Source organism: Glandiceps talaboti, chromosome 3 (genome assembly GCF_964340395.1).
Source record: "Glandiceps talaboti chromosome 3, keGlaTala1.1, whole genome shotgun sequence".
NCBI classification, from domain to species: domain Eukaryota; kingdom Metazoa; phylum Hemichordata; class Enteropneusta; family Spengelidae; genus Glandiceps; species Glandiceps talaboti.
This window is the reverse complement of record NC_135551.1, coordinates 11,415,417-11,559,595: the sequence shown is the minus strand read 5'-3', so window position 1 is coordinate 11,559,595 and position 144,179 is coordinate 11,415,417. Positions and strand designations below refer to the sequence as shown.

Here is a 144,179-nt window from a genome sequence, read left to right as displayed (position 1 = left end):
TCTCATATTTACGGAAGCGTATTAGTGCCAAGTTGTAAGGAAAAAAATAAAATTTAAAATCTCGTAATTACGAGATTTCAATTCTCGTAATTACGACTTTTTTTCTCGTAATTACAACTTTTTTCTCGTAATTACGAGTTTTCAATTCTCGTAATTACGAGTTTTCAATTCTCGTAATTACGACTTTTCGATTCTCGTAATTACGACTTTTTTCTCGTAATTACGACTTTTCAATTCTCGTAATTACGACTTTTTGATTCTCGTAATTACGACTTTTCGATTCTCGTAATTACGACTTTTTTCTCGTAATTACGACTTTTCAATTCTCGTAATTACGACTTTTCGATTCTCGTAATTACGACTTTTTGAATGTGGTAAGCCAACAACAGTAAGTAGCAAGTCAGTTATCACTCTGAGCGCGGGATTTAGGAGTGAACCATTTGACTTTTGGGATTCCCAAGGTCCATATTTAGAAGGGGACACATCACCCTCTCATTATCAAATATGTAGTATTGTTTTGTTTTTGGTTTGCTGCGGAGGAATGGAGTTAGAGGTAACATGGAAAATATAAGCAATCACATCAAAATAGTCACAGCCTTAAAATTCGGAAAGTAACTTGTTTTTATGCCATTTTCTTCGCCCCCCTCCATCAAGTAACATTACCCTTATATAGTACTACATTCTAAGCGCTTTCAACGAAGTGCATGAAATGTATTTGGAGCTTGCGCCTTGCTGATCAAAAATAGGTCACATGCTGCCATGCATGGTGATAAAAACATCGTAAGACGCCACATGTTTTATACGAACATGAACTTTACTAATATATACATGTTTTAGATTTTCATAATAATCACAGGTTTAATTCTCCGAGTCGTAATTACGAGAATCGTTCTAAAAGATTCTCGTAATTATGACTTTTTGATTCTCGTAATTACGACTTTTCGATTCTCGTAATTACGACTTTTTGATTCTCGTAATTACGACTTTTCGATTCTCGTAATTACGACTTTTTGATTCTCGTAATTACGACTTTTTGATTCTCGTAATTACGACTTTTCTATTCTCGTAATTACGACTTTTCGATTCTCGTAATTACGACTTTTTGATTCTCGTAATTACGACTTTTCTATTCTCGTATTTACGACTTTACGATTCTCGTAATTACGACTTTTTGATTGTCGTAATTATGAAATTATGATTTTTTTATTGTTTGTTATTTTTCAATTTTTGAATTGTTCAGACACGAATCTTATGATTTTGATGTACTAAGCAGATGTACTATAGAGTGTTTGACACGGTAACCGGTTTGTATGATTTGATTGCGTTTTTCGTTTCTTTAAAAAAACTCGAGTGCATTAAAACAGCGAAGAATATGCTTTCATTATATGTCGGCAAAATGAATCAATAATGGGTTTGAAATTGAAGAAAATAGTATTTACCATCTGATATTTGGTATTTGACACACACATCCGGATAAGTTAGAAAACAAATGTTTAATGGAAATAAAATAATACTAAAGCAATAATACAAGACACGCATAACAAAGGCAAAGGTAACTACATGTCAAATAAATCTATCATAAACCAAAACCACTTTGGGCAGAGGGCACTACTGATCTGGTCGATGGCAAGATGGGTGAGTATGAATTGTGGTGCCAGCTGAGGCAAGTTGGGGGCCTGTTGGAGGCCGAGTGATGCCAGTTGGAGGCGAATGGGGGCAGAAGTACGAAGTACGGTCCCCCAAAGTGCCATGGACCAGGTCAGTTGCCAAGAGGAGGTTGAAAGGGGTGGTGGTGGGAATGTGGAGAAGTGTACTACAGCTATGATGGTAGCGAATTCTTGTGAAAGAATGAGGTGATAGGCAATAAATGTGTGACTGGTATGGTCTGTAAACAGAGGTTATGTAATTGCTAGGTGTGTACCTTCCTGTGTTGTCAAACACTTATTTAACAAGTTAAATATTGTATTTGACACACACATCCGGATAAGTTAGAAAACAAATGTTTAATGGAAATAAAATAATACTAAAGCAATAATACAAGACACGCATAACAAAGGCAAAGGTAACTACATGTCAAATAAATCTATCATAAACCAAAACCACTTTGGGCAGAGGGCACTACTGATCTGGTCGATGGCAAGATGGGTGAGTATGAATTGTGGTGCCAGCTGAGGCAAGTTGGGGGCCTGTTGGAGGCCGAGTGATGCCAGTTGGAGGCGAATGGGGGCAGAAGTACGAAGTACGGTCCCCAAGACTGAGGGGTGGAAATGCCATGACCAGACCGAAGTACCCCCATGAGATGAGAGGTAGAATTTGTAAATTGTGCGACTTTGTAGTGTTTTAAGGAAGTTTTTTACGGTTTTTGAATGGCCGTCGAAATGAGTGGCCGCCAGCATCAGACTGAGGTCTGAGGTACGGCCACATCAACCGAAATGACGAAGTTTCACGGCCCAGGAGGACCGGGCTGGAGCCGGAGTCCGTGACTGGGAGGAAACAACGACTAGCCGAAATGAAGACACTTCCCGCCCTCAGAGGGCATAGGGCCCTACCGCCGAGGTGAAAGTGGCTACGCCGAAATGACACCAATCCACGAACCCAGCAAGGGAGGGGATGGGACCTCCACGGAACCGGAGGGGAAAGGGTGTCGGGGATCGAAATGCGTGAACGGACAACAGCAGGGGGCGAGATGAAGGGATGAACCGCCGGCAAGTGTTGTTCATCACGCAGGACCAAAGGACAGCAGAGCTGCGCCCCTGAGGGGGCGAGTGCTGACTGGGGAAGTATGAGTGCACAGGTGTGCTGGATGGTGGCCAGCCGCAAGTTAGGACCTACCAACTCGTCATGCCCGCACAAAAGAAATCTAAAATTTTGGACCTGGCCTCGCACTAAAAACCAGAGAAAAAACCTTTACCAGGCAAAAACTCTGGAAAAGCGTTAGGCCCCCCCCCCCCCCAAACCAAGAAGAAAATAAGTCAAACTAAAAACGCAGGAAACTAAACAAACAACCAAAGCTAACAACAGATGAAACACTTAACAATGGCCTTTGTTTTGAAGTCAGCAGCCATTAGCAAGTTTTTGGAAAGCCGTGTGTAATACATGTGAAGGTGTCCGTATGTAAGTGGTATAGCAGTCACTGTTCCAGCGTCCAAGCGTGCGAATGACATGGTCTGGCAGGTGGGCCGTTGCAGCCGCTGTGGCAGCCCCAATGCGGAAGGAGTGTCCGGCATAGTTGTAAGGGTCCAGTCCCAGGCGTTGCAGTGCCACGCGTAAAAGGATGACGAATTTGGTCGAAGTCGGGGGTGAGCCGTCGGGAAGTACAAAGAGGGGGTCCTCAGCCGCTGCTGCCATAGCCGTGCGTATGTGGACAAACTGTGAAAGCGAAGAGACGGGGCGCACTGTATTGGAAGTCCTGTACAGTCGTAGATCAAAACCTTTCCTGAAAGGGTCTGTCTTCGATGCTTTGATATGAACGGTGGCCGTAACTGCAGACCGCTGATGTGGATAAAACGAAACATCCCCGTAGCAGAGATGGGTATGGTGGCTGAATGATGCGGTCAAGGGAGTGAACTCGCTGCAGCGTAGAAACCCAAAGAACGTGAGAAGGAACGCAGATTCCAGAAGTAAGTCCATGTACGATCCAAACAGTGTGTTATGCAAGAGATGGCACAGGTTTTGAAGCAGAGGAAGTGTGATCGGTAGGCGTGGATGGGGATTGTCTCCTTGTGTACGACGGATGCCGCGGATGATGTGTTGAAGCCGCAGGAGTGGTTGCCCCGATGTAGAGAGCAATGGATTTGGAAGCCCTGCCTGAACGTAGTGGTTACGTACCCCAGCCAAATACACCTTGATGGTTTTGTATGAGAGCCGAAGTGTGTGAGCACAATGGGAGACGAAGTAGATAAGTATCTCCTCGGAGATGTCGGGGTAAGCAGGCGATGGACCGGCGATGTCGAAGAGAGCAGTAAAACGTAGCCATGCTCGTAGGCCGGTGTTGTAGGATGACCTGGTTCTCGATCCCAGTGCCGATAATTGATATGATGAGATAGCCTGGTTTAGGTGAAGAGCACGTTGGAGGGTAGGGGGCACGGCTTGGCAGCTGCTCCAGGTGCTACTTGTCGGAAACGCTGCATCTGAAAACGAGAAAGAGAATCGGCAATTGTGTTAGTATTACCGGGGATGAATGCTGCGGAATACACAAAACTGCAGGTGGCAGCCACTAGAACTAATCGGCGCATAAGCATCATGATCACTTTTGACTTTGATCGGCCCTTGTTAATGATATGCACTGTTGCGAGGTTATCAGAATGAAAACTTTCCCCCCAAAGTACACTTGCTACTACAATCGGATAAAGTTCCTGAAAGGCAATGGAGAGAGAAGGGTTAGAGTCAAGCCTGAGGTCATGTGCCCAGTGTCCCTGGAACCAGTGTCCTTGGTAGTATCCACCGTAGCCCAGACCGCTAGCGTCGATGTACGGATCCGTGCTCGGTGATGGGGTCTTTTCCTGCTCGTTTAATTGCGTTGATGGCGTCGTCCAGTTTGACATATGATAGTGAGAACTCTTCTTTGTTGATTAGGTCATTTATGCTGGTGACCTTGGCACTGTTGCGTGGCGACGAAAGGTCTAAAATCAGTCTCTTCTTGTTTGAATATTTTTTGTCAACGACGCCGAGGGGGCTGCAGCGAAACTCGGGAAATGGCGGAGAGTTGAAGGGACCGATCATGTAACCTTTCCGCACCTCTTCCTCAAGCTGAATTGGAACAATGTTTGTCTGGTTGCGTGCCGAAAGCAGGTTTTGGGCGACGTAGGTGTCATCCCGAAATCAAGTGGGTGACGAAATCACGGTCTGGCTGTGTAGTTAGTTCAAGGTCGAGAGCCGTAATGTCGACAGGAGTGGAGGCGCGGAGTCATTGTTTGTTGGTGATTGGCATATGGGTGCATTGCCCAGTTGACAGCCCATGGTTTTCTGAGTAGCAGCGGATGCAGGCATGTAATCGGTTACAGCTTACCTGGCTGCAGCCATTCTTGGTGTTAAAGTTATTGCAAATTTCCTTTCCGCGGAACTTGATGCGAGGGCGCCCTTGGCGGTCCTGGTCAGCGGAACCGGAAGTTGACGAGAAAGCGGAACCGGAAGTCGATGAGAATGCGTTTCCGGTTGTCGTTGTAGTGGGAGCAGCCAGTTGGTTACAAAAACCCGTTGCGTGACTGAGGCTATTACAGATCCGACAGGCGTTGGCTTTCTGCCCAGCGAAAATTGAACAAAATAAATTGTTGTCGCGTTTGGACCAGTCTACCTTAATGTTATGTAGTTCCAGTAGCACTGCTGCCCGGGCAGAGAATGCACGGTGGTATTCATAGAAGGTGAGGCCCGAGTAACGAGTGGCCATGTCAATAATGTCTCGTTGGTATGCATCTAGTTCTGCCCGACGATTTGGGTAAGCTCCGCACATAATGTTCTTGTATATCGAAAAAGCGAGGATGAATTCCTGTAGGGTCAAAGGTCGAGAGAGGCGAGTGTCTTGGAGTGGACGTAGTGTATAGGCTGCTTCATCCACGACGATATGGCGGTCATAGTCAGATTGCTTATAGCTGGGTATAAGGAGACAAGCCAAGTTGACATCCTTACCTTGCAGTATGTCCCGACGGGTAGAGGCCGACACCAGCTCGATGTGGGGCAGGCTGTCGGAGGAGATGCCCGACGTGGCGAGGAGATCGGGGTCGTTACTGTGTCCATTGTTCGGGTTGTTGGTTTCGTCGCCTTGAGTGGTGCGTGACGTCCCACGGTGGGCGTTACTGGCTGGCGAATTTGTATCCGGAGTACCATTAGCCGTTGAATTGGCGAGAGCTGACGACAGTCGATCGATGGATCGTCTCAACTCAGCAAAGTCAGTAGTTAAAATGCTTTCAGACGATGGGCGATCGTTGCCTGTTGGTAGGTTGTTGTTGTGGGTAGTTTGAGGTGGAGTTTGGGCGTTGGCTGTTCCTGTGGCACGCACGATGTCCCGAGCTAAACGGTCGAGATCGTTGAGACCGGTGTCTATCCCTGACTGGGAACGAGTAACTGGACGTCGAGGCTGTCTCGTTGCAGGTGTGGATTTTCTGCTTCGTGGCATGTTAATTCCTTCAATGGTATATTGGAGGGAACAAAATAAATGTGGAGAAGTGTACTACAGCTATGATGGTAGCGAATTCTTGTGAAAGAATGAGGTGATAGGCAATAAATGTGTGACTGGTATGGTCTGTAAACAGAGGTTATGTAATTGCTAGGTGTGTACCTTCCTGTGTTGTCAAACACTTATTTAACAAGTTAAATATTGTAAAATTCACAACTTTAGTTTAGAATTTTCTTCATTAAGGTAAATCAGATTTATACGGTTTTGAAATTTAAAATTCAATAACGTGGCACCGTAGGTCGTTCGATCAAGTTTGAAAATGTGTGGAGACCTTTTCCACGGTTGATAAATACTTGAATATATGTATTTGGTATGGTATAATAATATTGGTTTGAGGGTCAGTTAGCCAAGTGACCGGTTTGTCGAGGTTATTGACCCTGGTATATCAGGGTGTTAGTAGGAAGGCATTGGCGAGACGTCCCCAGATAGAAACTTTATTGATCCTTCTTTTATCAGTCGTAATCCTGTTTTGTATTGGACAGTTTCCCTACATCTTCATCATTGGATATAAGTTGGAGTTGTGTCCGAATTTCAGAAGAATATCTATATGTTTAATATTGGACTCCATTATTTGAACAAATTCTTTGCTGATGAAGAATTCTTGTTGTTCTGGAATTCTTGTTTTGTGTTTATTATTTGGCTAAGTTCATTGACAGATTGCAGTGAACCTACTAACTTCTTGTTGCATCCAGTATATGTGTGTACATATGTGAACACGTTATTTCATTGCCATTTCTTTTTTTAGCCTATTGGTGTTATGTAATTTCACTGGACTTATATTAGAGTGTTCAGTTCACCTTAAATGTACTTACTACCCGATGATCGGGTGTTGTTGAGAACTCAGCTGTTGCTTATAACATGAACTTAAAATGGCAGTGTGATTTTTCCAGTTAGATATCAACTTACCGGAGAATTGCGACGTAATTACGAGAATCGAAATGTCTTTACGATTCAAGTAATTACGAGATTCAAAAAGTCGTAATTACGAGAATCGAAAAGTCGTAATTACGAGAATTGAGAAGTCGTAATTACGAGAAAAAAGTCGTAATTACGAGAAAAAAGTCGTAATTACGAGAATCGAAAAGTCGTAATTACGAGAATTGAAAACTCGTAATTACGAGAAAAAAGTCGTAATTACGAGAAAAAAGTCGTAATTACGAGAATCGAAAAGTCGTAATTACGAGAATTGAAAACTCGTAATTACGAGAAAAAAGTCGTAATTACGAGAAAAAAGTCGTAATTACGAGAATTGAAATCTCGTAATTACGAGATTTTAAATTTTATTTTTTTCCTTACAACTTGGCACTAATACGCTTCCGTACATATTGTATGCAGGTACATGTACTCTCTGTACATTGGATGTTATTACAGTCTGTACTGTGATCAATATTAAAATAGAATAGTTAATTAGTTATGGTTCTAATGACCAGACTAAATGGGCTTATACAAATTCTTGACTGGTATTCCATGTATAAACAAATTCAAATGCTTATGAATGATTCGTAAACTTTTTGAGTGATGATGATTGTCTTAGTATCGTTCTGTGTCTCTGTATATATTGTTTTGTATATTTGTTTGTATTTTTTGACATATTGATGTATTGTATTTGAGCCACACCTTTAATTGCCCATGTCTGGGATGAATAAAGTTCTATTGAATTGAATTGAATTGAATTGAAATCTGTGACTTATGATACCTGATTGTAAACTAGGATGACTGTTAATAAAACAATAACTGATGTCTGGTGTCCTGTGTAAATAATTTATGATGTAAACATGTGAGAGAGAATCAGAATTATTTGATATTGAATTATAGAATATGTTGTACATGATAATATGTTGTTGATTTTATTAAATAATACACTGGTTCTAGAAATATTTCATTATTGTCATTATTATTTACAATAGTTGTACTTGAACTAGAGGGCTTTGGTCAATAGAGAAGACACTGCAAGTAGGATGCCATCGTACCCTATGATAAATCTCCCTTTCTCATATCATGCTGAAACATGTATTGCATACTCAATGTAGTAGTGTAGATAACTCAAATGTATATATAGCTATTTTTTGTGGTGTTCATTGTATTTCGACATGTGATACACTCCCAGCCTATGTACATAATTAGTATAAAAATAGCAGTACTGTTTGGTAAAACATGCAACTCTAAGAAACTAAGAATTCTACACACCCCATGAGTGAATCTAACATCTATATTGGCATCTCAAGGGAGAGGGCTATTTTGAATAAAGAATTTCTAGACTATAATAAGACCACTTTCAAATACAGCATGTACTATGATGAGTGGAGATAATAATATTTTCTATCTTTATCAGCTTTGCTATGTCATTACTTGATATTATTCAAATTATTGTACATATTCCAAAAGTATTTAATTGAATTCCTTATGTGAACATTTGTTTTAATACAAATTTTGATTTTTGACTTTTGATTTTAATGTTATATTTCTTTTCATCCTTCAGATAGGTACAACCCCTCTGATTATTGCAGCTCAGAATGGTCACCTTGATGTTGTCAAGTATCTTATAGAATGTGGAGCAAATAAAGAAGCAAGAATGAAGGTACTGTCACTCTCACACTCAATTGTCTGGATATTAAGGCCATTGTCAGATTAGCTAGGACCATAGTATAGTTGAGAGAAAGAGTCACAGTCTAGCAGAATCATTGATAATGTTTCTCATGAAAAACAAGAAATTGATGTCATCTATCTCATTGTTATTGTTTTAATCACATATAAAAGATAGCATAATGTGATAATATGGAAATCCTACATCAAACTGAAAGTATGGCATTATACTTTAATGAATAATGAATAGTTTTATATTAAATATCTGCATAATTACACACATGTTGACAATTTACAATATCTTGATGTCATAACTTTCACTGCATCCATTTCAATGTTTCTCATAAATTGGCTCTGAGCAGAAAACGTTATATAATGAGAAACAAAAAATTTAGTAAAAACCTGTGCTATGCATAGATGGGGAAGTGTTAAAAACTTATATTGCACACTATAAATATGTGTGTTACAGATTGACTTTTGATACATAGATCACATAAATGAAGGGTTGCAGTTATATTGTGCTATGTGCCTGGTGAACAGTCAGTGACCAGAGAGCTCAAAGCTAAACAGGAAAAGTGTAAGATATAATTTAAATTTGTAAGATATAGAGTTGTGCAAACCAATTCATACCTCAGACATAATATTTGTGTTTTGACCAAATTGTACATCACATTGCTGATGTTAAATGGAACATTTGCTTAGAAAATGCCATTTAATCTTTATTGTTGTGTAAGTAACAACTTGTGCCTTTATTGCACATAGCCAGAGATGAAAATAATATTAGCCCTACTACTACAATCTGTGAATTATCAAGGCATATAAAAATATACATCTGATCCAGTGATTGTGTCTTCACAAGAATTTATGGGGGGGGAGAGAGCTGAGAGAGAGAGAGAGAGAGAGAGAGAGAGAGAGAGAGAGAGAGAGAGAGAGAGAGAGAGAGAGAGAGAGAGAGAGAGAGAGAGAGAGAGAGAGAGAGAGAGAGAGAGAGAGAGAGAGAGAGAGAGAGAGAGAGAGAGAGAGAGAGAGAGAGAGAGAGAGAGGGAGGGAGGGAGGGAGGGAGGGAGGGAGGGAGGGAGGGAGGGAGGGAGGGAGGGAGGGAGGGAGGGAGGGAGAGAGAGAGAGAGAGAGAGAGAGAGAGAGAGAGAGAGAGAGAGAGAGAGAGAGAGAGAGAGAGAGAGAGAGAGAGAGAGAGAGAGAACTGTAATAATATACAGAGACAGTACACTTATACATTGTACATACAAAACAAATTGGTGCATTTCTAGCAATCATCCCTACATGCAGTAATTTCTGGAGTTTCCTTAATGTTGACATATAGGGGTAAATTAATTCTAATACCAATGCTAATCTTTATGCTGCATGTACTTATATTCATATTTTAAAGGAAGTAAGACACAAAGTGTAGTGAGGGACTAGAAAGGAAATGAAAGAAAATAAATTAAAGTATATGAAGACTTATTCTGTACAGCCTTGTTATATTACATCTCAATGTCATTGATGAATATGATGGAAATTAAAACACCTCTTATTGTCCCACTATATTACATCTCAATGCCATTGATGAATATAATAGAAATTAAAACACCTCTTATTGTCCCACTATATTACATCTCAATGTCATTGATGAATATGATAGAAATTAAAACACCTCTTATTGTCTCACTATATTACATCTCAATGCCATTGATGAATATGATAGAAATTAAAACACCTCTTATTGTCCCACTATATTACATCTCAATGTCATTGATGAATATGATAGAAATTAAAACACCTCTTATTGTCCATCTATATTACATCTCAATGTCATTGACGAATATGATAGAAATTAAAACACCTCTTATTGTCCCACTATATTACATCTCAATGTCATTAATGAATATGATGGAAATTAAAACATCTCTTATTGTCCCACTATATTACATCTCAATGTCATTGATGAATATGATGGAAATTAAAACACCTCTTATTGTCCCACTATATTACATCTCAATGTCATTGACGAATATGATAGAAATTAAAACACCTCTTATTGTCCCACTATATTACATCTCAATGTCAATGATGAATATGATAGAAATTAAAACACCTCTTATTGTCCCATCCACTATATTACATCTCAATGTCATTGATGAATATGATAGAAATTAAAACACCTCTTATTGTCCCACTATATTACATCTCAATGTCATTGATGAATATGATAGAAATTAAAACACCTCTTATTGTCCCACTATATTACATCTCAATGTCATTGATGAATATGATGGAAATTAAAGCACCTCTTATTGTCCATCTATATTATGCTTATTTACTGATTCTTCAATCCCAGCTCCCATCACCTTTCAGAATCAGTTTATAATCCCAAGTTGAATTTCTTCAATTTCATTTCAATGTTGTCACTGTAACGGTGCTCTTTATAACAGACTTAGTGAGAGAAGTGAAAAAGGCTTCATGTTGAAATGATTGTTGTTCACGGTGTTTATATTTGTGGACATAAAAGGCTGCTAATATGTCATAATGTCCAGTACAACAGATTTATTTACAGTGATCACAGTGTACTTTTCAATGAGGACAGTTAGATGTTAGATGATGACGTTGGCTGAGGTATAATCATAAAAATATGACTTGGAGATCTGAAAGTGAAATAAAGTATAATCACTTCTCATACTTTAATATTGAAGGATTATTTAAATATACTCAAATTTCAAAATGCAAGTCTTCTTGCATACCACAGATATCAAACACATTAAAAGTGATAAAAATGAATTATTTATCTGTGTGATTTTCTTACTAAGCAGTTGACTAGGTTATATATTTCTTTAAGTGTTATTAAAGTTGGTATGTAATGATGATATTAGCATTTACTGAATTTCCATGACAGAAAGTTGGTTAAGATAAGATGTGAAAGCAAAGTATTTCTACCATAATGTTAAACCCTTAAAGCTATCTAATGTAGATTTGAGTTATACTGTAAAGCTTCTGTATCAAGTAGTATACATGTCTACTAGTCTTTAGTACTCTTGGATATTTGTACACTTAGATTCATTTTATGATTATCCTGGCTTCTACACAGCCTACTGAAACTGTGTCTTTATCAAGTATACCTGTATTAAAACCTACATGTAGTGCATACAGTACAGCCTTTCCTTTACACCTTGATTTTAGTATTTGCTTTATATAAAAGGTCAAGTTCAGATTATGATTAATATTAAGATGTGGAAAACAGATGTCTGGTATATCTATGGAATAAGTACATGCATGTTTTCAACAACAAAAGAGAATGTTAGTCTGTTGGCTGCCTGTGTTAGTATCTTGGTTTAAAAAACTTGACCTTTAAACTTGATCTACTAGCTAGAATTGAGAGAATGATTGGTGTGAAAAGGTGTTACATCAGCATGTACATTTCCAGAGCACACGATATCAATAAAATGTGAGTTTACTGTACAATTGAAAAGATAAGAAATAGATTATATGTCATCAACAAAAAAAACAAAAACAAAAACAAACAGATGTAATCAATCATATATTGGATAAAAGCATAAAAAAATGTTTGAAACATTTAAATGAGTTATGTTTCTAAATCCCAAGTGTAAGCAGAATATTTTACTATGTATTAATTTTTATAATCACTTTCATGGTAAAATTAAAATATTTCAATAACGAAGTCACTGTGTAAGACACCTTAACTTTACATCTGTTTAGATTTTAACAATTAAAACAAGTGGAAAGGAAGTTGTGTTGTTACTTACAAGGTCTTTACCACTGAATGATGTAATTTTAGTGATATAGCACTATCAAGTTAAAAAGTGTGATGCACATGTATTTCCCCTCTTCTTCTCCTTTGATGTTGACTGTTCTTGCATTTGTTGTGAACTTTATGGTCAAGAATTTAGATTCAATTGATCAATTATACTGACATGTTTTAATACAGGATGGTATCTCATATGATTAGGTATCATTGGCTGATTTTAGTTTGTTTTGATACGAGTAAAGATTATTCATTAATGTGATGATGAAATATATATTTCTCATACCTCAGTGCAAAGCTGTTTCACTTTCATAAGATGAAGTATTTAAATCCATGATTATTTTCAAAAACACTTCTGTCAAATCAAGTCAAAATATTCTTAGAAGTGTTTACTACATGCTTAAGTAGCAGAAAATTGTCAACTATAACTATTAAGAGAGTATAAATTTAAAATAACATTAAGTGAATGCAGAAGAAAATGTTTCTGGGTGATGTTGTGGTCATTCGATTGATGTTATTTTAATCTTTACTAACACATTCCATGAGAAACATACAAAATCATGATTGTAACCATATGGTTATGTAAGAAAATAGTTGGATTATGGTTGTCACTTGACTCAGCACAGCATAACACCTGCAGTGGTTATTATTGTAAGGTTTTTATATTCAGATTTTGACATGTTCAGATCTCTTCTGAATCATGACTTTATTACTCTATTTCCTATACTATGTGTTATAATTACTACAATTATCTCCACTCATTTATAGTAAAAGTTGTTACTCTAGCACAGAAATCTGTACACACCCCCCGACAGCATTGATATAAACATGATGTTATCGCATCCCACGTGATCTAGTTAGAGACTGGAAATGGAATTCCATAGTAAATGTTATGTGATAGTGAAACTTATGTAATAATTGAATAATAATGGCCAAGGAAGTAAACCAATATAAACTGCATGCCTGTCAGCTTGTGATGGATTTAACTACTGATATGGGCTGTTTACCCTTGTCCAATCAGGCGGTTTAGCCAGATTAACATTTTGTTTGGTGACTTTTACTATATGTGAGTGGAGGTGATCTTAGTAATCATAACGCGTCATATAGGAACTAGACTATGATTTATAACTTGATTTCTGTGCATGTAATCATGCATCTTATTTGCATATGTTAGAGGCATAGCCTTAAACATGTTCATGTTCAGATACAATTTTAAGATCACTGAAAAAAGTACATGATTTCTAGGCAATATCTGTAATGTCAAACTGCAAGGTTTCCTTATATTGCAGCTTTGAGATAATATCTTCCACATTCATGATTTGTAGATTGAAGAATTACTTGCTTGGAAAGGTGTGCTTATAGGTTTATTTTTCAAATTTCAACATTGTGTTGTGAACCATGCATGGTTGTTCAATACTTAAAGACTGAATTTAAATGTTGATTATCACTTATTCTATTAGAATGCATTTTAAATTCAAAACATTTAATTCTTTTCTTTCATTTATTATACTTAAGAAGTGTTTTTTTTTGGCAACTTCAATTTTCCTGTAATGTGTATAAATAACTTTTATGGAAAGAAGTAAAAAAATGTGAAATCTTGGAACATCAAAACTAAATATTACTTAGAAGAGTAGGTAGATTTAGAAAGATGGTATGATATTTATACCATCAGTAATTATTTAAGATATGTTGTACACTTAGTCATGTGTATTGTAACAAACTAATGGTTAAAACCCTAACATTTAAAAGACACTTTAAATGTACACTTAACTATATGGATTGTAACAATCTAATGTCTTAACACTTGAAACCCTAACATTTACAAGGCAGTTGAAATGTACATTTAGTTATGTGGATTGTAACAATCTAATGTCTTAACCCCAACATTTAAAAGGCAGTTGAAATGTACATTTAGTTATGTGGATTGTAACAATCTAATGTCTTAACACTTAAAACATTTAAAAGGCAGTTGAAATGTACACTTAGTGATATGGATTGTAACAATCTAATGTCTTAACACTTAAAACCCTAATATGTAAAAGGTAGTTGAAAGCTTGTGTTTTCAGAGTAATGATATCTTTGTCATAGAAAACAGCACCTAGGTGTAATTGAGTAGAACAACAGTACTGATAAATAAATTTAATCCTGATGTTTCAAATCAATAACACCATCTACATGTACATATTAAGTGTATCTTAATTCTTTACATGGTTACAGAATGGAGATGGTGCCTTACACCTATCTGCATGGAAGGGCCACAGTCATGTGATTGAAGTTCTGCTACAACACGGTGTAGACATAGATGCACTTGGAATGGTAAGAGTATCATTATCTATTTATATCTCTTGAAAGGGGTGTCATATATTTAATATTGACCATACAATGTCTATAAATGTTTACTTTTCAAAAAGTAATCAAATCAGTCATTCTTTTATGACTCTATCATGTCAAGATAACTTGAGTAGTTGCTCATGTTTAAATTTTCAAATATGGCACTGTCCATCAATATTTATTGAAATTGTTTGCATGTAAGATGCATTAGACATACTGTTATGACTATTATTCTGTCAATTATTTATTCTATAAAATCCCAAATATTAAAACTTTAAATGATATAGGCCCAGTAGCAATAATAATTGTTCTCATTACTCAAATTGTTACATGTCATATTTAGCAAATTCAGAGTAACTTGTAAGACCATTTGACTTGAGATTGAGTAGACAGTCATGTGATAATATTTTTTCTTGATTCAAATTAATCTTTCATAAAATAGTCACACATGACTTATATAACAATCTGAATTAGATATCAGATATATACAATCATGTACTTCATACACTTTCATCAGATATATACATGCAATCATGTACTTTATACACTTTCATCAGATATATACAATCATGTACTTCATACACTTTCATCAGATATATACAATCATGTACTTCAGACACTTTCATCAGATATATACAATCATGTACTTTATACACTTTCATCAGATATATACAATCATGTACTTCATACACTTTCATCAGATATATACAATCATGTACTTCATACACTTTCATCAGATATATACAATCATGTACTTCAGACACTTTCATCAGATATATACAATCATGTACTTTATACACTTTCATCAGATATATACAATCATGTACTTCATACACTTTCATCAGATATATACAATCATTTACTTTATACACTTTCATCAGATATATACAATCATGTACTTCAGACACTTTCAGGGTAAATAGCACAGGATGGTGTTATCATTACCTATATAGGTAACAAGATGACACAATGATCAGATCAGGAGTGCACATTTTTGTAATTCATCTCAGTTGTTCAGCTGTTCCCCATTTTGTCAGTATGATGACAATGTAATGTTTCTATTGCTGTTTCATTGAAAATCTGTGACATGATTCAAGAATGGGACAAACAACATAATCACACTAAAACAATGAATTAATTAATAAAAGTGATTAACATTATCTCATGAGAGTAGTAGTAAAGGCCTCTTTAAAATTCCATGAGTCATTCATTAAGCTGCCATGTCTATTTATTGCATTAACATTTGTTAGGATGCCTCTTTTTTTTCTTTATATGTTTCTCGTTATTTTTTCATGCCAACTAAACTATGGGTCGCTTGGCCGATTTAAAATGAAAAAGTAAAAAAAAATCTTCATATTTCTCTGCTTCTCCTTTTCCTCCTATCTTCTATTTCTTTGGATTCCTGGTAACAAGCCCTTTCCCAGCTACTCTAGACAATTGGCATGTTCTCAGCCCCTACTTGAATAACTTCCATCATGAAATCATGGATACAGTGTACATGTAGATAGGGTTATATGAATGGATATTGATTGTCCTTCTATATACAAGTGTCTGTGAAACACCAAGCCTACATCATTTTAGCCGTAATGGATACAGTGTAGATGTAGATAGGGTTTATATGAATGGATATTGATTGTCCTTCTATATACAAGTGTCTGTGAAACACCAAGCCTACATCATTTTAGCCGTAATGGATACAGTGTACATGTAGATAGGGTTTATATGAATGGATATTGATTGTCCTTCTATATACAAGTGTCTGTGAAACACCAAACCTACATCATTTTAGCCGTAATGGATACAGTGTACATGTAGATAGGGTTTATATGAATGGATATTGATTGTCCTTCTATATACAAGTGTCTGTGAAACACCAAACCTACATCATTTTAGCCGTAATGGATACAGTGTAGATGTAGATAGGGTTTATATGAATGGATATTGATTGTCCTTCTATATACAAGTGTCTGTGAAACACCAAACCTACATCATTTTAGCCGTAATGGATACAGTGTACATGTAGATAGGGTTTATATGAATGGATATTGATTGTCCTTCTGTATACAAGTGTCTGTCCATATGTAGACAGGAATACTACTAACATGCATATGTCCATATGTAGACAGGAATACTACTAACATGCACATGTCCATATGTATACAGGAATACTACTAACATGCATATGTCCATATGTATACAGGAATACTACTAACATGCACAAATTCATTTCTGAAATCTAACAAAAATAAAATGATTGTGACAGTCATGATCTCCAATAATGGCCACATTAATAATCATTGTCAATGATCATCCTTTCTTTCAAAGTCACCAGTGTGAAAAAAATAGTCAACGTGGTATGCTCATAATCCTTTTTATGTACAAATAAATCATGGCGCAATAGTTAGTTCCACAATTCTGTGTACAAACTCCACAAATATCACATTGTCTCAGGAAAATGATTAATATGGGGGACTGGACCAAGATGTAGTCAGAGCTGAAATTGGTGCAGTGGATCATTAAATTTGGCATGGTGATCAAAGTGATATTTTAAAGACATTTATTCCTAGGCTAGCATTACAGAAAAGATAGTGTCATTCCCGAGACTATGGCCAAATAGTCAATATTGTTCTTTAAAAGTATTAAACATTTAAAAACTTCACTATTAGTGGCAGGGTGGACTGTGCAGATTACAAAATCTTAGCTTCACCTTATGAGTCAAAATAAACCATTGGAATTTGTTGTATCACAGACAGTAAATGTGTATTACAGATTGAAGTACAATACACATACGCATGTATGTACTCTTAGATGCAAGCTTGTTAATGACCCTCAGTGTCTACTTTTAGGTCAATTATAGTCACTAGAAATATCTGAATAATTATCATTATATTTATATTAGAAGTGTGATGGCAGCTATGTAACATAATTTATTCTTGACATAAACTAAAAGTGTCCACCTTCTGTCTTGTCACATGGAATTGTTGTAAATCGACAATGTAATAATACTGATGTATATAATAAACCTCAGAAGTACTATGTGATACCTATCTTGTAAAGTTATTGTCTTCAACATAAGACAGTGTAACAATTGAGTTCCAAGACAGTATCTTGTAAAGTTATTGTCTTCAACATAAGACAGTGTAACAAATTAGTTCCAAGACAGTGTCTTGTAAAGTTATTGACATCAAAATAAGACAGTGTAACAAATTAGTTCCAAGACAGTGTCTTGTAAAGTTATTGACATCAAAATAAGAGTGTAGAAAATGAGTTGCAAGACAGTGTCTTTAAGAAATTTGTGATAATCTAAACATGACAGTGTGAGAATTCAGTTCCAATTATACTAGATGTAGTAATTAGTTTACAGACACCATTGACATATGACAACCTTGATGACACAGTTTTCAGTTCCAATTATACTAGATGTAGTAATTAGTTTACAGACACCATTGACATATGACAACCTTGATAACACAGTTTTCAATTCCAATTATACTAGATGTAGTAATTAGTTTACAGACACCATTGACATATGACAACCTTGATGACACAGTTTTTAATTCCAATTATACTAGATGTAGTAATTAGTTTACAGACACCATTGACATATGACAACCTTGATGACACAGTTTTCATTTCCAATTATACTAGATGTAGTAATTAGTTTACAGTACACCATTGACATATGACAACCTTGATGACACAGTTTTCTGTTCCAATTATACTAGATGTAGTAATTAGTTTACAGACACCATTGGCAAATGACAACCTTGATGACACAGTTTTTATTACTGATGAATTACTAAGCTGGTCAATTCAATCGTTTTGTGAAGTCTCCTTACATATATTTGATTTACCAGTAAATGATAAATGTATCTGTCAATAACACATTTATACCCGTGTGTAAACACCTAACATCTCTTATATAATTAGTCTCTGTCTCTCTCTCTGTTTAATACACACGTATATATGTATTCTACATGTACATGTAGTTGTGTGAATGACGTACAATGTAAACCCTAATATTGTTCTCTTATTATCTTTTCTTTCCAAAGAATGGTGAAACCCCATTGCATTACGCCGCTGAATATGGCCATGCAGCTGCAGTTGAAGTTCTCATTGCTGCTGGAGCTTCCAGAGACATTGTTAATAAGGTATTATGAATAATATGCAATTTAACACTCCAAATATTAGAATATGGTTTCCATAAGGTGTGATCCCGGTGGACAACAGCTGAAAGTTTCTATGTTCAAATGTGTACAGATTGCAATTTACTGAAATATGCACTGGTTTTTAGAAATAATTTTTATACCATGCACTTTTGCCATCATTCTAGGTTTGTTTTAATAACATAAAACAATGCACACACATTTAGTTTTGTCTTATCATTTGTAGAATTAATCTATTTTCAATATCTGCTATTTGAATGTGAATGTTAACTTACTTACTTTGTATATGCTGATCTAATGATTCTCCGTTCATCTGAACAAAGCTAGTCTGACATTTTTAAAGCCAAAAAGTTGAGTTTTGATAAGAATGTACAGTTTACTTGTTTAGCTTTTTGGAATTTAGTTAATTATAATTTGGATTTGTGAATGTCATACATTGTATAATTGCATGTTATCCACTATTTAATACACATTGGAATTTAATTTGGATTTGTGAATGTCATACATTGTATAGTTGTATGTTATCCAATATTTAATGCACATTGGAATTTAATTTGGATTTGTGAATGTCATACATTGTATAGTTGTATGTTATCCAATATTTAATACACATTGGAATTTAATTTGGATTTGTGAATGTCATACATTGTATAGTTGTATGTTATCCAATATTTAATACAGATTGGAATTTAATTTGGATTTGTGAATGTCATACATTGTATAGTTGTATGTTATCCAATATTTAATACACATTGGAATTTAATTTGGTTTTGTGAATGCCATACATTGTATAATTGCATGTTATCCAATATTTAATACACATTGGAATTTAATTTGGATTTGTGAATGTCATACATTGTATAATTGCATGTTATCCAATATTTAATACACATTGGAATTTAATTTGGATTTGTGAATTTCATACATTGTATAATTGCATGTTATCCAATATTTAATACACATTGGAATTTAATTTGGATTTGTGAATGTCATACATTGTATAATTGCATGTTATCCACTATTTAATACACATTGGAATTTAATTTGGATTTGTGAATGTCATACATTGTATAGTTGTATGTTATCCAATATTTAATGCACATTGGAATTTAATTTGGATTTGTGAATGTCATACATTGTATAGTTGTATGTTATCCAATATTTAATACACATTGGAATTTAATTTGGATTTGTGAATGTCATACATTGTATAGTTGTATGTTATCCAATATTTAATGCACATTGGAATTTAATTTGGATTTGTGAATGTCATACATTGTATAGTTGCATGTTATCCAATATTTAATGCACATTGGAATTTAATTTGGATTTGTGAATGTCATACATTGTATAGTTGCATGTTATCCAATATTTAATACACGTTGGAATTTAATTTGGATTTGTGAATGTCATACATTGTATAGTTGTATGTTATCCAATATTTAATACACGTTGGAATTTAATTTGGATTTGTGAATGTCATACATTGTATAGTTGTATGTTATCCAATATTTAATACACATTGGAATTTAATTTGGATTTGTGAATGTCATACATTGTATAGTTGTATGTTATCCAATATTTAATACACATTGGAATTTAATTTGGATTTGTGAATGTCATACATTGTATAGTTGCATGTTATCCAATATTTAATACACATTGGAATTTAATTTGGATTTGTGAATGTCATACATTGTATAGTTGCATGTTATCCAATATTTAATACACATTGGAATTTAATTTGGATTTGTGAATGTCATACATTGTATAATTGTATGTTATCCAATATTTAATACACATTGGAATTTAATTTGGATTTGTGAATGTCATACATTGTATAATTGTATGTTATCCAATATTTAATACACATTGATTGGAATTTAATTTGGATTTGTGAATGTCATACATTGTATACTTGTATGTTATCCAATATTTAATACACATTGGAATTTAATTTGGATTTGTGAATGTCATACATTGTATAATTGTATGTTATCCAATATTTAATACACATTGATTGGAATTTAATTTGGATTTGTGAATGTCATACATTGTATAGTTGTATGTTATCCAATATTTAATACACATTGGAACTTAATGTGGATTTGTGAATGTCATACATTGTATAGTTGTATGTTATCCAATATTTAATTCACATTGGAATTTAATTTGGATTTGTGAATGTCATACATTGTATAGTTGTATGTTATCCAATATTTAATACACATTGGAATTTAATTTGGATTTGTGAATGTCATACATTGTATAGTTGTATGTTATCCAATATTTAATACACATTGGAATTTAATTTGGATTTGTGAATGTCATACATTGTATAGTTGCATGTTATCCAATATTTAATACACATTTGAATTTAATTTGGATTTGTGAATGTCATACATTGTATAGTTGCATGTTATCCAATATTTAATACACATTGGAATTTAATTTGGATTTGTGAATGTCATACATTGTATAGTTGTATGTTATCCAATAAACAAGTACAATAAAATAAAACACTTTTTTATTTCACAGAACGGTAAAACAGCCATGGATGTTGCACTTGAGTATGGAAGTACAGATGCTGTCAGAGCTCTAACTGTGGAGTGAAAGTACATGTAATGGGAGGACACAGCTGATGGCTGTAGACTGTGTATGTCAACCACATACCGGTAGCTATCTGTACATTAGGGGTACTTTGTGAATAAAGTTTATGTCAGTGTACAATGTGTATGTCAACAATACAGTTGTACACTATGGATACTTTGTAATGAGTTTATGTCAATGGACATGTGTATCTCAACCACATACAGCTATCTGTGCATTTGCGGTACTTGGTGAATAAAGTTGTGTCAGTGGAAACTGACGTGTATCCTGATCATACAGATATCTGTACATTTGTGAATAGAGTTTATGTCAGTGTACACTGTATATATATCAACCATACAGCTATCTGTACATTATAGAGTTTATGTCAGTGTACACTGTATATATATCAACCATACAGCTATCTGTACATTATAGAGTTTATGTCAGTATACACTGTATATATATCAACCATACAGCTATCTGTACATTATAGAGTTTATGTCAGTGTACACTGTATATATATCAACCATACAGCTATCTGTACATTATAGAGTTTATGTCAGTGTACACTGTATATATATCAACCATACAGCTATCTGTACAGTATAGAGTTTATGTCAGTGTACACTGTATATATATCAACCATACAGCTATCTGTACATTATAGAGTTTATGTCAGTGTACACTGTATATATATATCAACCATACAGCTATCTGTACATTATAGAGTTTATGTCAGTGTACACTGTATATATATCAACCATACAGCTATCTGTACATTATAGAGTTTATGTCAGTGTACACTGTATATATATCAACCATACAGCTATCTGTACAGTATAGAGTTTATGTCAGTGTACACTGTATATATATCAACCATACAGCTATCTGTACATTATAGAGTTTATGTCAGTGTACACTGTATATATATATATCAACCATACAGCTATCTGTACATTATAGAGTTTATGTCAGTGTACACTGTATATATATCAACCATACAGCTATCTGTACATTATAGAGTTTATATCAGTGTACACTGTATATATATATATCAACCATACAGCTATCTGTACATTATAGAGTTTATGTCAGTGTACACTGTATATATATCAAGCATACAGCTATCTGTACATTATGGAGTTTATGTCAGTGTACACTATATATATATCAACCATACAGCTATCTGTACATTATAGAGTTTATGTCAGTGTACACTGTGTGTGTATATATATATATATATATATATATATATATATATATATATATATATATATATATATATATATATATATATATATATATATATATATATATATATATACATAAAAATTAAAGAAGACGAGTCTGATATTACATAGTGGAATTACACTACGGACCGTTTCACCTGAAGGATCGTCAGGTGTAATAGTGTATATATATATATATATATATATATATATATATATATATATATATATATATATATATATATATATATATATATATATATATATATATATATATATATATATATATATAACTCGGTGAGTATCAATCTGCTAAGACAGTGCTTTATACCGCAGTGGCAGAACTTAATAACTATATATATATATATATGTACCATACATAAAATAATAAAAGTTTTTTGGTGTGTAGTTTTATACAAAGTCATGTACACATGTTTTACACCGATGTTATAATCAGAATAACTAACTAAATGTGATAGTCTAGTGGATGAAATTTGTCTGGTGTGTACTTTATACAAAGTCATGTACACATGTTTTACACCAATGTTATAATCAGAATAACTAACTAAATGTGATAGTCTAGTGAATGAAATTTGTCTGGTGTGTACTTTATACAAAGTCATGTACACATGTTTTACACCAATGTTATAATCAGAATAACTAACTAAATGTGATAGTCCAGTGGATGAAATTTTTCTGGTGTGTACTTTATACAAAGTCATGTAGTGATGTACACATGTTTTACACCAATGTTATAATCAGAATAATTAACTAAATGTGATAGTCCAGTGGGTGAAATTTTTCTGGTGTGTACTTTATACAAAGTCATGTACACATGTTTTACACCAATGTTATAATCAGAATATTAAACTAACTAAATATGATAGTCTAGTGGATGAAATTTGTCTGGTGTGTACTTTATACAAAGTCATGTACACATGTTTTACACCGATGTTATAATCAGAATAACTAACTAAATGTGATAGTCCAGTGGGTGAAATTTTTCTGGTGTGTACTTTATACAAAGTCATGTACACATGTTTTACACCAATGTTATAATCAGAATAACTAACTAAATGTGATAGTCCAGTGGATGAAATTTGTCTGGTGTGTATTTTATACAAAGTCATGTACACATGTTTTACACCGATGTTATAATCAGAATAACTAACTAAATGTGATAGTCCAGTGGGTGAAATTTGTCTGGTGTGTATTTTATACAAAGTCATGTACACATGTTTTACACCGATGTTATAATCAGAATAACTAACTAAATGTGATAGTCCAGTGGATGAAATTTGTCTGGTGTGTACTTTATACAAAGTCATGTACACATGTTTTACACCGATGTTATAATCAGAATAACTAACTAAATGTGATAGTCCTGTGGATGAAATTTGTCTGGTGTGTACTTTATACAAAGTCATGTACACATGTTTTACACCGATGTTATAATCAGAATAACTAATTAAATGTGATAGTCCAGTGGATGAAATTTGTCTGGTGTGTATTTTATACAAAGTCATGTACACATGTTTTACACCGATGTTATAATCAGAATAACTAATTAAATGTGATAGTCTAGTGGATGAAATTTGTCTGGTGTGTACTTTATACAAAGTTGTATACACAGTCGTGTTTTACACCGATGTTGTAATCAGAATAACTAACTAAATGTGATAGTCCAGTGGGTGAAATTTTTCTGGTGTGTACTTTATACAAAGTCATGTACAAATGTTTTACACCAATGTATAATCAGAATAACTAACTAAATGTGATAGTCCAGTGAATGAAATTTTTCTGGTGTGTACTTTATACAAAGTCATGTACACATGTTTTACACCAATGTTATAATCAGAATAACTAACTAAATGTGATAGTCCAGTGAATGAAATTTTTCTGGTGTGTACTTTATACAAAGTCATGTACACATGTTTTACACCAATGTTATAATCAGAAAACTAAATATGATAGTCCAGTGGATGACATTCACTTTTCTGATCTATGTTTGCTTTATACAAAGATTTTAGATACACTAGTTGCAGTGAGACCATTTTTAGAAAGAATCCACGGCAATTGCTGTGACTGAAATTACATGGCATAGCTTGCGACTGGATATTGAATATATGGAAATGCAAAAGTGAGCATTGAGAACTTTTATTCTCACTTTGTCAATTTTGGGACCCTTATATACCTGATAAGCACACCCATATATAAGTATCGAACCAAGTCAGACTAACATGATTGAAAAGTAAGTTTTCACTAGTCAAGATTTAAGCCTGTCACTTTACTCCAGGTATACATGTATATGGATAAAGTCAACCACTATTTAGGTACAATGTCATTTCCTAAGTAACTAAACAATTATTGGTGAATACTAGTCTTAGCTAGTATTATCTTATGTTGCTTGATGTAAAAATGTCCCAGATGTAGCTAGTGTAGATTTAAAATTACTTCCATTTATCTTTTGAAATACTAGATATTGTAGTGATTTAATAGTTGCATACTCCAAACCAACTATAACAGTTTGACATTGTTGAAAATAGTATAATTTGCATCAAACTTGATCTTTTATGTTTACTCCTCTGTACAACATTTGTCAAAACCAATACAAAAGTGAATGTAATACAAGGCATACAGTAAGGTTTTCAATTGCAGAAACCATTTGTTAGTTAGACTTTTCAGTATTACATGTATAGGGGTTCATCAGGGGTTTCTGGGGTTTATTTTAGTGCAACTGTAATATAGGGTTTAGTTTAATAGTGTTAAAGGCATAGTGAATTGTCTGTGTGTGTGTGTGGACAACTTAAACTCAAAAACTGTTGAGCAGGTTATTTTGATACTTGATGGGGATATTACATTAGATGTCTAGTTGGGATTTTGTTCAAATGAAAATGATCACACAATAGGTATGTTCTTAGGGTAAAAAGTGTGATTTTGGGTTTAAAAAACAACATTCTAATAAACGCCCAAATTGCCTGCCAGATGCCAGATTGGTCTGAAAGTTGGTAAGGATATTCTTTGATTATGTGTAGATGAAGGACTGTTCATCCCACCCGTGATATGCAAATTAGGCATACAAATGTGTCATTTCAGTCAAAAATCTTAATTCAAAAACTGTAATGGTCTGAAATGTCATTTTTGATATTTCTAGGGGTGTATAGATGAATTATTCAGCAAATGATGATCTCATCAGTAATATGTATATTAAGTACATGTAGGTCTAAATTGTGCCTTTTGGTCAAAAACCTATTTTTAAAACTACTTGTTGGATGGGACTGAAATTTGATAGGATGTTTCTACAGTTCTTCTGGAGACAATATTGATACAACTAGCCCAAATGACAATGACCATGGCCTTAGCAACAGTCAAATGGCAGTATATTTTGTAAAGATAATATTTTTTGATAGGCACATGAATTGAGTCAAAACATGTCTAATACCAAATGGTTAGCAACAAGATTGTGCTCATAGCAACAGCCAATTAAATGATGGTATAGATGGCAAAGACAATGTGGTTGATAATACAAACAGATCAACATTGAAATAATCTATATAATCATAAAAGTAAACAAAGAAAGATATTGCTTTTAACTGAAGTAAGTCAATGGTTTACATTACATAGGTAACAACAGGGATGAATCTGTACATAAACTGTACAGTTGTGCTACAACACCATTGGCATGTTTTTCATTCATACATTTATTTTCCTCAAGCAGGCAAATCATGTCAGTGTATTCACTTCAATATTTCCTTCATAATGAATATTATTTTTGTTTTGTTTTCTGAATACTTTCTTAAATTGTAAAGAAGATTAATACAGTAAAAAAAATAACTTTAATTTTGTATATGCCAATGTGAATTCCAAGCAATCAGACGGCTGTCCAGAACTTACCAGAAGACTCATCCTTACCTAATTAACAGATCTAAGAGTTTATCACATTTTGTTATATGACTAGAGAAATATCTTACTTTTGTAATAACTTTAGGAGCATATTGTAGATTTAAAAGACTTGTGAGAATACAATAAAAATAAGAAACTGCTAGACATTGGTGTGTGTGTGATCATTTCAAATTCACTTTTATTCATTTATACAGGTGTGTGTTGGTATTCTCGTACTCATTTCATCCACTTATGTTTTTTTGTTTGTCCAAAGAAATGTTTATTTACTTGCAGGTCAAAGGTCAATGAGAGTCAATGCCAGTGGTCATTCTGATATTCAAATTTAAAACATACGATAAAGTTAATCTCTCATATTTCACAGTCCACAGAATTTGCAAAGCACTCATCTAGTACAATTTAAAATAACATGTCTGTCTGAAGGAAGTTTGCAATATCTGAGAAGAAATGGACATATTATCCTAAAAATTAAAATACATAAAATTTGACCTCATCACTTGAAGACAGTCATTTGAAGGAAAGACCTGATGATACATTTTAGTTAAAGATTTTGATTATACATTCATTTCTGATCTCTAATAATTCCAGGATACAGGTTTTTCTTTCTTCATTCCATATAAAATCCTCCATTTAATGTAAATATCCTCATCTAGCTTAGAAGAGATTTCTACATGCTGGACATGTGGACTGGTTACTGGTGCTAAACCATTTGTACTGTAAAGAAGAATATCAATGGTGTTACTTTAAGTGTGTCACAAAAATGTCACAGCATTTTCAATTTTACAACATCTTCAATCTTAGAAAAGATTTCTACATGCTGGACATGTGGACTGGTTACTGGTACTAAACCAGTTGTACTGTAAAGGAAATGTCAATGTTTTAAGTAAATAAGTTAAGTACACAATTGATTGCAAATAGTTACTGATAAATAACCATATATCTCTAAAGCACTTTCTCTACAATGGAGAATATATTGTTCATGGTTCCAAGAATCAATAGGACAGTACCATATCCTGAAATTTGAGATATTAGTTGGTGTGTGTTGGCTTCCAGTTCAAAGAAACATTAACGCCGAATAATAAAATGATTGCGGGATCAAGGTCCGTACTAGACGGATTAAACCGTTGCATTCATTTCAAATTTGTAAAGTAACTATATTGTACTGTCCCACTTGCTACAAGTTAATCAGAAGGACTTTGTATGAGTGTGAAAAAAATGTGTGTATCTGCATTCATTTGAAAACATTGCCAATAGAACAACATCATCCTAAACGAGAAGTGTCTATTGTCTACTCTGAAATAAGACACAGTGTGGTAGGTTTTCTTCACGATAATATTTTGGCAATTTGTTTGTGATATATCCAGACCAAGAGCAGAGCTAACCATAAAAAGTTGACGACTACAAACCAAATCTTAGTTTTCTGAACTTTCTCTTTCAATCAGAAGTATTAACACCAACTAAAAACTTTGTGTAAGAAATTGATGAGTTCAAACTTACCAGACATTCTGAGTGGAATTTCTTCTTACAGGTTCTACAAGTCAGTCTGGGCAGAGAACAATTACTGCCATGAATGACAGAGAAACAGATGATACAATCCTCTATGCCTTCAAATCTCTTATCTACATTACGTTTCCAAAGAGTTAAACCATCAAGAATAGAACCATTCTATGAAAGAAGCAAATAGTCAACATTTAATCACTTTTGATCTTTCAGAGTTAGTTGTGAAATTTACTTGTATAATTTGCGAGTCCAAAAGTTAATACGAGCACACAATCTCTTATACTCAATCAATCAATAAATAAATCAATCAATCAATCAATCAATCAATCAACCAATCAAATTTCTATATACTCTGCATGGCAATGTTCTGTTCAGTAGTGCTGAATGGATAAAGTACACCATAGGCTTTAGTGAACAAATAAGAAGTAGGCTGGGTTTTTGTTGTTGAAATAACCAGGCTAGAGGCTTGGTGAAGTGTAAAGTGACAAAGAGTTCCATAGTTTGGGAATGACATTATGAGAATGACAATAATTGTCAAATTGTGCAGATGTCTGAATAACAGAGATAAGATTGGTTTTGGTGTGAGACTGCAACAGCTTCAAGGTATGGCAAACCAGTATGCAAAAAATACAGAAAGCATTTATTTATTTGATTCTAGTTGAAAATGACTTCATTTCCTGGAGTGGCATTCCCTTTTAAAAATATAAACTGTAGCTGTAGAGGAAGCTATGGGCAAATAAAAGCCATGACTTGAATACTGACCTGACTTCATTTCCTGGAGTGGCATTTCCTCATAAAACTGTGGCTGTAGAGGAAGCTATGGGCAAATAAAAGCCATGACTGGACTACTCACCTGATGGACTAAGAAAGTTGTTAGTTGTAACATCCAAGTTCTCCACTGTGCTGCTTTGATACCAATTTTCTTACCACTGTCAACTGTTACAATACCAAGTGGGTGATTAGATGGTAGTTGGATAACTAGTTCTACTGACACCTCTTCTGATAACTCCATAGTATAAGTAGCAATGACTTCTCTAGTCACAGGTCTACCTTTCACTGTCATATTCTCCATGTTATGTTCTGTGTTCTGAACTGACTGGATCTCTTGTGAGCACAGCACTGGACTGGCATACTTTGAAGTAAAACTAGGAGCAAAATACACAACAATTATATTTCTTGATATTGTAGACCCTTATGTTGGACTATCTTGGTAAGTGAAGATTTCAGCCTGTCAAGGAGACCACCATACATGTATTTGAAATAGTTTATTTTTATGTACTTTCTTCATCAATGAAATAACATTTATATCAGATGACATACTTATTAGTTGACACACACAGCTTTCATATTGATCATCTTTTCAAATTTATTTTCAGTAAACCTAAAACTATATCATGATGATTATCCAATTAACCATGATGATGGTTTGGAGCAAGAAATGACATTTCACCATGATTATGAAAATTATGATGATTGGGAGCAAGAAATGACATTTCACCATGATTATGACAATTATGATGATTGGGAGCAAGAAATGACATTTCACCATGATTATGACAATTATGATGGTTGGGAGCAAGAAATAACATTTCACCATGATTATGACAATTATGATCGTTGGGAGCAAGAAATGACATTTCACCATGATTATGACAATTATGATGATTGGGAGCAAGAAATGACATTTCACCATGATTATGACAATTATGATCGTTGGGAGCAAGAAATGACATTTCACCATGATTATGACAATAATGATGGTTTGGAGCAAGAAATGACATTTCACCATGATTATGACAATTATGATCGTTGGGAGCAAGAAATGACATTTCACCATGATTATCACAATTATGATGGTTGGGAGCAAGAAATGACATTTCACCATGATTATGACAATTATAATGGTTGGGAGCAAGAAATGACATTTCACCATGATTATGACAATTATGATGATTGGGAGCAAGAAATGACATTTCACCATGATAATGACAATTATGATGGTTGGGAGCAAGAAATGACATTTCACCATGATTATGACAATTATGATGGTTGGGAGCAAGAAATGACATTTCACCATGATAATGACAATTATGATGGTTTGGAGCAAGAAATGACATTTCACCATGATTATGACAATTATGCTGGTTTGGAGCAAGAAATGACATTTCACCATGATTATGACAATTATGATGGTTGGGAGCAAGAAATGACATTTCACCATGATAATGACAATTATGATGGTTGGGAGCAAGAAATGACATTTCACCATGATTATGACAATTATGATGGTTGGGAGCAAGAAATGACATTTCACCATGGTTATGACAATTATGATGATTGGGAGCAAGAAATGACATTTCACCATGATTATGAAAATTATGATGGTTGGGAGCAAGAAATGACATTTCACCATGATTATGACAATTATGATGGTTTGGAGCAAGAAATGACATTTCACCATGATTATGACAATTATGATGATTTGGAGCAAGAAATGACATTTCACCATGATTATGACAATAATTATGATGATTGGGAGCAAGAAATGGCATTTCACCATGATTATGACAATTATGATGATTGGGAACAAGAAATGGCATTTCACCATGATTATGACAATTATGATGGTTGGGAGCAAGAAATGACATTTCACCATGATTATAGAATTTCATGTATCATACATTGTTGTTTACAGTAAAGTGTTGTTGATGTATTCTTTATGTAGACTATCAATTTCTAATACCTGAGGTACTCGTAAGTAATAAGAATCCTTGGTCATGGTACAATAATGTATTATTGCAATACTTGAGGTAGCTGACTTACCGTACTTGTCAATTTCTAATACCTGAGATATCTGACTTACTTGTCAACATATATACTACAACCAAGGGTTCTTATTACTTACGACAGTTTGACAAAGTCTGTTGACATGAACTGGCAAAACTTTACTCGTAAGTAATAAATCCTTGGTCATGGTCATGGTACAAGAATGTATTATTACAATACTTGAGGTATCTGACTTACTTGTCAACATATGACGCCACTCTTTTATCCTGACTATTCCACCATTGTCTAACCATAGCTGGTATATCTTCTGAGGCACTATAGTAGACTGAACAACTCAAATGACATATGTTTTGAGATGACTGGACAGATCCTAACGATCAGAGAGAGTAACAAGTCAGTAACTAACATTGGTAAAGTTGGTATATAAGATTCATCAAAATAGAATCTCTCTCTAACTCTACTTGCAATCATTTCAAGTTTACATTCACAATTTAGTTTTTACAGTTAGTTCTTTCATTTCAAGTTTACATTCACAATTTAGTATCTACAGCTAGTTCTTTCATTTCAAGTTTACATTCACAATTTAGTATCTACAGTTAGTTCTTTCATTTCAAGTTTACATTCACTATTTAGTATCTACAGCTAGTTCTTTCATTTCAAGTTTACATTCACAATTTAGTATATACAGCTAGTTCTTTCATTTCAAGTTTACATTCACAATTTAGTATATACAGCTAGTTTTTTCATTTCAAGTTTACATTCACAATTTAGTATCTACAGCTAGTTCTTTTATATCAAGTTTACATTCACAATTTAGTATCTACAGCTAGTTCTTTCATTTCAAGTTTACATTCACAATTTAGTTTTTACAGTTAGTTCTTTCATTTCAAGTTTACATTCACAATTTAGTATCTACAGCTAGTTCTTTCATTTCAAGTTTACATTCACAATTTAGTATCTACAGTTAGTTCTTTCATTTCAAGTTTACATTCACAATTTAGTATCTACAGATAGTTCTTTCATTTCAAGTTTACATTCACAATTTAGTATCTACAGCTAGTTCTTTCATTTCAAGTTTACATTCACAATTTAGTATATACAGTTAGTTCTTTCATTTCAAGTTTACATTCACAATTTAGTATATACAGTTAGTTCTTTTATATCAAGTTTACATTCACAATTTAGTATCTACAGCTAGTTCTTTAATTTCAAGTTTACATTCACAATTTAGTATATACAGTTAGTTCTTTCATTTCAAGTTTACATTCACAATTTAGTATATACAGTTAGTTCTTTCATTTCAAGTTTACATTCACAATTTAGTATATACAGTTAGTTCTTTCATTTCAAGTTTACATTCACAATTTAGTATATACAGCTAGTTCTTTCATTTCAAGTTTACATTCACAATTTAGTATCTACAGCTAGTTCTTTCATTTCAAGTTTACATTCACAATTTAGTATATACAGTTAGTTCTTTCATTTCAAGTTTACATTCACAATTTAGTATGTACAGATAGTTCTTTCATTTCAAGTTTACATTCACAATTTAGTATCTAGTTAGTTCTTTCATTTCAAGTTTACATTCACAATTTAGTTTTTACAGCTAGTTCTTTCATTTCAAGTTTACATTCACAATTTAGTATCTATAGATAGTTCTTTCATTTCAAGTTTACATTCACAATTTAGCATGTACAGATAGTTCTTTCATTTCAAGTTTACATTCACAATTTAGTATCTACAGCTAGTTCTTTCATTTCAAGTTTACATTCACAATTTAGTATCTACAGCTAGTTCTTTAATTTCAAGTTTACATTCACAATTTAGTATCTACAGCTAGTTCTTTCATTTCAAGTTTACATTCACTATTTAGTATCTACAGCTAGTTCTTTCATTTCAAGTTTACATTCACAATTTAGTATATACAGCTAGTTCTTTCATTTCAAGTTTACATTCACAATTTAGTATATACAGCTAGTTCTTTCATTTCAAGTTTACATTCACAATTTAGTATCAACAGCTAGTTCTTTCATTTCAAGTTTACATTCACAATTTAGTATATACAGTTAGTTCTTTCATTTCAAGTTTACATTCACAATTTAGTATCTACAGCTAGTTCTTTCATTTCAAGTTTACATTCACAATTTAGTATGTACAGCTAGTTCTTTCATTTCAAGTTTACATTCACAATTTAGTATCTACAGTTAGTTCTTTCATTTCAAGTTTACATTCACTATTTAGTATCTACAGCTAGTTCTTTCATTTCAAGTTTACATTCACAATTTAGTATATACAGCTAGTTCTTTCATTTCAAGTTTACATTCACAATTTAGTATATACAGCTAGTTCTTTCATTTCAAGTTTACATTCACAATTTAGTATCTACAGCTAGTTCTTTTATATCAAGTTTACATTCACAATTTAGTATCTACAGCTAGTTCTTTCATTTCAAGTTTACATTCACAATTTAGTTTTTACAGTTAGTTCTTTCATTTCAAGTTTACATTCACAATTTAGTATCTACAGCTAGTTCTTTCATTTCAAGTTTACATTCACAATTTAGTATCTACAGTTAGTTCTTTCATTTCAAGTTTACATTCACAATTTAGTATCTACAGATAGTTCTTTCATTTCAAGTTTACATTCACAATTTAGTATCTACAGCTAGTTCTTTCATTTCAAGTTTACATTCACAATTTAGTATATACAGTTAGTTCTTTCATTTCAAGTTTACATTCACAATTTAGTATATACAGTTAGTTCTTTTATATCAAGTTTACATTCACAATTTAGTATCTACAGCTAGTTCTTTAATTTCAAGTTTACATTCACAATTTAGTATATACAGTTAGTTCTTTCATTTCAAGCTTACATTCACAATTTAGTATATACAGTTAGTTCTTTCATTTCAAGTTTACATTCACAATTTAGTATATACAGTTAGTTCTTTCATTTCAAGTTTACATTCACAATTTAGTATATACAGCTAGTTCTTTCATTTCAAGTTTACATTCACAATTTAGTATCTACAGCTAGTTCTTTCATTTCAAGTTTACATTCACAATTTAGTATATACAGTTAGTTCTTTCATTTCAAGTTTACATTCACAATTTAGTATGTACAGATAGTTCTTTCATTTCAAGTTTACATTCACAATTTAGTATCTAGTTAGTTCTTTCATTTCAAGTTTACATTCACAATTTAGTTTTTACAGCTAGTTCTTTCATTTCAAGTTTACATTCACAATTTAGTATCTATAGATAGTTCTTTCATTTCAAGTTTACATTCACAATTTAGCATGTACAGATAGTTCTTTCATTTCAAGTTTACATTCACAATTTAGTATCTACAGCTAGTTCTTTCATTTCAAGTTTACATTCACAATTTAGTATCTACAGCTAGTTCTTTAATTTCAAGTTTACATTCACAATTTAGTATCTACAGTTAGTTCTTTCATTTCAAGTTTACATTCACTATTTAGTATCTACAGCTAGTTCTTTCATTTCAAGTTTACATTCACAATTTAGTATATACAGCTAGTTCTTTCATTTCAAGTTTACATTCACAATTTAGTATATACAGCTAGTTCTTTCATTTCAAGTTTACATTCACAATTTAGTATCTACAGCTAGTTCTTTCATTTCAAGTTTACATTCACAATTTAGTATATATAGCTAGTTCTTTCATTTCAAGTTTACATTCACAATTTAGTATATACAGCTAGTTCTTTCATTTCAAGTTTACATTCACAATTTAGTATATACAGCTAGTTCTTTCATTTCAAGTTTACATTCACAATTTAGTATATACAGCTAGTTCTTTCATTTCAAGTTTACATTCACAATTTAGTATATATAGCTAGTTCTTTCATTTCAAGTTTACATTCACAATTTAGTATCTACAGTTAGTTCTTTCATTTCAAGTTTACATTCACTATTTAGTATCTACAGCTAGTTCTTTCATTTCAAGTTTACATTCACAATTTAGTATATACAGCTAGTTCTTTCATTTCAAGTTTACATTCACAATTTAGTATATACAGCTAGTTCTTTCATTTCAAGTTTACATTCACAATTTAGTATCTACAGCTAGTTCTTTCATTTCAAGTTTACATTCACAATTTAGTATATATAGCTAGTTCTTTCATTTCAAGTTTACATTCACAATTTAGTATATACAGCTAGTTCTTTCATTTCAAGTTTACATTCACAATTTAGTATATACAGCTAGTTCTTTCATTTCAAGTTTACATTCACAATTTAGTATATACAGCTAGTTCTTTCATTTCAAGTTTACATTCACAATTTAGTATATATAGCTAGTTCTTTCATTTCAAGTTTACATTCACAATTTAGTATATACAGCTAGTTCTTTCATTTCAAGTTTACATTCACAATTTAGTATCTACAGCTAGTTCTTTCATTTCAAGTTTACATTCACAATTTAGTATATATAGCTAGTTCTTTCATTTCAAGTTTACATTCACAATTTAGTATATACAGCTAGTTCTTTCATTTCAAGTTTACATTCACAATTTAGTATCTACAGCTAGTTCTTTCATTTCAAGTTTACATTCACAATTTAGTATCTACAGCTAGTTCTTTCATTTCAAGTTTACATTCACAATTTAGTATATACAGCTAGTTCTTTCATTTCAAGTTTACATTCACAATTTAGTATCTACAGCTAGTTCTTTCATTTCAAGTTTACATTCACAATTTAGTATCTACAGATAGTTCTTTCAAGTTTACATTCACAATTTAGTATCTACAGATAGTTCTTTCAAGTTTACATTCACAATTTAGTATCTACAGATAGTTCTTTCAAGTTTACATTCACAATTTAGTATATACAGTTAATTCTTTAATTTCAAGTTTACATTCACAATTTAGTATATACAGTTAGTTCTTTCATTTCAAGTTTACATTCACAATTTAGTATCTACAGTTAATTCTTTCATTTCAAGTTTACATTCACAATTTAGTATCTACAGCTAGTTCTTTCATTTCAAGTTTACATTCACAATTTAGTATCTACATAGTTCTTTCAAGTTTACATTCACAATTTAGTATCTACAGATAGTTCTTTCAAGTTTACATTCACAATTTAGTATCTACAGATAGTTCTTTCAAGTTTACATTCACAATTTAGTATCTACAGATAGTTCTTTCAAGTTTACATTCACAATTTAGTATATACAGTTAATTCTTTCATTTCAAGTTTACATTCACAATTTAGTATATACAGTTAGTTCTTTCATTTTAAGTTTACATTCACAATTTAGTATCTACAGTTAATTCTTTCATTTCAAGTTTACATTCACAATTTAGTATCTACAGCTAGTTCTTTCATTTCAAGTTTACATTCACAATTTAGTATCTACATAGTTCTTTCAAGTTTACATTCACAATTTAGTATCTACAGATAGTTCTTTCAAGTTTACATTCACAATTTAGTATCTACAGATAGTTCTTTCAAGTTTACATTCACAATTTAGTATCTACAGCTAGTTCTTTCATTTCAAGTTTACATTCACAATTTAGTATATACAGTTAGTTCTTTCATTTCAAGTTTACATTCACAATTTAGTATATACAGTTAGTTCTTTCATTTCAAGTTTACATTCACAATTCAGTATGTACAGCTAGTTCTTTCATTTCAAGTTTACATTCACAATTTAGTATATACAGTTAGTTCTTTCATTTTAAGTTTACATTCACAATTTAGTATATACAGTTAGTTCTTTCATTTTAAGTTTACATTCACAATTTAGTATATACAGTTAGTTCTTTCATTTTAAGTTTACATTCACAATTTAGTATATACAGTTAGTTCTTTCATTTTAAGTTTACATTCACAATTTAGTATATACAGTTAGTTCTTTCATTTCAAGTTTACATTCACAATTTAGTATCTACAGTTAGTTCTTTCATTTCAAGTTTACATTCACAATTTAGTATATACAGTTAGTTCTTTCATTTCAAGTTTACATTCACAATTTAGTATATACAGTTAGTTCTTTCATTTTAAGTTTACATTCACAATTTAGTATGTACAGTTAGTTCTTTCATTTCAAGTTTACATTCACAATTTAGTATATACAGCTAGTTCTTTCATTTCAAGTTTACATTCACAATTTAGTATCTACAGTTAGTTCTTTCATTTTAAGTTTACATTCACAATTTAGTATATACAGTTAGTTCTTTCATTTCAAGTTTACATTCACAATTTAGTATCTACAGTTAGTTCTTTCATTTCAAGTTTACATTCACAATTTAGTATCTACAGTTAGTTCTTTCAAGTTTACATTCACAATTTAGTATCTACAGATAGTTCTTTCAAGTTTACATTCACAATTTAGTATATACAGTTAATTCTTTAATTTCAAGTTTACATTCACAATTTAGTATATACAGTTAGTTCTTTCATTTCAAGTTTACATTCACAATTTAGTATCTACAGTTAATTCTTTCATTTCAAGTTTACATTCACAATTTAGTATCTACAGCTAGTTCTTTCATTTCAAGTTTACATTCACAATTTAGTATCTACATAGTTCTTTCAAGTTTACATTCACAATTTAGTATCTACAGATAGTTCTTTCATTTCAAGTTTACATTCACAATTTAGTATCTACAGTTAGTTCTTTCATTTTAAGTTTACATTCACAATTTAGTATATACAGCTAGTTCTTTCATTTCAAGTTTACATTCACAATTTAGTATATACAGTTAGTTCTTTCATTTCAAGTTTACATTCACAATTTAGTATCTACAGTTAGTTCTTTCATTTCAAGTTTACATTCACTATTTAGTATCTACAGCTAGTTCTTTCATTTCAAGTTTACATTCACAATTTAGTATATACAGCTAGTTCTTTCATTTCAAGTTTACATTCACAATTTAGTATATACAGCTAGTTCTTTCATTTCAAGTTTACATTCACAATTTAGTATCTACAGCTAGTTCTTTCATTTCAAGTTTACATTCACAATTTAGTATATATAGCTAGTTCTTTCATTTCAAGTTTACATTCACAATTTAGTATATACAGCTAGTTCTTTCATTTCAAGTTTACATTCACAATTTAGTATATACAGCTAGTTCTTTCATTTCAAGTTTACATTCACAATTTAGTATATACAGCTAGTTCTTTCATTTCAAGTTTACATTCACAATTTAGTATATATAGCTAGTTCTTTCATTTCAAGTTTACATTCACAATTTAGTATATACAGCTAGTTCTTTCATTTCAAGTTTACATTCACAATTTAGTATCTACAGCTAGTTCTTTCATTTCAAGTTTACATTCACAATTTAGTATATATAGCTAGTTCTTTCATTTCAAGTTTACATTCACAATTTAGTATATACAGCTAGTTCTTTCATTTCAAGTTTACATTCACAATTTAGTATATACAGCTAGTTCTTTCATTTCAAGTTTACATTCACAATTTAGTATCTACAGCTAGTTCTTTCATTTCAAGTTTACATTCACAATTTAGTATATACAGCTAGTTCTTTCATTTCAAGTTTACATTCACAATTTAGTATCTACAGCTAGTTCTTTCATTTCAAGTTTACATTCACAATTTAGTATCTACAGATAGTTCTTTCAAGTTTACATTCACAATTTAGTATCTACAGATAGTTCTTTCAAGTTTACATTCACAATTTAGTATCTACAGATAGTTCTTTCAAGTTTACATTCACAATTTAGTATATACAGTTAATTCTTTAATTTCAAGTTTACATTCACAATTTAGTATATACAGTTAGTTCTTTCATTTCAAGTTTACATTCACAATTTAGTATCTACAGTTAATTCTTTCATTTCAAGTTTACATTCACAATTTAGTATCTACAGCTAGTTCTTTCATTTCAAGTTTACATTCACAATTTAGTATCTACATAGTTCTTTCAAGTTTACATTCACAATTTAGTATCTACAGATAGTTCTTTCAAGTTTACATTCACAATTTAGTATCTACAGATAGTTCTTTCAAGTTTACATTCACAATTTAGTATATACAGCTAGTTCTTTTATATCAAGTTTACATTCACAATTTAGTATATACAGTTAGTTCTTTCATTTCAAGTTTACATTCACAATTTAGTATCTACAGCTAGTTCTTTCATTTCAAGTTTACATTCACAATTTAGTATATATAGCTAGTTCTTTCATTTCAAGTTTACATTCACAATTTAGTATATACAGCTAGTTCTTTCATTTCAAGTTTACATTCACAATTTAGTATCTACAGCTAGTTCTTTCATTTCAAGTTTACATTCACAATTTAGTATCTACAGCTAGTTCTTTCATTTCAAGTTTACATTCACAATTTAGTATGTACAGCTAGTTCTTTCATTTCAAGTTTACATTCACAATTTAGTATATACAGATAGTTCTTTCATTTCAAGTTTACATTCACAATTTAGTATATACAGCTAGTTCTTTCATTTCAAGTTTACATTCACAATTTAGTATATACAGCTAGTTCTTTCATTTCAAGTTTACATTCACAATTTAGTATCTACAGCTAGTTCTTTCATTTCAAGTTTACATTCACAATTTAGTATATACAGCTAGTTCTTTCATTTCAAGTTTACATTCACAATTTAGTATCTACAGCTAGTTCTTTCATTTCAAGTTTACATTCACAATTTAGTATATATAGCTAGTTCTTTCATTTCAAGTTTACATTCACAATTTAGTATATACAGCTAGTTCTTTCATTTCAAGTTTACATTCACAATTTAGTATATACAGCTAGTTCTTTCATTTCAAGTTTACATTCACAATTTAGTATCTACAGCTAGTTCTTTCATTTCAAGTTTACATTCACAATTTAGTATATACAGCTAGTTCTTTCATTTCAAGTTTACATTCACAATTTAGTATCTACAGCTAGTTCTTTCATTTCAAGTTTACATTCACAATTTAGTATCTACAGATAGTTCTTTCAAGTTTACATTCACAATTTAGTATCTACAGATAGTTCTTTCAAGTTTACATTCACAATTTAGTATCTACAGATAGTTCTTTCAAGTTTACATTCACAATTTAGTATATACAGTTAATTCTTTAATTTCAAGTTTACATTCACAATTTAGTATATACAGTTAGTTCTTTCATTTCAAGTTTACATTCACAATTTAGTATCTACAGTTAATTCTTTCATTTCAAGTTTACATTCACAATTTAGTATCTACAGCTAGTTCTTTCATTTCAAGTTTACATTCACAATTTAGTATCTACATAGTTCTTTCAAGTTTACATTCACAATTTAGTATCTACAGATAGTTCTTTCAAGTTTACATTCACAATTTAGTATCTACAGATAGTTCTTTCAAGTTTACATTCACAATTTAGTATATACAGCTAGTTCTTTTATATCAAGTTTACATTCACAATTTAGTATATACAGTTAGTTCTTTCATTTCAAGTTTACATTCACAATTTAGTATCTACATAGTTCTTTCAAGTTTACATTCACAATTTAGTATCTACAGATAGTTCTTTCAAGTTTACATTCACAATTTAGTATCTACAGATAGTTCTTTCAAGTTTACATTCACAATTTAGTATATACAGCTAGTTCTTTTATATCAAGTTTACATTCACAATTTAGTATATACAGTTAGTTCTTTCATTTCAAGTTTACATTCACAATTTAGTATCTACAGCTAGTTCTTTCATTTCAAGTTTACATTCACAATTTAGTATATATAGCTAGTTCTTTCATTTCAAGTTTACATTCACAATTTAGTATCTACAGTTAGTTCTTTCATTTTAAGTTTACATTCACAATTTAGTATATACAGCTAGTTCTTTCATTTCAAGTTTACATTCACAATTTAGTATATACAGTTAGTTCTTTCATTTCAAGTTTACATTCACAATTTAGTATCTACAGTTAGTTCTTTCATTTCAAGTTTACATTCACTATTTAGTATCTACAGCTAGTTCTTTCATTTCAAGTTTACATTCACAATTTAGTATCTACAGCTAGTTCTTTCATTTCAAGTTTACATTCACAATTTAGTATCTACAGATAGTTCTTTCAAGTTTACATTCACAATTTAGTATCTACAGATAGTTCTTTCAAGTTTACATTCACAATTTAGTATCTACAGATAGTTCTTTCAAGTTTACATTCACAATTTAGTATATACAGTTAATTCTTTCATTTCAAGTTTACATTCACAATTTAGTATATACAGTTAGTTCTTTCATTTTAAGTTTACATTCACAATTTAGTATCTACATAGTTCTTTCAAGTTTACATTCACAATTTAGTATCTACAGATAGTTCTTTCAAGTTTACATTCACAATTTAGTATCTACAGATAGTTCTTTCAAGTTTACATTCACAATTTAGTATCTACAGATAGTTCTTTCAAGTTTACATTCACAATTTAGTATATACAGTTAATTCTTTAATTTCAAGTTTACATTCACAATTTAGTATATACAGTTAGTTCTTTCATTTCAAGTTTACATTCACAATTTAGTATCTACAGTTAATTCTTTCATTTCAAGTTTACATTCACAATTTAGTATCTACAGCTAGTTCTTTCATTTCAAGTTTACATTCACAATTTAGTATCTACATAGTTCTTTCAAGTTTACATTCACAATTTAGTATCTACAGATAGTTCTTTCAAGTTTACATTCACAATTTAGTATCTACAGATAGTTCTTTCAAGTTTACATTCACAATTTAGTATCTACAGCTAGTTCTTTCATTTCAAGTTTACATTCACAATTTAGTATATACAGTTAGTTCTTTCATTTCAAGTTTACATTCACAATTTAGTATATACAGTTAGTTCTTTTATATCAAGTTTACATTCACAATTTAGTATATACAGCTAGTTCTTTCATTTCAAGTTTACATTCACAATTTAGTATCTACAGCTAGTTCTTTCATTTCAAGTTTACATTCACAATTTAGTATATACAGTTAGTTCTTTCATTTCAAGTTTACATTCACAATTTAGTATGTACAGATAGTTCTTTTATATCAAGTTTACATTCACAATTTAGTATCTACAGTTAGTTCTTTCATTTCAAGTTTACATTCACTATTTAGTATATACAGCTAGTTCTTTAATTTCAAGTTTACATTCACAATTTAGTATATACAGTTAGTTCTTTTATATCAAGTTTACATTCACAATTTAGTATCTACAGTTAGTTCTTTCATTTCAAGTTTACATTCACAATTTAGTATATACAGCTAGTTCTTTAATTTCAAGTTTACATTCACAATTTAGTATATACAGTTAGTTCTTTTATATCAAGTTTACATTCACAATTTAGTATCTACAGTTAGTTCTTTCATTTCAAGTTTACATTCACAATTTAGTATATACAGCTAGTTCTTTCATTTCAAGTTTACATTCACAATTTAGTATATATAGCTAGTTCTTTCATTTCAAGTTTACATTCACAATTTAGTATATACAGCTAGTTCTTTCATTTCAAGTTTACATTCACAATTTAGTATCTACAGCTAGTTCTTTCATTTCAAGTTTACATTCACAATTTAGTATATATAGCTAGTTCTTTCATTTCAAGTTTACATTCACAATTTAGTATATACAGCTAGTTCTTTCATTTCAAGTTTACATTCACAATTTAGTATCTACAGCTAGTTCTTTCATTTCAAGTTTACATTCACAATTTAGTATCTACAGCTAGTTCTTTCATTTCAAGTTTACATTCACAATTTAGTATGTACAGCTAGTTCTTTCATTTCAAGTTTACATTCACAATTTAGTATATACAGATAGTTCTTTCATTTCAAGTTTACATTCACAATTTAGTATCTACAGCTAGTTCTTTCATTTCAAGTTTACATTCACAATTTAGTATCTACAGATAGTTCTTTCAAGTTTACATTCACAATTTAGTATCTACAGATAGTTCTTTCAAGTTTACATTCACAATTTAGTATCTACAGATAGTTCTTTCAAGTTTACATTCACAATTTAGTATATACAGTTAATTCTTTCATTTCAAGTTTACATTCACAATTTAGTATATACAGTTAGTTCTTTCATTTTAAGTTTACATTCACAATTTAGTATCTACAGTTAATTCTTTCATTTCAAGTTTACATTCACAATTTAGTATCTACAGCTAGTTCTTTCATTTCAAGTTTACATTCACAATTTAGTATCTACATAGTTCTTTCAAGTTTACATTCACAATTTAGTATCTACAGATAGTTCTTTCAAGTTTACATTCACAATTTAGTATCTACAGATAGTTCTTTCAAGTTTACATTCACAATTTAGTATCTACAGCTAGTTCTTTCATTTCAAGTTTACATTCACAATTTAGTATATACAGTTAGTTCTTTCATTTCAAGTTTACATTCACAATTTAGTATATACAGTTAGTTCTTTCATTTCAAGTTTACATTCACAATTTAGTATGTACAGCTAGTTCTTTCATTTCAAGTTTACATTCACAATTTAGTATATACAGTTAGTTCTTTCATTTTAAGTTTACATTCACAATTTAGTATATACAGTTAGTTCTTTCATTTTAAGTTTACATTCACAATTTAGTATATACAGTTAGTTCTTTCATTTTAAGTTTACATTCACAATTTAGTATATACAGTTAGTTCTTTCATTTTAAGTTTACATTCACAATTTAGTATATACAGTTAGTTCTTTCATTTTAAGTTTACATTCACAATTTAGTATCTACAGTTAGTTCTTTCATTTCAAGTTTACATTCACAATTTAGTATATACAGTTAGTTCTTTCATTTCAAGTTTACATTCACAATTTAGTATATACAGTTAGTTCTTTCATTTTAAGTTTACATTCACAATTTAGTATGTACAGTTAGTTCTTTCATTTCAAGTTTACATTCACAATTTAGTACATACAGCTAGTTCTTTCATTTCAAGTTTACATTCACAATTTAGTATCTACAGTTAGTTCTTTCATTTTAAGTTTACATTCACAATTTAGTATATACAGTTAGTTCTTTCATTTCAAGTTTACATTCACAATTTAGTATCTACAGTTAGTTCTTTCAAGTTTACATTCACAATTTAGTATATACAGCTAGTTCTTTCATTTCAAGTTTACATTCACAATTTAGTATATACAGTTAGTTCTTTCATTTCAAGTTTACATTCACAATTTAGTATATACAGCTAGTTCTCTCCACACAGTCACCCTGTCCACACAGTCCCCCTCCTCTCCACACAGTACCCCTCCTCCCCAACCATCTATAAATTCATCACTCCTCTTTCTATATTGTCACACCTATACAGGAAAGTTGAACATTAAACAGATTGACTTTCTTTGCTGTATTTGTAGACTTCCATCTAACACCTCTCTATCACCTAAATGTTCCATCCCTGACCATCAAATTAACCAAGTATTTTATCTTTACCTGTATTAAAGAATTGAGGTTGGACAGTAAACATATTAACTGTCTTTGATGTACTTCTGTCCATAGTAACAGGAGTCTCTGGCATCAATCGGAACAAGTTTTTCAGTAATGTAGTCACCATCTTGTGTTGACGGAAATAGGCAGCATACCCAGCTCTCAACTAGTCAATAAAGATTTAAGAAAATTGTATTACCATATTGTATTGTATAATGAACACATAAATTATATATTAATTATTTGTGGAAATTGTGGTGTACATGTGGTGTACATGCGATGTACATGTGGTGTACATGAAGGGGAGATGAGGAGCTCTCAACTAGTCAATAAAGATATCAGAAAAGAATAGGAATGATCTGTACGAAAATTATAATTATCATGTGGTATACATGCGATGTACATGTGGTATACATTTGTACATGCAAAGTACATGCAGTGTACATAAAGGGTACATGAGGTGTACATGCAATATACATGTGATGTACATGAAGGGGATATGAGGAGCTCTCAACTAGTCAATAAAGATTTCAGAAAAGAAAAGGAATGATCTGTACAAAAATTATAATTATCATGTGGTATACATGCGATGTACATGTGGTATATATGCAAAGTACATGCGATGTACATGAAAGGTACATGAGGTGTACATGCAGTGTACATGCCGTTTACATGTAGAATTGCTCCAGGCCCTGTCAGAATAGGGGCCTCAGGTAATTTCTAACAAATATGCTAATGAATAGTAGTCCAGTCCAGTCCAGTACATACGTTTAACTACCACTCATCAAGTCATTATTTTTTTAATTCAAAATTTCAATATCTTCATTCTCTTCATCATTATCTCATACCAGTCCTCACTATCACCTATGAAATAACAATGATATACAAGAGACAGCTGTCATACCTCAGCAGTGGCACCTTTGAAGAAAGCTAGTAAGAGTTTCCATGACAACAAGTATGCTAATGAGTAGTAGTAAGCATCACTGTAGCCTTCAATGAGGACACATTCTCCAACTCTGACGTCTGTTAGAATACCATCTATGTATTCTGATGTCAAGTTATACACATCCATCAATGATGCAGGAGGTTGTCTGTTGACAAAAAATAATAATAGCCAAAACGAAAATTTAATTTACAATAAACATGTACTGCATTCATTGCCCTTACATCTATCGGTAAATCTACTAAATGTATTAAAAACATGATTTTATTATGCCCATCATAAGTGTACTGTACATTTACATGTATATGGAAGGTGATTTTATTATGCCCATCATACAAGTACTGTACATTTACATGTATATGGAAGGTGATTTTATTATGCCCATCATACAAGTACTGTACATTTACATGTATATGGAAGGTGGCTTTATTATGCCCATCATACAAGTACTATACATTTACATGTATATGGAAGGTGATTTTATTATGTCCATTATACAAGTACTGTACATTTACATGTATATGGAAGGTGATTTCATTATGCCCATCATACAAGTACTATACATTTACATGTATATGGAAGGTGATTTTATTATGTCCATCATACAAGTACTATACATTTACATGTATATGGAAGGTGATTTCATTATGCCCATCATACAAGTACTGTACATTTACATGTATATGGAAGGTGATTTTATTATGCCCATTATACAAGTACTGTACATTTACATGTATATGGAAGGTGATTTCATTATGCCCATCATACAAGTACTATACATTTACATGTATATGGAAGGTAATTTTATTATGTCCATCATACAAGTACTATACATTTCCATGTATATGGAAGGTGATTTCATTATGCCCATCATACAAGTACTGTACATTTACATGTATATGGAAGGTGATTTTGTTACGCCCATCATACAAGTACTGTTCATTTACATGTATATGGAAGGTGATTTTATTATGCCCATCATACAAGTACTGTTCATTTACATTTATATGGAAGGTGATTTTATTATGCTCATCATACAAGTACTGTACATTTACATGTATATGGAAGGTGATTTTGTTACACCCATCACACAAGTACTGTACATTTACATGTATATGGAAGGTGATTTTGTTACACCCATCATACAAGTACTGTACATTTACATGTATATGGAAGGTGGTTTTATTATGCCCATCATACAAGTACTGTTCATTTACATTTATATGGAAGGTGATTTTATTATGCTCATCATACAAGTACTGTACATTTACATGTATATGGAAGGTGATTTTATTATGCCCATCATACGAGTACTGTACATTTACATGTATATGGAAGGTGATTTTATTATGCCCATCATAAGTGTACTGTACATTTACATGTATATGGAAGGTGATTTTATTATGCCCATCATACAAGTACTGTACATTTACATGTATATGGAAGGTGATTTTATTATGCCCATCATACAAGTACTGTACATTTACATGTATATGGAAGGTGATTTTGTTACGCTCATCATACAAGTACTGTACATTTACATGTATATGGAAGGTGATTTTATTATGTCCATCATACACGTACTGTACATTTACATGTATATGGAAGGTGATTTTATTATGCCCATCATACAAGTACTGTACATTTACATGTATATGGAAGGTGATTTTATTATGCCCATCACATATTAAGTACTGTACATTTACATGTATATGGAGGGTGATTTTATTATGCCCATCATACAAGTACTGTTCATTTACATGTATATGGAAGGTGATTTTATTATGCTCATCATACAAGTACTCTACATTTACATGTATATGGAAGGTGATTTTATTATGCCCATCATACAAGTACTGTACATTTACATGTATATGGAAGGTGATTTTATTATGCCCATCATAAGTGTACTGTACATTTACATGTATATGGAAGGTGGCTTTATTATGCCCATCATACAAGTACTATACATTTACATGTATATGGAAGGTGATTTTATTATGTCCATTATACAAGTACTGTACATTTACATGTATATGGAAGGTGATTTCATTATGCCCATCATACAAGTACTATACATTTACATGTATATGGAAGGTGATTTTATTATGTCCATCATACAAGTACTATACATTTACATGTATATGGAAGGTGATTTCATTATGCCCATCATACAAGTACTGTACATTTACATGTATATGGAAGGTGATTTTATTATGCCCATTATACAAGTACTGTACATTTACATGTATATGGAAGGTGATTTCATTATGCCCATCATACAAGTACTATACATTTACATGTATATGGAAGGTAATTTTATTATGTCCATCATACAAGTACTATACATTTACATGTATATGGAAGGTGATTTCATTATGCCCATCATACAAGTACTGTACATTTACATGTATATGGAAGGTGATTTTATTATGCCCATTATACAAGTACTGTACATTTACATGTATATGGAAGGTGATTTTATTATGCCCATCATAAGTGTACTGTACATTTACATGTATATGGAAGGTGATTTTATTATGCCCATCATACAAGTACTGTACATTTACATGTATATGGAAGGTGATTTTGTTACGCTCATCATACAAGTACTGTACATTTACATGTATATGGAAGGTGATTTTATTATGTCCATCATACACGTACTGTACATTTACATGTATATGGAAGGTGATTTTATTATGCCCATCATACAAGTACTGTACATTTACATGTATATGGAAGGTGATTTTATTATGCCCATCACATATTAAGTACTGTACATTTACATGTATATGGAAGGTGATTTTATTATGCCCATCATACAAGTACTGTTCAGTTACATGTATATGGAAGGTGATTTTATTATGTCCATCATACAAGTACTGTACATTTACATGTATATGGAAGGTGATTTTGTTACACCCATCACACAAGTACTGTACATTTACATGTATATGGAAGGTGATTTTGTTACACCCATCATACAAGTACTGTACATTTACATGTATATGGAAGGTGGTTTTATTATGCCCATCATACAAGTACTGTTCATTTACATTTATATGGAAGGTGATTTTATTATGCTCATCATACAAGTACTGTACATTTACATGTATATGGAAGGTGATTTTATTATGCCCATCATACGAGTACTGTACATTTACATGTATATGGAAGGTGATTTTATTATGCCCATCATACAAGTACTGTACATTTACATGTATATGGAAGGTGATTTTATTATGCCCATCATACAAGTACTGTACATTTACATGTACATGGAAGGTGATTTTGTTACGCTCATCATACAAGTACTGTACATTTACATGTATATGGAAGGTGATTTTATTATGTCCATCATACACGTACTGTACATTTACATGTATATGGAAGGTGATTTTATTATGCCCATCATACAAGTACTGTACATTTACATGTATATGGAAGGTGATTTTATTATGCCCATTATACAAGTACTGTACATTTACATGTATATGGAAGGTGATTTTATTATGCCCATCATACAAGTACTGTTCATTTACATGTATATGGAAGGTGATTTTATTATGCTCATCATACAAGTACTGTACATTTACATGTATATGGAAGGTGATTTTATTATGCTCATCATACAAGTACTGTACATTTACATGTATATGGAAGGTGATTTTATTATGCCCATCATACGAGTACTGTACATTTACATGTATATGGAAGGTGATTTTATTATGCCCATCATAAGTGTACTGTACATTTACATGTATATGGAAGGTGATTTTATTATGCCCATCATACAAGTACTGTACATTTACATGTATATGGAAGGTGATTTTATTATGCCCATCATACAAGTACTGTACATTTACATGTATATGGAAGGTGATTTTATTATGCCCATCATACAAGTACTGTACATTTACATGTATATGGAAGGTGATTTTATTATGCCCATCATACAAGTACTGTACATTTACATGTACATGGAAGGTGATTTTGTTACGCCCATCATACAAGTACTGTACATTTACATGTATATGGAAGGTGATTTTATTATGCCCATCATACAAGTACTGTACATTTACATGTATATGGAAGGTGATTTTATTATGCCCATCATACAAGTACTGTACATTTACATGTACATGGAAGGTGATTTTGTTACGCCCATCATACAAGTACTGTACATTTACATGTATATGGAAGGTGATTTTATTATGCCCATTATACAAGTACTGTACATTTACATGTACATGGAAGGTGATTTTGTTACGCCCATCATACAAGTACTGTACATTTACATGTATATGGAAGGTGATTTTATTATGCCCATTATACAAGTACTGTACATTTACATGTATATGGAAGGTGATTTTATTATGCCCATCATACAAGTACTGTACATTTACATGTATATGGAAGGTGATTGTATTATGTCCATTATACAAGTACTGTACATTTACATGTATATGGAAGGCGATTTTATTATGTCCATCATACAAGTACTGTACATTTACATGTATATGGAAGGTGATATTTGATGACAAAGAAAATAGATAACGCTTTATTTTGGTTTTATAATGTTGTTTGTGAGCTTTTTAGCATATGTCAAGTTTTATTAGTATTAGTATTAAACATGGATGTTGTCATCACAATGTAAACAAGTTTCCACCAATATGTTATTAAAACTCATTAGGGCCCAACCAATATGCCCTTTAAGCCAATTTGATGGACCATTGATGCACACAATTTCTACTGATGCACCAAAATTTGGTTTTCCCCTATCTCTTACTATGTGTGACTAACAAGAAATGCCAGATTTCTCCTTTTGATAACAACAAACCTTGGCTATCATTATCAAATTTTTACAGTCTACCATTCTGTAAAGGTGAAGTGGTCCCATTAGCAACCCATCCACAACAACCCATGTTACTAGTTAAGTATTTGGAGCTGGTTATCAAAATTCCACTTCTCCCCATTTGAATGAAAGATTTTGACATTTTCTGCCAATCTTTAGGAGTGATCGCTTCAGTGTGTTTCCATACCAATACCACTAATTAGGATTTTAGTACTACTTTAGCAGATTTGATCTCTGATACAGCCTTCCCCATGAAATATCAATAAATCCTTTAAAACCAAACACTTGGGGATGATATGAATTGAATAAACATGATATGCAATAGAAGTAATTTAAAATGATTATGCAGAGTTAAAGATAAAATAGTTTGTTGTAACAACTTACAGAATAATTTCTTTATCTTCATCTTCTTTTATCAGTTGTTCATCATATTTAGGTAATTCTGATATTAACCTAAAAACAAACAAACAAACAAACATGACATCTTTATATAATTTAGAGTAACATTATTGTAACTTTCCCTGTCAAGATTAGGCTTGTGATAGGTGGGTGTGTTTTATGTTATTTTTATCACATATCTATAGATAATAATTGTTTTGTACAGTGAAATGTAACACATGTTGTGATAGGTGGGTGTGTTTTATGTTATTTTTATCACATATCTATAGATAATAATTATTTTGTACAGTGAAATATCAACACATGTTGTGATAGGTGGGTGTGTTTTATGTTATTTTTATCACATATCCATAGATAATAATTGTTTTGTACAGTGAAATATCAACACATGTTGTGATAGGGGGGTGTGTTTTATGTTATTTTTATCACATATCCATAGATAATAATTATTTTGTACAGTGAAATGTCAACACATGTTATGATAGGTGGGTGTGTTTTATGTTATTTTTATCACATATCTACAGATAATAATTGTTGTGTACAGTGAAATGTCAACACATATTGTGATAGGTGGGTGTGTTTTATGTTATTTTTATCACATATCCATAATAATAATTATTTTGTACAGTGAAATATCAACACATGTTGTGATAGGTGGGTGTGTTTTATGTTATTTTTATCACATATCTACAGATAATAATTGTTTTGTACAGTGAAATATCAACACATGTTGTGATAAGTGGGTGTGTTTTATGTTATTTTTATCACATATCCATAGATAATAATTGTTTTGTACAGTGAAATATCAACACATGTTGTGATAGGGGGGTGTGTTTTATGTTATTTTTATCACATATCTACAGATAATAATTGTTTTGTACAGTGAAATATCAACACATGTTGTGATAGGTGGGTGTGTTTTATGTTATTTTCATCACATATCTACAGATAATTGTTTTATACAGTGAAATATCAACACATGTTGTGATAGGTGGGTGTGTTTTATGTTATTTTTATCACATATCCATTACAGAATAAATTGTTTTGTACAGTGAAATATCAACACATGTTGTGATAGGTGGGTGTGTTTTATGTTATTTTTATCACATATCTACAGATAATAATTGTTTTGTACAGTGAAATATCAACACATGTTGTGATAGGTGGGTGTGTTTTATGTTATTTTTATCACATATCCATAGATAATAATTGTTTTGTACAGTGAAATATCAACACATGTTGTGATGGGGGGGGGGGGGGGGGGTGTTTTATGTTATTTTTATCACATATCTACAGATAATAATTGTTTTGTACAGTGAAATATCAACACATGTTGTGATAAGTGGGTGTGTTTTATGTTATTTTTATCACATATCCATAGATAATAATTGTTTTGTACAGTGAAATATCAACACATGTTGTGATAGGTGGGTGTGTTTTATGTTATTTTTATCACATATCTATAGATAATAATTGTTTTGTACAGTGAAATATCAACACATGTTGTGATAAGTGGGTGTGTTTTATGTTATTTTTATCACATATCCATAGATAATAATTGTTTTGTACAGTGAAATATCAACACATGTTGTGATAGGGGGGTGTGTTTTATGTTATTTTTATCACATATCCATTGATAATAATTATTTTGTACAGTGAAATGTCAACACATGTTATGATAGGGGGGTGTGTTTTATGTTATTTTTATCACATATCCATAGATAATAATTGTTTTGTACAGTGAAATGTCAACACATGTTGTGATGGGGGGGGGGGGGGGTGTTTTATGTTATTTTTTATCACATATCTATAGATAATAATTGTTTTGTACAGTGAAATGTCAACACATGTTGTGATAGGTGGGTGTGTTTTATGTTATTTTTATCACATATCCATTTCAGAAAAAATTGTTTTGTACAGTGAAATATCAACACATGTTGTGATAGGTGGGTGTGTTTTATGTTATTTTTTATCACATATCTACAGATAATAATTGTTTTGTACAGTGAAATATCAACACATAATGTGATAGGTGGGTGTGTTTTATGTTATTTTTATCACATATCCATAGATAATAATTGTTTTGTACAGTGAAATATCAACACATGTTGTGATGGGGGGGGGGGGTGTTTTATGTTATTTTTATCACATATCTACAGATAATAATTGTTTTGTACAGTGAAATATCAACACATGTTGTGATGGGTGGGTGTGTTTTATGTTATTTTTATCACATATCCATTTCAGAATAAATTGTTTTGTACAGTGAAATATCAACACATGTTGTGATAGGTGGGTGTGTTTTATGTTATTTTTATCACATATCTATAGATAATAATTATTTTGTACAGTGAAATATCAACACATGTTGTGATAGGTGGGTGTGTTTTATGTTATTTTTATCACATATCTATAGATAATAATTGTTTTGTACAGTGAAATGTCAACACATGTTGTGATAAGTGGGTGTGTTTTATGTTATTTTTTATCACATATCCATAGATAATAATTGTTTTGTACAGTGAAATATCAACACATGTTGTGATAGGTGGGTGTGTTTTATGTTATTTTTATCACATATCTACAGATAATAATTGTTTTGTACAGTGAAATGTCAACACATGTTGTGATAGGTGGGTGTGTTTTATGTTATTTTTATCACATATCTATAGATAATAATTGTTTTGTACAGTGAAATGTCAACACATGTTGTGATAAGTGGGTGTGTTTTATGTTATTTTTATCACATATCTACAGATAATAATTGTTTTGTACAGTGAAATATCAACACATGTTGTGATAGGTGGTTGTGTTTTATGTTATTTTTATCACATATCCATAGATAATAATTGTTTTGTACAGTGAAATATCAACACATGTTGTGATGGAGGGGGGGGGGGGGGTGTTTTATGTTATTTTTTATCACATATCCATTTCAGAATAAATTGTTTTGTACAGTGAAATATCAACACATGTTGTGATGGGGGGGGGGTGTGTTTTATGTTATTTTTATCACATATCTACAGATAATTGTTTTGTACAGTGAAATGTCAACACATGTTGTGATGGGGGGGGGGGGGTGTTTTATGTTATTTTTTATCACATATCTATAGATAATAATTATTTTGTACAGTGAAATATCAACACATGTTGTGATAGGTTGGTGTGTTTTATGTTATTTTTATCACATATCTACAAATAATAATTGTTTTGTACAGTGAAATATCAACACATGTTGTGATGCGGGGGGGGGGGGGGTGTTTTATGTTATTTTTTATCACATATCTATAGATAATAATTATTTTGTACAGTGAAATATCAACACATGTTGTGATAGGTGGGTGTGTTTTATGTTATTTTTATCACATATCCATTGATAATAATTATTTTGTACAGTGAAATATCAACACATGTTGTGATAGGTGGGTGTGTTTTATGTTATTTTTTATCACATATCCATAGATAATAATTGTTGTGTAAGTGAAATGTCAAAACATGGCTTTATCTAAAGTGTAAAGTATAGATGCAATGACTTGTACATACATACATACATACATACATACATACAGTCATACATACAGATATTTTGTTGTTTTATCACCATGGCAGTAAGATAATCAAATTTATCCACAATGACTTAAACTGTCTTCTGTGCCATGAGGCATTGAAATCACTCACCTTAATAAAAGTGTGTATGCAGTGACTTGTACAGTTTTGTTCTGTGTCATCACCATGGCAATGAAATCACTCACCTTAATAAAAGTGTGTATGCAGTGACTTGTACAGTTTTGTTCTGTGTCATCACCATGGCAATGAAATCACTCACCTTAATAAAAGTGTGTATGCAGTGACTTGTACAGTTTTGTTCTGTGTCATCACCATGGCAATGAAATCACTCACCTTAATAAAAGTGTGTATGCAATGACTTGTACAGTTTTGTTTTGTGTCATCACCATGGCAATGAAATCACTCACCTTAATAAAAGTGTGTATGCAGTGACTTGTACAGGTTTGTTTTGTGTCATCACCATGGCAATGAAATCACTCACCTTAATAAAAGTGTGTATGCAATGACTTGTACAGTTTTGTTGTGTGTCATCACCATGGCAATGAAATCGCTCACCTTAATAAAAGTGTGTATGCAGTGACTTGTACAGTTTTGTTCTATGTCATCACCATGGCAATGAAATCACTCACCTTAATAAAAGTGTGTATGCAGTGACTTGTACAGTTTTGTTCTGTGTCATCACCATGGCAATGAAATCACTCACCTTAATAAAAGTGTGTATGCAGTGACTTGTACAGGTTTGTTTTGTGTCATCACCATGGCAATGAAATCACTCACCTTAATAAAAGTGTGTATGCAGTGACTTGTACAGTTTTGTTGTGTGTCATCACCATGGCACATAAATAGTTCAGTAAAGATTGCAGGCTGTCTGGTAAATGTACCGATGCATCAGCTCTGAGTTTGATAACAATCTTTGATGATTTCATCTGTTCTGCTGAGATTCCAGTCACTGCATGACAAAGACACTGTAATAGGTGATCTTCAACAGTAGCTTGACTCTTTGGAGTAGTTACACCTTTGAAACAAACAAACAAACAAACAAATAAACAAACAAATTTAACATCACTTAGACTTTATTGAAAATGTAACTCTTTCCTTAGTAATATATCCTATTGCCATTCATGACGGGATCTAAAAAGAAAAGTAAACATTAAATCCTAACATTAATTTTACCAAATATGACATAAAATGTTATTCCCAAAAATACTTTGCTAAAGAAGATACAGAGTTAGGGGAGTATTTTCCCCAAAAGTAACAATAAACAAATTAAATATATACTATAATACTATGTATTCATCATGGAAGCACTGGGATTCATACACAAGTTCTCTTCTTCCACTTTTGATTGATTTAAAATCACACCTTTAGTTTACTCAATACCTTTGGATCATTTTGTCAGATCTAGTTAGACACTAAAGAAGGCCATTGCAAGTGATTTGTTTCTGAATCAAAAGTGGAAGAAGACAACTTATGTACATGTATGAAAATGTATACTAATTAGTAATAATATGTCATCATTTGTGCATGCTACTACAGACTTACAGGTGATATAGTCAATGACTGCTACTATAGACCTACAGGTGATATAGTCAATGACTGCTACTATAGACCTACCTGGTGGTGATATAGTCAATGCCTGCTACTACAGACTTACAGGTGATATAGTCAATGACTGCTACTATAGACCTACCTGGTGGTGATATAGTCAATGACTGCTACTACAGACCTACCTGGTGGTGATATAGTCAATGACTGCTACTACAGACCTACCTGGTGGTGATATAGTCAATGACTGCTACTACAGACCTACCTGGTGGTGATATAGTCAATGACTGCTACTACAGACCTACCTGGTGGTGATATAGTCAATGACTGCTACTACAGACCTACCTGGTGGTGATATAGTCAATGACTGCTACTACAGACTTACAGGTGATATAGTCAATGACTGCTACTACAGACTTACAGGTGATATAGTCAATGACTGCTACTACAGACCTACCTGGTGGTGATATAGTCAATGACTGCTACTACAGACTTACAGGTGATATAGTCATTGACTGCTACTACAGACTTACAGGTGATATAGTCAATGACTGCTACTACAGACCTACCTGGTGGTGATATAGTCAATGACTGCTACTACAGACCTACCTGGTGGTGATATAGTCAATGACAGCTACTACAGACCTACCTGGTGGTGATATAGTCAATGACTGCTACTACAGACTTACAGGTGATATAGTCAATGACTGCTACTACAGACTTACAGGTGATATAGTCATTGACTGCTACTACAGACTTACAGGTGATATAGTCAATGACTGTTACTACAGACTTACAGGTGATATAGTCAATGACTGCTACTACAGACCTACCTGGTGGTGATATAGTCAATGACTGCTACTACAGACTTACAGGTGATATAGTCAATGACTGCTACTACAGACCTACCTGGTGGTGATATAGTCAATGACTGCTACTACAGACCTACCTGGTGGTGATATAGTCAATGACTGCTACTACAGACCTACCTGGTGGTGATATAGTCAATGACTGCTACTACAGACTTACAGGTGATATAGTCAATGACTGCTACTACAGACCTACCTGGTGGTGATATAGTCAATGACTGCTACTACAGACTTACAGGTGATATAGTCAATGACTGCTACTACAGACTTACAGGTGTTATAGTCAATGACTGCTACTACAGACCTACAGGTGATATAGTCAATGACTGCTACTACAGACTTACAGGTGATATAGTCAATGACTGCTACTACAGACCTACCTGGTGGTGATATAGTCAATGACTGCTACTACAGACTTACAGGTGATATAGTCAATGACTGCTACTACAGACTTATAGGTGATATAGTCAATGACTGCTACTACAGACTTACAGGTGTTATAGTCAATGACTGCTACTACAGACTTACGGGTGATATAGTCAATGACTGCTACTACAGACCTACAGGTGATATAGTCAATGACTGCTACTATAGACTTACAGGTGTTATAGTCAATGACTGCTACTACAGACTTATAGGTGATATAGTCAATGACTGTTACTACAGACTTATAGGTGATATAGTCAATGACTGCTACTACAGACTTACAGGTGATATAGTCAATGACTGCTACTACAGACCTACAGGTGATATAGTCAATGACTGTTACTACAGACCTACCTGGTGGTGATATAGTCAATGACTGCTACTACAGACTTACAGGTGATATAGTCAATGACTGCTACTACAGACCTACCTGGTGGTGATATAGTCAATGACTGCTACTACAGACTTACAGGTTATATAGTCAATGACTGCTACTACAGACCTACCTGGTGGTGATATAGTCAATGACTGCTACTACAGACTTACAGGTGTTATAGTCAATGACTGCTACTACAGACTTACGGGTGATATAGTCAATGACTGCTACTACAGACCTACCTGGTGGTGATATAGTCATTGACTGCTACTACAGACTTACAGGTGATATAGTCAATGACTGCTACTACAGACTTACAGGTGATATAGTCAATGACTGCTACTACAGACTTATAGGTGATATAGTCAATGACTGCTACTACAGACTTACAGGTGATATAGTCAATGACTGCTACTACAGACCTACAGGTGATATAGTCAATGACTGTTACTACAGACTTATAGGTGATATAGTCAATGACTGCTACTACAGACCTACAGGTGATATAGTCAATGACTGTTACTACAGACTTACAGGTGATATAGTCAATGACTGTTACTACAGACTTATAGGTGATATAGTCAATGACTGTTACTACAAACTTATAGGTGATATAGTCAATGACTGCTACTACAGACCTACCTGGTGGTGATATAGTCAATGACTGCTACTACAGACCTACAGGTGATATAGTCAATGACTGCTACTACAGACCTACAGGTGATATAGTCAATGACTGCTACTACAGACCTACCTGGTGGTGATATAGTCAATGACTGCTACTACAGACCTACCTGGTGGTGATATAGTCAATGACTGCTACTACAGACCTACAGGTGATATAGTCAATGACTGCTACTACAGACCTACAGGTGATATAGTCAATGACTGCTACTACAGACCTACCTGGTGGTGATATAGTCAATGACTGCTACTACAGACCTACAGGTGATATAGTCAATGACTGCTACTACAGACCTACAGGTGATATAGTCAATGACTGCTACTACAGACTTACAGGTGTTATAGTCAATGACTGCTACTACAGACTTACGGGTGATATAGTCAATGACTGCTACTACAGACTTACAGGTGATATAGTCAATGACTGCTACTACAGACTTATAGGTGATATAGTCAATGACTGTTACTACAGACTTATACTCTTTTCAATCTTGTCAAGAAGCACTTAATTCATCATCATGCTTTTGCTGATGATAACCAACTTTATAAAGACACTAATCCACATAACATAAACCAAACTATTGAAGATATGCAAAACTGCATTACTGACGTCAAAATGTGGATGACTGCAAATAAGCTTCAATTAAATGACTGTAAGACAGAAGTCATACTAATCTCATCTCCTAGACTTTCCACTAAACTTGCTCTTCCTCCTTCCATGCATGTCGGAAACTCAGACATACTTTTCAGTCCAAGTGTAAAAAATCTTGGAGTCACACTTGATTGCAATCTCAATATGGCCGAGCATGTGCAACGCACATGCAAGGCCGCCTACATTCAACTGAGACAAATCAGCTCTATTCGTCACTTTCTCACTTCTAGTGCCACTCAAACACTTGTCTCCACACTCATCCTGTCTCACTTAGACTATTGTAATGCTCTTCTCTCTGGTTGTCCTAAACACCTCACTGACAGACTACAGCATGTACAAAATGCTGCAGCTCGGCTTGTCTGCAAAGCTAAAAAGTTCGATCATGTACAACCTCTTCTTAGAAAACTTCATTGGCTGCCTATCACTTCACGTATTCAATACAAAATTTCATCCATTTGTTTCAAGTCAGTTGTAGGTATTGGCCCACAATATCTCACGGATCTTCTACATCAATACATTCCTCGAAGACCACTTCGCTCGTCTTCTGATTCTCGTCTTCTCTGTGTTCCAAGGGTGTCAACCAAAACATTTGGTGAAAGATCCTTCTCTTACATTGGCCCTACTTCATGGAACCACCTCCCTTTTGATCTTCGCCATTCCAAATCTTTGTCAACCTTCAGACATTCTCTCAAAACTCACCTCTTCAACTGCTAATAACTGTTTTTCTTTCTCATTTTATTTAATACACATTACCTTGAATTCACATTTCCATTAACTATTTCTGTATCCACTCTTGCTCTGCGCTTCGAGCTCTTCGGAGATGAGGCGCATTACAAATCATCTTATTATTATTATTATAGGTGATATAGTCAATGACTGCTACTACAGACTTACAGGTGATATACTCAATGACTGCTACTGCAGACCTACAGGTGATATAGTCAATGACTGTTACTACAGACTTATAGGTGATATAGTCAATGACTGCTACTACAGACCTACAGGTGATATAGTCAATGACTGTTACTACAGACTTACAGGTGATATAGTCAATGACTGTTACTACAGACTTATAGGTGATATAGTCAATGACTGTTACTACAGACTTATAGGTGATATAGTCAATGACTGCTACTACAGACCTACCTGGTGGTGATATAGTCAATGACTGCTACTACAGACTTACAGGTGTTATAGTCAATGACTGCTACTACAGACTTACGGGTGATATAGTCAATGACTGCTACTACAGACCTACCTGGTGGTGATATAGTCATTGACTGCTACTACAGACTTACAGGTGATATAGTCAATGACTGCTACTACAGACTTACAGGTGATATAGTCAATGACTGCTACTACAGACTTATAGGTGATATAGTCAATGACTGCTACTACAGACTTACAGGTGATATAGTCAATGACTGCTACTACAGACCTACAGGTGATATAGTCAATGACTGTTACTACAGACTTATAGGTGATATAGTCAATGACTGCTACTACAGACCTACAGGTGATATAATCAATGACTGTTACTACAGACTTACAGGTGATATAGTCAATGACTGTTACTACAGACTTATAGGTGATATAGTCAATGACTGTTACTACAGACTTATAGGTGATATAGTCAATGACTGCTACTACAGACCTACCTGGTGGTGATATAGTCAATGACTGCTACTACAGACCTACAGGTGATATAGTCAATGACTGCTACTACAGACCTACAGGTGATATAGTCAATGACTGCTACTACAGACCTACAGGTGATATAGTCAATAACTGCTACTACAGACCTACAGGTGATATAGTCAATGACTGTTACTACAGACTTACAGGTGATATAGTCAATGACTGTTACTACAGACTTATAGGTGATATAGTCAATGACTGTTACTACAGACTTATAGGTGATATAGTCAATGACTGCTACTACAGACCTACCTGGTGGTGATATAGTCAATGACTGCTACTACAGACCTACAGGTGATATAGTCAATGACTGCTACTACAGACCTACAGGTGATATAGTCAATGACTGCTACTACAGACCTACAGGTGATATAGTCAATGACTGCTACTACAGACCTACCTGGTGGTGATATAGTCAATGACTGCTACTACAGACTTACAGGTGTTATAGTCAATGACTGCTACTACAGACTTACGGGTGATATAGTCAATGACTGCTACTACAGACTTACAGGTGATATAGTCAATGACTTTTACTACAGACTTATAGGTGATATAGTCAATGACTGCTACTACAGACTTACAGGTGATATAGTCAATGACTGCTACTGCAGACCTACAGGTGATATAGTCAATGACTGTTACTACAGACTTATAGGTGATATAGTCAATGACTGCTACTACAGACCTACAGGTGATATAGTCAATGACTGTTACTACAGACTTACAGGTGATATAGTCAATGACTGTTACTACAGACTTATAGGTGATATAGTCAATGACTGTTACTACAGACTTATAGGTGATATAGTCAATGACTGCTACTACAGACCTACCTGGTGGTGATATAGTCAATGACTGCTACTACAGACCTACAGGTGATATAGTCAATGACTGCTACTACAGACCTACAGGTGATATAGTCAATGACTGCTACTACAGACCTACCTGGTGGTGATATAGTCAATGACTGCTACTACAGACCTACAGGTGATATAGTCAATGACTGCTACTACAGACCTACAGGTGATATAGTCAATGACTGCTACTACAGACCTACCTGGTGGTGATATAGTCAATGACTGCTACTACAGACCTACCTGGTGGTGATATAGTCAATGACTGCTACTACAGACTTACAGGTGATATAGTCAATGACTGCTACTACAGATCTACCTGGTGGTGATATAGTCAATGACTGCTACAGACCTACCTGGTGGTGATATAGTCAATGACTGCTACTACAGATCTACCTGGTGGTGATATAGTCAATGACTGCTACTACAGACCTACAGGTGATATAGTCAATGACTGTTACTACAGACTTACAGGTGATATAGTCAATGACTGCTACTACAGACTTACAGGTGATATAGTCAATGACTGCTACTACAGACCTACCTGGTGGTGATATAGTCAATGACTGCTACTACAGACCTACAGGTGATATAGTCAATGACTGTTACTACAGACTTACAGGTGATATAGTCAATGACTGTTACTACAGACTTACAGGTGATATAGTCAATGACTACTACTACAGACTTATAGGTGATATAGTCAATGACTGCTACTACAGACTTATAGGTGATATAGTCAATGACTGTTACTACAGACTTATAGGTGATATAGTCAATGACTGTTACTACAGACTTATAGGTGATATAGTCAATGACTGCTACTACAGACTTATAGGTGATATAGTCAATGACTGTTACTACAGACTTATAGGTGATATAGTCAATGACTGCTACTACAGACTTATAGGTGATATAGTCAATGACTGTTACTACAGACTTACAGGTGATATAGTCAATGACTGTTACTACAGACTTACAGGTGATATAGTCAATGACTGTTACTACAGACTTATAGGTGATATAGTCAATGACTGCTACTACAGACTTATAGGTGATATAGTCAATGACTGTTACTACAGAGTTATAGGTGATATAGTCAATGACTGTTACTACAGACCTACCTGGTGGTGATATAGTCAATGACTGTTACTACAGACTTATAGGTGATATAGTCAATGACTGTTACTACAGACTTATAGGTGATATAGTCAATGACTGCTACTACAGACTTATAGGTGATATAGTCAATGACTGCTACTACAGACCTACCTGGTGGTGATATAGTCAATGACTGTTACTACAGACTTATAGGTGATATAGTCAATGACTGTTACTACAGACCTACCTGGTGGTGATATAGTCAATGACTGCTACTACAGACCTACCTGGTGGTGATATAGTCAATGACTGCTACTACAGACCTACCTGGTGGTGATATAGTCAATGACTGCTACTACAGACCTACCTGGTGGTGATATAGTCAATGACTGTTACTACAGACTTACAGGTGATATAGTCAATGACTGTTACTACAGACCTACCTGGTGGTGATATAGTCAATGACTGCTACTACAGACCTACCTGGTGGTGATATAGTCAATGACTGCTACTACAGACCTACCTGGTGGTGATATAGTCAACGACTGCTACTACAGACCTACCTGGTGGTGATATAGTCAATGACTGCTACTACAGACCTACCTGGTGGTGATATAGTCAATGACTGTTACTACAGACTTACAGGTGATATAGTCAATGACTGCTACTACAGACTTACAGGTGATATAGTCAATGACTGTTACTACAGACCTACCTGGTGGTGATATAGTCAATGACTGCTACTACAGACCTACCTGGTGGTGATATAGTCAATGACTGTTACTACAGACTTACAGGTGATATAGTCAATGACTGCTACTACAGACTTACAGGTGATATAGTCAATGACTGCTACTACAGACCTACCTGGTGGTGATATAGTCAATGACTGCTACTACAGACCTACCTGGTGGTGATATAGTCAATGACTGCTACTACAGACCTACCTGGTGGTGATATAGTCAATGACTGTTACTACAGACTTACAGGTGATATAGTCAATGACTGCTACTACAGACTTACAGGTGATATAGTCAATGACTGCTACTACAGACCTACCTGGTGGTGATATAGTCAATGACTGCTACTACAGACCTACCTGGTGGTGATATAGTTAATGACTGTTACTACAGACCTACCTGGTGGTGATATAGTCAATGACTGTTACTACAGACTTACAGGTGATATAGTCAATGACTGCTACTACAGACCTACCTGGTGGTGATATAGTCAATGACTGCTACTACAGACCTACCTGGTGGTGATATAGTCAATGACTGCTACTACAGACCTACCTGGTGGTGATATAGTCAATGACTGCTACTACAGACTTACAGGTGATATAGTCAATGACTGCTACTACAGACTTACAGGTGATATAGTCAATGACTGCTACTACAGACCTACCTGGTGGTGATATAGTCAATGACAGCTACTACAGACTTACAGGTGATATAGTCAATGACTGCTACTACAGACCTACCTGGTGGTGATATAGTCAATGACTGCTACAACAGACTTACAGGTGATATAGTCAATGACTACTACTACAGACCTACCGGGTGGTGATATAGTCAATGACTGCTACTACAGACCTACCTGGTGGTGATATAGTCAATGACTGCTACTACAGACTTACAGGTGATATAGTCAATGACTGCTACTACAGACCTACCTGGTGGTGATATAGTCAATGACTGCTACTACAGACCTACCTGGTGGTGATATAGTCAATGACTGCTACTACAGACCTACCTGGTGGTGATATAGTCAATGACTGCTACTACAGACTTACAGGTGATATAGTCAATGACTGCTACTACAGACCTACCTGGTGGTGATATAGTCAATGACTGCTACTACAGACCTACCTGGTGGTGATATAGTCAATGACTGCTACTACAGACCTACCTGGTGGTGATATAGTCAATGACTGCTACTATAGACCTACCTGGTGGTGACATAGTCAATGACTGCTACTACAGACCTACCTGGTGGTGACATAGTCAATGACTGCTACTACAGACTTACAGGTGATATAGTCAATGACTGCTACTACAGACCTACCTGGTGGTGATATAGTCAATGACTGCTACTACAGACTTACAGGTGATATAGTCAATGACTGCTACTACAGACCTACCTGGTGGTGATATAGTCAATGACTGCTACTACAGACCTACCTGGTGGTGATATAGTCAATGACTGCTACTACAGACTTACAGGTGATATAGTCAATGACTGCTACTACAGACCTACCTGGTGGTGATATAGTCAATGACTGCTACTACAGACCTACCTGGTGGTGATATAGTCAATGACTGCTACTACAGACCTACCTGGTGGTGATATAGTCAATGACTGCTACTACAGACCTACCTGGTGGTGATATAGTCAATGACTGCTACTACAGACTTACAGGTGATATAGTCAATGACTGCTACTACAGACCTACCTGGTGGTGACATAGTCAATGACTGCTACTACAGACCTACCTGGTGGTGATATAGTCAATGACTGCTACTATAGACTTACAGGTGATATAGTCAATGACTGCTACTACAGACTTACAGGTGATATAGTCAATGACTGCTACTACAGATCTACCTGGTGGTGATATAGTCAATGACTGCTACTACAGACCTACCTGGTGGTGATATAGTCAATGACTGCTACTACAGACTTACAGGTGATATAGTCAATGACTGCTACTACAGATCTACCTGGTGGTGATATAGTCAATGACTGCTACTACAGACCTACCTGGTGGTGATATAGTCAATGACTGCTACTACAGACTTACATGTGATATAGTCAATGACTGCTACTACAGACCTACAGGTGATATAGTCAATGACTGTTACTACAGACCTACCTGGTGGTGATATAGTCAATGACTGCTACTACAGACCTACCTGGTGGTGATATAGTCAATGACTGCTACTACAGACCTACCTGGTGGTGATATAGTCAATGACTGCTACTACAGACCTACCTGGTGGTGATATAGTCAATGACTGCTACTACAGACCTACCTGGTGGTGATATAGTCAATGACTGCTACTACAGACCTACCTGGTGGTGATATAGTCAATGACTGCTACTACAGACCTACCTGGTGGTGATATAGTCAATGACTGCTACTACAGACTTACCTGGTGGTGATATAGTCAATGACTGCTACTACAGACCTACCTGGTGGTGATATAGTCAATGACTGCTACTACAGACTTACAGGTAATATAGTTAATGACTGCTACTACAGACTTACAGGTGATATAGTCAATGACTGCTGCCAATGAATCACACTGATTTAAAGATGTTAAACACACACAGGAGAGTATTTCTAAAATAGTTTTATGTTCACTTACCAACAATTAGGATAAAGATTGGGAACAAAGTTGTGTAAATGCCATCACTAAAGAATTCCACCCACTCTGTTGTCTGCTCACTTGATACAACTGTACAACTACTTGTCATATGATCACTGACTGCTGATAACAGGTCAAACACTGCACAACAAAATGGTTGGGTAGCTAGGGATGGTGAACTTTGAAGACTTTCACTGCAGCTCTGTGAGAATACAGGTGAAAATATCATTATCAATGTCATCATCGTCATCATCATCATCATCATCATCATTACAAATGTACATAGACAGTGAAAAATAAAGATACATGGTGTATGATATGATAGTTCACTTTGAGTCAGTCATTTATCTATTTACTTCTTTCTTGGCTGAAAACAAATCTCAAATATCTTCATTCAAGTAAACACAACCTCAATTTCCAGCCCTGCCACACTTCAAGCTGTACCTCAATGACTAGTCTAAGAAAGTTAGGGAGAATGCTGAAGATACTTGACTCCATGATACAAGACTCTATTATACAAAACTACAGATAATAAAATCCCAGTGTGATGTTATTAAGTTAGGGAGAACCCTGATACATACCTGAATACATGATACAAGACTCTACACATCATAAAATCCCAGTGTGAGGTTATTAAGTTAGGGAGAACCCTGATACATACCTGAATACATGATACAAGACTACACATCATAAAATCCCAGTGTGAGGTTATTAAGTTAGGGAGAACCCTGATACATACTTGAATACATGATACAAGACTACACATCATGAAATCCCAGTGTGAGGTTATTAAGTTAGGGAGAACCCTGATACATACCTGAATACATGATACAAGACTACACATCATGAAATCCCAGTGTGAGGTTATTAAGTTAGGGAGAACCCTGATACATACCTGAATACATGATACAAGACTACACATCATGAAATCCCAGTGTGAGGTTATTAAGTTAGGGACAACCCTGATACATACCTGAATACATGCAAGACTACACATCATGAAATCCCAGTGTGAGGTTATTAAGTTAGGGAGAACCCTGACACATACCTGAATACATGATACAAGACTACACATCATGAAATCCTAGTGTGATGTTATTAAGTTAGGGAGAACCCTGATACATACCTGAATACATGATACAAGACTACACATCATGAAATCCCAGTGTGAGGTTATTAAGTTAGGGAGAACCCTGATACATACCTGAATACATGATACAAGACTACACATCATGAAATCCCAGTGTGAGGTTATTAAGTTAGGGAGAACCCTGATACATACCTGAATACATGATACAAGACTACACATCATGAAATCCCAGTGTGAGGTTATTAAGTTAGGGAGAACCCTGATACATACCTGAATACATGATACAAGACTACACATCATGAAATCCCAGTGTGAGGTTATTAAGTTAGGGACAACCCTGATACATACCTGAATACATGATACAAGACTACACATCATGAAATCCCAGTGTGAGGTTATTAAGTTAGGGACAACCCTGATACATACCTGAATACATGATACAAGACTACACATCATGAAATCCCAGTGTGAGGTTATTAAGTTAGGGAGAACCCTGATACATACTTGAATACATGATACAAGACTACACATCATGAAATCCCAGTGTGAGGTTATTAAGTTAGGGAGAACCCTGATACATACCTGAATACATGATACAAGACTACACATCATGAAATCCCAGTGTGAGGTTATTATTAAAGTTAGGGACAACCCTGATACATACCTGAATATATGATACAAGACTACACATCATAAAATCCCAGTGTGAGGTTATTAAGTTAGGGACAACCCTGATACATACCTGAATACATGATACAAGACTACACATCATAAAATCCCAGTGTGAGGTTATTATTAAAGTTAGGGACAACCCTGATACATACCTGAATACATGATACAAGACTACACATCATGAAATCCCAGTGTGAGGTTATTAAGTTAGGGAGAACCCTGATACATACCTGAATATATGATACAAGACTACACATCATGAAATCCCAGTGTGAGGTTATTAAGTTAGGGACAACCCTGATACATACCTGAATACATGATACAAGACTACACATCATGAAATCCCAGTGTGAGGTTATTAAGTTAGGGAGAACCCTGATACATACCTGAATACATGATACAAGACTCTACACATCATAAAATCCCAGTGTGAGGTTATTAAGTTAGGGAGAACCCTGATACATACCTGAATACATGATACAAGACTCTACACATCATAAAATCCCAGTGTGAGGTTATTAAGTTAGGGAGAACCCTGATACATACCTGAATACATGATACAAGACTACACATCATGAAATCCCAGTGTGAGGTTATTAAGTTAGGGACAACCCTGATACATACCTGAATACATGATACAAGACTACACATCATGAAATCCGAGTGTGAGGTTATTAAGTTAGGGAGAACCCTGATACATACCTGAATACATGATACAAGACTACACATCATGAAATCCCAGTGTGAGGTTATTAAGTTAGGGACAACCCTGATACATACCTGAATACATGATACAAGACTACACATCATGAAATCCGAGTGTGAGGTTATTAAGTTAGGGACAACCCTGACATATACCTGAATACATGATACAAGACTACACATCATGAAATCCCAGTGTGAGGTTATTAAGTTAGGGACAACCCTGATACATACCTGAATACATGATACAAGACTACACATCATGAAATCCCAGTGTGAGGTTATTATCAACTCTGGTTTATTCATCACTGCATTTAACATCAACTGAACTATTTCTATGTTGAAATTGATTTTATTGACACTGGCATCATTCACATTGCTGAAAGAAAAAGGGTTTTCAGAATTAGTTTTTAAAAATTTATGATTCCATTAATATGATTATTTTGAATCAACTACAGGCTTACAATATGGTTGGTGATAAAAATAATAAAGTGACTATATAAACAAATTTTATCACTTTCACACTTTTTATTGATGATAAAGATTCTTATAATATACTTAATCCTGATATATCAAACATCATTATGTGGTATTATTAATTATTACAAAGTTGTCTCTCAAGAAATGGTGGCATTTAAAATTGTCATGCATGCACTTATGTATGCATGTGTGTGATGACATGTACATGTGTGCACACATTTGCCATGGATGCACATACATGCACACATGCACTCTTTTTTTTTGAGAAATCAAAGGATAGAGCCTGCTGTAGAGAACGACCTTTGCTGAATCCTTGGGCATAAAATTTGAGAATGTTTACACCAACTAATAGAGCTGAAGGTGCTTTAGCAATATTCTCTTTTCTACCACTAGAGGGCACTAGTCATCAGAAAGGAGATTATATTTTGGACTTACCAACCAAACAAAAACAAATCTTCATGTTCTTCTCTCCATGAACTCAGTAGATTTAAAACACTTGATATAAGATCTTTGGTGAGATTTGCATCTTGCTGGAAGCATTTATTTAGGACACAAATGGCACCAAGACTACCTAAGTTTGACAAAATAGATAAATTTTGAACATTTCAAATCTACTTTGGTGAGATTTGTATCTTGCTGGAAGCATTTATTGGGTCACTTAGGGTAGTAAGACTACCTAAGTATGACAAAATAGATAAATTTTGAACATTTCACCTGTACCTTGGTAAGGTTTGTATCCTGCTAGAAGCATTTATTTAGGACACAAATGGCACCAAGACTACCTAAGTTTGACAAAATAGATAAATTGTGAACATTTCACCTATACTTTGGTGAGGTTTGTATCCTGCTAGAAGCATTTATTGGGTCACTTAGGGTAGTAAGACTACCTAAGTATGACAAAATAGATAAATTTTGAACATTTCAAATCTACTTTGGTGAGGTTTGTATCTTGCTAGAAGCATTTATTGGGGACACCTAGGGTAGTAAGACTACCTATGTACGACAAAATAGATAAATTTTGAACATTTCACATGTACTTTGGTGAGGTTTGTATCCTGCTAGAAGCATTTATTGGGGACATCTAGGGTAGTAAGACTACCTAAGTTTGACAAAATAGATAAATTGTGAACATTTCAAATTTACTTTGGTGAGGTTTGTATCTTGCTAGAAGTATTTATTGGGGACAACTAGGGTAGTAAGACTACCTAAGTATGACAAAATAGATAAATTGTGAACATTTCAAATCTACTTTGGTGAGGTTTGTATCCTGCTAGAAGTATTTACTGGGGACACCTAGGGTAGTAAGACTACCTAAGTATGACAAAATAGATAAATATTGATTACTAAACATGAGATCTTTGATAAGGTTTGTATCCTGCTAAAAGTATTTATTGGGGAAACCTAGGGTAGTAAGACTACCTAAGTATGACAAAATAGATAAATATTGATTACTAAACATGAGATCTTATCCTGCTAGAAGCATTTATTGGGGACACCTAGGGTAGTAACACTACCTAAGTATGACAAAATAGATAAACATTGATTACTAAACATGAGATCTTTGATAAGGTTTGTATCCTGCTAAAAGTATTTATTGGGGAAACCTAGGGTAGTAAGACTACCTAAGTATGACAAAATAGATAAATATTGATTACTAAACATGAGATCTTATCCTGCTAGAAGCATTTATTGGGGACACCTAGGGTAGTAACACTACCTAAGTATGACAAAATAGATAAACATTGATTACTAAACATGAGATCTTTGATAAGGTTTGTATCCTGCTAAAAGTATTTATTGGGGAAACCTAGGGTAGTAAGACTACCTAAGTATGACAAAATAGATAAACATTGATTACTAAACATGAGATCTTTGATAAGCTTTGTATCCTGCTAAAAGTATTTATTGGGGACACCTAGGGTAGTAAGACTACCTAAGTATGACAAAATAGATAAATATTGATTACTAAACATGAGATCTTTGATAAGCTTTGTATCCTGCTAAAAGTATTTATTGGGGACACCTAGGGTAGTAAGACTACCTAAGTATGACAAAATAGATAAATATTGATTACTAAACATGAGATCTTTGATAAGGTTTGTATCCTGCTAAAAATATTTATTGGGGAAACCTAGGGCACTAATTAGTCTTCCTCTGTAGGACAAAATTGATATTTACAAAACAATGTAGATTATTGAATTTGATGTTCATAGTCACATTGTCATTCACATTGAGTTTGACCAACTATGAGTGTGAGAAACAAACATTTAAAACTAAAATACACCGATAAATTATATTAGAACCAGGCTTTTAATAACATTCGACAGTACAGACTATGATACTTACATTTCAAACCATAACACCTACCTGATACTGACTACACTATAACATTTCAAACCATAACACCTACCTGATACTGACTACACTATAACATTTCAAACCATAACACCTACCTGATACTGACTACACTATAACATTTCAAACCATAACACCTACCTGATACTGACTACACTATAACATTTCAAACCATAACACCTACCTGATACTGACTACACTATAACATTTCAAACCATAACACCTACCTGATACTGACTACACTATAACATTTCAAACCATAACACCTACCTGATATAGACAATATGTTATCCTCTGTACTGGTCAGCATACCAGCTGTGTTAATTTCAGTTAGTTGTAGAATGTGTTCTGACTTTAAATATGGAATAATACACTCAAGTGTTTGAAGACTGGATTCATGTAGTACAGCAAATCTGAAGGTTGCAGAGTAAAATATAATTAGAGATTAGATTGGACAGTCCTACAACACAACATTGACCAATTACATCAAATACCAAATCACATGACATTTCTACATGTCCTGGAACTTGTACATATTTTTGTTGTTTTTGAAAAGTTACTTCAAATACTCAGTATATGTTTTACTATTTACTGAAATATACCTAGTAATCAGTAGACAGAGGTATAATCTTACAACCATGTTAAGCTGGTATATGTGGACTATTGCATTTACATATGAAATCTTTTATCATAGTTATGTCTGTTTGTTAACCATAACTCAAACGCTACAAGGAACTGTGCAAGCACTATTTGAAACAAACTAGTATCACTTTATCTACCATCAAAAGATCATGTGTCCATTTACTTTTTGCACACTTTTTGAAAACATTTATTTTACCTAAAAACATGATCAGAAATCAATTTTTGAAATACAGTTTTTACGGTATTTACCATGGTGAGTCATTCCATTGGTAATTGGTTTAATACATTCCTTGTATTCTGTATGCACCAGCTGTTCACATATCATGATATAAAGTATAACTATAATACTAACCTATCCATTGACCCAGCACACTGTAAGACATCTATTTCTAGTTTATTCAGGGTTTTACAGTTTGATAGCATGTATCCTAAGGACATGGACCACAGAATTCCATTTTTCAGAGACCTGGAAAAAGTTGTGATTGCAATATTAAAGTAAGTTAGACTTTCTGAATTAAATCAACGTCAAAGGCACATGATTTCACACACACACACACACACACACACACACACACATGCGCGCGCATGCGTGCGCATGCACGCAGACGCACACATATATACATACACACACATGCACACGCACAAACACACACGTGCACGACTTAATTCATTCATTCACTTGCTCATACATGTACGTACCTACCTCAGCTGGCTGTATGTATGTATGCACACACGCACACACACACACACGTCTTTACACACTTATTAAAACATTTGCAAACATATTTCAGCCTACTCATAGTCTACAAACACAGTAACAAAGGGGAAAGTTGAAGAAAAAAATTCAAGCTGTTAATTCAAAATGAAATTAAAAACAAAACAAAACTACATGAACTCAAGAAGGGTATAATTATTGACATTTGAACATATTCTATCATATCAGTTGAATAAAATTCAAAAACACAGTGTTTACAGAATTGTTTAAGATCTACTCTACCTTTCCAGAGCTGATGATAACAGTATTTCCCAGTGTCCTGTCTTTAGATCTGATAACATTTTGGATAAACTTGAATTCAGTAATCTCCAGGCTGAGGAGATCTCAGGTTGTTTTTCAGACACTCTCTTCAGCTCCTAGTCAAAATAAAATGAAGTATTTCCATAAATATCTCTCATGTTAATAATATTATATGTAGCAATAGTGGGGAAAGGAATTTGTGTCAACTTTGGGTTCTATATAGAGTCATTTTGTGATTTTATATCATTTACATTATCTAAGAAATATTGAGTTGAAGAAAAGTTTCAAGAAATACTAATTTTAAACTTGTTCCTCATTCATTGTGTATTTAGTTCCATGCCAGATGTACACTTGTTTTGCAATAACAATCCCCTGTGATTCATCTACCAAATGTTGACAATACCTGTTCTCCTGCTCCAAGTTCAAGACCAAGTTCAGTACTACACCATATTAATCCATACACACACTCCAATAGTTGTGTTTTCATATCTCCTACATCCAAAGTCCAGTCAGTATGTTTCATTTCAAGTTTTAGAATTGCATCATTTATAGCTTCCAGGTTTGCTTCTCCACCTTCCAGACCATCCTGTATGCTGTTACCATGACAACACTTTTGCAACAATACAGATGAGAATATGGCAAGTAAAGTGTGCCTTGGTACTATTGCACAGGAAGTTGTACAGGATTGTGGGATATCAGTAAAGGTCATGACCCTCTTCAACATTAATGTAGATTTCCACTGTATAAGGGATAAGAAAAAAAACAAGTTTTCAGTGTTGAATACATCTATCAATTCATGATTTTTTGAGTTTACTAGAATTAGTACAAATACTGTATAACATATTTTAGATAAACACTGATAAGGGTAACACTATTTTTGTTGTTTCTCATTTCCCAACCAACCCAAATTTTCAGCTCTGACATCATCATCTAAAAAAAAAAAATTATTTTCACCCACTTCATTATGGAACAGCACCCTCTCTGGCAAGAATAAGCAAGTGTCTAGACTGTCGATGTCATGTACAGTCATGGCAGTGATGATGACACTTGTTCACGAACAGAGTATTTCTTTCATGATGGAAATTATTCAAGAAAGGGGGTCTGAGAACATGCCAATTGTGTAGAGAACCTGGGAAAGGGCTGATAACCAGGAATCCAATAAAAAGAGGATAGAGAGGAGGAAAAGGAGAGGCAGAGAAACATGAAGAAGATTTTTTGTTTGTTTATTTTTTTTTTTACATCAACCAACCGACCCATAGTTGCCATGAAAAAGTAATGAGAAACATTATAAAAATAGGGTTACCCTAATGGTAAGGTCAATAGTCTATATAGCTTGTAGTTGAGGCAAAAAATAGAAATGGAAAAAAGAGTTTTTAAATTGCTAAAAAAATTGCAAGTATTACATTTACACTCAAATGTTGGCATCAATTTTAAGATTTCAATGCTATTATGGAAATTATTCAATACAAATTTTTCATATTGAATAAGCAATGTACACAATATAATGTTCTAAGAAACACCAATATCTTACTATCTCCATTACCGCATGGCTATTATTACAATAACTATGACATTGTGGAGTCAGCTATACCAAAAACACTGTGTATACTGACTTCAATGATCAATGGTAAAAACAGAACTCTTACATTACTAGGCAACTGCATTCGATGTTCATCCCACTCATCATCTGTTGGCATCATCAGTTCTAGTAAGGCATAAATGATAGGAGACTTTCTTCTTAGACTTTCTTCATTCTCATCACTATCATCATCATCATCATCATCGTCATTATCATCTTGTGGAAGACTGTTAATAATTATTTCACATAATTCAACCGCTGATTCTGCTAGCGCCCTCACACTGTGAAAACAAGAATAAAATATTAGCATTCTAAGCAGTTACACTTGACATCAATATAGAATATAATGATAACTGTTGTTAGTGGGTGTTTTAAACTACTGGTAACAAGTCATTGAGAATGACATAGTCCCCGCTATAATTGGGTTTTAAGGAATTATCACTACTGTGATCACGCAACAACATTTGTGAACCTAAAACAAACAGACTTAGATATGTTGTGTGTGCTTGTTGGACATGGAATATGCCTCCAATAATAAAGGATTGGTTGGGTATGGGGGATCATATCACGATGAAAATGGAGTCTGAGTTATGGCTTTAGACATGGAAAATTCACAAACAAAATGGCTGCCAGGCAGCCATATTGGATCGTATCATGACGAAAATCGATATTCACATGTATGTCATAGAACACTGTCCTAATACCAACTTTAAATGAGATCTGTTCAAGCATGTCTGAGTTATGGCTTTGGACATGAAAATTCGCAAACAAAATGGCTGCCAGGCAGCCTTATTGGATCGTATCACAACGAAAATGGATATGCACATGTATGTCATAGAACACTGTCCTAATACCAACTTTGAATGAGATCTGTTTAAGCATGTCTGAGTTATGGCTTTGGATATGGAAAATTCACAAACAAAATGGCTGCCAGGCAGCCATATTGGATCGTATCACGACGAAAATGGATATACACATGTATGTTATAGAACACTGTCCTAATACCAACTTTGAATGAGATCTGTTCAAGCATGTCTGAGTTATGGCTTTGGACATGAAAATTCACAAACAAAATGGCTGCTAGTCGGCCATATTGGATCGTATCATGACAACAATGAATATGCACATGTATGTCATAGAACACTGTCCTAATACCAACTTTGAATGAGATCTGTTAAAGCATGTCTGAGTTATGGCTCTAGACAGGGAAAATTCGCAAACAAAATGGTTGCTAGGCGGCCATATTGGATCGTATCATAAAACAAATTGACGTGCATATGTATGCCATAGTATGTTGCCCCTGTACCAAGTTTGAAAAAAATCGGTCCAGGCATCTCCAAGAAACAGCTGCGGACGGACGGACGGACGCACGGACGGACGCACGGACGGACAGACGGAACCCAATCCATAAGTCCCCGTTCCGGACTTCGTCCGCGGGGACTAATTATTTAAGACCAGCGTGTGAAATTAACGCCGGTCCTTCGGCCCGAGACCAACAGATTTCCGTTCGGACCGACAGTTTTTCAGAATTACAACAACGTATCGGTCCTTATGACCGACTGAAATTTGGAGTAAATAATAGCTTTTATTCAAAGATATATCCAATTTCACATACATGAATCTGATCTTGTGTTACCTATTTTACTCTCGACATCTCGTTCAAGTCAAGCGACACAGAGCTAGCTCGCTCCGTGTTGTTGTCAATGTTGATATCATGTCTACATACATGTATGACGTAGCATACAGCATTTGCTTTATGGAATTATGTTAGCAAACACATGGTTGGCTGAATTTCTCTAATTATTTTTGTCTTGTCTAATCAGAACGTCTTAGACATTCAGTACGTTATTTTTTTGTTGTAAAAACAGTAAAAAAAAATGCGTAGTCTGATTGCTTTCAATTTGATGAATATGATGATGTACGTCCTGCCATGTTGTAATCAACGTAAAAACTTAGAAATGTTGCATTTTTGTTGCCATTGTTGTATCTGGAAAATTACTGCATCATGCCAAACACGGGTTCATAGTGGATGACACATTACAGTACAGTTACCATATCACGTCCCCACGTCCAAAAAAATCGCACTGCACTGTAAGACATGTTTAGCCATGATAGTTCTCTTCATCATGGTCAGATTTCTTACACAAACAACCAGTGACGATACTCAATACACCACGGTAGGGTATACGGGTAGGGCTTTTAAGGGGGGGGGGGCCCTTCTGTACATATTTGTAAAGACTGAAGGAAGACGAAACCGCTTCGAGTCATTGTGTGGATGGAAATTGAAATAAAGCAAATACACAGTTTTCAAGAGGGATTATTATACGACAAAACCTTCTGCTATGATGAATTTTTGGGTCTACGTTCGCTAAGAGTTGGAAAGCTACATCAGCTGTTGCCACATACGATGAATCTGACTTTGGATCATGTGATTCAGAATTTAATGAATCGTACAGAGAGGAAGGAGAGGACTGTGATCTCTATATTATCTACAATCTATGGATATGTATTTCTATGGTGGAATGAATACATTCAGTCTCAGACCACTATAGTATATAGGAACAGATTATTTGAGAATGAATATTCATAGTCTCTGGGTTCATGGTTACAAATGAAAACCTCTACTCACAGAGTCAAAAAGTACTTGCTTGTGAATCCAAAATTTACTTCCAAGTTATTTTTTGACTCTGTGAGTGGAAATTTTATGAAATAATAGTGGATAGTGAACAATTCGTTGTACTCTCTTTTACTTTTATATCTAAAGATATGTTGTATCATATTAAAGTTCAAAATCATTCAATCTGTAAATGGGGGGGGGGGGGTGTAGATACAGGTCGTGAACGTGAACTGCATTGAGTATGGACCAGCAGTTTTCCTTAAGGACCAGCAGCATTTGCTACCTGTCGGTCCTTATGACCAGTAGTCATTTTCCCTTAAGTTCACACACTGTTTAAGACCAAATACACTTTAACTGTGGACAACAAAAGTCAATGATATTCACACATTCATAAACTTTGACCAAAGCCCCTTTTACAGCACTGTTTGACACGCACCATCAAGATGATATTTCACAGTGTCACATAAGAAATATCAGCTCCAGTTTGTGAGAAATGTGTTATCTTATCAATCTCTCTCCTTGAAGTAAAATGTGATATACCAGAGACTATAAAATACTACAGAATCATTCCAAATTCTACTATGATATAGGGATTTCACATTATACCTGGTGGATGAGGTAGTTGTTAGTGTAGACTGTTTGATCCAAGTAGCAGCCTGGTATAGAAATCCTGTCTCATTCAATAGACCTCCTCTTTGACTTATCAATGACTTTGTACCAACTTGCCAAGTCTCTTTTAATTTCTCCATTACTACATCTTTGGGGGAAAAAGACACAAATGGATGAGATATTTCAGGTGTCAAAGTGACACTTAAAATAGATCAGGTAGGATTCACTCCAAGCCTTTACAGATTTCACCAGGAGAGTATCTCTTCTCTGTCCCATCATCCCATGCATATTACATTAAAAAACAAACAGAAATAATAATTATATGTATATGTATACTACTCACCTGACAAACCATAACTATTACAACAATTTAGTTGAAATAAAGTCAACAGAAGATGTTCAGCTGCTGGTATCATAAAACAACCCTGAATAGATACAATGTCAGAATAGAAAGTTGTATGATTAATTTACAAGTACTAGAATGTATTACAATTGTACAATGTCACACAACAAGCTCAATAACCAAACTTTTTATTTTTTATTTGTTTTATTTTTTTATTTGTTTTTATTTTTTTTATTTATTTATTTATTTATTTTTTTTTTTTTTTTTTTTTTGGGGGGGGGGGGGGTCTAGTGCCATTGTGATTGCTGAACTTAATTTTCGCACTTCTAACCAAATTTAGTTCACATCTTCAATGCTTACAGCTTCTGTATATACTACTGAGATTTTGATATTAAAGTTTTATAAAAATTTACTTCTGTGAGATACAGTGATGGGTTTCCAGTTATACAGTAGTATTTTCATTTATTGAGCTTTGTGTGCGATAATCCCTAAAGTATGACTTGTTATGGGATACTTATACATCAAAATCTCATTTCATTTCAATAATGGTTCTATTACAGACTATGGAGTAGAAATTTGGCAATGGTTCTATCACAGACTATGGAGTAGAAATTTGGCAATGGTTCTATCACAGACTATGGAGTAGAAATTTGGCAATGGTTCTATCACAGACTATGGAGTAGAAATTTGGCAATGGTTCTATCACAGACTATGGAGTAGAAATTTGGCAATGGTTCTATCACAGACTATGGAGTAGAAATTTGGCAATGGTTCTATCACAGACTATGGAGTAGAAATTTGGCAATGGTTCTATCACAGACTATGGAGTAGAAATTTGGCAATGGTTCTATCACAGACTATGGAGTAGAAATTTCTCAATGGTTCTATCACAGACTATGGAGTAGAAATTTGGCAATGGTTCTATCACAGACTGTGGAGTAGAAATTTGGCAATGGTTCTATCACAGACTATGGAGTAGAAATTTGGCAATGGTTCTATCACAGACTATGGAGTAGAAATTTGGCAATGGTTCTATCACAGACTATGGAGTAGAAATTTGGCAATGGTTCTATCACAGACTGTGGAGTAGAAATTTGGCAATGGTTCTATCACAGACTATGGAGTAGAAATTTCTCAATGGTTCTATCACAGACTATGGAGTAGAAATTTGGCAATGGTTCTATCACAGACTATGGAGTAGAAATTTGGCAATGGTTCTATCACAGACTATGGAGTAGAAATTTGGCAATGGTTCTATCACAGACTATGGAGTAGAAATTTCTCAATGGTTCTATCACAGACTATGGAGTAGAAATTTGGCAATGGTTCTATCACAGACTATGGAGTAGAAATTTGGCAATGGTTCTATCACAGACTATGGAGTAGAAATTTGGCAATGGTTCTATTACAGACTATGGAGTACAAATTTGGCAATGGTTCTATCACAGACTATGGAGTACAAATTTGGCAATGGTTCTATCACAGACTATGGAGTAGAAATTTGGCAATGGTTCTATCACAGACTATGGAGTACAAATTTGGCAATGGTTCTATCACAGACTATGGAGTAGAAATTTGGCAATGGTTCTATCACAGACTATGGAGTAGAAATTTGGCAATGGTTCTATCACAGACTATGGAGTAGAAATTTGGCAATGGTTCTATCACAGACTATGGAGTAGAAATTTGGCAATGGTTCTATCACAGACTATGGAGTAGAAATTTGGCAATGGTTCTATCACAGACTATGGAGTAGACATTTCTCAATGGTTCTACCTCATTCTACCTTGGTGAATAAAGTCCTTCCAGTTTCCCACACAAATATTGAGTCACATACAATTAAACTCTGTACAAGTGAATACAATATGACTACCACTAAAAAATATAGTGAATTTAACTCAGAAAGGACCTTTATGTAATGTAGCACCCTCTAGAGGGGGAACAGAGTAAAAAGAATTGCTGTAGATGGTAAGAAGGGAATTAGGAATCTGAAAGTACACAAAGAAGTTATTGATGACATCACAAAGCTATTTAATTACTAACTTGACAGGCATGACAGACATTACTGATGACATCATAAATCTATTACTAACCTGAAGGGCATGGAAGAAGTTACTGATGACATCATAAATCTATTACTAAAACCTGAAGGGTATGGAAGAAGTTATTGATGACATCATAAATTTATTACTAACATGAAGGGTATGGAAGAAGTTACTAATGACATCATAAATCTATTTCTAACATGAAGGGCATGAAAGAAGTTACTGATGACATCATAAATCTATTTCTAACATGAAGGGCATGAAAGAAGTTACTGATGACATCATAAATCTATTACTAAAACCTGAAGGGTATGGAAGAAGTTATTGATGACATCATAAATTTATTACTAACATGAAGGGCATGGAAGAAGTTACTGATGACATCATAAATCTATTACTAACTTCAAGGGTATGGAAATAGTTACTCATGACATCATAAATCTATTACTAACCTGAAGGGTATGAAAGAAGTTACCGATGACATCATAAATTTATTACTAACCTGAAGGGTATGGAAGAAGTTACTGATGACATCATAAATCTATTACTAACCTGAAGGGTATGGAAGAAGTTACTGATGACATCATAAATTTATTACTAACCTGAAGGGTATGGAAGAAGTTACTGATGACATCATAAATCTATTTCTAACATGAAGGGCATGAAAGAAGTTACTGATGACATCATAAATCTATTACTAACCTGAAGGGTATGGAAGAAGTTACTGATGACATCATAAATTTATTACTAACCTGAAGGGTATGGAAGAAGTTACTGATGACATCACAAATCTATTACTAACCTGAAGGGCATGGAAGAAGTTACTGATGACATCACAAATCTATTACTAACCTGAAGGGCATGGAAGAAGCTACTGATGACATCATAAATATATTACTGACCTGAAGGGTATGGAAGAAGTTACTGATGACATCACAAAGCTATTTAATTACTAACCTGAAGGGTACGGAAATAGTTACTCATGACATCATAAATCTATTACTAACCTGATGGGCATGAAAGAAGTTACTGATGACATCATAAATCTATTACTAACCTGAAGGGCATGGAAGAAGTTACTGATGACATCATAAATCTATTACTAACCTGAAGGGCATGGAAGAAGTTACTGATGACATCACAGATGAAACTGACACACCTCTGTAATTGTTGTTGATTGACAGACATTTCATCTTTTGATTTGGGTAATGACTGATGAAATGTATTCAATATCTGTTCCATGTATTCACCAGCTATGACAGGTTCTGAAATATACAATGAATTAGATATGGTTTACTTAGGAAATGACTGGCAATACTTGAAACAGAAAGCACAAGATTCAAGACATTACATAATATTTGTCACCTAGAATTTATGTGGAAAATTTCCAGGTTCATGTATTTCTGATTGGACAAGAATGTGCAGCAGTGGACTGACTGTATAATAGATACATATTTTGTTTTGAACTTCAAACTAGGGAGTTAAGGTTAGGCTTAGATTAGGGATGTGAATAGAGTTAGACTCCCTAGCTTTAATGTGATTCTACCAACTCTACAATAGATACATATTTGTATCTGAGCTAGAGAGCTGTGGTTTGGGTTAGGTGAGGGGTTTTGGATCCCCTAATTTATATTGACCATGACATCAACAACTATTCAAAATTTATCTATGATCAACTATGTATTTTGCAAATGGTACATGAACATTTTCATTCCAAGCATCATTTACTTTCAAGTTGAAACTGAGACCTACCAAGTTTTTGATTGGTTGAAAGACCAAGACTAATTAACATCCAGCTGCATTCATTGGTTGATTCAGAAGGGTCAGAGGTCATACTGTCATGACATAGCTGTTTTGTGACTTGAACTAGTTTGCTTCCAAACTCAGGTCCTTTCAACCATTTCATAATTGCTGCATCACTTGATGTGGAAACAGCCTGAAGATTGAAAAAAGAAGACAATTATTGATGTAGTAAATGTGGACAATTACAAACACTACTTTTTGTGAAATGATAATTTTCTGTATCATGTCCAGTATACTTAGGCTACATAAGGTCATTGATATCAATCTACTTTGTGTTACAGCCTTTTTATCACAATAGGGAACTTGCAAACCCGCCATGTTGAATATTGCATCATGGGAAATGCAATAATAAATACTAATCAATTAGCATTGTAAACAATAATGTTACATAGTTTGTAACCACAAATAATCAATTCATAGTCACCCTGACCATTGCGAGAGGTTTATTTTATCGGTAGCTCCAGATTAGGCATTACGATAACGACAGATAATCCCATAGTCCTTTGCGTCTGAGCATGCTGAGTCTGGATTGCAAGTTCCCTATTGGCATTAGCAATGTAAATACACTGAGGCGCATAAATACAGAGTTGTATATCCTACTAATACCATGGCTCCCTTTGTGGAGTTGATTTGACGACATTCATTATACAACTGCATCCCCATCTCTTATTTTCACATCAAACCAGATCACATTGATCAGTTGTCAGGCACACGCAACTTAGTATTATAACATATTTACAAAGAGAACATACAGACCATGCACAATTGATATGAAAGAGGTTAAAAATAAAGCAAATCAAATGAAAATTTCTACCCCCAAATCTTGTAAATTACTAAGTTTGTAATTTAGAAATTTTCATTTGTAAATATGAACCCAAAGTCAAAGAACGTTCATTCTTGCAAAACAAAACAAAACAAAAGAGTACAAAGCTTCTCAATCTGATTTTTACCAGATTCTGGAAGATCTACCAGGACTCAGTTACCTTATTGACTAAATTATGTAACACTATGGTATTACTGCATTTCTCCAACACTTCATTCAAGAGTGGTATTTTCTCAACTTCATTGTCACATGACTGGACCACAGCAAGAATCATATCAACTAAACAGTCTATCCCATAATTTGCCGAGTCTCTGTTTTCCAGTTGTTCTATCCATGGAAGTAATATCTTGTGGAAAAAACTACCAGCATATGAGGCCCTGTTTTCAATTTCTCCATGGCTTATTTCTCCCTCTGTTTCTTCACTGTCTTTGACATCTGATGTGTCAACTTCTGTGAGTGCTTTAAATAGCTCTGAAGATGCAAAGTCTTTTACAAGCTTTGCTAAAAACTTTTGATGAATTTGAGATGGTTTTTGCTGCGCAAATTGATGAGACATTATGGATACTTTGCAGACAAGACTAAGTAGTGGTCCTTCTTTTATGGGTTGTGTATCAACTAAGTCATCTAATTCCTGTTTGATTGGTGTTTCTTCTCTATTCATCTGTTCAACAACAGGTTTCACTTTACTCCTAGCACCAGTACCAATACCTGGTCCATCGGTAAATTTAACCCTGGTGGATTTTTTTGCAGCTGCTTTTCGCACAACATTTGGTGACTTGACACATTCCAGTAAGAATGCAATATTTTCCAATGGTTGTCCCTTGGACATTTCATCTAACTCATCAATAACACTGATACATATTGGTGAAAAGTTGGTCCAGAATATATCTAAAACCCTGAGGTATGTTTCCTTCTGTGGATGATCAGACTGAATGTTCTTCTCCATGTGATTTAATAGACTTGAAGTATGACTGTACAGGGGAGATGATGCCAGCTGTGTTTTCTCTTCACGGATAGAGGCTTCCAGTAATGGAATCAGCTGATGGTGAAATATAAAGAAGGGGAAATACTGTCAATAGTTTTCTTTCCAAATTTTGGGAATGAAGTTTCAAATCAGAATAAACATTAATACAAAACACAAAGGAACAGAACAAATTTGTCATTGTATTTCAACCTCCCCAAGGCTACAACAAATTTGTATTTCAACCTCCCCTAGGCTACAACAAATTTGTATTTCAACCTCCCTAGGCTACAACAAATTTGTCATAGTATTTCAACCTCCCTAGGCTACAACAAATTTGTATTTCAACCTCCCCTAGGCTACAACAAATTTGTCATACTATTTGAACTCCCCTACGCTACAACAAATTTGTATTTCAACCTCCATAAGCTACAACAAATTTGTCATAGTATTTCAACCTCCCCTAGGCTAGAACAAATTTGTATTTCAACCTCCCCTAGGCTACAACAAATTTGTCATACTATTTGAACTCCCCTACGCTACAACAAATTTGTATTTCAACCTCCATAAGCTACAACAAATTTGTCATAGTATTTCAACCTCCCCTAGGCTAGAACAAATTTGACATCATATTTCAACATAATAGTCCATACAACCTTACATGACAAAATACAACAGAACAGTATCAACAATCTAACATGACAAAATACAACACGACATGACATGACATGAACAATATTTTATGAGGACCCTAGTCCAGAGTGAGATAATCCTGTAGAGTTATACAGCTCTCTGTACACTGTAGTCTCTAAATGCTACGTGAGTGTAAATCTTTAATATCTAGAGTTTACCTAGTCTAAAATGAGCTGATCCTGTATTCCTATACTGATCTGTAGTTTTAATGTTACTTGAGTGTGAATCTTAAATATTTTGAGTTTACCTGGTCTAAAATGAGATGATCTTGTATTGTTATACTGCCCTCTGTAGTTTGTAAATGTTGTAGTAATGAGAATCGTAGACACTCCATGAATGCTGTGATCACAGCTCCACATTCACTACTACTGCTGTGAACTCTGTCAGTTGTCAACCTAAATAGAGAAAAACAAATGAGATACAAATTTAAAGTGAATGCAAGTATGTACCAATGATTAAGTGCACATACTAGGTGTCTGCACTGCACTGCACTGCACTGCAATATTGGATTGCATACCTGTACGCAATGAGTGCATAATACAGTGTAGCTGTATACATACAGTGTAGCTCCATACACATACAATCCAAATATCCAAAGTTAACCCAATTCAAACAGTCTCAATTTTTGCAAGGATCCAAGCAACAAAACTTAACATGGGGGCTGATGAAGTGAACATAATCCTGCAGCTGTTACAACATTAAAATACCGCCAATGGCGTTGTAGCACAACTGTACAGTTTTTAAAAATGTTTATCCATATGGTAGTCCATGCTAACATTAGGTGTTCATTTGGTGAATGACTATCCAGTTGCCTATCCAACCATGTTGCTATCTTTACGATATATGCTATCATTTGGCTGTTGCTATGGGCGTGGTCATGTTGTTAGATATATTTGCATACATTTTTGTATGTTTTTGTTCACTTGTGTATGAATTCCTGATATTATCTTTGCAATATAAGTGATCATTTGGCTGTTGCCATGGGTGTGGTCTTGTTGCTAGGCATATTTACATACATTTTTTGAATGTTTATTCAATTGTCTATTAATCCCTGTTGTTACCTTTGCAATATATGTGATCATTTGGTTGTTGCTATGGGCGTGGTCTTGTTGCCAGGCACATTTGCATACATTTTTTGAATGTTTATTCATTTGTCTTTCTATTCCTGTTGCTATCTTTGCAATATGTGATTATTTGGCTGTTGCTATGGGCGTGGTCGTGTTGCTAGGCAAATTTACATACATTTTTTTGTATGTTTAATCAATTGTCTATTAATACCCGTTGTTATCTTCGCAATATATGTGATCATTTGGCTGTTGCTATGGGCGTGGTCTTGTTGCTAGGCACATTTGCATACATTTTTTGAATGTTTATTCATTTGTCTTTCTATTCCTGTTGTCATCTTTGCAATATGTGTGATTAGTTGGCTGTTGCTATGGGCGTGGTCTTGTTGCTAGGCAAATTTACATACATTTTTTGAACTCTTACTCAATTGTCTATCAATCCCTGTTGTTATCTTTGTGAAATACACGACCGTTTGGCTGTTGCTATGGGCGTGGTCATGGTTGCTAGGGCCAATTTTGTCAAAATGTTTTGGAGAAAATGTGCAGAATAACACTTTCTGAAACATCTCACCAAGTTTCAGACTCGGTGACCAAGTACTTTTTGAGATACAAGTTTTTGACCAAAAATGAACATTTTTACACCTAATTTGCATATCAATCATGGAATCATTGTATGCTTAATATTTCTGTATATTAACCTATTGCTAGTCATAATGCCCTCAGTAATTACTGTAATATCTCTACCTATAGGTGACTACGTTCTCATGTTTTCTCTATTGACTTCTTTTTCTTTGCATATAAATGAACCAAAATAAAGTTGTAAATAACTTACCCTGTTTTCATGTTGGTAAAGAATTCATTATAAAATCCTATTCCCTGTCCAATGACATCTACTGGTATTTTACTAAGTAGTGGTAGTAAGTTGGGATAGATGACAGTGGCGGAACCATTACCAGCATTACGGAATATTACCCACAGTTTTGGTAGGAAGGCTTTCCTTGTGTTGATGTGTTTCCAACAATCCTGAGGTGATAAAACATAACATGGAAGTTAGTCTTGAAGTGTGAACTTGTTTCTGATCATTGTTTTTATATGTGTAATATGCTGTTTTCCTATTTCCAGCTAGATAAAGCATATTTTACTTGGATTTTTTCAGAATTAACCATAGAATACATGTACATGTACACTGTATCACATGAGGGCAGTGTTTATTTGGTAAGGTCTATTTACAACAGCTTACAGTGATGGACAAAGCCATTACACTGTATCACATGACGGCAGTTTTAATTTGAATAGGTCTATTCACAACAGCTTACCATAATGGTAACAATTGCTACACTATCACATGAGTGTTTATTTGGTAAGGTCTATTTACAACAGCTTACAGTGATGGACAAAGCCATTACACTGTATCACATGACGGCAGTTTTAATTTGAATAGGTCTATTCACAACAGCTTACCATAATGGTAACAATTGCTACACTATCACATGAGGGCAGTGTTTATGTGGATAGGTCTATTTACAACAGCTTACCTTGATGGTACTAGCAATTGCTACACTATCACATTTATTTGGATAGGTCTATTAAATACTGTCAATGAGGAAATAACAACACTATCACATGAGGGCAGTGTTTATGTGGATAGGTCTATGCATTAACTTACAGTGATGGAGGAAACTACATACAACACTGCCTCCCAAAGAGTTTGACAAACAGCTGGATCTGTGTCATCAATATTACCAAGAACAGCTGGACAAAGTTTGCTTGCATAATTATCAACCACTTGAGGTATTGCCTGGCACATTGCTGAAATGGCAGAGAAAAATGCTCCCCTGATCTGGAATAGGAAAATATGTCAAATACAAAAATGTGTATCAGAGAACAAATTCTGTATATATTTATCTGTATCTGTATAAATACATCAAATGACCACACAACTGGTATATAATCAAGGGAAAGAGAGGGCTCTTATCTTAATCATTCTGGATGGATGTCTTGAAGGCATCATACAACACATCCAGCTTTAACTACGCTATCTTCAAGATTGTTCCCGTCTATTATTGTTCATGGGAAGAACGAGTTTTTGAACATAACTACAGTTTGGTATCTGGTAGCTATTAGAACGGTTTGTAGTGTATCTTTCCATTGTAGTTTGTGCTAGTAAATCCCCTCAAATTTTCTTGGTTTCATCGATCTCTTTGGTCTCTATGGTATGAAGTACAATGGAGGTGTCAGCATGAAATTAAAACTAAAACATCGAGGGATTACTGAACAACTGTGCATATCATACACATTTTATGTTCCCAAAGAACTATAAGGTAGATAAGAAACAGGCTTCCCACAGACCACTCATTACAAATATAAACAACACCACACTCCTGCCAAGTAGGCACTGTATGTGCACACACATATCACTTGTAACTTTGAATCAATACACTTGTATGTGTCAAAATCTGAGCCTGCAATGTGATGGTTTTAAATAGCTTGTTTGTTCCAAAGACAATGTGTGTGTCTGTGTATCAGTAGGGGTTGGATGATGTGTTTATATTTGTATTGAGTGGTCTGTGGGAAGTCTGTTTCTTATCTATCTAAATTGTTCTTGGGGAACATAAAATGTGTATGATAGGCACAGTCATTTGGTGATCCCTCAATGTTTTAGTTGTATTTTGTACAAGACACTGTTTACTTTCAAGTTAAATACCATGGTATCATAATTTGTTAAAGCTTACAGGTATAATTGTATAATTATGTACTTTAGTCATATCCACACAAGTAAAGCTTGTTTGTATTGAATTGGTTTGTCTTTACCATTACTTACACTATTTTATCACTTGAAAGGCTTACATTATTAGCTTAAATATGACAATGTAAAGAGAATGTCTTACTGGTGGTGCTTTGTTCTTGGCATACTTCCACAACTTTGGCTCTGTAAGGAAGCCCTGGTATGTTTCTTGTAGGTTTTCATGTTCTTGTTTTGGTAAGACAAGGAGGAAATGTCTGAATGCTAGCAGTGATGATGTCATCACTCGGTTATACTTGGCTTCCATTTCTTCTGGTGGTGTTGATCTGTGCAACAATCAAACACATAATATTTTATTATGCACTGTAACAGGTGCTGATAAACTACAGGCCTAGTGATAATGCAGATTAGTATTCCAATTTAGGTGTGAAAAAACTGTTATCTGTTAGAGCTATCGAAAAGAATGATCCTGAAAAACAGACTGATCAAGGGAGGTCGATATGGGCTGACAGCCAACAAACACAACCACCTACTCTGCAATATGTTGCTGGCTACTTTTTCAGGAATTTGTTTTAAATTATTTTGTTCTAACCAGTATATTTCCATCGTTGGGCAGATTTATGAGTCTCACTCCTTGATATTGCTGCCTAATTTCCATATTTTACCACCACCCCTTTGCTCTCATTATGATTACTATCAGAAGGAACATGACATTTTCTGGGTTTTTGTTACCTCAATAAGTATCACATCATCACTAGTATTAGTAATGTTCAAAAACTATTGATTTGTTTTGACAGTTATTTACTGCCCTAACCAGTGTGCCATCTACTGAAATTTTGTTGTGAATCAAAATGATAAAAACTGGCATTTCTTGTGAGTCACCACATAGTAAGAGATAGGAGAACACCAAATATTGGTGTGTCACTGGAAATTATGTGCAACAGGGGCACATCAAATTCGCTTAGAAGGCACACTGCCCCTAATCATACTAACTTATTAAAATGTGTTAAACTCCTAACTTATTAACTATAAACCTAAAATTTATCATTCCTGATATACAATATTGAATGTCATATTCTCAATCAGATTTCTGCAAAATGTAATGAATCTTATCGCCTGGGGTAAGTAAAATAAACCTCTTACCAGAATTTTAGTTAGTGTATTGACTATTCACTTACTTGGGATCACTTAGTGTTGATAGTGTTTGTTTAAATAGGTTGTCCTTTAAGTACTGCAATAAAACAATAGAATCAAAGTAAAACAATAGAATCAAAGTAAAACAATAGAATCAAAGTAAAACAATAGAATCAAAGTAAAACAATAGAAGCAAAGTAAAACAATAGAATCAAAGTAAAACAATAGAAGCAAAGTAAAACAATAGAAGCAAAGTAAAACAATAGAAGCAAAGTAAAACAATAGAATCAAAGTAAAACAATAGAATCAAAGTAAAACAATAGAATCAAAGTAAAACAATAGAAGCAAAGTAAAACAATAGAAGCAAAGTAAAACAATAGAATCAAAGTAAAACAATAGAAGAAAAGTAAAACAATAGAAGAAAAGTAAAACAATACAATCAAAGTAAAACAATAGAATCAAAGTAAAACAATAGAAGCAAAGTAAAACAATAGAATCAAAGTAAAACAATAGAATCAAAGTAAAACAATCAATGGATGCATTATACATGTATTTTCCTTACAACAATTACATTAATTCTCTATAGGTTGATCAAAAGTGAGTGGTAGTGCATAAGTGCAATGTTAAATTTACCCCTCCCTAGCAGTGCTTCATGCAACCAGTGGCCATGATACTTAGCAGTGAATGAAATGTGTGTGAAAGAACTCTGAATGTCCATAACAGAGTATTACAGTAGTGTGTGTCTGCTGTCCTTATGCTACAATAAGCTGGCATTCACTCCCTGCCATCTCAGACCACTAACGAATATTTAGTGGTCTGAGGTGCCATCAAACAACTTGTGAACAGCACTCCTAGTGGCCAAACCATGAAATCTTTTATCTTTCCTATAACCGGAATATGGTGTATGGGTGAGGTTTTTTTTTTTTTTGTTTCTCATCTCCAATGGAATAGTCAGGCGGGTCGGGCGGGCGAAATAAAAAAAAAAGGGGGGGCAAGAAAAAAAAATGTATTTTTTCAGTTCTATTCTCTGTCCTTTCTGTCCTGTTAGTCTCTATACAACTTCATTTCTCTTCTCTTTATTGAATTCCTTGTTACAAGTCTTTTTCCTTCATTTTAGCAAGGTTGACAAGTCTGTAGAACAACTTTGTAAGAAGATGATTAAATACTTATCATCCTGATGGGTGTATATCTGTAGCCATGAACTATTGTGTGATTTTATCAGGAGTACTAATACATTCGTCCTATTAATCAAAGTGGCATTGCCATCGCTGACAATGTTTTCAAGTTATCCAATTTGAACTTTAGTATGTAACTTTTTGAAACACTTACGTGATTGTCATCAGTGTGCTAGATGAATTTTCATTTATATAAACCATTACTTCTATGAAACATTATTCTTCAGTGTGAACTAGTCAAAATAATCCACCAGATAACATTTCTAGAACTCAGAACCCCTTTGGGATTTACTGTTTAAAAGTAATTAAAATTAATAAATATGTAAACATCGGAATGTCTTCAAAGGTAATGCATGTCATGGGTCATGAAACGCTATGGAGTCGGTCATTTCCCTGATAATACAACTGATTTAAAGCTAAAAACTGGTCAAGAAATTAGGAATGCAGTATGACTTACCAATTTTAAGCATAATTTTGAAAATGATGGAAATATTCTGAGCTATTATTACATTGCAGCAAAATGTACCTCGTGACAGTATTAATTTTGAGCCCTGTCCTTCATCAAACCTCAACGACTTCTGCCATGATGAAAGACACATGCTGCTTTGACGTAACAAAGGGGTTGGGTGGATGGGTGGGTGAGAGGGGGGGGGGGGGGGGGGGGGGGGGGGGTAGACGGTGGTGTTCTGCCAAGGTTTCCAACAAGTGGGGACACACGCCCCTTGGTTCCAAAAAGTGGTGTCATTTGACAGGGAGTGGGGTCAATTATTATTGTCTATGAAATATTCATATAAATTATCTCAGACCACTATAGAGATACTGTGGTCTGAGATATTCCATTACGTATAGACCATTACCTAACTACATAAAAAAATCCATTCATAATAACAGTTCCCAGTAAGCTATTTTTTGAAAATTGTGTACTACACATTACACCTTAGAAAAAGAAGGCAATTAAGATTATGTAATTTTAAGTTACAATAGAATGGTGAAGTTACAATATATATATATATATATATATATATATATATATATATATATATATATATATATATATACATACATAAAAATGAAAGAAGACGAGTCTGATATTACATTGTGGAATTACACTACGGACCGTTTCACCAGAAGGATCGTCAGGTGTAATATATATATATATATATATATATATATATATATATATATATATATATATATATATATATATATATATATATATATATATATATATATATATATATATATATATATATATATATATATATATATATATATATATATATATATATATATATATATATGGTATATTGTTTAGAAAGATTGGACAGCCAGGTAGTCACAATTTTTAATCTGAATATCAATGAATAGCAGTGCTAAAATTTATAATTCCTTTTTTCAGACAAGGACAATGAACAACTTCAAAATAAGTCACAGTGAACATATGATTGAATAAAAACTTTGAGAAATCCTAAACTTGTAACCACTTGTTTCATTTTTAAAATTGTTAGTACACTGCTGTGTTTATCATTCCCTCTTCAAATTCATGACATTTTGAAGAAAAAAAATCCCTGACTTTAAAAAGTACCAAATGTGAACGAAAAACTTACAAATAAGTCAAACAAACTTTAAAATAATTTATTTTTTATTAATTAACCGTTACTGGCTGTGTATCATGATTTGGTCCTGCTATATCAAATGACAGCATAGTTACGTACCGTAAACATAACATGATACGGAAAGCTGACATTAGGTGTCCTTGAAACTCAGAACTTGAATCTTTAACTAAAATTATCAACAAAGTCAAAGTTGGGATGCTCTGTAAATATTACATTAATTTTTTTCTGATTTGCACAACAAGTTCGTTCTTCATGTCTGACCGGGCGCACATGCATCGGCCGTCTATAGTGACCATGCCAGTGATTACTCATTGATTCAGTGCCCAACATTCACATGTGTCACTAGCACTGTCAACATCATGCAACACGATCCCCTAACACAGCTTTTTCGGAATCAAAATACACATGTACTCATTTAATTTAACCCATCAACAAATGAAAATCACAACCTGTCCCATAAATTTGGTTCACGAAGGCTTCTGAGCTGTGGCATGGCAGATAGATGTTCCGATAGCAAGTTCAGTGTTTCGCACACGTCAGTGATTAGGTCAGAGGTCACGACAGTGACAGTAGACAAAACATGACGAGAGACGTCCATTTCGTCGTCTCATCTAATCCCTCTAATGTTTTAATTTGTAGATTAAGTTTATCAAAGCTGATCTTTTTGTGGCATTTTTTATCTTAACAATAGTACTGCGCGTTGTCACTGTATCTTATATGATGTCAACAAAACTTTCCCTTACGCAGTCAGTATACTTCTTGTGGGATTCACGTCGAGTCAGATCTAGAGCCTGGCCTGGTCCGGCCATGGACTTAGATAATGTTGATGTCTGCCGTAAAATGAATGCGCCAAAGCGACGCAAGGTGGGAAAATTATTGCTTCATTTGTAATTTTAGGGGGCCAATGTCGCAAGGTCGTGGCCTCGGCAGAACTGGCCTAAGATGCCATGGGGAACCTTACAATTTTGCTGTGCGCAGGGGTCGGTCGGAAATAAAAAAACTTTTTTTTTTCTGATGTCGGAGCTGCAAATTAGGGTCGGTCGGGAGATGAGAAACAGAAAAATAAAAAGGGCCGCCCTATTGGGGTATCACAGACTGTAAGGCAGTCAGCTGTTTCTGACTCAGTCTCCCTTTTGTCAGATTTCAGTCAGGAATATATCTCACAACAAAACAAAGAGTTTCAAACTTACAGCTAAAATGTCTTCTTTACAGTAGGCAATAGCTTCAGTTTGTTTGGTAGGTGGGAATGCAGCATTGAAGGCAGATTTAGCAGCACTAGCAGCAGGACCATACGTATCACACTGTCCTACTAACCATGGACCCATCAAATATTTCAGATGTGGAGCTAAATTACGACGGACTTTGACAGCAACCTGTTCATGGGCTTGTTGGATGGCTTCCCGAACTCTCCTATCATGGTCCTATCAATATAAAATATTGCCATTACCAAAATGATAATACACCTTTCAAATAAGTAGTGCCCTCTAGTGGCAGTGTTTAGGCAATGCACTAGGTGTAGGGTAACTTAATGTGTTATCAAAAAAGTCCAGTCAGACTTAATTCTAACTATATAGTATACTTGTATCAATATGATCTTAGGTGACAAACTAGTACTAAGTAACTTAGACAACTTTGTAACAAAACCATCTAGTGTTCAATCATCGTGGGTAGTCCTACTGGTATTTATAGGAAATCACTTGTAATCACATTCATATTTAGTACCCAAATATCTATAACATTGGAAGCGAACACTTAAAAAAGACATACATACATTCAGCATCGTCACAAACCACGGCCTCTTTTACGGCACCGTCCAAAACATGCTGTCTGAACAGGTCTCGTTATTTCGAAGTTCACGGAAGAAATAACTGCTCTGGTTTACGAGAATGACATTCAGATTTACTGACAACAAAGCACTTCAAATATAACTTATTAACTAGTAGTACTTACATTAGCTATCTTTGCATAAAGTCGATGCCAGTATGGTAGTATACCTTTGACAATATCTTCATCTTTTTCTTTACACATTGCTGTAAACTCTTGAGTAGCCTAACAAATTAAAATTGTACACAGTTTGAAATGAAATGACAGCATGGTATCATAGAATACATATTGCTACAATGAACTCATCCTATGTTTTGTTTTATCTGAAGATAATATTACCTTGGTAGTTGAGCCTTTCATTTTCTAAGATAGACACAAACTAAATCTACATATATTGTTGCAACATGTTGATAAAACAGTGATAAGCTATTGAATGGACGTTAGTTTAATTATACTATAGTCTCAGTAGGGAGGTGTCTCTGAAAACTAGTTTATTTAGAGTTCCATGAACTTGCAGTGCTGTTTTGGGACTTCCAATGTTTACACTTATGTGTATTGATCACAGGGTGATTAGAATCACACAACAGAGGAACTGTAATCCCCCACTTGACTTGTGTAATCTACCACATTGAAGAACAATATATTTAGTTTGAGCCTATCTTAGTAAACCAAAGGCTGGATTACCAGTGTTGTATGATTCTTCATAATGAATATCTATGTTAAACAGTTATAACTCCCATAAGACAATGTATACTAATTTCAAGGACTGTACTGAACAAATAATGAGAAACAACTCAGTTTTTCTCTGCAATCATACATAATGTATGTGATGTAAAATCATGCAATGATCCTCCAGAACCCAAAGTTTACTTCCTGGAGTCACATTCCCCTTGAACTCTAATTCACCTGTATTATTTTATCTCTGACTTACTTTGAGTTTTGTGGTGACATCTTTCTTGGTCATCTTTCTCATCACCATTCTAAAATCTGCATCTACAGACACATCGATATCATCAGCACCTTGTGTTGGTACATAACCCAGATCACCTGCCATACTACCAAATCCAACAAATCCTACAGCACCACCACCATCTCTGGCTAGGAGCTCTGCAGCACGCCCACTACTGGAAGGCTAAATATGAGGCAAAAAGAAAAATTGTGATATTCCAATAATGCCCAATTTCAAAATAGGGTGAGTAGGTACATGTAGGGTTACATATATATACATACACACACACATACGCACACACACACACACACACACACACACAGACACACACACACAGACACGCACACAGACACACACATTGTTATTAATAATATATTTTCATCTTTGTAGATCTGTTCAGATGTTCTCTTCATGTTTAAAGAGAGGTCAATAGAGCCATCTCTTCAATGTAATCACACTTTCTGCATGACATTGTGAGGTACGTTGTATTCTACCATGTTGTTTTGATCACATGAGGCAATGACATCTTCAAATCTCACAATTTCTCATTATTTTAAAAATGTTCAAATTACCTACAAAAAAAGTCAAGAATAGCAGTAAAAAACAAGGTTGGGCCGGGTTACTGGAATCAAACAATTTGTTTTGGTCTATGATAAAAATATGCACAGATGATAAAATTCACCTATACCTTTCTTCATTATTTAATAATTAAGGCCTGAAAGTATTATAAATGTCAACAAGTTTGTTTTCCTTGTATTTTCATTTAGGTGTTTTATTTCAGATGTACCTTTGATCATAGATAGTGGAGAAGTCTCTACTCTGTATACTTTGATGTTGGGTTGACAAAAGTGGAGGTGCTTGGCACCTGTGTGTTCATTCCTTTTATAGGCTGTCTTTTGTTATTGTTTTGTATTCTATTGTTTTCTTAGCTGCAAGTGTAAAATAGGTCAGTCTCACCATGTGGTCTCACCCAAAAAGTGTGTGTGGTTAGTAGACTATAACAACTAACTTCATTGAATTGACACAGGATGAGGATTACATAAACAATACTGTTACATACATACATACATACATACATACATACATACATACATACATACATACATACATGCGTACATACATACATACATGCATGCATACATACATACATACATACATACATACATACATACATACACACACACACACACACAAACATATATACATACATACATACATACATACATACATACATACATACATACATACATACATACATACATGCATACATACATACATACATACATACATACATACATACATACATACATACATACATACATACGACTGTCTTGTCTAAAGAAATATTGCAATTAACTCAATGGCACGACATACTGATCTCAGCAGGACATGATAGATATTTGTAGGTTTGGCTGACAAACACAACACAACACAACACAACACAACACAACACAGCAAAGCACGGCACAACACAACACAACACAACACAACACAACACAGCACAACTGTTACTAATAAAGCCATGGTCTCACAATTGCCAAAGTCCAATCATAATTCATCATTTCATACTCATTTAGTAAATGAGCCGTGGAAATCTTTTGCCTAGCCTAATCTCATAATTCGAAAATGTTCACTCCATCTTCAAATTGGATATATTTCACAAAATTCAACGTTCATTTACAGTTACAAGGCGACGATACTGTCAAAAACAGACAGCTTCGATCCGATATCAACTGTCGGGTTGCACAACAGCCGGTAAAAACTAAAATGTCCAACATGCGATTGAACAGCAAAAAACAAACTTACCCGGGTATTTCCCTTTGTACGCTGGGCTTGTTTCTTCCCTCCCATTGTTACTGGTGTAAAGCTATCAATTCACGTATCACCCCTAAATCGAATTGATCAAATTTCAAAAACAGCTTTCGAAAGGCAAAATTTGCGACAAACGACCAGTAGGCGACTTCACGAGAAAGTTGCCATGTTGGAAATTCCCACTTCCGGTTTTGAGAATAAACTATTTTTAGATAGGGGTGTGTAGTGCTTCCAACCGTTCTCGCGTGAAGCGGTTCGAAATGCGTGAGCTCATGTAAATTTTGCAAGGTCTTCATTCCATTATACAAAACTATCTACTTTGATGGTTTTTTTTGTCAAGAATTAATGTATGAAAGATAAATCTAAAATCAATATAAGTATTTTGTCAACATTAGAATTTACTAGTAGACATGACGGTCATTTTCAGATCACAGGCTGTATTGGGGAGCTCATTCCATCCAGATTTTACTTTATATAACACGAAACGTACATTTATTGCATGTAATGTATACCCACTCATTGTACCTTGGTTCGTCAAGACCATAGGGACACGTAGTATTATATTTCTTCGATTATTATTCTTTTCCTCAAGTTGTCTACAGGCTCTCAAATATACAATTAAATAACGTTAAGCCTTTAATGTTTATTTACCCTACATTTATCCAAAACAATTTATCTGAAAATCAGTGAAAAGTTGTATCCTGGTATAGGATTTATTGGGTTAATAACTGCACTAGCCCTATGTTAACACAAGGCTGAATGTATTGGTTAATACCTGCACTAGCCCTATGTTAACACCAGGCTTAATCTAGAAGAAGGCCATCAGACAAAATGTAAACATATATCACAAAGGTCAATTCAAGCAAAAATATCGAGGTAAAATAAGAGTGAATGGTTATAGTCGACATCCACGTCAGCCGAGAAAAAATGCTCTGGCTTCCGAGAATGCATCGTATTTTAATCAGATTGCGCCAGGCTAGTGCTAGTACAGACAGTGCTAACACGAGGCTGGCACTAACATGATGTCATCACACCAGCATAGGATCGGAGATATAACCACAGGTAGCCCAGGAACCGTGTTACAAACAAACCAACCAACAAACAAACAAACATGCAAACAAACGAACGAAAGAACGAACAAACGAACGAACGACAAACAAACAAACAAACAAACAAACAAACAAACAAACAAACAAACAAACAAACAAATTAATAAATATATGGGGTTTCATCCATACAAACACACAGTCTGTATGGATGAGTATAAAAACATCTAGTGTACCCAACGAATATGTGTGTGTGTTTGTGTGTTTGTTTGTTTGTTTGTTTGTTTGTTTGTGTTTGTTTGTTTGTTTGTTTGTTTGTTTGTTTGTTTGTTTGTTTGTTTGTTTGTTTGTTTGTTTGCTTGCTTGCTTGCTTGCTTGCTTGCTTGCTTGCTTGCTTGTTTGTTTGTTTGTTTGTTTGTTTGTTTGTTTGTTTGTTTATTTATTTTAATTCATTTTTTATTTGTTGATAGTTTGGGGAGGGGGTACAAATATTCTTGGGTTTATTTCGGGAAAGCATGAATTTTTGAAGAGCGCAAAAGGAGGGGGCTGCTAAAAGTTTTGTTGAAATTTTTCTCCACTGCCCCCACCACCCCCATCCCTGTTGCTCGGCCCCTAATGTGCATCTGTAGCAACGTTACATCATACTTTGTTTATATGTTATTATGGAAAGCTGTCACGATATGGCAGGTAGTTAATCATATTTTGGACTATTCACATTAATTGTTGTTGCTGCTGTTTCCGAAATACTAATGTGTTCATCATTTGGGTATTACACACATTATACATATTATGATAAATATTATTTAATACCCAAATGATGAAGCACGTGTTCGGACTCCGCTATTACGCTATACGCTTATAGCAAAGCTCTGAGACGGGGTAAAGGATATGCCAGTATTAATGCGCTGATCTTTGTTTGTGTATGCAAAAAAGCTATCACGAAACGACAGGTAGTCAATCATATCTGGACTATTTACATTGCGTATTGCTGACGTTTACAAAACTACTATCCTTGATATTTCCGTGTTTTTGACGACAGCATTGGTAAGTTTGTCTTTCACATTTTTTGGTGTTTTACATCATGCCACTATTGGTGGTAACAGCGATAACTGTAGTTGTCTCCGTGTATTGCCTTGATATATACTGTGTGTATGTATGTATGTATGTATGTATGTATGTATGTATGTATGTACGTACGTACGTGTGTTTGTGTGTGTTTGTTTGTTTGTTTGTTTGTTTGTTTGTGTGTTTGTTTGTTTGTTTGTCTGTATGTCTATCTGTTTGTCTGTTTGTTTGTTTGTTTGTTTGTTTGTTTGTTTGTTTTTTGATTGACAGACACCGGACTACTGATGTCCGTAATATCCTACACATTAATACATGACATGACGAGACAGAACGTCAATAATAGTCAAATTTAAAACAAAAATATATGCTGTATAAGTACCCTTTACTGGGCAAAGATAATTTGATGTCATGGTGGTATAAAAAGTGTTGTTAGGTCCAAATCATCCGTACCAGCCCCCCCCCCCCTCCAAAATCAAATGTTTTACCACTAAGAAATATCAGTTAATATAATTATAATGTTTTCACAACGATTCCTTAGCTTTTTGTTTGAGTTGAAATAGTAAAAGTGTAAGCTCACTGTGTGTCAGAATAGCGTTCTAATTTTGTTCACTTAGTTAGTTTTGATTCTCTTTATTTTATTTCCTCACTTAGAACGTTTCCAGCTTATCTCTAAATAAACTACTGACGTTGACAACACTAATTACCACAGTTCAATTATAGTGGTCATTAAGGACAAACTTAGGTCAAAATAACAACCCTGTTCAAATTAACTCAATTGCGTTTATTTCACCAAACGATATATACAATATTGTACAATCTACAAAACTAAATAATCTTGTAGAACAGTACACAACATTTCAACATTTTTTTTCTCACTTTTATTTTCGTACTTCCCATACAAAGACGATTACAGCAGTATGCGGAACAAGATATATTTAATAATGGTGTTAGTCATATTACCACTTGTCGGAATTCCATTGCTTTGGTTGTCATCGTTACCACAGCAAAGTTACCCAGTCTTATTGTAAGTGTTCACGTTACTTTATGGTAGTTTATTTTAAATATAATACCCTATGAAATACAACGCAAGTTAGTCCTGCTTGAAAGGCTTGTAGTGGTGTTGTACCTATATTCTGATGGGTGTTATCACTTGATTTATGTGTGGGAGTGACATCTTACCCTGTAATACAGTCATTTGTGAACTAATATTTTATCCAAGGATGGTCCTAGTACAAAAACAATGAGGTATTAGGTATTTGAGAATATTCTAAAATATTCCGTAAACGATTTTGTTTTATATATGAACATATACCGACAGCGGTATTTGTTATACCTAAGGGATCCGGAGTCTTCAATAATTTCAAGGGAAAGCGTAGGGAAATCAAGCTCTGGCTGTTGCATAAAATGTGGTTCTCCCCTATTCCGTCGTGCATAAAAGTGGCCCGTCCTCAACCTTCTTACACTAAACCTCCCACAGCGGTAAGTACTTCCCACCAATGTCACCATGTTGAAAGTTTTAAAAGCATTGATTATTTCCCACTACTACCACCATCAGACCACTATTCTCTATAGTGGTCTGAGTACTACCATATGAATGTATATGAAGGCATTGCATTAATAAATACATATCTGTGGATCTCATTGGCAGAGCTAAAAGCTATTACTCCCCACGATTAGACTGGCACACTTCCGACACCATTAAGACTAAATCAGCATTACCGCAACATTATCCCTTGTATCTTACCCAACTGTTCCCGTTTTACTCCCTGTGAGACCCACTTCTCTCCTCACATCACAACTGAGAGTTAATTAACTACATGGTCGTCAGCAGCAATTTAATTGATATGGACTGATACTATGGTACATAAACCTAACTCTAACCCTAACTCTAACTCTAATTCTAACTCTAACCCTAATATAACTCTAACCCTAACCTCAGACCACTATAGCCCTAACCAAAGTGGCAGCAATGGGATTTGGAACCAGTAGCAGCGTTGGCTTAGCAAAAACCTCTCCTAATCCCATTTTCTAAAATATGGCCCTCCCAAGAGCCGGTTTGTAAAAAGTGGTCTATTCCCCTGACCCTTGTAAATAATATGACAGAACCCCATGATGTGTGAGTGTGCAAGTGTGGCGTACTCGGGGTATCTACACAAGTGCTAGCAATGTTGTCTGTGGTACGTCTATTCTGTGACTGTGAAATTGTTTTCGTGATAAAAAGCTTAAATAAATTTTAAAAAGTATAAGAAACATAAAGGAGGTAAATACAAGCAGAACGCTAAACATGTGGTCCTGAAGAGAGAGAGAGAGAGAGAGAGTGTGTGTGTGTGTGTGTGTGTGTGTGTGTGTGTGTGTGTGTGTGTGTGTGTGTGTGTGTTACTGTGTATGTGTGCTCAGATGAATAGATAATTAAGTACCACGCGTGGCTCACTAGTAAACTATACATATTTATATAATTACACATGATGCAAAGGAAATATCACGATTTATTGCCCACCTGAAGGATGATGGTCATGCCTGTAATATTGATGACATTACCGCCTTTGGCTCCAGTGGCATCATCAATATTACAGTCATGACCACCATCTCTTGGGTGGGCAATAAATATATTAATGACATTGCTCTTGCTATCATGTGCTTTATATATAATTATTACACCTCAACGTTCTAATACAAACTGTCACTGGTCAGAATCGAATCACATGACCTTCTTTAAATAGACTATTGCCCGTGCGTGAAGAGACTATTGCCCGGCACTATTGCCCACTGAAGTTATTTCGACCGTAACGGTTGTGCATTTATTATGCGCATATTTTATAGTGTTGCGCACTGGAGATGACAAAGTCCTTATGGTGAGAAACAATTGCTTATTTCGTGCTTATTAGGACCATCCTTATATAGATTATTAGCCCACAAGTGACTAACTACAGTCATATCTGAGTAGGGGTAACCGTAACTTAGCCTACCTGTAGTCTAGAAGGACTAAAACTAATACAACACTATTTCAGCTATTCTAATTCTAACTGCCATTTTGAGTTATTTGAATTTTTACTCATCCTGCAATTTAAAGCTGGCAGTATTTATGCCATAGTTTGCCACAATAACGTGCACAACTAACATAAATTAGATTACAATAGAATCTGTTTAGCATAAAACCTCTCATGATGACACCTAATTATGGATTCATCATGTGACCTCATTGCGCACTTTAAATAGCTTATGTATTCGACCAATCAGATTCTGCGTAAGGTCGCCATTTTAGAGTAGCAAATATAAAGAGTGTCTGTAGTCTTGGGGGACGAACGAATATTGAAACATGAATATGACATTAAGGATAGCTAGAATATTGTAGTAGCATAATTTAGACTACAATTGGACTACCTGTAGTATACATATCAATCCATAATAGTTTATATTACATGTTACTTGTAATATTCTACAAAATTCGCAACTAGTGCGCGTGTTAATTTTCAGTGCATTTGTGCTTTGTTTTAAATGTAATACTCCGCTCCATCAACTAATATGACAGTTTAATATGCCCCGGCGCATATGAAATTCCTATTGTGATCGACCAGCCACATTTTGTCATCGCAACCACGCTGCCTACCGGTAAGCCTAAAGCCAGCAAACGGATAGTGTGGTCAAGTGATATATATTACCATGTACAGTTTATGCAATATGTTAACCTTGGGGTTTATACTTGTCTTGTTTTCAGAAAGACAATCCTAGCTAACACGCAAGGTAACGTTGCCCAGCAATCAACAAATATGGTAATATCACCCTTGAAACTCCCATGTGAACCTCAACGCGACTTTGTATTCATAAAAACTTCAAAAACTGGTGGCAGTACCATGGCAACACTTTTATTCCGGTATGGTTTAAAGCATGATCTTGTTGCCGCTGTAGATAAAGGATTATCAGTACATATAGGTATTAACGAAACTAGCAATACTGTGATGCTTCATCCTTACAATTGTACAAATTTCCCAGGTTACAACTTTATTGCAAACCATATGAATTATCGTCGAGTAGCACTGGATAAAATCATAAAGAACGGCAAATATTTTACAATTCTGAGATCACCAGTAACAAGGACCGAATCCTTCTTCTACTTTCGCCACAAGAATAAGAAATTTGCTCAATTTTCAAACCCTTTCTCAGCGTATTTGCAAACCATCGTCTCAAAAAACGATACTATCAAGCTGAAACCACCTCACTTTAATGCCTATTTTGAGAGGTTAATAGGTATTCCGAAAATAGTCAATGATACGTTCGTCCATAATTCAATCAGAAATCTCGATAGTGAACTTGATTTAGTAATGTTGACAGAATACTACGACGAATCACTCGTCTTATTACGAAAGATGATGTGTTGGCAATATGAAGATATGGTTATCAGACGTCACAAGGTTCGTAAAGGAATACGGCTTCCCATCACACCGGATATGGAAACTGTAGTTAAAGAACAATCACCATTGGACGTAGCATTGTATGAATATTTTAACAAAACGTTCTGGGAAAAAGTCAAAAGTTATGAGGGAGATTTTGAAGAGGACCTTGCAAAACTTAAATCTGTTCAAAAGGAAGTTGATGTCCAATACCAAAAGCAACAGAGACCTCGGTCTGACTATTGCCTAATACTTGGAAAGGACACGAGCCAAACTACTGTTGTTGTTATTGATAAACAGCAGAAGTGGGATTGTTGACCTTAATGACTAGATGGAGTATTACCTGCATAGGTTTGCAATCATGTGATGTCATGGTATTTGCTGGCTGCTCGGCATCGCCAGTAGTCATGTTATAGTTTGTTGAAAGTCGTTTTATCTGTTCTTGAGGGATTGGAAACATTTTGCAAGCACATAGTCATTGACTAACTTTATAGAAGTAATGTTCACTGCATGGACTCACTATTTTTTGCATGGAATCACGGTTCCCTTCATAGAATCCCAATTCTCTGTAAAGTATCGCTGCTCATGTCATTGCATTGACCAATCTGATTAAAATCCGATGTCGGCTAATCGTTCATTGCTATTTTACCTTCGTTATTTTGCCTGAATTGACCTTCGTGGTACATGTTTACGTTTTTATCCTGATCGGGTAAAAACGTAAACATGTACCACGAAGGTCAATTCAGGCAAAATAACGAAGGTAAAATTATAGCAATGAACGATTAGCCGACATCTACATCGAATTTTAATCAAATTATGCACTGACTTACTTCATGGAATCAGTGTTCATTGCACGGAGTTTCTGTTCGATTCATTGCATGGGATCAGTGATCACTGCATATGGAAGCACTATTCACTGCATGGAATCACTTCCCTCCATAGAACTACAATTCACTGATCACTGATCGCATGGAATCACTGTTCATTGAATGAAGTTACTATTCATTGCATGGAATCACTATTCACTGCATGCAATCACTGTTCCATTCATCGAAACGACTTGACGCGGCGAAAAGTCAAATTTAAAGCATATATTTTTAAAAAGAAATTACTGTCTAGTAGCTCTTGAAAAAAAATTGCTGTCATGGTGGTTGAAAAAATTGCTGTTGGGTCCAAATCCCCCCCCCCCTCCAAAAAAAATAGATGGAGAGAGAGAGAGAGAGAGAGAGAGAGAGAGAGAGAGAGAGAGAGAGAGAGAGAGAGAGAGAGAGAGAGAGAGAGAGAGAGAGAGAGAGAGAGAGAGACAGACAGACAGACAGACAGACAGACAGACAGACAGACAGACAGACAGACAGACAGACAGACAGACAGACAGACAGACCTCCTCTAGAGCTATAAAATGTAACATATATATATATATAACACTGCAGAAAGTGGACGTTTCTACATAATACAAAACATATTACAATTCATATTCTACGCTTTGAGTCATTTCAAGACTGCTCATTGGATTAAATCTCACTTCCACTTTATGTACCCGTATATCTCTGACGTGGACTTATTAATACTAATTTATTCTTTTAGCGAGGTTTTTCATCAAACCTTCTTTTGTCTTTAGTCTTGCGTCAGTGTTTCTGAAATTGACCCGCTTATCATGAATTTGGCCCGCTCATATATAGAAGGAGTTAATTATATATTTTTAGTGGAGATCATTGCCATTCTCTTGTACTGTATCAGCTCTTCCAGGACATATGGTCAACTGGACATTTCTGCAAGTCATTTTGTTATCATTGAAAACAGTGGATTTCAGATTATTACGAAGCGTTTCAGATTATTACTGAGTGTGTGTGTGTGTGTGTGTGTGTGTGTGTGTGTGTGTGTGTGTGTGTGTGTGTGTGTGTGTGTGTGTGTGTGACAATATATGTATAATCTATATTATAGAAAGATATATGTTAAGGCAGGCACACATCTGAACTGTATATAAATAAGTTTATCATTGCGGCGAAGCTGCTAGAAATTTTCAAATTTTCGATCGAGAACGTTTGTTCATTGTTCATCATAAGAGTGTTCTATGATTCAGTGTGTTTGCAAAATATATTAGTATCCCCCTCCATTCAACTCCTCAGCTTGTGAGTAACACCCACCCCCTAGGCCCCTCGTAGCTCTGCATTTTTGAATGACACCAACTCGGATTCCTCCATGGCCAACCCCCGGCTGTAAATAATGACGGCTCACTTCGACTCATTCTCAGACCACATAACAAGATTCATTAGAAGAATCGTGGCTGGAACACTTCTTTCTTTGATTGAATTTAATTTGCTAAGTCAATGCTTCTTATAAGAACAAAATGTGGATGGAACGCAAAGGCATTTCAAATTTTACTAAGGGACCGGTCAGTTTCTTCGGGGGGGGGGGGGGAATTGTAGGGGTGGGGATCACCCTGTTTTCGAAATTGGCAGTAGGGGGGTTTGGATTATGATGGAAGAAAAAATCCTTTCCTAAAATCAATGCTTCACTTATATCTTTGTAACATCAACACAAGTTGAGGAAATTTTGTTAGGAACTGATCCTCATAAGGCTTGTGGGCTTGATGGAGTATCTGGTGTAATACTTCACAAATGTGCATCTCACTTATGTATACCGTTGACAATCCTTTTTAACAAATCTTTAAATTATGGAGTTTTTCCATCACTTTTCAAAAAAGCCCATGTTGTTCCTGTATTTAAGTCAGGTCTGCGATCTGATGTCACCAATTATCGTCCTATTTCTTTACTGCCGTTAGTCAGCAACGTTTTTGAAAAGATCGTATTCCAATCTGTATATGCGCATGTTGAAAGCTCGATTAGTTCTTGCCAACATGGATTACTCAAGGGTCGATCAACTACCACGAATCTTGTGGAGTGCATTGACTTTATGGGCGGTGAACTCGATAAAGGCAGACAGGTTGATTCGCTGTACCTTGATTATTCGAAAGCATTTGATTCTGTTAACCATCTGCTTCTCATACACAAGTTGAAATCGTATGGTATTAGTGGATGCCTTCTCGAATGGTTTCGTTCTTATTTAAATAACCGACAAAAGCGTGTTGTCATTGGAGGTACCTCGTCTACATGGCGAAATGTTATATCAGGTGTACCTCAGGGTTCCATCTTTCGTCCGCTCCTTTTTAGTATGTATATTAACGATTTTCCTGAGTGTAAGCTGTATGCAGACGACTCCAAGATTTTTAAGACAATTTTTAATGATCTGGACTGTTTTAGACTACACAATGATCTTAATAACGTTTCTGAGTGGTCCAAACTGTGGCACCTCAAACTTAATTTGAAGAAATGCAATGTGATTACTTTCAGTAGGAAGAAGACTGTCATCTCTCATAAATATACGATTAACGGCATCAAAATCGACCATGTAAACCAAGTCAAAGATCTTGGCGTTGTCTTTTCAACTAATTTAAGCTGGAAGTTACACATTCAAGACATCGTCAACAAGGCTTACAGGCTAGTTGGTTTGATAAAGGGTACCTGCAAGCATTTCATGACAGTTCTTGTATCATTAATTTATACAAATCGCTTGTACGGAGTCAACTAGAGTATTGTCCACAAGTTTGGTCACCCCATTTTGGAAAATCGTTCCCTGGTAAAGGAGTAAACCTCAATTACAGTAATCTTTGTCAGTATTTTAATAGTCTTCAATCTCGTAGGAAATTGACGGATGCAGTCTTTTTATATAAATGCTTAAATGGCTCTTTTAACTCAATGTATATTGTTGCCAATGTTCCGTTTCATGTGCCCCCAGGAATCTCCGTTCCCACTACACATCTAAAATGGCACGTTTTAATTCCACTCAAAGGAGAAACTCGTTTTTACCTAGGACCTTCAATTTTATCAACACCTTGCAAAACACTGACATGTTTTCAAGTCTCATTACTTTTAGAAAAGATGTCCTAAATGACATAGTTGATGTGTGAACTTAACGCAATTTCGGTAATTTTTATCTTCTATTTTATTTCTATTTTTAGTTTTTTAAATATTGTATGTATTTTACTCTTTCCAATTTCAGAGTGTCTAAAATTGCTTTAAACTCCAAATCTCCCCTACCAATGATATTACTATCATAGACCTTTACTACATGTGTATAATGATACCATTTAACTTTTTAAGAACATATTTCAACCCTATGTAAGTTATAAAGAATAGTTTCTGATACTTGATGGCGCTGTCTTGTAAAGCATGGATTAAGTTATCGCTTGAAAGGGTCTGAATAGCCTAAATACTGGCTTTAAGAGTAAACATCCTCCAAGGTTCTAGAGGGTGACCCCCTCGGACCCGCCACATGAGGTGTACATATCCCAGTCTCAAGCTTTTCCCCTCTTACTGTCAAGATGCTATCAAAGTATATTTCAAAAGTATTTCAACCCTATGTAGTTGCTTTTTACATATTGGTGCTGTCTTGTAAAGCTTGGAAATTATTTTCTGAAAATGTCTAAATAGTCTCAAAATTGACTTTTCAGAGTTAAAAACATCCAGGGCTTCTAGGGGGAGACCCCCTAGGACCCCCATAAGAGATGCACATATTCCCCTCAAGGTTTCCCCCTACCTTTCATTTTCAAGATGCTATTAAACTCCTTTTGTAATATATTTACCCTGTGTAGTCAATAATTATAATTATGATAATGCTAACCAGGGATCTTATAAAGTAGATGCGAGACAGTCAAGCAGTCCACACTGAGTCATGATAAAAGAATACCTGTCATGTGAAGGGGGGGGGGGGGTCATCATTTTTTTTAGAATTAAGTGATATGGGGTCAGCCTGTTTGTTTACAGATAGGGGGGTGTCTTGTCAGTGACTTTTCGTTGGCCCGATTTCAGAATCCACCTCCCTCCCCCATGCTGGAGAAACTGACTGGTCCCTAAGAACAAAGCGTGGGTTGAAACGCCATGGATGTATTAGTAATACTAGTGACTAATACATCCATGGAGACACTCTCACTCACATTCTGTCATAGCCTATAGCAGTTTTTGGTGAATACGAAAGGAGGATCTTCTGTTCATTTGCAGATAAATCGAATTTGTTAAATACCGAACTCTCAATGCAGAAATCTGATGCATGATAAAAATGTAACTCATACACAAGTAAAGTGAGTCGTTGACGTGCAGAGGGAATCCTCTCTGAGGTCACGGGTCAAGTGTTTGACGTCACTAGGAAAGCCCTTACGCAAAGCGCATGCGTAATATTTAGCGATCTGCAGATCTGATCGTGATAGTCGTCTGTGTCGTGCGTTGAGTTTTTCTTCCCAAATTTTGTAAGTCTTCTGTTTCCAATGGGTTAAGTGGCTTTATCTATTATTATCTGCTGACTTAGAAATCCACTGAACGTACGCGTCCTCAAGAAAAGGAACATTTTTGTTATTTTATAAGGTATTATTGATTGCTTCTTGTATCATTCTCAAGAAATCAAACACAAAGGCAAACACGCCGAGCGAACGTAAACCTAAACGTCAACAAGAATATGACAGATTCTTCAGAAATCGAAAGAGGATTGATGGATGACGTAAAACAACGCGGAGAAGACGAAAGCAACAGGGATGGTGCTAATGCGACGTCACCAGACGCACAGAACATCTATGAAAGTGAAAGTTTTGACCATTCTGATTTACCTAAAGCCCTCATAGCTACAAACGTTGATCTCAAAGTATTCGACAATCCGGACGAGAAGGTAGGGGAAATGTAACACCTCGCATGTAGCTATCGAAAACTTTGTAATGTAAATGCGGATGGGCCTGCCGGTACATCTCTCAGGCTATCTCATTAGTAAACAAGCGGTGAACTTGTAGCCGCGACAGCCGACTAAAAATAGCCAGCTGTGAACCAATTAAGAATCGTAGAGCGTGAAAAATATCAGTTAATTCTCATTACCATCATTCAAGTTTTGTATAAACAATAGGTATGGAAAGATTGACTTTCTCCTATGCTAGTGACATCCTCATGTTATTTATATTTTTTCTCATGCAGTCATTCATTCATTCATTCATTCATTCATTCATTCATTCATTTTAATACGTTTATAATTTGTACCCAAAATGATGCAAATATATCTAATACAAATTATATTAGCATGCTAATTAGGTGATGTAGTTGTTTTGCCATGTTTCACCCAAGAGACTTGTCTTGTTGTCATGGTTACTATCTCATGAAGCTTTCAACACCAAAGCAATGAGTAATCCAATTTTTTAAAACAGGAATCTGTGCTGAATTTTAAATTTAAATCACCATCAACTACTGTGCTAATTAAGTCCTATTGGGTCTCATTTTAACACGAGTTTGGTGAGTTTCTTGAGATGATGATGATTATTATTTTTATCTTTATTGCCATAAGTATGAAATTATACAATGGAATTCGCTTTGCGTATACGAAGCTCGGTTAAAACACAAACAATGTGAATATGAGCATTGTTTTGATTTTTGATTACAGCCAAACAAGATGGATTCTGTTTTGCTGAGGTGTAGATATAATTTATTATCAATTGAATCATTCATTTAGATGCTCCAGCTCCATGCTTCAGTTTTTGTTTGGACTTGACTTTTGTTTAACATCTCTGCCAGACACCAGAAGAGCAGAATCATCTGCATATAACAAAAGTAGTTTACATGTCACTGCTTATTGCAGGTCATTTGTTATGTAACGAAAACAGCAAGGGCCCTAATATAGAGCCCTATGGAACACCACATTACATTAGGTTGTGGTTAGGTAGTGTACTGTTCATGTTACGGCCTGAGTTCTACCAGACAGATATGACTTAAACCATTACACTCACTGTTTGTTCACAACACAGGCACTGAGCTTTTCCAGCATTTGCATGGTCAACTGTATCAAAAGCTTTTTGTAGATCTATCAAAACCATACTGGTCAATTTCCCTTTGTCCATTTTTCATCTGATACAGTGAGTCAGTGAAATGGATTAGACAGGTGACTGTATAATACACAATCATGCCGAATACCAGTGACTCTGAAATGTTTTCTAAGGGGCCGGGTCGATTGTCAGTCAGGTTTTTGACAAACAGGTGGATTTTAATTTGTGGCAGTGCACACCTGGTGCAACACCTGGCATTGTTCACTTAAATTTACATTGTAATCTCTCATATTGTAGTCTAGTTTAAACTCCTATATACAGTATCATTACGATTTACACCTCCACTCACAGTATAGTCAAAGTCATTGCTTGAGATGCAATTTAAAATTCATCCATAGCCACCCACACAGTCATTAACATCATGTCTTTTTCAATCAATCACAAAATTCTAACCAATAACACAGTCCCTCTTAAAGTTAGTGCTTATTGATGCAGTTATGTAAATACTGCCCAAATATGGTATATTTGTCAGCACAGGATGCTACTTTTAAACGCTGTTAACATCACTATAACAGTTGGGGTTCACTGATTGGATGAACAACTTTTTGTGCTGATTGAGGGACTTTGACCAGATGTGGTTTAGTTAGAAACCACGTTGGTATTGGATCCAGACTACTCAAATTGTTTCAATGAAATTCTCTCACAGTTTATGTCAAACCAAGTATTACACTCTGAACAGAGTAGGCCCACTTGGTTATTTTTCACTTGTTATAATTGTAAATTAAAACAGGTTTACAGGGGTGATGAAGTAATATTGTCAGTGACCAGTTAGTATTGAAATAGAATGAGCTCAAGGAATTGGTTTACAGTAAACCATAAGATTTTACTTCTACAGATATATGTTTTGTATATTTCGCTGAGAATGGAAAATACAGAATATTAAGAGTGATGAAATCATGCGTTTTCTTTACATGTACTGACTGTCATTCCACAGTCCAAGTGCCAACACTCCCTTTATCTACACACTATTCTCTACTCTGATCACAGCCCCTTTATCTACACACTATTCTCTACTCTGATCACAGCCCCTTTATCTACACACTATTCTCTACTCTGCCCACAGTTCCTTCATATTGGCAGTCTATTTGCCTGCCAAGTGTTATAGACGTAGATGAGCGTATTGAGAGTTTTATGGTTTAGGATTGAGACATTTAGGATAATACTAATAGTGGATGTGAATTTTACACTGTTTTACACCCTGAAATCTCTTCCCAAATCTTGCCCTAGAGACTTTGAACACCTGGGGTATTTGAACAGTGACACCATTATTGTTCATGTCAAGGTTTCATTACCTCCTACAGACAGTTCTATGTGTAAAATATGTCACATATAATCTAAGGAACTCGGTGGGTTTGTGTAAAAAAGAAAGAAGGATGGAGTTCATTAATCATGTTGTGAAGGAAAGTTGTGAAAATGTCATCAGATCTGATGTCATATGACTACCACCTACATGGAATTACAAACTGAACCATAGATACATTTCAGAGTGTCAATTCTTAAAAATTTCCTCATGAATACATTTTGTATATTTTCATTAAATCTGTGCACTTTTAGTCTCTAACCACAGGGCCTTGAAATTGGCCATATTGTTTACAAAAAGTTTTTTTTGGAATATTTTCATTTTTCTCTTCTTTTTTAAATATTTATTTATTGTTTATTGTTTCCTTTTTTCTTTTTAAAAATATATTTTTCCTACAAGATGCCATGTACAAAAGGAATGATTTGAAAAGCTGGTGTTTTTTTTTTTTTCAAAGTTTGAAGCTAAATATCTCTTGAAACGATAGCCTCAACATTAACGTTTGGGCAAGGATCGAAAATGTGTTTATTTGTGAACTTAATGTCATTGTATCATTTGTGTACCACTATGTATAGCATGTGTTTCATAAGTAAACAGAATATAGAATTTACATATTTTTGAAAGATTTATATACAAGCAACTAATATACATTTGAAGCATATTTTTCATAATTTGCCTAAGGACTGATAACCCCTCTTTGTTCTAATGTTAACAGGTTGTACTTGAAGCATATTTTTCATAATTTGCCTAATGATTGATAACTCCTCTTTGTTCTAATGTTAACAGGTTGTATTTGAAGACATATTCAAACCATATAACACAGAAGGTGACAGCATAACATTTGCATACCTCAAGAACTTCAGAAGAGTTAGAATAGAGTTTGATACAGCGATGGATGCTGCCAGTGCAAGAATTGCCCTGGACAAGAAAGAAATTCATGGTACACTGATGAAACTGTATTTTGCACAGGTAGGTAATTTACTTCTAGTCATCGTAATATGTGTTGGAAAATGGATATTATTAATGAATTAGAAATTTTAGTATAATTTTTCTTAATTTGTTACAGTTTGTCTTTATTATGCTTCTTGCGTTCTTGCAATGTACTGAATATTACAATTATGTCGTGATATTTTAGGGGACTTAGTCCAACCCTATTACTATTAGAAAACAGATGTGTATGAATGTCAAGAAAACAAAGAATTTCTTATCCTTTTGTTTTAAGTATTTGAAAAAAAAATGTTTAGGGTCGGCGGCTTATACTCAGGTTGGTAAGGGTATAGGAAATACAAATTTCTTTTACTTGGCCTAAGCAGACCATGTACCAACAACTTTACTTTTCCAGATTGAAAGTTCCTGATCTGTGATTCTGTGGGAGTCATAAAATATAACAAGGGAAATTCAAATTGAATCAACGGTTTCACAAATGTATTATTTGTACACATTCAAAATTGAACTTTTCCATTGTTACTCATAACTTGATACAGCCAGTATGAATTAACATCAATTGTATTTATCACAAACTAGGCATCTTTTTAACGACTGAGCTGATGGATCATTTCTATCTAAAGAGAACTACTAAACATACCTGAATAATCTAGTTCCTATACAGTATCATTATGATTTATATCAGAATCAGTAACCTTCACTCACAGTATAGTCAAAGCTGTTGTTCTAGAAGTCCTGAGATGCAATTTAGAATTCATCCACAGCCACCCACACAGTCATTAACATCTCATGTCTTTGTTAATCAATCACACAATTTTAACCAATAACACAGTCCCTCATGATAAAGTTAGCATTTATTGGACATTATGTAATGTCCAAATATGGTGTATTTGTCAGCTCAGGATGCTACTTATACACTGTTTATGTCACTGTAGCAGCTGGGGTTCACTGATTGGATGAACAATTTTCTGTGCTAATCGAAGGGACTTTGATCAGACTGTGGTTAGACCACAGTTGGCATCCAGACTAACCCTGAGTAAGAGTAAAATACAATTGAAATGGATCAAAAAGTGAAACACAACTTTGCTGAAAGTAGTCTGAAAGAGCAAGTCGGTGGTCTGCTTATGAAACCAATCACTTAGTAGAAACAACACCGTGATCTTTCAGGCTATATTCATGCATACCAATAAAAGAAATTTTAACTTGTTGATAATGACACGAATCTCTAAACTATGTGGAAACATAGACACATCACTCTCGCCAATGTCTATGGTGGAAATAAGATGCCTCTGCATTTATTAGTTATATAGCAGTAAACTCATTAGTTTTATTTGCCATCCTGTACATGTATGATAATTGATATTGTACGTAATTCTGACAGTAATTCTGACAGATCTAGTGACAGTAATTCCTTTGTGTAATCTGGTTGGTATGAGTCATCGTTATATCGTAAATAGTCTCTCCAGTGTGGAATACTGGAAGTGAGTCATTTGGTTCAAAACAATATTTAACATGTTCTATGATAAGCGGATATAGCTTTAGTCATCATGGTGTTCACCATTTGAAGGTGGGGGGAGGGGGGGGGGGGCTAATGACCAATCTCATTTCTGATATAGACATATCATATTAAAACTGACATAAGTGTAAATGAGTTCTACTAGAATGCAATGACAGAGTATACAAACCAATGATGTATGGGACCTATCATTAACAGTGTAAGGGGTGAACCATTTGATATCCTTGTGGGGGGGGGGGGGGAGATGCCAAATGGAGTTGCTTGAAAAAAAAATCCAGATGTAAGTGGGTGATGGAAAAAAGACGGACCATTGCTGCTGGGGGGAAAATTCTTGGCAGTGATACGATGCACAAGTTCGAGTGTACTGTTGAACCTACTAGTACCTCTCCAACCAGATCGTTGTCAAATCTTGACAAACATTTTCAAACACATGCCCCCCCCCCCCCCCCAATATTTCAACCACATGAAGTTGCTTTTTACATGTTGGTGCTGTCTTGCATGTCTGAATGTTGTAGCTCACCAATCAAGTTGCGGTTTGCATTTTCAGTGTCATCATGCCATGGCTTCAAAACTGTCAGTGATGTTTATTTAAAAATCAAAAATGTATTGAAACATCTTTATTTAGTTTCCTAAATATAATCTGTGTGTGATAGAACAGCATCTTTTTACTCTCTTTATTACCTTGTGCGAAAACCAAACAGAGAATTGTGGCAACAAAAGTAGGTGTTCAACATTGGCTTAAAAATAAATCTGAGTATCTGAAAGGAGGAAAGAAAAAAAAGTTGCCAGCAGAGGCGAAGGAGAAAAAAAATAATTCACAGGCTAGCAGGTGGGAAAAAAATAATGACTCTCCACCAATCTTCCATGCCACCCATTCCCCCCCCCCATATCAAATAGTCCCCCCCCCCAACAAAAGTTGGTCTCGTATTCTGTCAATCAATCAATCAATCAATCAATCAATCAATCAATCAACATGAATTTTTCAACTTTTTTTTTTTTTTTTTTTTTTTATTAATTTTTATTTTAATTTTTCAACTTTGTAATTTTCAAAACAAAAATCTGTTTATTTTTCAATCGTGTCAATTAATTCAATTTGTATGCGCGGAGTATCATTATATTGATTGAAGTTTTACTTTACTATTTTTAATCAATTGTTAGTAAAACACATAATGTGAGCACAATGCCAGCTTGTATTTCAACATTACCTCAATGGTTTTAATATGGGCATTCTGAGCAACTACAAATTATTATATAAGAGTAATTGAGAGAGTACACACTCTCACTGGTGATTTGATTAGGTGTGAAATGATCACCAAAGAAGTCTAAAATTGATTTTTTTTGGTATGCCAAACTGCATATCTGTGTATAAATAATACATTTATGTTATTTCAAGTAGGAAAACATAGTGGAGTTGTTTTATGAATAAAAAAATCCAAAATAAACACCCATTTTTGTTATCCATATGGCCACCTTAACAGAATGTTCATGACATTCTCACAAGCCAGAGTTATTATTTCTAAAATGGGAGGCTTGCCATAAAACAGGCTGTGGTTTGTGACGATGATTCATGAGAAATTATAGAGTCCATACTGGCATGCATATCATTTGATGATTTCTCCTACTAAGCAAAATTTAAAAAAGTTGTGTTTCCAATAACTGACTGACCCTAGTTTAAGCCACCGACCCTAAACATTTTTTAAACATTTAAAACAAAAAGATAAGAAATTCTTTTGTCAAGACTCTTCTTGACCTTCATGCACATCTGCTTTCTCTCCCCAGTGATGTCTGTACAACAGTACATATTTCATCAAACTATCACAGATTGAAGGGGTATTCTGACTGACATTTCATTTGGTTTTGGTTGAAGCAATATTTTTCGAAAAATACAAACAATTATTTAAAGATAAAATAAACTCCTGACCTACCTACCCTGTTTTGTGAGGCCTTGTTATCAGAAACACAATCATCTTACCAGGAGTAACTCTAGTGGATAAAGCTTTTTTGTGTGTGTGTGTGTGTGTTTTGTTTTGCAGCCACCCCCAACATCTGATGAGATTGCTAAGAATCCTCATCTGGCACCACCACCAGGATTTAGACAGTTTCTAATCTCGCCGCCCTCATCACCACCAGTTGGATGGGAACCTGCCAGAGAAGCCACCCCTGTTATCAATTACGACCTATTAAATGCTTTGGCTAGTCTATCTCCAGGTGAGTGAATGACGGGGTGGGGGGAGTGGTGGGTAGAAGGAGAGAATTGCCAGACAAGAGAGGAGGGAGGGGTAGGAGGAGGGGAGGATTGCTAGACAAGAGGGGAGGGAAGGGTAGAAGGAGAGGGGGATTGCCTGAGACAAGAGGGACGGAGGGGTAGAAGGAGGTGAGGATTGCCAGACAAGAGGGGAGGGAGTGGTAGAAGGAGGGGAGAATTGCCAGAGACAATAGGGGAGGGAGGGGTAGAAGGAGAGGGGGATTGCCAGACAAGAGGGGAGGGAGAGGTAGAAGGAGAGGAGGATTGCCAGACAAAGAAGTTACCCTGTCATCAATTATGATCTAAATGCATTGATTGGTAGACTATTTCCATCTCTCTCTCTCTCTCTCTCTCTCTCTCTCTCTCTCTCTCTCTCTCTCTCTCTCTCTCTCTCTCTCTCTCTCTCTCTCTCTCTCTCTCTCTCTCTCTCTCTCTCTCTCTCTCTCTCTCTCTCTCTCTCTCTCTCTCTCTCTCTCTCTCTCTCTCTCTCTCTCTCCAGGTGAGTGAATGAAATAGAGGAGGAAAGATCAAGAGATTGTGAGCAGAGGGAGAGAGAGAGAGAGGGGGGACAGACAGATGCACAACTGTTTTCCACACCCCAATTTTAAACTCAATCTGGGATGGGTCTTGATACAGAGGTATACAGTGTATACAGTAGTTCATACATGTGCCCATATTACAACACCACTGTTACTTACAAAAGGTGACGTGTATGTACTAAAATCTGTATGACTCCTTTCTGAGGTGGAATAACCCAAAAAAATATAATTGCAAGGTTTAACTCTAAAAAGTCCCTCTAGCCATTTGACAAAGTCATCGATCACACAAGATACAACATACACTGTATTTGTAATGTTTTGAAACAATTTGGAATAGTGGTTTTCAAAGGATATACTACTATGATTCTGTTTTAATTTGTAGGCGATACTCACGAATTACATCCAGCTGATGGTGATAAACCTAGTATTGTGGTACATGTATGTGAAAACACAGGAGATGAACCATCCCTGAGACCGAAGATGATACAAACTAAATGTCCAGATAGGAGGTGACCTGACCAATCATATTGAAGACATCAGATACTTAATATTCTAAATACATCAAATTTGCATGTTGATTTCCACAGGTGTTCACACAATTTTCTTGAAGAGTTAGTTAGGAGTTTATTACTTCGTGGTTAGCATTTTGTGGGATTTGGGGAAGTTATAGAGTTATAGATGGTAAGACACACATGTGGAATATGGTCTAATTTTACTGGATTGTCAATATTTTCCGTAACATATACAAAACTTTACAATTTCTTGCAGAGTTGATAGTAAATGAATTCGTGCTTGAATTTTTTTTTTTCAAATTAGGAGGATTATAAACATATTAATCCATTTTGCTACACTATGCTTTGGGCACTTTTCATCAAATTTGACTAAAAATTTCAAAAAAAAAAAAATATTTTTCTTTGCGTAGAACATATCTCAGTCCAGACATCTCAAAGAGTGTGGATGTAGGATTAACTTTCAAATGACTAGCGCCCTCTAGTGGCAAGATTAGTATGTGTAGATAGGTTGAGGGTTCTGAGCCATTCAAATATTTTCTCAGTCCTTCCTTTGAATACAAAGTGTTAGTGTTATTGATAATGAAACATAAAATATGAATTTAAGATAGAACAAATTTAGAATTTTTCACTCATAGAGAAAAACTTTGTCACAAATAATAGCATTGGTCTACACAGTGTGTGTTGAACTTTGTATATCTTGACTTTAATAGGTACCATATACCTAGTTATACAGGCGAGAGGAATGATAGAAGGATGTTTTCCAGAGATATAGTTTTCATAGTTTGCTAATAGATGTCTGTGACATTACAACCTTTTATTCATTGTGATTTGTCTTTGTGTTGTCATAACACACATCCAGTGTCAACTGAAAATGTTCCATATATACATGCACATTGTAAAGAACTCAAAACATTGTGTATTTGTTATTGTTACATAGGTTTGGGAACCCATACAACATATGGGGATAAACTGGTTAGACTTGCACAGATATTCTTACCTTGTGTCGTGATTCAGATGGTGAACTTCAGTAAAATGAGTAGTTAACTCTGGTAGAGTTCAATGATTTACAATGTAAAACAACATTGCTATTATTGCATATCGGATTAATTTGTTGTTCCTCATTTGGATATAGTCTGTATGGTATGCCGTGGCAGGGCGCCCTCATACATCAGTCAACCACTCCCAGGAGAGGAGACAAGTGAGGGCACAATGACATGACGTATCTAACAGTCTACATTTGATAGTTCAGACGCTATTCAGAGAATAAAACAACCCAAACAGAAAGCGTTCACGAGAAGATTGTAAAATATATATTTATGATCACAGTTGATCATTTTGCAAGTTGAGGTTATTTTGATACTCGAGATATAAACACAGTCTGTTTACTGCACAACACAGCATGCATCTGATAGAGGGAACAGTTTTACCGCGGTGTTAGTTAATTCTACTAGTATAGTCTGTAGTGAAGTGGGGGTAATATAGAGTACTTGTTTTAGCAACTTTGACTTTTCAACTCAAATATTGTAAAATGTTCATTTTCAAGGGATTCACTGAAAAAAAGGCAATCCCATTTTTACAACGAATTAAAAAGTACATTATTGGAGTAAAAGGTAATTTGTGTGAAAAACACACACACAAAAAAAAAAATAATTCTTGAAATGGAATTCAACTAAGCAATTTTTCACAGTATTGAATTGTGTCATTTTTATTTTGCCAGAGTTCTGATTAGGTATCATTCAATATATAGTTACATGACATCTGTTTTATGTTATATTTATAATTATTATTCCCTACTATTTTTCTTCGTTCAGCCAAGGTAAATACGAGTGACCTAAGGGGCTTTGTCACTATGAATTGATAGACGAGTAGTGTCAAAACCCACACTTGTAGGTCATGAGTATTTTCCAGTTGAATGAAGGAAAATATTGGAACAATATAAGTATGTATACCACTTCAAGCATAATTTATAAAATGAATTTATAATATTGATATGGAACGTTTTGACCTATATTTCAAGCATCTCAGAATTTGTGACGTAGATATGAGTTGTTGTGACGATCAAGGTATATAATCCATATTTTCTGTTCCAAGACAATAAGTTGGCTTGTGTATGGTATAATAGTGTTTACTTTTATATACCATTGTGTCTTGTATATATTCTTTGCTTGATCACTACGTATATCGTTGTACAAGGTTACTGTAATATATATCAACACCAGAGATTTTTTCGGAAAAGAAAATCTTTTATTTCTACATTTTGTAGTTTTCACTTTTTAGCACAACGTAACCGAGGTTCAGCATGCTATAGGCATCAAATTTGTCTGTGTGTGTGTGTGTGTGTGCACGCATGTATGTGAACAACTTAAAGGGAGAAACCATTGGATCGATTAATTTCAACTTTGGTAGGCACATTGATAATGGTGTGTAGATAAAAAAAATTATGAATGAAAGCAATCTGATCAGTGGTTTTCAAGTTACATCTAGACTGTCGACAGTCGTTCGTGCCTTTTTTGCTACATTTTATCTAAAACTAAAGTTGTCGCCTCACTCCGATCCGGAGCAGTACTATAACCACAATGTCATACTTATTGAACAGCGAGTGCCGGCCTTCATAGTTCATGCCTTCGGCATTCACAGTTCCCATCAGTATGCATTAGTATTCAGTGCTTCGGATCAAGGCGTCGACTTTGTTTTAGATGAACAAGCAAAAAAGCCACAAACGACTGTCGACTAAGTTACGCCCAAAAGAGTGATTTTCTATCAAAACAGCCCTTCTTTTACAGTGGAAGTCTATGATGTATGGTTATATAATGTTACATTATGGCTTAAGTCCATTGGATGTTCCATTATCCTGTAGGGGTGTTTTCATGTTTGAGGTTTGTTTCTCTCACTGCATGTGTATGTCAGACATTGGATTTCAGTTGTGCACATTGCCATTGGCAGTATTTTTTACAAGTTTTATGGTGTTTCCATCAATATGTCTAAATAGTATTATTGAACTTGCAATGAATCTTATAAAGGAATTAAGTTTATTTGAAAAAAAAGTAAGAAAGAAATATGGTTTCACTGAAATACTTGATCTTGTATTATCAGAAATATGGAATAGCAATATACAATCATATGATTTTGTGAACTTAGAAATGACATTGAAATTTTGTAATTCAAAGAATTAATTTAAAGGCCTGTATTAGGCAATCATCTCTTAGCTGTAGATAGATTGTTACCTGGGTATTGTTTTGTGTGTGATAATTCCAATGGCAGTCTAGAGAATAGGATATATGTATATCTGACTTGACCTACTGTCTTGACAGTATAGCCCAGAGACTTGGCTATCTGATTTGACATACTGGCTTGACAGTGTAGCCCAGAGACTTGGCTATCTGACTTGACATACTGACTTGACAGTATAGCCCAGAGACTTGGTTATCTGACTTGACATCCTGGTTTGACAGTATAGCACAGAGTATGGGCTATCTGACTTGACATACTGGTTTGACAGTATAGCCCAGAGACTTGGCTATCTGGCCTGACAGTATAGCCCACAGACTTGGCTATCTGACTTGACATACTGGTTTGACAGTATAGCCCACAGACTTACAATGTACATAGAAAACACCTATTAATTTACATACGTATAAACCTATACCTGCCACATTTTGTATTTCTACTGAACCCTAACGTGATGCATTTATTTGTAGTTATTTGTACTTTAAATGAAACTCCCCATGTTACAGTAAAATCCTTGATTTAACCAGAGTAGTGCAGAATCTGATATATATCTTGGTATCTGTTTATTTTATGTAATATTTATTTTCCATGTTAAGCTCAGAAATAAATCGTTTAATGAAAACAAATTATCACTTTGGAATTTTTGTTTGATATATTCTAACTAGCCCAGAGACTTAGCTATCTGATTAATATACAACTGTTTGCCCACATAGCCTAGGCTCATTACCTTGTCAGTACACAAACCTGTGCTGATTTTGGAATTAACACCGACAGCTTAGCCTGTTTACTGTGCTTTTGAGATACATCGTTAGTAGGTTATATCTCTTAGCTGTCGTAGCCTGTTGCTGCGCTGTCGTGATACATCGTTAGCTGTCATAGCCTGTTTACCGTGTTGTGTCGAGATATATCGCTAGCTGGTCATACTTCCTACCTCTTGTAGCCTGTTTACTGCACTGTTGAGAAACACCATCAGCTGGTCATACCTCCTAGCCCTCGTATATGTAATCTACACAAAGGTTGGGCGGTATGACCAGCTAACGATGTATCTCAACAGTGCAGTAAATGAACTATGAGAGCTAGGTTGTATGACCAGCTAACGACGTACCTCAACAGTACAGTAAACGAGCTATGAGAGCTAGGCGGTATGACCAGCTAACAACGTATCTCAACAGTGCAGTAAACGAGCTATGAGAGCTAGGTGGTATGACCAGCTAACGATGTATCTCAACAGTGCAGTAAATGAGCTGTGAGAGCTAGGTGGTATGACCAGCTAACGATGTATCTCAACAGTGCAGTAAATGAGCTGTGAGAGCTAGGAGGTATGACCAGCTAACGATGTATCTCAACAGTGCAGTAAACGAGCTATGAGAGCTAGGTTGTATGACCAGCTAACGATGTATCTCAACAGTGCAGTAAACGAGCTATGAGAGCTAGGAGGTATGACCAGCTAACGATGTATCTCAACAGTGCAGTAAACGAGCTATGAGAGCTAGGTGGTATGACCAGCTAACGATGTATCTCAACAGTGCAGTAAATGAGCTACAAAAATTTGTGCAAAAAGCTCAATTGGAGCTCAAATGTAAACTAACAATGTCATAACATTTATTGTCAAACACTATTTATTGCATTGAAAGAACAAAGTGATCATTCACACTCTTTACCAAAATTGATATGCTTAAATAAAGTAAGAAAACTTCAGTCCATTCTAAGTTAGAATTAAAAAAAAAAGCTCCGGGGTTACCACACCACCTTTGCTTTGAAATAGAGGTCAAAATATGAAAACTAAGCCAATATTAGAATCAAATATGGATGCTGAGTAAAGTGTTAACTATCAGAAATGAAAGGTTGTCGATATTCTTGAAGAAATAAGACAGTAAAACTGCAACTTCCTTTCATTATTTCAGGAAAGAACTTTGATTGTTACAGGGATATTGGTTCCGAGGTATACTATACCTGGAGTTCATTCTTAGAAACTTGTTGATATGCTTTGAATCTTTAAAATAAATCTTAAGTTAACAAACACACACACACACACACACACACACACACACACTCTGTATGACCTCCTTCAGGTTTTTCAAAAATTTTTACTCTTAGAAGTTATATTCCATAAAAGCTTTTCTTTTGCTTCTAAATCACTCTCATTTTACATAAAAATTACTACATGATGGTCAAACATGATTTAAAGTAATAAAAATCTCCCTTTGGCCAAATACCAGCTTGACCAAATATTTTTCAGTTCATGAGAATGATAAATTTCACCAATCTTTATCTTTGGTTTCAATTGTATGGCAGGGTGAGAGTGGCCCAGTAATGATAGCACTGACACCCTCTCTACAGCAAAAAAAACATCTATATCTGTGTAAATAGTAAAAAAATAGAACTTTACACCTGCTTTAAAATGAATGTAAAACACATAATATACAGTTGCCTGCATTGCATATTATTCATACATAAATATACAATTATTAATACTTATGAATAAATTAATATTGCTGTAATATTTCCAGTGATGTGCAAGGATGCGATTATCATACATATTTCATAAATCCTATCGTGCACTTAGTTACAACAGAGTTTACATGAAACCAAAACTGTTGAAAATGTATAACACCTGTATAATTATTGTATAGTGGTGTCTAGGTTTTCAATTGTACAATGCTTTGAGCACATACATGTACTTGTAGTAGAGAAACCTTATAATGTAAATACGAATACATACATCATTGGTACGGTAGTAAGCTGTAGATTTCACATACATGTACATGTAGTAGAGAAACCTTATAATGTAAATACCAATACATACATCATTGGTACGGTAGTAAGCTGTAGATTTCACATACATGTACACATAGTAGAGAAACCTTATAATGTAAATACCAATACATACATCATTGGTACGGTAGTAAGCTGTAGATTTCACATACATGTACATGTAGTAGAGAAACCTTATAATGTAAATATGAATACATACATCATTGGTACGGTAGTAAGCTGTAGATTTCACATACATGTACACGTAGTAGAGAAACCTTATAATGTAAATACGAATACATACATCATTGGTACGGTAGTAAGCTGTAGATTTCACATACATGTACATGTAGTAGAGAAACCTTATAATGTAAATATGAATACATACATCATTGGTACGGTAGTAAGCTGTAGATTTCACATACATGTACATGTAGTAGAGAAACCTTATAATGTAAATATGAATACATACATCATTGGTACGGTAGTAAGCTGTAGATTTCACATACATGTACTTGTAGTAGAGAGAAACCTTATAATGTAAATACGAATACATACATCATTGGTACGGTAGTAAGCTGTAGATTTCACATACATGTACATGTAGTAGAGAAACCTTATAATGTAAATACCAATACATACATCATTGGTACGGTAGTAAGCTGTAGATTTCACATACATGTACACGTAGTAGAGAAACCTTATAATGTAAATATGAATACATACATCATTGGTACGGTAGTAAGCTGTAGATTTCACATACATGTACATGTAGTAGAGAAACCTTATAATGTAAATACCAATACATACATCATTGGTACGGTAGTAAGCTGTAGATTTCACATACATGTACACGTAGTAGAGAAACCTTATAATGTAAATATGAATACATACATCATTGGTACGGTAGTAAGCTGTAGATTTCACATACATGTACACGTAGTAGAGAAACCTTATAATGTAAATATGAATACATACATCATTGGTACGGTAGTAAGCTGTAGATTTCACATACATGTACATGTAGTAGAGAAACCTTATAATGTAAATACCAATACATACATCATTGGTACGGTAGTAAGCTGTAGATTTCACATACATGTACACGTAGTAGAGAAACCTTATAATGTAAATACCAATACAATGTACATACAACATTGGTACGGTAGTAAGCTGTAGATTTCACATACATGTACACATAGTAGAGAAACCTTATAATGTAAATACGAATACATACATCATTGGTACGGTAGTAAGCTGTAGATTTCACATACATGTACACGTAGTAGAGAAACCTTATAATGTAAATACCAATACAATGTACATACAACATTGGTACGGTAGTAAGCTGTAGATTTCACATACATGTACATGTAGTAGAGAAACCTTATAATGTAAATACGAATACATACATCATTGGTACGGTAGTAAGCTGTAGATTTCACATACATGTACACGTAGTAGAGAAACCTTATAATGTAAATATGAATACATACATCATTGGTACGGTAGTAAGCTGTAGATTTCACATACATGTACATGTAGTAGAGAAACCTTATAATGTAAATACCAATACAATGTACATACAACATTGGTACGGTAGTAAGCTGTAGATTTCACATACATGTACACATAGTAGAGAAACCTTATAATGTAAATACGAATACATACATCATTGGTACGGTAGTAAGCTGTAGATTTCACATACATGTACATGTAGTAGAGAAACCTTATAATGTAAATACCAATACAATGTACATACAACATTGGTACGGTAGTAAGCTGTAGATTTCACATACATGTACACATAGTAGAGAAACCTTATAATGTAAATACGAATACATACATCATTGGTACGGTAGTAAGCTGTAGATTTCACATACATGTACATGTAGTAGAGAAACCTTATAATGTAAATACGAATACATACATCATTGGTACGGTAGTAAGCTGTAGATTTCACATCCATCAAATCACTTCAAAACTCAAAGGGATAATCAGTGGAGATAGTCACATGTGTATTATATTAAATGTATAAAAACTGTAATACATTACTTATAAAGACCTAATCTTTGTATAAATAGGGGCAGCATTAAAAGTTGACACTGATTATTCTAGATGACACTGACTATGTAACATTGACCATCTATGAAACCATCATTTTAGAGAGTATTACAGATGTTGTATCTCCTAATGTTGCACTACAGTATTATGAATATACAGGACAGAAATCCGTCACAGACTCTATTAGTGAAATTAGTTGCATTTTGGAGTGTGTATTCATGAAAATATTGGCTTGATACACGTTGAGAAGTGTCGACACACTGACCAAGGATAGAAAATCAGCACTTTAAAAGAGTCATAAGTTATCATTGGCAAGTTGTAGACTATTAAGTTCTGAGTTCACTTCACACCTGTCATATGACTTCAAAATTCAAAGTGATAATCAGTTTTAATTCCTTTCAACAACTCCTGCAAGACATCGTGTCTTTTGATATTGATCAGTGCAACCACAACAGTCTTTATAGTAGCACCACTTTGACTAGCAACGCGTAGAAGAGCCTCAGTAGGTCGTTTACCTTGCTGCAAAGCTATAGTAAACTGATCTATTTCCAGATTGCTGTATTCAAGCTCTGATGCAAGCGATCGGTAATCTGCTAGCAATGGGTGTGCAAAGTCAAGAAGCTTGGCCATTTCACTGCATGCTGTGAACGGAACTGCTTTCAACAACCCGTAGATGGTGTATTTCTTTAACTCCTGTAAAGTAACTTTTCCTTGCAAGTGAGTTACACGTTTACCATGAAGGAATAAACCCACTCTTCCTTCAGGATTTCCTGGTATAGATTTGGTAGGTTGCTCTCCAGGAAGTGCGAACCATCTCCGTAGATGTTCAGTGCTAACCCTGTGATGAACACTACACTTTGCAGATCCCTTAGTGATGATTTCTGGAGACACCTCAATGAATGGAGACTGATGACTTTGTTTCATCTGACAACCTGCACTGATTGTGTGGACGGAACATGGACAATTAAAAGATACTTTGAAAGCAAGCCCTGGAACCCAATGGCTAATTAAGTCTTTCAAATGTTGATCAACCACCTGCCTGACATGACTGCACAAATCAGGACTTGGCTTGTCTTCATCAGGTGTCTGTCCTTCGATTGGATTGTAAATGACATTAATCAGTATTTCACTTTCAAATTTTGACAACACCATATCGTGGTCATCATCAAGTTCAAATAGCACACAGTCACGGTATAAAATAGTATTGCACGGTTTCCACTCTCGTAAACATCTTGTCACAAGTCGGTGATACAGTCCATTTGGAAGGAAACCCTCTTTGAAATGGAAATACAGAGGCATAGGACATGGTATACTTCCAGGTGGAATGATGCTTTCCATGTCCATCTCTGCTTTGAGTAGTGAAGGAACAAAATATTCAGAAACCATGGGTCTCGCATTTTGTGCGTCACATGAAGACGTGCCACAATCATGACAGTAAGCAGCATGGATAGTGTTCTTGTCAACATGTGATATACCACCATGGCAGTAACATGGCCCACCACCAAGACTTACACTCTTCTCTGCACATGATGAAGCGCTACTCACCTCTTCACTAGGACTGACAGTTTTCTCAATACATGCACAAATCAGATCAAATCTCTGCATGATATCTAGCAAGATATCTTTATACTCAAGCAGCCCTAGTTTACACCAAACAGAGTCAACCAAACGCATATCTAGAATACCTTTACTGTCTAAAACATCCCAATACTTTCTACATTGACGATCTTGATCCTGATATGCCTTGACAGTGATAATACTCTTAAAGACATCTACTAACCACTGTGGATCTAAGATAACTAAATCCTGTAATTGTGGTTCATTGAAATAGATGATATCACCCAAGTCATGATAAAACTGTAAAATGATCTTCATATCAGCTTTGTCTTTAATGCCAAGGTTATCAGCAACATCTTCTAACACCGACAGATCAATAAACTTTCTGCCTTCCTCTTTCAAGTTTTTAAACTTCTCCTCCATCCGTAGCCACTTGATAGGTCTCTCTTCTCCCATCCAGTTCTGTTGCCTGACAACCAGTGACAATTGCTCCTTCAGGGATAACATTTCTGGATCTTCTTCACCTGTCCTAGACTTGTGTGAATTATCAACGACATAAATCTTTGGTAAGACATGTTCATGTGCAGCTGTTACATGGCAACCTAAGAACTTCCTAAGGTCTTTTAGGAAATTCTTGATCATTGCCTCTTGTGTGGAATTCTTGACCTGTAGAATGATCAGAAAGTGTTCTATATAATGTAAATGGATAAACATGGCAAGCATGAATGTAAATACCCCTGAGTACCCACACTGGCACTCACTTGAAATGGAGTTCTGTTATTATTACATATGTTTATTTGAAACAACAAATTTTTGTAAAAAAATCACGATGCAATCACACGCTTTTGTGTGAAATCAACAATAGAGGCCTCATTTGCATATCATTTGCATAGAGGTATGCAATAATGTTTTTGGTATTACACTGCAATGTAAATACTACTGTAACTTAATAGTATGCATGCGCACCAATGTAAGTATAAATCTCTGGTGATGTAAACATTGTAACTATTATATATTACAACAAAGAAATATAATACCAAAAGATATATCAGTTATGTTATTATTAATACCTGTATTAACTGGTCTTTATGAGTGGCTACAATGATAACAGCTGGTGATGATGGCACAGATTGATCAGATGAAATATTGGATAATGGTTCCTCCTGTTGACTATAATGATAGTTTGATAGGCTGGCATGGGCATGGATGGAATTCAACCAAAAATGAATGTAATCTGTGTGAGGACAGATAATTGAGTTATATGAGACATTGTATAAACACAGTGTAAAGGTCTGAGGTTATGGTTACACCTAGGGTAAAGAATAAAGACAAGTTACAGTTACTTTAAGTGTAAAATGATGATACCATTACCATGGAGTTTATATATATATGTAGATCTTGGGTAAAATTATCTGAATAGGCTGAATTAAGACACTAAATTTATTATACACAATTTTACCAAGATGAAGGAATCAATGAGAAACATACATACATGTACTAGACTAAACATTTGTAAATGATAGATGAGATAGGATTAAAGAGTTGATGCTGGGCTCTATCTAAAAAATTCTTTTTGCAAATTTCACATACACAAAAAAAAATGACCTCTCAGCCCCTCCTTCAGGATTATGGGAATTATAATTGACATGCATACATTACTATTTCAATGACACCCCCCTCCCACCCCCTTACCTTTGATGGTTGATTTTGTTTGTTCTTCTACTACGTCATATACTCCTTGTCTTGTCTCTGGTGCAACAATGGAATCTAAAGGCTTTGTAATATCAACAACTAGAATATACACAGCTCTGTTTGTTAGAAATACCTAAGATGGATTGGAAAAGAAAGAACACTTGTTATTTAGCTGAAGTTTCTTTCAATACATTTTAAGCCATGTAACTAAATACTTACATTTGTGTCAAGCATGGTTAAGATTAAGCTTTCAAATTAAGTTGTAATCAGGATTTCATTTTTAACAGAGGATTTAGTCCTTAGGATAAATCAGATCTTAGTGAACTAGTAATTATATTTTGTCTCATTATAAACTTTAAGGCGGATAGCGAAAATTAAAGATTATTCCTGTCCATGTCACATTATCTTCCAGATCACATATAATAAATACCAGTACATCAAAACACTTAATACCTGGTGAGTTGTGTAGAACACACTCTGTCCACCAAAGTCCCAGAACGACAAGGTAATCTCAGGTTCCTCATTAGATTCTGCATCATCCTCTTGAAGGGCGCCCTCTAGAGCCAATTGTTCAAGCAATTCTGCTATTTCCTCTGGCAGATCTGACAGTGGTGATGTTTCTTCTGCACTGTAAGCTGGACTTGATCCTTCTAGAATATGAGGTGTGATGTAAGTTTCTGGTACACTATTGTTTCAAACAGTGATTTTTTTAAATTTTTTAAATGCACAGGAAATATTTTTTTATACAGCTCGTGAACGTTTCAGCAGTATAGCACAAATCTGGGTTTGCACATGGTGTGAGTGGAGGGTGATTAAGATGTATTTTTTTAAATCATTTGTTCTCATGCTGAATTTTTTTTTTTTTTTTGTCAATATTTTGTTTTTTTAACCAAAGTCGATAGTTTCCTTCATTCTATCAACTGTATCTACTGTTTCTAAGTCTAGGTGATTGACCCTTCTTACCAGTGGCAGGAAGGTCTTCTCCAACTACATCACTTGTTTCTGTCAATGTCGTTACATCTACATTCTCAGAAGACATTTCATCATCTTGTCTTGACACAGCAGAACTAGCCTGTTCCGTTGAACTTTCCTCAGAAATCTGACCCGCATCACCTCCGGCATCTTGACCAATGTTCTTTCTCAAAGCTGATAACATTTCCTTGACTACAGAACTCTTGAATGTATCTTTAAATTCTGTCATTCCACCCGTGTCATCTAAATATACAATATCAAATTATACCAGTCAGTGTTCTCTGAAGACAGTATTTTACAGCAAAAAGGAGTAAAAGCCAATGTTAGCTAATGTTGACCTGATGAAATCATGGACAAAGTAAAATCACCAGATTCATTATATCCATCAGTGGCATCTATTAGTTAAATTGCTTCGTTTCATTTGTTCAAATACTTAAAAGTAGGCACAGATCTTTACTTTTGTCTTTAGGCCTAAAAAAATTGTTTGGTTCTGGTTACCTGACCCCACCTAGCTTTTTTACTGCCGACCCTAAACTTTCTTTTTTTACATATTCGAGAAAAAAAATAATAAAATGGCGAAAACTGTGAAGTCTCGCGAGTATTGGATGCGGAAAACTGACATCAACTTAAAAAGACAATATAAAACTGTATTTTCAATCTGTAATGGCTGTACATCTGATGAGATGAAACCATTAACAGAGGGACCATATTGAAAACACCGGAAAACATAACTACCTGAATGAGACACTCACATATGTTAGTAACAACCTTGCAGCACTGACTAATACAGGGAGAACCCAGCTGCTGATATTCTTGATAAAATTTCAGCCTACCTGCTGATGTTTTTGATTTCCAGTTATTGACATCAATAACACAAGTGGATGGATCTGTTTCGATACCATTAGTACTTGGTTCATCAAACTGAAAAGATTCACCTCGTAGACACCTTGCTAGACTTGTCTTACCAACACCTTGCTGTCCAACAAACATAACCCTTGCACGATATACTTTCATTTTGCCTTCTTCTAAAGCTTTCTCATAAACTTTCACTACTTCTGGCCCTCTGAGGTGGATTTCCCTTGGAACTGAGTAAAATAACAAAACTTTCATTAATTGTCTCAAATGCTCAGATGATAAAAGTTAGAACATTGAACTTTTCACTTTTGTAAGATCATTCTCCAAACTTCAGAATAACATTAATATCATTAATACATTCCCTGTATAAAAATTCTAAATTATAGTATACATGTGTGTCAACTAAATTTGTCTGCCTTCAACATTTCTATATTTCTCATCTAATTAAGGATTACGCAGTATCCTGTGATATACTATACAAAATATGAGCAGTTGTATTTGGCCAAATTAATATGTCATTGTTACGATATGATATGATACTATAGAACACACTACAACACACCACACCACACCACGACAGGACAGGACACGACACGACACGACAGGACACAACACAACACAACACAACACAACATGTTGCAACATACTATGGCCTCTGACTAAGAATTTCAAAACACTGACTTACTTGCTTTCCTGTGTTCTGGTTCTTGACTGATGTCTCTCTCCTGTAAATCAACATGTCAAATTATACTGTCTAATAGTAATAATCTCTTACATTACTTGAACATGTTATGGGTTTAACACACATGTACTGTCAACAGTTATATCACTACAAAAATTTCCAGATTCATACAGCAAAACTGTTTCTTTGTAGTCACACAGGCTAACGTTTGAGGGCAGAATTATCATATAACACACACCAGAAACTTAACATTTCATATTTTTCTTTCATTAGCAAATTTGCTAAATCTTAAACATAACATCTTCAAAAGTATCTGACAGTAGCACAGGGTGCAGCGAGCATGCAATCAATCAATCAATCAATAAATTACATGCTTGCTGCACCCTGTGGACAGTAGATATTCTCTCACCTTTTCACTTTCAAGGATAATTTCGACAATCTCTTCATGACCTTTGTTCTGGGCAAGGTCAATAGGTCGCATATTTTGCTGAAAAATAATCAAATAGGATGTATTTAATTATGTAAATGTGTTGATATCAAAATCACTACGTTGAAATGTTTTCCTGAAAAATGAATATCAAACAATGCAACATAAAAGATGATGTATTTTAAGTAATGTAAACAAAGTCCTCTGTATTAGGACTACAGAAAATCCAAAAAAAAACTAAATTGACTATCATATTGTAAATTGTAAGCAGATTTGAAATAATGAATATTTATATATATTGTGATAATTGTGATGCTAGTTATTCTAAAGTTGTTAGAATAACTATTTAGATTTGAAATTCTAGTATAATTAGTCATGTGACTTTTGTATTGATCATGTGATTTCCTGAAAAAATTCTGATTATATATAATCATAGATTATTTTGTAATCGTACAAGATTGATCACAAATGCAATTATTTCTCTACTTTGCCATACAACTTACCCTATTCTTGAACTGTGTATTGCACCCACAATCCAACAGTATTTGAGCAGCAGATTGATGTCCTCCAGATGCAGCAAAATGTAGTGGTGTTTGGAGCCTCTGTACAATGTAGGGATATGGTAATGTGTTTTATGTGTAATAGTACCTCAAAATTAACTATTTTCTAGAACACTCTTTGGTGATGTCAACAATATGATCATCTTGGTAAGTATTGTAAAATACAAAATTTTCACTGGAAATTTATTTTCTCTCTTTTTGCTGATGTGAATTTCTGCAACAATAAAATCCTTTGACAATATGTTTATTTGTAGATACTATGCACACCAACTTAGGTCCTGGAAATAGTCATAATGTCTTTTCACTGAAAATTAAATCCATTGAAAATATAGTATTTGAAAGTATGTTTGACTGTGAAACAAAGATTATGCATAATATGACCCCAGATTGACTATTTTCTAGACATGTTTTTTTTAAAAAAAATACAGATATACGGGTACACTGTAATTAATGTTCTATCATAGGCTTTGTTAATAACTAAGTTTGGTTTCCCAGACATTCTGTTATGTATTTTAGTTCGTTTTATCAAAGGAAACACTTTTAGTGTACCTGTGTTTGTTGGTTCAAATCTGCTCCTGCTTTGATCAATAGTTCCATGACATCACTATGTCCGCCCATTGCTGCTAGATGTAGGGCTGTACGTCCACTGGCCTGATTATGTCATACAACAGATTGGAGTAAATAAGTTTTGCCAAAAAGTACATAAATTGCACACTGTAAGAAAACCCTCTGATGTGTGAGTGCCAGTGTGGCATGCGCTGGGTATTTGTTTGTGCACAGACCCTACATTAAAACATGGTTTGTGCGCTGTGTTATCTGTGGCAAGGGCCAGTGCAGCATAAGCTGGGTATTTGTTTGTGTGATGAGTGGTAATCTACAGCAAATGCCATTGCGGCATACTCTGGGTTTCTGTTTGTGTGATGTATTATCTGTAGCAAGTGTCAGTGCGAGAAATGCTGAGTATCTATTTGCATGCTGTAATATCTGCAGCAGTATGGAGCACTTTCTGCGAGTGAAGTGAGTGAAAAAGTGCACCAGAAAACATAAGTCCATTGAACATACCCCAAATACCCATATTGGCACAGCTCTTACATGTACATTATGGTATTCTGTTATTTAAATTTGAAAATTACAAAACTCGGTGCATAATAATGTTTCGCTTCTGGGATACATGTCCTCTGATTTGCATGCAGGTACAATGTATGCAATTTTTGGTATGCAACTTTACTGTCAATGCAAATATCACCAGTAAGCATGCTCATTGGCACAAGTTATCATGAATGCTGATTTGATATTACATGTACGTGCACCTTTCCCATAACAAATACTTAGCTTCTGAATCCAAAGTTTCAGTTTTACATGAAGGCCAAAAAAAAAAAGGAATTGGACATTTTGTCTAAAGTGGTGTGACGATGCAAACTTTTTTTTTTCATTTTCAACAAACCTGTCACTAAATCTACTGTTTATGGCCGATGGCAGTCACTGTTCTTTTTATTTAGTACTTTAAATTTAGAGCAAGTGTGTATGTGGGGCTTGAAATGAATGTTCATAGGTAGGGAGGGGTATTTTTGTGTTTCACCACAGATCTGCATAGGTTGGACAAACTCACAAAAAAAGACAGATATGAGGATACTTAAGTGATATGCACGCTGACCAGAAACAATCCTTTTTTGGGGACCTAACATTTGATGTTTTATATTAACTTTGATGTGGCATCTGTATGGTAAGTTAGTGGTATTTCTTGGGAGTACCATTACCTGTGTAACATTGACCTTAGCTCCACCAGTTAGCAATGCCTGTACAGTTGACTTATGGCCCAGCTGAGCTGCCAGATGTAATGCTGTGTTACCAATATTCTGGTGATAATCAATCAATCAGTCAATCAATCAATCAATCAATCAATCAATCAATCAATCAATCAATCAATCAATCAATGGTTGGTTGAACGCTCCCAAAAGAATAAATGACAGTAAACGTAACAACCAAAAAGAAATCGGAACATGTACACTACATCGGATTTTAATCAGATTGGATATGTAACAGTACCATACTTCAACATTTCATAAGGTGAATGACACTTTGAGAACAGTGAATGATAGTTGTACACATACTAACTACTACTTAGTATTTTAACTTACAAGTGCAGGTACTGCGGATAGTGGAAAACCTGATAATTTGGCCACCTCAGAAGCCTTCTCAGCACAACTCTACAGATAAAAAAAATGATGTAATTCCAATTCTAAAGTTTGCATTATACAGTGCATGAACAGTGGCAATTTAGACAAAAGAGTTCAAATTTATTCACTAGAAAAAGTAGACATAATGACAGATTACTTTTTTAAAGTAAGTAACTAAAACAGTATGAGATCTGAAATGATGCAATTCAGGAGATGACACATTAATGGGTGTGTCGACCTAAGAGGGGCCATTGAATTAATAGGGAACTTGCAAACCTGCCATGTTGAATGTTGAATCATGGGAAATGTGATAACAAATGCTAATGAATTGGTATAGTAAACAGTACTGTTACATTGTTTGCAACCACGAATGATCAATTCATAATTACCCAAACCATTGTGGGAGGTTTTTTTTATTGGTAGCTCCAGATTAGGTATTACGATAACCACAGATATTCCCATAGTCCTTTGCATCTGAGCATGCTCAGTCTGGATTGCAAGTTCCCTATTGGAATAAACTCTCAATTATTAGACTAAGTATAATTAATTTTGATTAGTTTTATCATACTTCAATAAATGCCATAATGGAAGTGGTTTACACTACAAAGTTTGTTGACACATTGACTATATACACATTATATATTTTAGCACTAAATGCAAGGCCATCAATATAGATTCAATATAGACATCTCAAGGGCAAATCTTAACAATATAAGAACCCACTAAATTTGGTACCAAATGACCAATGATGTTGAAAAAAGAAAAAAAAAGTTTTTGAATTTTTAAAATTGGAGTTACTGTAAACTTGACCAAGCTATCAAAGTGTATTTTTTTTCTTGATTGATGTTAGAAACGCTTGCACTCATCAAAATGTGCCATTTTTAGATTCCGATAAATAATACAATAAATGAAGAGAACATCAATGATAGCTTTATCCCATAAACTAAACCACACAAAGTTCTGAGAACAAAATATATTATTTTGTAAAATCATTCATTTAAATTTGTATTTTATCATTTCATGATATTACTTTAATCACCTTTCAACACTAGGTCTTTTTTTTATACAATATTAAATATGAAGACACAAATCAATTGAACTAATGAAAGGTGATGAGTTAGTCATGTGATAGTCACATGACCAAACTGACCTTGTCTTGATTATTGACATCACATCCTGCCAGTAGAAGTTGTTCCACTATAGTGTATTGTCCACTCACAGCCGCCCAATGGAGAGCTGTCCTACCAAATAACTGAACATGTGTATGTAAAGAAGAAAGCTTGTTAGTCTGAACTACATTCTCACTCAACACTTCCAGCCAAATGAAACTTGTTATTTTGGCATAAATCACTGTCTTTAATATTTATGACATATTCCAGTTTCTGAAGTTCCAGCCATTTCTCTGGTAACCACCACAAGAGGGCGTACCAGTTTTGGCAAAGTGGGGCTAAAATTTGTGTCATGGCCATTGGTTGCATGAAGCAGTGAATGAAATGTGTGTGAAAGAACTCTGAATGTCCATAACAGAGTATTACAGTAGTGGTTAGATATGTTTTGATTACTTTTAGTCGCTAATAAAATAGTATTATGGGAACAACATAGAGAATGTGTGGTAACTTAGTGTCTGCTGTCTTTATGCTATATGTAATCTGGCCGTCATTTCCTGATAACAAATGGCTGGTGAACAGCACTCCTAGTGGCCAAACTAAGAAATGTTTTATCTTTCCTAGAACTGGAATATGGTGTACTGGTCAGGGGCTACATTAATTTTGTTCAACCAACCAAACGCTGTTTACGGCGTAGCAAATGATTATTACACACTTACCTTTGTACGCAGATTAATATCACATTTTGCATTGAGTAATGAATCGACAACAAACCAATGCCCATACTGAGATGCGAGGTGTAGAGCTGTTCTTCCACTGGACTGAAATTAAAAGTACATACGTAACTATAGCAACCTCACTTTAAATTACTATAATACATTATACATAATCATGTATATACAGCTGTATGTATATATACAATAAATAAACAATACTGCAATCAGTTCAACTTTGGTAAAAATTTGCAGTCAGTCCCACTAGAATGTCACATATCAGAGTCTTGGCGAACACTGCCAAACATTTTGTTACAATGTTACAATATTCTTAGGTGGACAATGTCAAAACAATTTGTTTCATTATATTTTAACCATGACACCTGGACGACTAGTTCTAAATGAATGATAAATAGTCAAGAAGAACTGAATGGGAGGTTCAAAAGTGGACAGGGTCTATGTATGGATGATTACTGTACATTAATGATGCATAGTGATATTACGTTATTATATTAATGCACGCAAAATCTACAATATTTCACTAACAGAGTCTACAGTAAGGTAAGTTACATGTATATCAATCGTCCTAACATACACACACGCACACACACACACACACGCACACGCACACGCACACGCACACGCACACACACACACACACACACACACACACACACACACACACACACACACACACACTTATAATCACCATACCGACATACACCGTACACAATCTCTGCCTGTTTTACTGAATAATACTTGTACATTCATCCTTATTTCCACCATGATATCAATTAACAGCTGGCATTTACCAATACCTATACTAAACTACATGTACATGTAGGAATTATCAGTCACTCCAAACTTCACTATGTAATTCTATACTCATTTTCCTTGTATTTTCACCTAAGTATGATGACATACACTAGACATGTGAAGAAAAGTTAACTTTTATGTTATATAATAATTTGACATTTCCTTCTTCCTTAAACCTTCTCACCATGTATTTCCTGTGTAACTAAATTATTTCAGTTTCAACTTCTCCTAAACAATAATAGGAAGGCATCACTTGACAATTCTTTACTTCTAATCATCAATAATGTGACAATTACATTAGATACAAAATAATTGTGATAATGAATAATAAAACAGTATTCTTATAACAATCTCAATTTCCTAATAACTCACTGTAAACAACTGTCTCACCTTAGATTGTGCATTCAGTGGGCAATCCTGTAATGACACTAAATATTCTACTACATTGGTACTTCCACACTTAGCTGCCAATTGAAGTACATTGTATTCACCCTGTGTATACAAATACATGTAAGTGTTAGTGTACATAGTGGTAATACTGTAAGTTAACAGTAAAGATGCAATTTGACTCATTCTAGGTTAACACTATGACAATTTCTGTTTTTTGGGTTAACAATTATTTTTTTGAGATTCTTAAAAATTAACATTTTAAGAATTACAAATAAGATGTATAATTGAGAACAAGATTTTAAGTAACTGTTATTTTTTGACAAATCATGAATTTTATTGGTATAGTAATTCTCTAAGGTAGTGAGGTTTTTCACTAAGGCATAATTTTTTTTGTACCGATTTCTTTTTTGATTATGATATTTTTCCCTGCAATGTTACATTGCACAAATCAGAAACTACACATTAATCTGAGAGCGTGTCCTTGACCACTGTAATATGCAAGCACTTAGCAAAGTAAAAATAATTTTCGAGTATCATGCATTTTCACATAGAAAATATTGTACTTTTGCAATGAATTCTTATTTTCTTTTTAGCCATGTAGGCTATATTTTGAGCCATGTAGGCTATATTTTAAGGCAATGTAAACACACTGAGACTGCAGCACTATTACAATGAGTAACACTGAAGTAAAGCACTATGTGCTACACTCATTTATAGCATTTATATCAAGTGTAATAGTATACTGTTTCAATTGGTTTATTTACAAGCCTAGCATGTAGCCTTTCTAATGTGGTCAATTGGCAAATAAAACAGTATACTTTTACACTTGATATGGATGCTATAAACACTGGGCAAAAGTTTCACTTATTTAAAAATATTTTAAGAAGGGTTTATTTCTGTGTGAAAAACACATCAACAAAAATGTAATATATCATGCTATGTGTTATGTTTACATTGTAGGATTTAGTCTCTCTGACTACCATTACTAACAGTACCAGTGTTCTGCCGAGGCCGCGGCCTTGCGACATTGGCCCCCTAAAATTACAAATGACGCAATAATTGTCCCACCTTGCGTCATTTTGGCGCATTCATTGTAGGGCAGACACTAAGTCCAGGAACAGGCCCTGGCGTCAATACCACAAAAAGTATACTGACTCTGTAAGCGACATGCAGTTTTGTTGACATCATATAAGATACAGTGACAACACGCAGTTCTATTGTTAACATGCAAAAAAAATGCATTAATATGCAACAAAAAGATCAACTTTGATAAACATAATCTTCAATTGAAACATTAGAGGTAGTCTCATAGAGTAGATGAGACGCCTAAATGGACGTCTCTCTTCCCATGTTTTGTCTACCGTCACTGTCGCGACCTCTGACCTACTCACTGACGTGTGCGAAACACTGAACTTGCTACGGGAAATCGGAACATCTATCTGCCACATAAGCCTTAGTAAACCAAATTTTACGGGACAGGTTGTGATATTCATTTGTTGATGGGTTAACAAAATGAGTACATGTGTATTTTGATTCCGACAAAGCTGCGTTAGGGGATCGTGTTGCATGATGTTGACAGTGACACGTGAATGTTGGGCACTGAATCAATGAGTGATCACTGGCTGTCACTAGAGACGGCTGATGCATGTGCGCCCGGTCAGACATGACGAATGAACTTGTTGTGCAAATCAGAAAATAATTACAGTGGTATTACAAAGCATCATGCATCCTAACGTTGACGTTGTTGATAGTTTAAGTTCAAGGTTTCAGAGTTTCAAGGACACCTAATGTCAGCTTTCCGTATCAAGTTTACAATATGTAACTAATACTGTCATTTGATATAGCACCTGACGAAATCATGTTGTTACACAGCCAGTGATGGTAATTAAAAATAAAAATAAATTATTTTAAAGTTTGACTGTATTATTTTTTCGTTCACATTTGGTACTTTTGAAAGTCAGGGAGTTTATTTTCTTCAAAATGTTTTTTTTTTCTAAACTCGTCATGAATTTGAAGAGGGAATGATAAACATGGCAATGTAACAGTTGTAAAAATGAAACAAGTGGTTACAAGATTAGGATTTCTCAAAGTTTTTATTCAATCATGTGTTCACTAATTTTGAAGTTGTTCTTTATCCTTGTCTGAGAAAAGGAATTATAAATTTGAGCACTGCTATTCATTGATATTCAGATTAAAATTTGTGACTAGTAGCTGGCTGTTCAATCTTTCTAAACAACATATAATATACTCTGTAGAAATGACTTAAAATTACATAATTTTTATTGCCTTCTTTTTCTAAGGTGTAATGTGTAGTGTACAATTTTCAAAAAATAGCTTACTGGGAACTGTTATTATGAATGGAATTGTTTTATGAAGTTAGGTAATAATCTATGTGTAATGGAATATCTCAGACCATGGTATCTCTATAGTGGTCTGAGGTAATATATATAATTTCATAGACAATAAATAATTGACCCCACTCCCTGTCAAATGACCCCACTTTTTGCAACCAAGGGGCCTTTGTCCCCACTAGTTGGAAACCTTGGCAGAACACTGCAGTACTGTTACTATAATACAACCCATAACAGCAAAGTAAAGCGTTTTCTGTATGTACTACAGGCAAAACAGCCAATTTTTAGGACTCCTTGACAATTAAATTCCTTGTTTGTTCATCCACAGACAAGTTTCTTACATGTCTGTGGTTCATCATCGCTAATGTTACATACAAGCAGTCATGCTTTTTTCAACATTTTTAAACATCAAATATCAAGTATTCACCAACAAATCTTAATTTCATCGATCAACAGCACAATAAAATATCAGAGTTTTCCAATATTTTGACAACTAACAGCGATCTTCATCTGGGAATGAGGCAATGACCTAAAAAAAGGTCATGACCTCAAGCCTAAGGCGGTGTAAATCTTTAGGCTTGAGGTCATGACCTCATTTCTAGATGAAGATAACTGTTTATAGTCATCAAAATATTGGAACACTCAGATATTTTGTTGCACTATTGAATGATGAAATTAAGTTTTGCTGAGAATTCTATACAGTGAATGAAATCATTTGAATAAATATTCATCCTTTGTGAAAGTGAAAGAGCAAACACATGACATGTACGTTTAGCGGTTCATTTTTGACTGTCGTTCAACTTAAAACATGCATCTTAGTTTAGAATACTGTATTGTTGAATAATGTGTCTGCAGACATAACCTGGCTAGGTCTGTGTAAACTCCCAAGTTTTCATATTCATAACTTTCATTACCTTTTTGTCTGTTGCCGAGATTGATGCCCCAAGTCTGACTAATCTTTTGACAGATCCTACATTATTGGTCTCAGCGGCTTTTAAAAGTTGTTGGTCCAATGATTGCTGCATCCTGTGTATAAATTTTCAGATAACAATATTAGAATAAACTGTTTTCAACACAAAAAAAAAATGAAATAGATTTCAAAATGAATAGAAAAAGTGAGTGACAATTCTGTGACTAAACTCTATTACAACGGAAATCATAAACCCTGAAACAAAACGTCGTCTGGCTCGGCAAAAATCTCATTAACAAAGCTACATTCTATCGGCTGGCGAGACAAAAATCTTACCAACAGTGTTTCATCAATTGTCTGGCGTGACAAATATCTTTACTGATATAATGTTACACTTTCTTAGCGTGAGCTACCATTATCTTAGGAGATCAACGCCAAATTCATATGTCCCTGCCTGGTAAACCTAAGGTCTGGCACCTTCTTTGATATTTTTGAGACAGTCAATTGACTGAAATGTATCAATTGTATTTCAATTCTTGTTGTGCCAGATGATAACATGTGGAAATATTAATACATTTTTGTCGAGCCAGACGAGAACATTTACAACATCAAAGAGATATTTTGTCTGGCCAGACGTAAACTCTGGCAATGTTATACAGATTTTTGTCAAACCAGGCGACGTTTTGTTTCAGGGTTTGTGATTTCCGTTGTAAATTCATATAGAGCAATTTTGTCTGGCCAGACGTAAACTCTGGCAATGTTATACAGATTTTTGTCAAACCAGGCGACGTTTTGTTTCAGGGTTTGTGATTTCCGTTGTAAATTCATATGGAGCAATTTTGTCTGGCCAGACGTAAACTCTGGCAATGTTATACAGATTTTTGTCAAACCAGGTGATGTTTTGTTTCAGGGTTTGTGATTTCCGTTGTAAATTCATATAGAGCAATTTTGTCTGGCCAGACGTAAACTCTGGCAATGTTATACAGATTTTTGTCAAACCAGGCGACGTTTTGTTTCAGGGTTTGTGATTTCCGTTGTAAATTCATATGGAGCAAACATTTTTAATATCATTCTCGTAAACCAGACAATATTTCTCCACTGATTCACAAATTGCATTAGATGCAGTGCTGTAAAGAGACCTATGGTTTCTAACTCGATGATCATAATATTTTTTTTTTTTTTTTTTTGTCATGAAACTATGCAACAACTTACAACATTCTTCTCATGTAAACATTAGATCCGATCAGCTCCCTGGCTGTCAGTATATACATATTATTTATCTTTTCATTACACTGATTTTTTTCTTTTAAAATACCTTTTGTAATATTTTGCTGTTTGTGTTTTGATCTTGATGTCGTGTAATATTTAAGATGTTTTGTGTTGGTGTATTTTTGTTCTTCTCTGGACTGTGTAGCCGTAATAAAGTTTTTTAATCATAATAATAATTGAATTATTATAAATATACAAAATAGTTAAAAACTTCAGCAGCAAATAAAAAAAATTCAACAAACAGAATTCTTAGATAAAAATTGCCTTCTAATTAATTTCATAATAATTTATCATAACAACAAATGTTTTATGCTATGAACAGTGTGCAGTAAATATTAGATGACAAAATGAGTGGAATGTAAGTTGTAACAGAAATGGACCTTCCTTTGGTGTCAATGAAATACCTTAATATTAATAATAAGTTAATATAGAACATTTGCTGGCTGACACAGGCTGACAGTGACAGTTGTTGTGTGTGTCGAGATCAAACAAGGTGTGTTCACGACCGGTGCCTCGCGCTATGTGTTTGCGTGTGTGTGTGTGTGGGGGGGGGGGGGGGGGGCTTGTCTACTGCACTGTGTCAGACAACCAACACAGTGTACTTGCAAGTAGTTGACAGGTGTTAGCGTGCAAGCACATGTGCTTCGAAAAACAAACATCATTACACATAATATACGATACACTACACAATTAAAACGAAGTGGTTTGTCGTTAAATGAAATTTCAATCTGCAGTCTCCTGACGTAACACCGTCACCACGAAACTAATCTATATGCATCCCACAGGCATTTGTTTCCCGAGTTATGGCTGAGAATATTTCTATCAGAATACAATAAAATGACGATAATATCATTAATATTGACGTATTAAACCAACACTATATGAAAGGGGTAAAATTACACTTGTTTCTGTGATCGCGCAGTTTCACTAAATGCGAAGGAAGACACGTGTCTTCCTTCGCATTTAGTGAAACTGCGCGATCACAGAAACAAGTGTAATTTTACCCCTTTCATATAGTGTTGGTTTAATACGTCAATATTAATGATATTATCGTCATTTTATTGTATTCTGATAGAAATATTCTCAGCCATAACTCGGGAAACAAATGCCTGTGATGCATCCCTGGTACTGTCACATGTACATTCACATGATGTCAATGTAAAAAAACAAACTAATAAACTTCTTCTAACTCACAAATTGGTCATTATATATCCGTCTTACCTCCGACTTCTGACAATCTGTACATGTTATGATCGATGTTTACACGACATTACAGTAGCAAGTGTCAAAGTAAGAGCAGGTGCATCAAAATTACTTGTACAATAGTATGTCAGACATTTGCTTGAGTGACTGTGTGACGATGCTATCACACGCACGCTACACAATTTACAAACACAGACATACGTTACCCAATATATGGGTGTATCCGGCATAAAGCATGTGAGGGGAGTGTTTCTTATGGGAATAAAACGACTACTTGCTCATTGAATGTGTATTTTATGGCAGATATATCACTTAAGTGTTGTCTGCAATGTGAATTGTATTTATTCTGGTCATTCAATTGTCCCCAAACTATCACTTGCAGATGTAAAAATGAATACAGTGCGACCTTACCTTCATTTCGAATGAAGTCACCCAGAGGGTCAGGTCACTAAATTTGAATACGGCGATGACGCATATCTGCATGATGATGTTTTGGGAAAACCCACGCATCCGTACGTGTATACTGCACTGGACGGGGGGCTTCCACCTCCGTTTATGTTTTTTGCAAACCTCGACGGATGGAAAAACGAAGAAAATTAAAACAAATGCAAAAATATGCCCAATGTATCAGTACAAGGGATTATGGTGTAAATAGAAGTAAAATAAAAATTTCCAAAACTTCCCGTGCATAACATTGCAGCCTTCATCCTACCAGGTCCCCTATTATACAGCTGGGTTGAGTGGGTGCAATCGCCTTTCAACACATACAGACATGGAAGAAATTTCTTCCTTGTCTGTGGACTGACAAACGGCAGCAACGAGGCTGCAACCTGAAGATTCCAAGACGGTAACGTCATTCTAACAATTCGACCACCCATTTAATCAAACTTTAAATTTAATCATATAACCCTCGGAATTCAATGCACCAGTACAGTTGAATAAAAAATGTGTTAAAATGTACCTTTACTAAGATTCCAAGGTAAACTCAGCTGACTCTCATTTAGGCCTATTACTAGTAATCTATAGAGGCTAACTTTGGATCTCCCGAGCCCACACCATATCAGGCACAGGCTATCCGTTGCTTTGAATATGAAGATTTCCTTCACCACATATAGTAAAGGATATCTTTAGATTCCAAGCCACGGATAATCTCTAGACTACATTAGGCATATACAACAATATATATTTATATATATATATATATATATATATATATATATATATATATATATATATATATATATATATATATATATATATATATATATATAACTCGCGCGGTGGGTATCAATCTGCTAAGACAGTGCTCTATACCGCAGTGGCAGAGCGCAATAGTTTTGGTAGTTCTCTCTCTCTCTCTCTCTCTCTCTCTCTCTCTCTCTCTCTCTCTCTCTCTCTCTCTCTCTCTCTCTCTCTCTCTCTCTCTCTCTCTCTCTCTCTCTCTCTCTCTCTCTCTCTCTCTCTC

General features: G+C 34.5%; 4 protein-coding genes across 7 annotated transcripts; 2 read left to right on the top strand and 2 right to left on the bottom strand.

Moving 5' to 3' along the window:
* Positions 1–26,701: 26,701 nt before the first annotated feature.
* LOC144432933 (E3 ubiquitin-protein ligase listerin-like) lies at positions 26,702–96,686 on the bottom strand. Of its 2 annotated transcripts, XM_078121243.1 has the most exons (30): positions 96,520–96,686; positions 94,696–94,896; positions 93,891–93,989; positions 93,131–93,361; positions 89,194–89,246; positions 88,161–88,341; positions 86,939–87,112; positions 86,105–86,295; positions 84,456–84,603; positions 82,715–83,593; positions 81,681–81,864; positions 81,036–81,193; positions 77,884–77,965; positions 77,538–77,688; positions 74,382–74,595; positions 73,139–73,474; positions 72,718–72,851; positions 72,073–72,186; positions 71,349–71,491; positions 69,159–69,294; positions 68,478–68,622; positions 65,780–65,981; positions 54,978–55,215; positions 50,619–50,687; positions 45,338–45,524; positions 44,440–44,599; positions 31,252–31,384; positions 29,081–29,372; positions 28,225–28,392; positions 26,702–27,441 (listed from the first exon to the last, which is right to left on the bottom strand). In XM_078121243.1, the coding sequence occupies exons 1-30, from the start codon at positions 96,562–96,564 to the stop codon at positions 27,382–27,384; spliced, it is 5,508 nt and encodes a 1,835-aa protein (XP_077977369.1). In that variant the 5' UTR covers positions 96,565–96,686; the 3' UTR covers positions 26,702–27,381. The 2 variants fall into 2 exon arrangements, with proteins under 2 accessions (XP_077977369.1, XP_077977370.1); XM_078121244.1 differs by lacking the exons at positions 26,702–27,441; positions 28,225–28,392; positions 31,252–31,384 and having other exon boundaries at positions 29,146–29,372.
* A 5,717-nt stretch (positions 96,687–102,403) lies between these two features.
* Positions 102,404–103,342, top strand: LOC144433040 (galactosylceramide sulfotransferase-like). The gene has a single exon (XM_078121352.1). It carries the CDS (start codon positions 102,404–102,406, stop codon positions 103,340–103,342), a length of 939 nt encoding a protein of 312 aa, XP_077977478.1.
* Positions 103,343–108,230: 4,888 nt separating this feature from the next.
* Positions 108,231–120,845, top strand: LOC144432516 (calcipressin-2-like). Its single transcript, XM_078120740.1, has 5 exons — positions 108,231–108,326; positions 108,475–108,739; positions 112,018–112,200; positions 115,726–115,900; positions 116,859–120,845. The coding sequence occupies exons 2-5, from the start codon at positions 108,533–108,535 to the stop codon at positions 116,987–116,989; spliced, it is 696 nt and encodes a 231-aa protein (XP_077976866.1). The 5' UTR covers positions 108,231–108,326; positions 108,475–108,532; the 3' UTR covers positions 116,990–120,845.
* A 3,796-nt stretch (positions 120,846–124,641) lies between these two features.
* Positions 124,642–142,863, bottom strand: LOC144432566 (uncharacterized). 3 transcript variants are annotated; one of them, XR_013480729.1, is made up of 18 exons: positions 142,733–142,863; positions 140,247–140,358; positions 136,982–137,083; positions 135,782–135,883; positions 135,107–135,208; positions 133,918–133,986; positions 133,537–133,635; positions 132,329–132,430; positions 131,723–131,821; positions 131,202–131,279; positions 130,796–130,835; positions 130,089–130,340; positions 129,247–129,498; positions 128,737–128,933; positions 128,284–128,416; positions 127,662–127,825; positions 124,791–127,257; positions 124,642–124,699 (listed from the first exon to the last, which is right to left on the bottom strand). XR_013480729.1 is itself a non-coding variant. In XM_078120808.1 (17 exons), the coding sequence occupies exons 2-17, from the start codon at positions 140,355–140,357 to the stop codon at positions 125,398–125,400; spliced, it is 3,762 nt and encodes a 1,253-aa protein (XP_077976934.1). In that variant the 5' UTR covers position 140,358; positions 142,733–142,863; the 3' UTR covers positions 124,730–125,397. The 3 variants fall into 3 exon arrangements, 1 of the variants encoding a protein (XP_077976934.1); XR_013480730.1 differs by lacking the exon at positions 133,537–133,635; XM_078120808.1 differs by lacking the exon at positions 124,642–124,699 and having other exon boundaries at positions 124,730–127,257.
* Between the last annotated feature and the right edge of the window lie 1,316 nt (positions 142,864–144,179).

Excerpts from the sequence above, each read along its gene's own strand:
- LOC144433040 (XM_078121352.1), top strand. The coding sequence starts at position 102,404 with ATGGTAATATCACCCTTGAAACTCCCATGTGAACCTCAACGCGACTTT.
- LOC144432566 (XM_078120808.1), bottom strand. The coding sequence starts at position 140,357 with ATGCAGCAATCATTGGACCAACAACTTTTAAAAGCCGCTGAGACCAAT. Across the intron at positions 130,836-131,201 it reads TTATCCTTGAAAGTGAAAAG|GAGAGAGACATCAGTCAAGA; the intron begins GTGAGAGAATAT and ends GTTGATTTACAG. Across the intron at positions 127,826-128,283 it reads AACAAAATCAACCATCAAAG|ATTACATTCATTTTTGGTTG; the intron begins GTAAGGGGGTGG and ends GTCCTCACACAG.
- LOC144432516 (XM_078120740.1), top strand. The coding sequence starts at position 108,533 with ATGACAGATTCTTCAGAAATCGAAAGAGGATTGATGGATGACGTAAAA. Across the intron at positions 112,201-115,725 it reads TGAAACTGTATTTTGCACAG|CCACCCCCAACATCTGATGA; the intron begins GTAGGTAATTTA and ends TTTGTTTTGCAG. Across the intron at positions 115,901-116,858 it reads TTTGGCTAGTCTATCTCCAG|GCGATACTCACGAATTACAT; the intron begins GTGAGTGAATGA and ends TTTAATTTGTAG.
- LOC144432933 (XM_078121243.1), bottom strand. The coding sequence starts at position 96,564 with ATGGGAGGGAAGAAACAAGCCCAGCGTACAAAGGGAAATACCCGG. Across the intron at positions 87,113-88,160 it reads CCAAGAACAAAGCACCACCA|ATCAGGGGAGCATTTTTCTC; the intron begins GTAAGACATTCT and ends TTCCTATTCCAG. Across the intron at positions 29,373-31,251 it reads GTGGCGTCATATGTTGACAA|TTTTACTTCAAAGTATGCCA; the intron begins GTAAGTCAGATA and ends TTTTGCTCCTAG.